This window comes from Miscanthus floridulus, chromosome 15, assembly GCF_019320115.1.
Source record: "Miscanthus floridulus cultivar M001 chromosome 15, ASM1932011v1, whole genome shotgun sequence".
In the NCBI taxonomy this organism is placed as follows: Eukaryota; Viridiplantae; Streptophyta; class Magnoliopsida; order Poales; family Poaceae; genus Miscanthus; species Miscanthus floridulus.
Window position 1 is genome coordinate 21,458,436 of NC_089594.1, and position 144,179 is coordinate 21,602,614.

Below are 144,179 nucleotides of genomic sequence, written 5' to 3' on the forward strand. Positions count from 1 at the left end.
TCCACTCGGACTTACCCGATAATAGCTCACCGGAGGTGTCACTGCTCTCGCCCACCGAGGGTAGCATGGCATCCTCCACCCCTCCTTCCGAGTGAAAAGGATGCGTGAAGGCCGCACAAAAAAGACAGGGAAACTCCTGATCGCCCTCTTGCTCCGCGCAGAGGCTCGGGGACTCTTCCTACAACCAACCCAAAGACTCAGCGACCCGAACTCGCACACATGGGCTTGGCAAACGCAATAAAACCCCTTGCACAACGTAAGAGAAGCCCCTGGAGGAATAAATCCACTCCTTCAGGGCCTCGGGGGCTACACCCGACGGGTGCGCTCGCGCGCACCCACCGAGGCCTCAAGTACGAAACACCATCCCGTCAGAAGCTGCCGCGAGCCAAGTCTCATCAAAACCTCAGGGAGAGCGCTCACACTCTCCTTGAGGCTCGGGGGCTACTGTCGGGTACCATAAAAAGGGGTCCCCTAAGCAAAAACAAAAAAACGCTTAGACCCCGTCAAAATCAAAGCCAAGAAACAACTATTGGCTAACCCCCGGCCTTGTCCGAGGCCACCGACTCTCCGCCTCGCTAGAGGCCTCGCACGAAAGGCCTCGGATGGCCTACCGATCCTTCGCCTCGCTCGAGGCCTCGCACGAAAGGCCTTGGACGGGGAACCGATTCTCCGTCTCGCTCGAGGCCCCGCGCGTAAGGCCTCAGGTGAGGTGCCGATTCTCCGCCTCGCGCGAGGCCGGCTCGGCAACAACCCCGTCGCCTCCGCCTCGGCCGAACTCCCTGACAAAACGTCACGTCCAATTAACGCGCCCAACCACTCCCGCTACGTCAGCCGCACGTCGGTGCAGTACAGCGGAGTGGCCGATGGGACGGGAGACAGGACTGGGCAGGGGTTACCGGCCACTATGCCCGGCACTGTGCCCATAACTGATGCCCATACCGCACTGTGCTACCTAACTCCTGCTCCGAGGACAGCGCGGTGTGGAGAGTCAAGTCCGGGTCACTGTAGCCTCGGAATCAGTGTACAGGACCAACTGCTCCCTCCAAGCCTCGGCAATCCGCTTCAGGGTCTCGGCAGCCTTAGGATTCGCGCCCGCTGAGCCCCCCATGATGGCTCGGCCTCGGCACCAACTGAGCCTCGGCTTTTTTCACTGCCAGCACACAGTGACCGGCACGTCGTCCGCCATGCCCTGCGTCGAGCTATCACTGGAGCTCCCACGTCGCACAGGATCGGATGTGATCGGGGCGTTGCTCCAGCACATCAAGGATAGGACCGCTTCATCGACCATACCGCCACAGTAGCAAGCTACAGGGCTCGGACATGCCACCTCCGCTTACAGGACGCTACATAGCGAACACATGTATCACCCCCCCCCCCTTCGACTATAAAAGGGAGTGACCGGGGCCATTTCTAGACACGGGCACACGCACAGACAGGTAGACTCACTCACTCACGTGCAAGCAACACTCTGTAACACGCACCCCCCCCCCCCCCCCCCCGCTGCCTGAGATCAACATCTCAAGCAATCCGCACTGCTCCACGCCGAGACCTGGGACAAGCTCCCTCTCTCGCCCTGCTTGTAACCCCCTACTACAAGCACTTTGGTGCAATGAATACAAGATCGATCTCTCAGACCGGACGTAGGGCACCTATTGCCTGAACCAGTATAAACCTTGTGTCTCTTTGCATCACCATCCGGGATTAGGGGCACGCAGTACATTTTCACTAGTTGGTTGAGGGCCCGCCGGTTCAAAACATCGACATATATATACCCCGATCTCTTAACTGCAACAATTATTAAAGACCAAATTAATGTTTTATTTTATTGGATGCAGTGTTTGGAAACATTTCATTGAGAATCACCACATGAAACATTGCACACAAAGTAAGTACTATCTACATTATATATATATAATTCAATTAACACCATGCATGCTTTCAATTCACCGGATCTTTTTTCTCGTAAAAGTGGGTTCTGAGGCAAGAACAGGGGAACAACTATTGCGGATACTATGTTTGCGAGTTTATCGGGGCGTACACAAAAAGAACTCCTGAAGAGATCCTCAAAGTATGTTATATAAATATATTCATATATTCATAATTTCTTTTGTTGCTCATATGTATAAGTAATCAAGTGACCAACACACACATATATATATATATTAATACTTTAACTTTTATTGAAGACTCTATGGTTGAAGGAAAAAGTCATACGATGTGACCAACTGAAAGCAATTCAAGAGACCATAGCAGGATTTCTTAATGACTAGGTCCTCAACCCTGCCGGCGAGTTCTACAATGACGTCAACGAAACATAGAAGCCAAACTAGATGGAGTGATTTTGTTATCCCAAGGATATGATAGAATATACAATGCAACCTTTATTTGTAATATACACACACACACACACACACATATTATATGTACATAAAATAATGTACAATATATGTATATGCATGTAATATATATGTTAGTTTCATACTTTAGTTTATACAAAATGTTCGAACATTATAAACATGTAGAATACGTATATTATTAGCAGCGTAGAATGCGTTTTCAAAAACCTATTCGAAAACCAAAACGAATCATCAATTGAAAATAGAAACAAAAAAAAGAAAAAAAAAGGAAACCTTTAGTCCCGGTTGGTAATATCAACCGGGACTAAAGGGCCGCCCCACGTGGCTAGGCCGGGAGGCCCTTTAGTCCCGGTTGGTATTACCAACCGGGACTAAAGCTACACCTTCAGTCCCGGGCGCGAAACTGGGACTAAAGGAGGGGACCTTTAGTCCCGATTTGGTACTCCCGGTTCCAAAACCGGGACTGAAGGTGGTTGAGAACCGGGAGTACAGCCCATTTCTCCACTAGTGTAGGTTGCACACAACCTACAACACGCAGCAAACAACTCCAAGAACGAATAAACCGATCTAGAGAATGGTTAGGCCAATCTAGAGCTCGTTCAACGCCGCAAAAGCCTGGGAACGCCTCCCGGGATGACCCGTCGGGGAGAAGCATGCCTAGGGTTGATCTAGGACCAACAATGCCGCCTAGAACGCCAATGAATATCGCGAAGAGATGCAACGAACTGCAGGAGGGTTGGAAAAGGGTAAAAGTAGGTAGTAGATCTATTTTTTGACGATTGAGTGTTGAATCCTTCAATCGGCTGTGATCCTCTCGTATATATAGAGGGGGTGATCTTATCCTAATAGAAAACATCTCCAGATCGTGATCTCCAAGTTCACTATGCGAAAACACGTCCAAAAATCAATTTGAAAAGTGTTTGGTTTAGACTTGTACAAGCAAACTGGCCTAGCCAGTTCCCGAACCAGCCTAGCTGGATTTTGCGGGGCTGCGCAGCCCTATAGCGAGGCAAACCGGCCTGGCCGGTTCTGGAACCGGCTTGGCTGGCTCTACTGCAGCAAAACCGGCCTGGCCGGTTCTGCCGTGCGTCCAGGGCAGAACGGTTTCCGAAAATCACAATTAATTCATCCGGACTCCAAATGGGGCAAACCATATATGTTTTTCGATCAGCTCGTCGAGAAACGCAGTGGTGCAATCAAATCTTGCATTTGAAGAACTTGCACAAAGGAACCTAGCCTGGCCGGTTTGGCTGGGCCAGCACTCCTGAATTGTTGTTTCTTTGTCCGGGCTCTAAATAAGTTGTCTGACCATCTTGATGAAAGAAACATGATGGTGGAGTTCATTATAAACTTTGATCACTTTTGGTTGTCAACAATAGGGCTCTTCTCTGGATGTGGCTCCAACTCCTGCGGAGGAGCCTATCAAACGATTTAGTAGGAGCTATTTTTACTTGAAAAAAGAGGAACCCCACCAAACAAGGTTTAAACCATTTGTCTTCTATAAGACGCCACTTTCTAAACTCTTGTAGCAATGAGCAAGGTATTCACCAAGTTAATATAGTATAATGCTGGCTTTTCAAGAAAAATAACTCGTGGTTGTGCCAGCATGGAACATGGAAATAGGTGGCAGTGATGACCAAGCTCATCAATGATGGACGGAAATAAGTGGCTGGGGAACACGAGTCATGAATAGGAGGTTGCCGACTGAACTTCTTTTTTTCATGCCATGAATAGGAAACTTCATAGTAAATTGACAGCCGAAGTTTTTTGGACTTAGCTATGGTCTATAGAGTCACACAATCCAAATTGTATATGTTAGCCTATCTGGTATAGCTCTACTTTATTAGTGGAGTAGCTTTTTTTGCTTTAGCTAGTGCAGAGATCCATTGATGAAACTAAAGCTGTTTTATAAAAATGTTTTGTAAAATAGCTTGTTCTGATAGTTGAAAATAGTAAAATATCTATAATACCCTTTTATTTATTTTTAATTTTTTCTTATTTATTTTACTTTTCTCCTCTTCTCTCTCACAGTGAGATCCACGTCCATCGCAGTGAAAGCGGCTCCAGTGGCCATCTCACACGATGGCAGGTTCACGTAGCGACGGCCGCGGCTTCTAGCGAAAGGGGACGAACCACTCACAGCTAACGGGCGCGGGCTCTAGCTGAGGGGTGACGGGCGTGGGCCGCTCCAACGGAAGGGCGGTGCACACACTGACGGTGTGTGGGAGTGGCGGCACTGGTGTACGGCGGGAGCGACAACACAGGCTCCCTCCACCCACATCGTCTGCGGCGCCTCTCCCTCCGTCCGGGCGAAGGGCAAATTCGTCCTGGGCTCACGAATCTGAGGACGAAGCGGGATCACCTACATTTTTCAGCTCCGTCTCCCACCCCCGTCTTCTCTCAGCGTGACTCAGGAGTTCAAAGAAAAAGTACCCTGAGGAATACCAAAATGGACAGTACACGGTTATTTTAGAGTAACAAAAAATTTTAACCCACGTTTGTGTCACAAGTCGTACAATTCTCACACAAAATACGTGCAGGTGCAGCGACGGAGATCAAACTTAAAACTGCCATCATCACGCAGTGCTTCTGTGGGGTCACTCCTAGCCTCTCACCCTCGCTGCGGACCACGCGGGGAGAGGCCGAGGGTTTCCCACCAGGTGAGGAATGAGTAAACAAGAGTAGGCGCGAAGGCGAGGATTCCCCATAAGGGGACAAGAAACAAAACCGGATTAAATGCTCATTATATTGCTAAAAAACCCATCCCTTCTTACACGAGCGCCCCAGATATTTATAGCCCATACCCGAGGCCTCTAGGAAATTACAAGAGAGTAAGCTCAAGATCGTCAGTTACAATACAACGGCTAACGGGTGCTTGTCCTTTTTTTCTTAAGGAGAGGTGGAGTTTGCTTTGTGAGCCCCTAGCGTGTTTTGCGAGGGTGCTCACTTTTGGTGACCTCCGCGCCTGTCCTTTTTTCTTAAGGAGAGGTGGGGTTTGCTTTGTGAGCCCCTAGCGTGTTTTGCGAGGGTGCTCACTTTTGTGACCTCCGCGCCTGTCCTTTTTTAGGTGGAGTTTGCTTTGTGAGCCCCTCGAGTGTTTTGCGGAGGTGCTCACTTTTGGTGTCCTCCGCGCCTGTCCCATTTTCTTAATGAGAGGTGGAGTTTGTTTTTTCGAGCCCCTAGCGTGCTTTGCGAGGGTGCTCATTCGATGCTGTAAATGGTTTACTTGAAGAATGTTTTGAACCTGGCGAGGGCTTGGTGTGTGTGAGCCCCGCTTGGTGCAAATCTTTACCTGATGGCGGCGGCGAAGAGGGTGGGCCTATTTTGGGCCACCCGTTCAGCGAGGAGTTAGCTTTTTGGGGGAATAAATATTACATTGAAGGGGATGGTGACTGCCTCGTTAAAAAACCTTGCGCCCATTCACAAGGAAAAAGAGTGCAGTACCGAGTTTTTACAAGTTTAAGCAGAAATGAAAATTACAAGGCGCGAGCGCGCGCTAAGGCGCCGCTATGGGTAGTATTTGCGAAGGTCATCGACGTTCCATGTGTGAGGGAGCTGGTTGCCCTCGCTGTCTTGGAGATGGTAAGCCCCTGGTCTGGTTATCTGAGTGGCTAGGTAAGGTCCTAGCCATTTTGGTTGAAGCTTGCCGGCCATCTTAGCGTTCTGTTTTCTGATGTGGACCATGTCACCTGAGCTGATTTGGCGAGGGTTGATTTTCTTGTTTCTCCAGCGAGTTGTCTCGGCCTGATAGGTGCGAAGATTGTTGACTGCTTCGCATTTGAGCTCTTCCGCGAGATCCTTCGTTAACTGCTCTTTCTCTTGAGGGATTGTGGAATCGTTTGCGAAGGTGACTCTAGGAGATTTGTGTTGAAGTTCTTCTGGTAGGACTGCTTCTTCGCCAAACAGTAGCTTGAATGGGGTGAATTTTGTTGCTTTTGACTCGGAGGTGTTGTGTGACCATATGACTGATATTAACTTGTCTGCCCAGTTTCCCTTGGGTCTGTCGTGTAACTTTTTAGAAATGCCCTGGAGGATGATGTCGTTGGCCCTCTCAACGAGGCCATTGGACTGCGGGTGTCTTACTGATGCGAAGCAAATTTTTGTTCCGACCTGTTGGCAGAAATCTTTGAACAGTTCGCTGGCGAATTGAGTTCCATTGTCTACTGTCAACTCTTTTGGTACTCTGAAGCGGCATATGATTTGCTGCCAATTTTTTTTTTGATAGTTTGCGAGGTTATTGTTGACAGTGGTTTTGCTTCTATCCATTTGGTGAAGTATTCGACGACTACTGCATATCGAAGGTTTCCTGGTGCCGTTGGGAGTGGTCCGACCAGGTCCATGGTCCATGGCCCAGCGCTGCAGCGGCCAAGTGGGGCAGATGAGAGTGGTTGGTGCGTGTTGGTATTTATTAAGTTGTCACTTGTTTTAAGTAGCCACCTATTATATGTCTATATCTTTTAACATTACTTTATTATGTTGTCATCCCTAGTGATGATGGCCGAGATGCTTGTTAGTACTACCTAGCATCACTACCAGAATGATACTAAGTAGTTCTTTATTATTTTATGTGACTAGATAGAATATATAGATATGAAAGGGAAGGGATCTGCAAGTGCACAGATAATATACCATTGTAGCACTTCAACCAGGAGTATTCTAGGTATCATTATTTATATTTTTACCACAGGAAATGTCAGGCGAGGACTTGTATTGATAACATACGATTGATGGAGAAGTAAACCATAACCAATATTCTACTCATAACAGGGGTAAGTCAAGAAGTAAATGTATATGAATAATAAATAATAACTAATCAGTGATCACTCAGAGTACTCCTATCTATGGCATTAGCATGATTAAGTAGAATATTAGAGGAATAATTTCTAAGTCATTCTTAATTACAAGTCAAAGCATACATTGATTAGTGAAATTACACCTAGTAGTCATGGCTAAGATCAACTTCATATCTACACATAAGGGATATTACTAAGATTAAGAACAGAGCTTGTCTTCTTTCGTAACTAGATCCAACTTATATACCTATATCCGGGGAGTGGACAACAAATGACTCAACGAGAGTGTCACATTCGCGATCTACCACATGACCCGGAATATAGGGTGTATCCACGGGTGAACAACATATAAGCACCACGCTTACACAATGTCGACCACTCACCCATGGTACCTTAGAGTGAGCACTATACGAACTTATGCATAAATATAAGGATAATCTAGGTATACTAGGATCATTATAACTAGGAACACGAACGATATGATTAATAATGTCATAACAATTGTAGCCAATATATAAAAATAATGAGAGATACAAAAGAGAGGGGGTACAAAGATTATACAAAATCACGCTCTTGACACGATCAGGAATCCAAGCGGAGCTTGCTTGCCTCCCTCTAGACCTAGCCTAGCTAGCTATGCCCTAGAATATGGTGGAGATCTGAGGATGATTAGGGTTTCTGTCTTCTCAAATGACCTCAATGCCTCCGGGGGGTGGCAGGGGCTGGTATATATAGGCCGTAGCGTTAATCCTGAGCCCTCGAATCAAACCGACTTGAATAAACTGCGTAGATGCAATCCTTAAGGCGGTGGAGAACCGATGTAACAATGTGGGGCTGACTGGTGGGCCCTAGGGGCCGGCCGGCCCCACCTGGTAGCCTCCTCCTCTTTGCCTCGGCGTGGTGTCCTCTAGTGTCTTCTAGATCCTTCTGGTGTCCGTCTCGTTGTGGATAAGCGCGATTTTATTTCGACATGTAGGTCCACCTTGACGGTTTTCTGGATAGACCCTGCAGAAAATTCAGATTCACCAAATTAAACTCGTGGAATTTGTTAGTTTAAACCCCTAGAGAGGAAAAATAAACTTAATTAAGGGTAGCAACAAGGTTAGGATAAATAGGAGCATAGAGAGGAAAACTAAGGTTCTCTAATTCTGACTTGGGTAAGCTATGTCTTCTACTATTCAACTGGGGACATTACTAGGAAAAGACAACAACAGAGGATGCTTTCCTTCGCAACCGCGTCCTATGTGCCCTTACAAACGGGAGGTGTACTACAGAGGATTCAAAGAGGCTATAAGAGTCACCCTCGCGAGCTACCACCGATCCAGAATACGGGATGCATCTACGATTAACCTAAGTCTAAGCACCACGCTTACACTTATGATTAATACTTTACTCCCCCTAGGAAGATAATAAAGCACTCAAAAGAGTCATAAACCTGATGAACAATATAAACAAGATGCTTACTTGGATCAGAAGTTGATTACTAGAGAAATCTCAGAGGCAAGTTCAGATATAACTTGGATCCACCAAGGTACAAGCCGTAGAGAGAGCACCGATAGGCCAGCACCTCCTCCAAACTCTTCACTCACTCTCTATCTCACTATTATTTACAAGACTAGATCCTAAAGAGGACTAATCTTCTCTTGATAGCTGGCTCTGATCTCGACAAGGAGAATATGAATTAGGGTTTCAGGATGGCTTCAGGGAGGGGGGCAGGTGCTGGTATATATAGGCCGGAGCATCAATTCTGGACCCTCAGATCAAACCGACTTGAAAGTACAGCGTAGATGCAATCTAGGAGGCGGTGGGAAACTGACATACGAAAGAGGGGCTGACTGGTGGGACCCACAGGCTAGTCGGCCTGCAAGTGGGGCAGGTCAGCCCCCATGTCAGCCTCTCGCGGTCATGTTTTGGTGGAGAGTCTCCTGGAATCTTCTAGAGTCTTCCCACGCTGTTTACGTGGCGGAATTCCATGATTTTCTTTGACGAATATGTCCTCCTTGGCGGTTTTCAGATTAAATCCTTCTTGAAACACAGATTCACCAAAACTCGTGGAATTTATTAGTTTAAACCCCCTAGACCTATATTGTTGATCCTTTTTATGCATTTATACAAGTTACGTTGACAGTTTATAAAGCATGTTAATGACTGTCAACAAGCTCCCCCACATTTAACCTTTGCTAGCCCCTGAGCAAAGCTTAAACTCAACAATGGATCAGGAGTTGCTATAAAGCTTTCACTCCTCAAAAGTACACATGCGTTCAATCAAAAATTCTCCTCCGGGTTAGAATAAACTGATTTGACTTTCAAACTTACCCATATTACCTTCAACCATGGGGCTTCTTAGCCTTCACTTGGGTCTTGAGCAATTGAAAGATAGAACGATTAAGTCAAGCACTATGTCTCAAGTTCTTTGTTCAACCATTGTTCCGGAGTTTTTATAAATTTTCAAAATAAAACTCAGAGATTCCATTATATGACACTGTAACACCTCTGGTGTTACGAGCTTGCTTAGCACCTAGGTTAAGGTCTTAGGGAAATTAGCAAAACAAGTTCTCGAGTTGAAAATTTTAAAATCAGGCATGAAATGATAAACAAACCCTATGCGACCTACCTTTATGGTTGAGGGAAATCAAATAAAATCTAAGTTAATTTACTCAGTGCGTAAAAATACTAAGGAAATCCTAACAAAAAGAATAAAATAAGTAGTTAATTGTTTGGTATGAAAAACAATTTCTGCAAACAAAATAAAATATGACTTGTGTATAGTGCTTATGTGAAGATGGTGAGCAAGTGCTGTAGTGGAAAATGCAACTTTAACTCTTGAAAACATATGTTGTTAATTAGTGTTCTGGAGAGCTCAAAGATCAAATATGAAATTAAGATAAGCCTTTTTGTTAAGTCGACAAACACATGAACTATTGTTTAAAGTACCATTCTTGGCGAATTATATCGAGCAAAATAATTAAAGGGTGCTTAAATAATCTATTCATATGGGTTGGTATGGAGTATGAACTATTGCATGAAATACTTGTTGATTGAAGTTAATAAGGTTTAGACATTTTAAAAATTATGGCAAAAGTGTTAATGGTCGTTTATGAACCCTTGCCCTTTTTTCTAAGTCTGAAAAAGATTGTAGACAATGTTATTTTGACAATTAAATTCTAACTAAAATGTTTAAACACTATCTTCATGTTTTCATATTATTGGTTGCCTCTAAGTGGGCACTTGGTCATGGTATAGGTTGTACTAGGGTTGGGTGTCACATTGCCCTCTTAAAAATTTCCCAAACTTCGTTGGAACGCGCTAGATCATGTTGTGGGTGCTCCGTTCATGAACCAGCGCTCAGCGTGACGAACCCCGTTGGCACCTCTCTATCTCCCTCGATGCTCATGCTCTGGCCGTGCTCGTTGTTCGGACGAGAAGCCCTTAGGGTCTACTAGAATCTTGAGCTTGGGTTTTAATCTCAACTGGGCTCTAAGCGGTTGGTTTTGATGCTTTAAAATTCGTGCATAGCACGTTGTCTGGCCGTTCGGCCTGGAGTGCGCGGTCACCGCGTTTTGGTGCGTGTCATGGCTGCATTTGGCCACGCGCACGCGCGTGGCCACATGTTGGTGGGGGCCGCCCTCGGCCTAGCCACAGCATGGCCATGGCTTGGCCATCTCTGGCTGCGGCGCTTGCTGCTGGACAATGGCCTCGGCACCCCCCCCCCCCCTCGGCCACCACTACCGCCCTGCCGTGTGGCTGCCCCACCCACTGAACTCCCTGCCTTGAGCAATGCTGTTGCCTCGCCATCGCGTCCATGTTTCCCCCTTGCTCCTCAGCGTCGCTGCTGGCCTAGCCCGATGGCGCTGCCCCCTTGCCGTGCACACATGGTGCACCCGTGGCACTGGCACTTGGCCGTGCTTGCAACCATGGCTCCCACGTGTGCATAACCCCACCGCGATAGCCGTACCACCCCCAATCACCCTCGCCTTTATGAACGTCACGCCAAGAGCGGGCTGACCCCCCCCCCCCCTCTTTTTCCCTCCCCAGTAGTTTCCATTGTCATGATGCCGTCCGCGGTCCAGCAGGAGAGGTCATCTCGGGTCGATTCAACGCGTCCACGGCCTCGCTATTAACCCACCCAGTTACCCGTCCCCACCCCGCCTTGAATGGCGCTCGGTCGAGCTCCAATTTTGGAGTTTCCTCGCTGCCGAGCCGTTAAGAACATGTTCGGCCGTTGTGGGTGGCAACCCGCTCCAGTTGCCATTCGGGCTCAACCAACTGCACCAATGGCCTCATCCTGACTCCCTCTCCACCCTGCACGCGCCAGCGGAACCGCTACCGCCTCCCCGGCACCGCTGATGAGGCCATGTACGCCGTGGCTTGTCGCCGAGCTCACCGTGCGTACGTGGCCAGCCTTGCTCAGGGTGTCCCTGGTCAAACCATGACCATGGGCAGGTTTGCAGTAAGCCCCTGCTACTCAATTGTTAACTGTATAGGCTGGTTTCTGCTCTAGTTCACCGGAACAGCTGCGCCGCCGCCGTACACCACTAACCGCTGTTGCAGCATGAGCTAGAGCACCTCCCAGGTCTCCACCGCTGCCCAGCATAGCCGCTTTGGTCGGGATTCGATCAACCCTCTAGGTAAGTCCGCGTGAACCCTAGATGGCCGGCGTGACCGCTCGGTGCCCATGTTCGCCGTGCCGCCGCGCGTCCTACTTCGGGGACGTGCATGGGGAAAGTAGGAGGAAGCCAGGGGGTGAAATGAATTAGTCAGAGAGAGAGGGAAATAGTAAACAAATGGCAACATAGTTTCAGAAAAGGTCAGCGTCTATTTTGCTAAAGAGCTGCATGCGCGCGGACTCCCCGCCTTGGGCCGTTGCTGGGCCGACCTGCTGCGCGCCCGCATCCCACGCTGGGCCAAGCCGGGTCGCTAGGCCAAATGGTTGGCGCTGGTCCATTGCCTTTTAAAATGTATTTCCTAATTGTTTTTCCTTTTTCTTTATTGCTAGGAACTTGTAGATTCAATAGCAATTAATGTACCTATCGAAAAATTGTGAAATCAATTTTGTTAGGTTCCTAAAATCATGCTCTATCTGCTAGTATATCTTGTTTACATAGTTCATAGTATTTTCAGGAGCTATTTAAGTAATTCGGGATGCTTAATATGGTGAAGACATAAACTTGTAGGAGACTTGATTGTGTTTCTGCCGATGAAGTCGATTACATAGTCGTTGATCTCTGTCCCATTTTCTGATTCTTCCTATAGCTTTGGGGTTCCTGAAAATGTTATCGAGTAGGATGCTCAAGGGTACAATGATTTTTTTTGCTAGGAAGTAGTGATTGAGTTTCCTGGATGCCATGACAACTGTGTATGCAACCTTCTCCATTTCTATGTAGAATTTTTTTGGCACCGTCGAGGGTTTCGAATAAAGTAGATTGGCAGCTGCTTCTTTTGGTGTGCTTCTTGATTTTCTTTTACGAGTACTATCTGACGGCATGTGGCGAGGTTGCCACATAAAGGAGCAACGACTCGCCAGGTGAAGGGCTAGCGAGGGTTGTCAAGTGGTGCAGGTAGTCCTTCAAATCCTCGAATGCTTTCTACTGGGTTGGTCCCCAACTGAATGGATCTATGTTTTTCAAGACTTCACAAAATGGTAGCCCTCGCTCGGCTGACCTTGAAATGAATCTATTGAGTGCGATGAGCCTTCCTGCAAGCCTCTGTGCTAATTTTCTTGAGGTGGGTGGTTCCATATTGAGGATTGCATCGATTTACTCTGGGTTAGACTTGATCCCTCATGCTGATACGAGGCATTCGAGCAACTTCCCTTTACTTACACCAAATATGCACTTTTCAGGGTTTAGTTTGAGTCATGCTTTACAAAGGTTGCTGAAGGCTCTGTGGAGGTCTTGGATGTGGTCTTGTTTGAGCATGCTTTGTACGATGATGTCGTCTACGTAGGCTGATATTGTTTTGTCTTCCTTGAATACCTCTGTTGTCATGCGCGCGAAGGTTGAACCTGCATTGCGCAGCCCTTCTGCCATCCTTCAAAAGCAGTACGTCCTTAACGAAGTGATGAAGCTAGTTTTTTCCTCATCCTCTTGGTTCATCTAGATTTGATGATAGCCTGAGAAGTAATCAAGGAGTGACAAGATCCCACATCCTGCAGCAGAGTCGACGAGGGTGCTTATCCTTGGTAGCGGGAAGTCGTCTTTAGGGCATGCTTTGTTGAGACTTGTGAAGTCAACACACATCCTCCACTTGCCATTTTTCTTTTTTACAAGCACGACATTGGACAACCAGGTAGGGTATTTTACTGGCCGGATGACCCCCATATCTAGCAAGCACTGGACCTCCGCTTTTTCCACTTACTTTCTTTCTTCGGACATTTTTGTGGAGCTTTTACTTGACTGGTGGGTGATTCTTGTTGACCTCGAGGTTGTGTTCTATGATGGATCTGTCCACCCTGTAGAGGCCTTCTGTTGTCCATGCGAAGATGTCGCTATTGTCACGCAAGAACTTCATGAGGTCTATCTCCACTTCGCTATCGAGCAGCGCAGAGATGATGACTTGCTTGTCCTGTTACCTTCAAATAGTGGGACTTTTTTGTTTCCTCTGCTGGCTTTGTTTTGCTCAGCTGCGTTGAGTCGTCTGGCGAGGTTTATTTGTTCTTCTCTTTTTCTTTCTTAAGATTGCGCACATTTTTTTGTCCGGGGGTGGCTGTGTTTTCTACCACTCTTGCGTTGTCTTGGTCGCGGTATACTGCAATAACACCCTTTGAGGAGGGGCAGCTTCATATAGAGGTACCCTGGGTGGAGGACTGCACTAAAAATATTTGTGACACCTCCTCTAAAGATGGCGTTGTAGTTGTAGTACATGTCGATGACGTCAAAGGTTATATGTTCGGTTCTGTTCTTGTTTTGATCACCGAAGGTTACTAGTAGAGTGATTTTCCCAATTGCCTTTACTTGTTTTCCCCCGAAACCGTATAGCGGGTGGCCTGCTGGCTGATGAAGATTTCTGTCAAGCTTCATGCTGTCGAAGGTTGATGCAAACAAGATGTCCATGGGGCTTCCTATGTTGATCAGGATCTTGGTGACTGTCCAGCCTGCCACATTTGTTTCTATGACCATCGCATTTGTGTGTTGGGTGCTATCGAAGCTGTTGTAGTGGTGGTATGGATGATGGTAGTTTGCGAAGGTTGAGTAGTATTGGGAGTGTTGCTGTGAGGGTATGCCATAGTTTATAGGCGTATAGTGGTATGGAGCGGTGGTATGGTTGGTAGGCTCTCTTCTTGTGTGGTTTACTAGTTTGGGTGGACCCGATGTAGCCTGTTACGCTTCTTGGAATTCTTTTCCCTTTGCGAAGCAGGCACACTACTTTATTGTATGTCATTTTCCTAGGCCGCAGTAGTGACAATAGAGCTTCGCTGGGTCTTTGGGCAGAGGTGATGTAGACTAGGCCCGATCTTCTGAAAGGTATGATAGCGTCGATTGGTGGAGACTTGACGTTCACGATCTAGGCTTCGAACCAAGACTGATTCAGACCCCCGCAACCGTTACACCACTGCTCCGTTGGTTATCAACCACGCGAACGCGATTGACCTCGCCGAGAAGGCTTTCCTACAAGCGAATCGAGAACATAAGCAAGAACAAGATGAACGCAATCTGAAATTGTAAATAAATATGAGGCTTATGATAATGAGAAGGAGTTCAAGTCTTTATTCGAAAGGACTAATCGCCACAGGCGAACAAGATCAAGAACTGGGGCCTTGGTTCACAGCAAGGGGCCTTGGCGGCGATAGTTGCAGCAAAACGACATCTGTTTCACGAGGAAATCAAGAACTAAACAAAACCCAAATCCTAAGGAGAGCGATGGCTGCTATTTATAGAGTCTTGGGCGTCACCCCTCCCCCCTGGACACGCCCCCTAATGGGTCCAAACATGATACACGGTCCAACAGACCAAAAGACGGTGCCGTAGCACCCTCACAGATTCTGGATGCTGATTTGTTTCGACGATTCCTGTTGATTCCGAAGGTCTTTTAATGTTAAACCACTTGGATTGGCTTCCTTATCAAATTAGTTTTCCAACCATATGTGGATCATCGAAAACGGAGTCCGGATGCGTCCTGGGTGACCAGTTTAAGGCAGATTGGTCCTGGAGGCCGAGGCAGACTCGAACTTGAGTTGCTTTGGGCCTCCACCTCGGGGACTCAAACCGAATTAGCCTCGGACCTCCTTCTTGACTTGGCCACCCTTGCTGGCCTCCTACCCCTCCATACCATGTGCCAAACATGGTCATATGCATGGGTGTCATGTCCTCGTCATCCTCCCCTTCTTGACGAAAAGTCGTCCTCGGCGTCGATTGTGCTTGAAACTGATCCTGCACAACATAAAAGAGAACGGGGTTGCGAAAACAAAGAGAACTGAAATAATTGTGAGAAGGAACGTGACCATGTTTCCAAGTTTGTAGGATGTCATCTCGCATAAAAATTTCAGCAAGCATGTAGACTCCATGATCCGAACGCACACGATCTATGTTAACACTATCCTGCAAAAGATTAGAACTAACCAAAGACAATGCAGGAATAGATGATCTAGTAGACATAGGTAGCAACCAACAATGCTCCCCTTCTTGGAAGTGAACTTGTTTCTTTGAGGAACATGAGAAAATGTTTGTATTATTATGGCTGACTTCTAAACGATCATAATCTTGTACAACAAAAGAAGAATCCATATTATTGCGAATGTATACGCGATGTATCATATATTGTCCCTTGTTGTTATATTTGCCAATAACATGATATGTATGTTTAGAAAACCAAGGCAAATCAACATATTTAAATAGGCTCTCCTCCAAACAATCTAGGTTACACAAAACATCAAATTCAATGTAACCCAAAGTATGTAAAGAAGACAATAGTTTGAACTCATCAGTTTTAGTAGCAATATAAATAACATGTTTATTTTCAGTGCAAGTGGTTGGTTCCAAAACAAGTAAAACTGAAGCATCATCAACCAATTCATTTTTATCACAAGGAACATCAAGCAAATTATCGTGGGACAAAGATAAATCAAGAGAGGGTTCCACTAACAATTGCTCTATGATAGCATGGTGTGTGGAAGAATTTAGTACATTAAAACAATTCTCACCTTCTGTGAGTGTAGCGCCATGGGCATTACCTGTGTTTTCAGCAGGAGTAATAGGTGCATTGTGAAGTGATGGTTCTGAATTTGCATATGAGGTTGTGAGCACCTCATTTTCTTCCATGTCATCCTCTCGCTTATGTACATTATCCTGCAGAAGGTTAGTCATAGCAAAAGGAATAACAACAGACTCTTTCTCTAAATGGTACACCTCATCATATAAAGTCAAAACAGGAGGTGGATTAACAAAGGTTTCTCGCATAAGAAGTTTCATTTCATTCCAAGTTTGAGGTTTATCTGAAGGATCTAAAGACTCCCACCAAGATAAAGCATAATGTCATAAAACACTAGCTGCATTTTTTACCTTCCTCCTTGGACACATAAAGCGAGTAGCAAAAATGTTATCGATGGCAATTTCCCACTCCATGTACTCATCAGCACCTATATCATCATAAGTCGGTGGATACGAACAACCTGTCATTTTTAGAAGACAGCAAAATACAACATAAAAGTATTATCCCTATCAACTACTTAGGTTGTGGATAAGGAAAAACAAGACACTCAACTCTCAAGCGTCTTACCACGGTCTTACAAGTGTTCTTACCAAAGCAACAGGCGGTGCAATCGGTCGGTGACTGTGATACCGTCGTAGCTTGAGTGTAACAGTTGCAAGGCGAACTTGTACTTGGTTAGAAGAAAGTGGAGCTTGGACAGGCACAATATAGTAGCAAGGAATAGCAAAATTTGCAACTAAATAGTAAAGCTGAATAAGTATCCCAAGTACTTGTCTTAGTTGCTGGCCTACTCATATTCCAAGTACCAGATGTATCAAGTGATGTGAACAACAAGAATATGATTAGGAATAAGGTAGAAATCAGCACACGCAAACACAGCTCGAATGACGCTCTCGATGTGCTCCTCTAGATATTGTTCCACTTTTGCCCCTCTCTTTTTTCTCTATTTTTGGGCTGTCGTTGTTTTTTTTGGATTCTTTGACTTTTTATTTTTATTTTTTTTTGATATTTTTTCTTCACTTAGGAGTACAAAAGAAGTAACCATAGAAAATATGAGCTTAAACAACTGAAAGACGTGGCCTGTGAAAATTTTAGAAGACGTGCTCGAAATCGACAAAGACCTTGTGACCATGAAAAGAGGATCTTGTGACCACTTTTTGACCAAAATAAAAATCTCCGACCTCGATAAATTGAGGGATGGACGGATCCGAAATTTTTATCTGATCGATTTTGATATATGGAACGTCGAAATCCGAGTTCGTATGCGAAAACTAGACCAGTTTTAAAAACGGACTCCAAATTAGAGGACAAAACAGGAACAATGCACGCAAAATTGGTCACGACAGCAATGATTTGATGGAAACTGTGAAGACAAGTGTAGGAAATTAGATGGCGTGGACTAGGGTTTGATGGATACAAAGGAAACTCAACAAGACTTGGAGATGTTCACGGATTATGATGAAAAACAAAGGGGAAAACACAAACTGAACTAAAAACGATCTAAAACCAGCAACCAGAACTTGACCTAGGGCACAAACTCAACAACGCGAAACAGAGACGAAATTGCATGGCACAATGAGGCTATAGGATAGGGAATATGTGACGATGTATATTTTTTTTGGCTTTTTGTGGACTATAGGTAATACAAAAACAGTAACAATCTAAAGGGGAAAACAAAGTTATACCTAACGGGCAACAAGGGCTCTGATACCACTTGATGTAGACTAGGTCCGATCTTCCGAAAAGTATGATAGCGTCGATTGGTGGAGACTCAACGTTCACGATCTAGGCTTCGAACCAAGACTGATTCGGACCCCCGCAACCGTTACACCACTGCTCCGTTGGTTATCAACCACGCGAACGCGATTGACCTCGCCGAAAAGGCTTTCCTACAAGCGAATCAAGAACACAAGCAAGAACGAGATGAACGCAATCTAAAATTACAAATAAATATGAGGCTTATGATAACGAGAAGGAGTTCAAGTCTTTATTCGAAAGGACTAATCGCCACAGGCGAACAAGATCAAGAACTGGGGCCTTGGTTCACAGCAAGCGGCCTTGGCGGCAACAGTTGCAGCAAAACGACGTCTGTTTCACGAGGAAATCAAGAACTAAACAAAACCCAAACCCTAAGGAGAGTGATGACTGCTATTTATAGAGTCTTGGGCGTCACCCCTCCCCCTAGACGCTCCTCCTAATGGGCCTAAACACGATACACGGTCCAACGGACCTAAAGACGGTGCCGCAGCACCCTGACAGATTCTGGATGCTGACTTGTTTCGATGATTCCCTATTGATTCCGAAGGTCTTTTTATGTGAAACCACTTGGATTGGCTTCCTTATCAAATTAGCTTTCTAACCATATGTGGATCGTCGAAAACGGAGTCCGGATGCGTCCTGAGTGACTAGTTTAAGGCAGACTGGTACTGAAGGCCGAGGCAGACTCGAACTTGAGTTGCTTTGGGCCTCCACCTCGGGGACTCGAACCGAATTAGCCTCGGACCTCCTTCTTGACTTGGACACCCTTGCTGGCCTCCTACCCCTCCATACCATGTGCCAAACATGGTCATATGCATGGGTGTCATGTCCTCGTCAAGAGGTCTGTTCTGAACGTTGTTTCTGTTGTCATTTTGGTTGTTGGTGGGTGGTTGTTGGGATCTTGGGTTTGGTGGTTGCTTTTCATGCTGTGGAGGTGCTATTTCTATGGCGTTTACATTGATTGGTCATTGCGGGGGTACTGGTTCCACTGTTGCGGCCTTGGAGGCGGACGCGGCTGGGTTCTGTGAGCTTTAGTTTTTGGTCGGAAGACTATGTCCGCTCTGTTGTATTTTTCCATGACCTCGTGCAGTTCTGCGATGGTCTTTGCCGGCTTTCTAGCGAGCCTCGAGGAGCAAGGACCCGGTCCTAGGCCGTTGACTGCTGCAAGGATTACTGCCTCATCAGTTATGCCTGGAGTTCTAGCCCTAAGGTGAACAAACCTTCGCCAGAAGTCTTGGAGAGGCTCTCTTTCGGCTTGCGTGCAGGCAAACAACTCCATGGGGTTGTTGGTAGTGGGGTTGACGCCTTTGAAGTTTGTGCACAATTTTTCATGAAGGTTTCCCAAGGAGTCTATTGAACGAGGTGGGAGGTTACTGTACCAGCTCTGAGCGATGTCTCGAGCTATGATTACGAAAGATTTAGCCATGGTGTATTCATCTCCACCTACTGCTGCCACTGCGACTTCATAGCTCATTATGAACTGGCGAGGGTCCACACTTCCATCGTACCTCTCGGCAGGTTTTGCGGCTTGTATTCTGGTGGCTAGCTTTTGGTTTGTAGGATTTGGGTTAAGGGTGACTTTGGGTCGTAAGGCATTGACAGAGGTGGGTTTCTTTGTGGTTGGTGTTGGATGGCTGGGGGTATGTATTTAGGGTAGAGCTGATGGATGTGAGGGTTTGGTTGGAGCGGAGGTGGAGGTGGGGGTGGGGGTGGGGGTGGATTGTACCCATGCTTAGGCATGTGGTCAGGATCCACTTCGAGGGCGGCTAGATACTCATCCATCCTCCGGATCTCTTACCTGGCCTCGTCCGCCTTTTGTCTGATGACACGCAAGCGCGCTTGCCTCGCGTGAGCCTCGACGCGATGCCTCTTCTCCTAGAGCTCTTCATGCATCTAATTCAGGGCACTGAGGCCTCTCTCCTCGGTGTCCTCATCATCGTCTTGTGACACTTCGCTAGTATCATCAACCCTCGGTGGGTTGGGTTGGGGGTTGGCCCCAGCCCCCACCGGCTGAGGCTCGTTTGAATCATGAGTGATCCCTGCTAGGTGCTTGGAGGGTCGGGCCAACGAGGGTACTCTGCCCCCATATGTGGAGGTTCCCGCTACAGTCTCGGCTCCTCGCAGGGGTGGCGGATCTCTGGCGTTGTTCCTCCTTGTTCCAGCCATTATTTTGAGTTGCGGTGCGATGGGGTCCCCACGAACGGCACCAACGATGGGGTCACTCTTAGCCTCTCACCCCCGCTACGGACCACGTGGGGAGAGGTCGAGGGTTTCCCACAGGGTGAGGAATGAGTAAACAAGAGTAGGCGTGGGCGAGGGTTCCCCGTAAGGAGACATGAAACAAAACTGGATTAAGTGCTCATTATATTGCTAAAAAACACGTCCCTTCTTACATGAGCGCCCCGGATATTTATAGCCCGTACCCGAGGCCTCGAGGAAATTACAAGAGGGTAAGCTCAAGATCTTCGGTTACAATACGATGGCTAAGGGTAAAGAGGCAATCTTCCGTACCCCTGGCCAACTACTCCTAACCCTAATTCCGTCGATGGGACCACCACTGGCTTCACGTCGGACTCCCTCGTGGTTCATGATGAACCCTTGCCCTCGCGGGAGAGGACTCACTTCCCGTCAACAGCTACGCATCCCTTCAAGCGGTCCGCGGCCTCCGAATCAAGCTTCGCGCGGAGATACCTGAAACGAAGGACATTTGGTAGAAAAACCCTCGCGACGGGGATAATATCTGTCGCGAGGCTCGTAAGCTGGTCCTGAGGGTCAAGGGTGAGGCGGGGGTCGAGCCAGGGTCGCCTTTCCCCCAACAGCTTCCTTACCACAGCGTCTCAAAGTTACTTATGACCAAGTGGCATTTGTATTTACCTTACTTGTAACTAATACTTTAAACCATAAATACACCTTAAATACAAAAAGGATTAGTTGACTATTTTGTAGCAAATATTATAGTAAATATTTTTCACTATAATATTCGCTAAGATAAATACAAAAGGATTGTAGTTGACTATTTTGTAGCAAATAATGTAGCGAATATTATAGTGAATATTTTTCAAACTAGGATTTGAAGTTTAAACTCAAAACCCTTTCCTACTCAAGTTTTAAACTCATTTCTACACAACTAAAATACGTAAGCAGCATCAATGCAACAAACTTTCCATAATCTATGTCTATATTAATTTGATTTAAATTTTTTCTTCGTTTACAAAATTGGTCTTAAATCTAAATTTGCTTTAATAAGTTTCAGAGAAACTGCAAAGTTTTAAAAATTAGGGTGCTACATGATAAGTCATAAGATCGGATAGGTCGCTTCTTGGACGACGCCCGCATCACGTTCGCGGCCCACGGCGTGGCTTCCGACTACTAGAAGCTGTGTGCGCAGCACAGGCTGGAGCTTGGGTCCACGCTCGAGCTCCGCGACGCGGCCGGTATGGGCAACATGCCCATGGCGGAGATGGCAGACAGGGTGCTGGGGATCCACGGCGGGGTGGAGGTGCTGGTCCTGGCGAGTCGAGTGGTTTGTTCCGACGCTCTAACCTCCGCCAGCCTGCCTTTAGTGCAGGTGCTCGATACAATGCCCAAATGATGAGTGCTGGGGTAACTCTACCGCATGCTAGTTCAAGGTGACCATATTTAGCTGTGCAGGCAAACAAATAAGATCCCTACAGAGAAATAGAAACAAACACAACAGGTTGCACCTGTTAGGCTGGTCTCTTCCTACCCTGGCCGAGCTCATACGAACTAGCCAAAGTTGCGCAAGAGGAAAGGGAGATGTCAGGAGATGAAAAGATAACCCTGACGTGTGGGCCGGGACAAGGAGAGGAGGTGGGCAATGGAGCTGACAGGCTAAGCTCAAGAAGAGAAAGGAAAGGGTGGCGTAGGAGTCTGGACGGACCGACAAGAAATCCAAAATGGGGCCATGAATGAAAAACTAGCGACAGGCTGAAAAAAATAAAAACGAAAGAGGAGACTTTTTTAAACCTTTTTAAACCTATTTCATTTGAAACAAAACTCATCTCCACACAATTAAAATCACAAGCAGCATGCGATGCGACAAATTTTCTATAACGTATGTCTATATTAATTTAATTTATATAAAGTATTTTCTGTTGTAACATGGCTTTGGCGGGTGGCGAAGGCCCCCCGACAGCGAGGTGTCGCCAAGGCGTCTTCGACCGTCTTAGAGCGGAGACCCGGCGCTGACTAAAGAAACTTTCCCGGCTATGCTCGAAGGGTGCTGAATCTCCTTTTCATCGCGGACTCCGCCAAGGCCAGGCACGCATGCCGCCGACCGCTCAGGCGGGCGCCTCCGGTAATACGGGCGGAGGCCGCCTTATCTCTAAACTAATCAAATAAACGATCTTGCCTAAGTGTGTGCAGGTACTCAAGCGCAGGCGCTCGCGGTCCACGCAAACGCGCCAGCATGGCCCCTGCGCGGCCGGGCGGAGAACTACGGATGATGTCTCCGCCCGGACCGGCGGAGACTCTCCAAGGCGACGGCGCGCTCCTGGAGATGGAGGCCAGTGCCGGGGCGCGCAGCTGGGCGGAGACCTGCAGATGATGTCTCCGCCAGGACCGGCGGAGACTCTCCAAGGCGACGGCGCGCCCCTGAAGGCGGAGGCCAGCGGCGAGAACCATGGCCCCCGCGAGGCCGGGCGGAGACCCGCGGGTAATGTCTCCGACCGTCCGGCGGAGACCCGCCGAGGCAGCGGCGCGCCCCTGGAGATGAAGGCCAGCGCCGGGGACCCAGGCCTTTGGGCCGAAGACCGAGGTATGGTGGGCCGGCTGCTCATGGAAGCCCATCACTTGAAGACGGTATGGCAAGATTGCCCCGCGAACAAGAGGCTAGCGGCAGAATATTCCAGGAATGTACTGTAGCAGTTGAGGGGCATTGTAATAAATTCTATTATGTAGTAGTTGAGTCCTATAAATATGGGACACTTGTAACCGTGCAGATTGGTTGGTGGACGAATTAATGAAACCATAGCTTTCCGTGTCATTCCCTTACTCACCACTCTCCCCCTTATCGTTCCTATCCCGAGCCTCCGCCCCAGGGTGACGTCCGACGGGCGGAGGCCTCGGTCTCTTCCACGTTGTTTGAAACCGCTAGTTTCAACATTGGCGCCCACCGTGGTTGGGCCAAGGCAAACCAACGATGGCAGGGAAATGAAAGACCACCACCAGAGCAGCAGTGACCACGGGTCAGCGAGGAAGGCCTAGGCGCAACATTCATAGCGCCTACGCAACCTCGCCAGCGGAGGATGACACCAGAGCAGATGCCCAGGGTCAACCACCGGAACCCCAAGACCCAGAGATTCAAGATCCGGAGGCCCAACCAAACTCAGCCACAGCACCCGAGCAAGAACTGCAACAGCTGTAAGCACAGTTGCAAAGAGCGCAACAAGAGAGGGACAGAATGGCAGCAGCATTCGTAGCTAATCAGCAAGCTATTCAAGCGTCAGCACAAGCAGCAGAAATAAGGCAGCAGTTGGTAGTCCTACATGCTGAGATGCTAAGTATGCAGCATGCAGTACCAGCGACAACCTCCGCAATCCTAGCCTCTGCAGCAACACCAACTGCAACCATGCTTCAAGGTCCTACGCTAGTGATCAGCCAGCCGACAATGCTATCTCAGATGATGCGGAGGCCTATCGATCCCAAGTCCCCACTATCTGAAGGCATACAACAGTCGCCATGGCCAACAGCGTACAAGCCAATCACACTACCCAAGTTCAACGGAAAGACTGACCCCCATCAGTTCATTATGAGTTACGAGGCAGCAGTAGCCTCCGCCGGCGGAGACGACGCCGTCTTGGCAAAGTCATTTGTCATTGCAGCCGAAGGCGACACGCTGGCTTGGTATTCTATGCTCAAACCAAGTACAGTCTATTCTTGGGAGAACCTCCGGGACAAGGTATTGGCAAACTTCAAAGGGCTAACAGCACAGTCGCTGACTTCCACAGATTTGTTTCAGTGTAAGCAAATGCAGGGAGAGACACTACATGACTACTTCCAGAAATTCGTGCAACTAAAGGCGAAGGCACCAGATGTCCTAGACGAGATCGCCATTGAAGCAGCGATCAAAGGCCTCCGAATCGGGCCATTCGCAGCACACCTAGCAAGAAAGAAACCAACTTCCATACAGCAGTTGTATGACGAGTTTGAGAAGTACTGCAGATCAGATAATGACCTCCGCAAGAGGCTGGAGGAGCAAGGTCAAAACAGACAACAAAACAGCAGCAAAAATTCCCAAAAAACCTATACGAACCAGAATGTATCAAATCAGAAGCCAGGCCAGGGGCAAGTGCTCAGTATCGAGGGTCAACCTCACCCCGAGCAAGGGCAACAGGTAGCGCCAACACGGTCGGAGACCCAGACAAGGAACCAAGGTCGGCAAGGTTACCAAGGCAAAAACTAGAACAGAAACCAAAGCCAGAAACAACGCAGGCCATATTGCGTTTTTCGCTGCGAAAACGCAGGGCACAGCACCAAAGATTGTCCGGAGACAAAAGAAACACAGGAAAGGATGAAGAACAAGCAGACTGCCCAACCTCCGACATAGCAGAGCGCAAGAGAGGTCAACACCACCTACACAACTGGCCACCAGCAGTACTGCCCAATGTACCCAGCGCTAAATGCAACCCAAATACATCCCTCCACACTGGCCTCTGCCTATTACCCAAACTTCCTACCAGCATGGCGGTCATCACCTTCGCAGCAGCCTTCGACGGGCAACTACAGGTCGGAGGCAAGCCTGACCTACATAAACCCAAAATATCCCCATATAACCTACCTCGAAACAAACCCACCGGAGCAAAATCGAATAAGGTTCGAGCCTCCGCAGCCATAGCACCACATGCAGCAACTGCCTCCACCACCACCACACAACCAACCCCCAACACCAAAAAACGAGTCAAACCCAGAAAACCAAGTCAACCCTCATGGAGCACTGCCAACAATAGGCATGATATTGCCAATCGCCGGAGGATCATCAATGGAGTTTCAATCGAAAAAGCAGAAAAAAGGATCACCTCCGCCTGGTAAACAATGTAGCAGTCCAAGGCCCGGCGAAACACACAGATTAGTCCAGAGTCCCAATCACCTTCACAGAAGAAGATCTCCAGCTAGAGAGCTACCCTCACGCAGACGCAATGGTGATCAAGACCAGCATAGCAGCATGGGAGATAAGCAGAATACTGGTCGACACGGGCAGTTCATCAGATATCATCTTCGCAAATACATTCGACCAAATGAAGCTCAGCAAAAATCAACTATAGCCCTCCGAATCCCCTTTAATAGGATTTGGAGGCAAGCAGATACAAGCATTAGGAAAAATCTCACTCCCAGTGTCGTTCGGAACCCAAGCGAATGCCAGAACCGAGTACATAACCTTCGACGTCGTCGATCTGTATTACCCATACAATGCCATCTTGGACAGAGGTTTCACAACCAAATTCAACGCAGCCCTGCACATGGCCTACCTGTGCATGAAAATACCATCACTCCATGGTATCATCACAGTCCGAGGTAGCCAGAAAGAAGCAAAAAAACATAGAGAAAGCTATCTACAGAGCCCAAAGAAACATCAATGCAGTCGAGTCGGTAAACAAAGAACTAGAGCCTCCGGATATGCCCAAAGGAGAAACAGATATGGCAGGTCAAGAAGAGACAAAGCTGATCCCTCTAGAAAAGGAGTTACCAGACAGAAAAGTAAAAATCAGCTCACAATTGAGCAAGGTAGAAGAGGAAGAGCTCATGAAACTCTAGTAAAAAACAAGGACATCTTCGCCTGGTCAGCCTCCGACCTCCAGGGAGTCAGTAGGGACATCATACAGCACGAACTGGATATCAATGAAAACAAGAGACCGAGAAAGCAGAAATAGAGAAAAATGTCGGAGGACAGAATCCTGGCAGCAAAGGCGGAGGTGCAAAGACTGCTAGATGCAAAAGTCATCAGGGAAGTCAAGTATTCAGAATGGCTCGCAAATGTAGTACTGGTACCAAAGAAGAACGGCAAAATGAGAATGTGCATAGATTTCACAGATCTGAACAAAGCTTGCAAAAAAGACCCTTTCCCATTGCCAAGAATAGATGCCTCCGTCGACAAGGCAGCCAGATGCCAGAGGTTCTCTCTCCTAGACTGTTTCTCTGGGTATCACCAAATCTGGATGAAAAAAGAAGACGAAGACAAGACAAGTTTCACCACTCCATTCGGGACATATTGCTACACTAGAATGCCAGAGGGCCTCAAAAATGCCGGAGCAACCTTTGCCAGAATGACAAAGGAAGTTTTGGGCTCACAACTAGATAGAAACATCATAGCCTACGTCGACGACATAGTGGTCATGAGCAAGAACAAGAATGATCATGTCTCCGACTTATAGGAGACCTTCGCCAACCTTAGGACAGCTGGCCTCCACCTCAACCTAGAGAAATGTATATTTGGAGTCACAAAAGGGAAAATACTAGGTTATATCATAAGCAGCGAAGGCATCAAAGCGAACCCGGACAAAACCAGAGCAATAATGACAATGGTAGAGCCCAAAAATAAGAAAGAAGTGCAAAAGCTGACGGGAAGAATAGCAGCGCTCAACAAATTCATCTCAAAATCAGCAGAACGCAGCCTACCCTTCTTCCAAGCCCTGAGGGGCAGAGGCAACTTCGAATGGGGGTCCAAGCAGTCGGAGGCATTTCATAACCTCAAAGAGTATCTAGCAAACTCACTGATGGTCTCCGTCCCAGAATCGGACAGCCACCTATTGCTGTATGTGGTGGCCTCTGACCATGCAGTCAGCGTAGTTTTAGTCCACGAGCTGGAAAAAGAATCAGGCAAAACTCAAAAACCAGTTTATTTCATCTTAGAAGCACTGTCCGGAGCCAAGCTAAACTATACAGAGGTAGAGAAAGTTGCCTACGCAGTGCTGATGGCATCAAGAAAACTAAAGCATTACTTCCAAGCCCACGAAATCTCAATTCCAACATCGCTGCCACTATAAGACTTGCTCAGAAACAAAGAAGCCTCCGGCAGAATAGGCAAATGGGCTACAGAGCTATCACAGTTTGGAATCTCATATGTCCCCAGAACAGCAATCAAATCACAAGCATTAGCTGATTTTGTAGCAGATTGGACACCTCCGACAGAGCCCAAGGTACAACCAACAACTCAAGGCTGGATAGCATTCACGGATGGAGACTAGGGCCAAGCCGGAGCAAGAGCCTCCGCCGTCCTAACGGCACCCTCCGGCGTCAGACTGAAATACGCAGCAAGGCTAGAGTTCAAATCAACAAACAACATAGAAGAATATGAAGGCCTGATCTTAGCGCTGAGCAAAGCAAAGGCGCCCCTAGGGGCAAAAACATTGACAGTCAAAACAGATTCTCAAGTGGTCACTGGCCAAGTAGAGAAAGAATACACAGCAAGAGAGCCAGAACTCATCAAATACCTATCCGTTGTCAGAAATTTGGAGCGGAGATTCTAGGGTTTCACCCTGAAGCACATCCCAAGATCAGAAAATGCAGAGGCAGATGAATTGGCAAAGGTTGCGGCAAACAACCTGCCACTGCCTCCAAACACTTTTTACCAGATCTTGAAGTCTCCGACAACTGTGGAGACATCTAAGGCACTAAAACCCATACTACACCTGCAAAATAAAGATTGGAGAAAGGTGATAACAGAATTCCTAGAAGGCAAAACCATCGAAGAAGATGAAGCAAAAGCAGCAAGAATACAGGCTAGGGCAAGAAATTACACAATCATAAATGGCGTACTATACAAGAAAGGAGTAGTCTAGCCTCTCCTCAAATGCATATCGCAGAGCGAAGGCATAGAGTTGCTTCAAGAAATACACTCAGGAATTTGTGGGTCGCACATTGGCTCTAGACCTTTATCAGCAAAGGCAATAAGGCAAGGCTTTTATTGGCCAACACACATACAAGACACAGAGCAGACAGTCAGAACATGCAAAGTATGCCAAACATTCTCTCCAGGACAGTCAAAACCATCGTCGGAGACCCAGCTTATACCTCCGACATGGCCGCTGCAAAGATGGGGGATGGACCTGGTCGGCCCATTACCTCCATCCCAAGGAGGAAACAGATTCGCAGTAGTGGCAGTGGAATATTTCACAAGATGGATAGAGGCAAAGCCGCTGGCGAAGATAACCTCAGAAACTATCAGAAAATTCTTCTGGCAGAACATCATTTGCAGATTCGGTGTACCAAGGATCTTGACAGTAGACAATGGAAAACAATTCGATTCAGAGAACTTCAAAGAATTCTGCAAAAGCATAGGGACAAAATTAGCCTTCGCCTTGGTATACCACCCAGAGTCCAATGGAGCAGTGGAAAGAGCAAACAGAATAGTCTTTTCAGCAATATCAAAAACACTGCTGGGCCTACGCAAAGGAAAATAGGATAGATGAATTACCTAGAGTTATTTGGTCACACAATACATCCGTCTCAAGAACAACAGGGATTCACACCATTCAAACTACTTTATGGAGAAGAGGCCATGATGCCAGAAGAAATAAAGCACGAAAGCCTCCGCACAACAAGTCAGCTGATGTTGCAAGATGAAGAATATGCAAAAGAAACAATAGAAGCCACCAGACTGGAAGCAGTCGATAACATTGCAAAATATCAGTCCCAAACCAAGAAGTGGAGAGACCCTTAGGTGGTAAGGAAAGACATAAAACACGGAGACCTCGTACTCAGGAGAAAACCCAACGCACAACTTGCCGGCAAGTTGCAACCGAAATGGGAAGGCCCATACACAACAACGGCAGCAGGCCGACCCGGTTCTTTCCACTTGACCGACAGCGAAGGTGTCATGACAACCCACACATGGAATATTGACAGCCTTCGCAGATACTACATCTAGGCAATGTACTAAAGGGCAACCTCCGCAAAATATAAGCGGAGGCCCCTACATGCATTTACCTTAGTTTTTTTTTACTTCATTCAAAACAAAATGTAAAAGAGCCTGCACTCTTTTCCTCATAGGGGAACTCCAAGCGGAGGTGAGGTTTTTAACGAGACAGGCTCAATGTAAAAATCCTCTACAAGTATAAAGAGGTAATTCCCCAAAAGAATGCCACAAAAAACCCAAAACCGAAAGCGGCCAGCTCTGGCGCCGCAATATTCGGTAAACAAAAACTACAGGTCCTTTCAAAGCGCCAGCCATAGGCAAGGGCAATTTGAAACGACCTCTATGGCCAAACAGGCCTTCGCCCTTGACAAAGCCCTGACCAAAGTCAGACATCAAAGGCAAAATCTTTGGCCAAAAAGGCCTCCGACCCTTGACAAAGACCCGACCAAAGTCAGGCATCAAGGCAAAAATCTTTGGCCAAAAAGCCAAAAAGGCCTCCGACCCTTGACAAAGACCTGACCAAAGTCAGGCATCGAGGCAAAAATCTTTGGCCGAACATGCCTCCGACCCTCGAAGAAGACCTGAACAAGTTCAGGTGCCAAGAAAAAAAAACAAACAACCTCGGTTGAACAGGCCTCCGACCTTAGCAAAAAAAAACCCTAGCATCAGGGGCAACAAATTTGTGGCGCTAGAACCAGGAAAAAGGTCTTCGCCATCCTAAACAGGAAAAACAGAAAGTGCCTGACAAAACACTGACACCACTGCGGCACCAGGCCTCTTTACTTCAAAGAAGATCTCAAGAAGAACGAATAATTCAGGCAACATACAGGCCATTAAAGCCAAGATACGTTCCACCTAACAACGTACAAAAATGTTAACACCCGAAAGCCACCGCCCCACTATAAAAACGGATTCCCCCCGTGCCCTTAAGAAACTCAGTCAGCATAAGGCGCAAGGGCGCAAGGGGGGAGCAAGGCATAGTGCAGGCAAAAGCCATAGCGATAGCCATGGAGGCAGGGGTCTCCTTAGATATCCAAATCGGCCGTAGATATTGTACGAAAACTCGTAAAATCGGAGGCAACGGTAGACGGTCGGAGACAGTGGGAAAAGAGAGAGGGCCTATGGCACGATGATGAACAGCAAAGGCCTACGGGAGCAGGGGGATATCCCACGAAAACTCGTAACATCCCCCTGACACCGGAGACCCAACCTGCCATCTCCAAAGATCGACCATGTCCCACGGGTGTGCGGCGTCGGAGACCCATGCCTCCACACAGCTAAAACACCCAGCTAAAGAAATATCTAGAGTCTCCGCCGTCTGCACAAGCTGCGCCAAACCCCCAGCCGGATCAAACGACGAATCGGCAAACCTCGCCAGGCGGACTTCAAGTACGCCTCCGCCAGTCGAAAAACTGCGGAGACTTCTACCCCGGCCATCAAGCAAACACAGAGAATGAGAAAAAATGGGGCGAAGGTCCTGGCCACCACCTCTGTATCGCGCTCGATCGCCCAAGCAAAGGACAATGGTGCGCGAGCTCGGGACTAGATGAGATATGTAAACTACCACGACGGGCTCAAGCCACCGCACAAATAATCAAGAAAGTGAACCTGTCTTGTATTCCATAAAGCGTCGAGAAACATTCTTACAGGACACCAACTTGAAATAAAATCCTAACTACTGTGGCGGAGGTCCGCGCCAAGCGAGCGCGCGAGTAAACCCAGCGCGCTCGTCTTCTATGTCAAACCTAACTGACTCAAATACGTCATGCGCAACGCTGCGGGGAAAGGCCGAACGCCAATACTCCCAAAGCTCTCCGCTCACGTAAATACCGTCATTGTAGAGAGTCAAAGGAGCAACATCTTGCGCAGGCTCCCGATTCGGAACCTGCGCAAGGTTAAAATTTTCCACGAAACCATTCAGAACAAAATAAACTTTATTCACAAAAGTCCAGTTGGACTGCGAGATACACGCTAGAACAACTAAATGCTACAAAGAGCCTAGACCTCCGGCGTATCAGCCGCAGCGGAAGTCCCTGGAGCGGAGCTCGCATCAGCTGTGGGCGGGCACGGCGCCTGCGGCCTCCGACCACCGCCTCCGCCGATCGTAGATCCCCCCGGAGCGCCACCAACGGCGGAGGCACCAACCGCAGTCGCCGAGCGCGGAACCGACGGAGGCCTACCCGCGAGACCCCTCTGCGCATCCTGCAACATAGGCTACAATGTCGGGGGCAAAAGCAACGAAAGCCTCCGCAGCATCAACAAAAAAAGGGGTGACTACAAAGACTATAAGTACCTTCGCCCTCTTGTCCTCCGCTAGTTTCCGGGCAGCAGATCTCCCAAATGGAGCCCAAAAGTGCTCGATGAAATTTCTCAAGGTTTTTCGCAAACCAAGAGAGGTCTCACCGAGCTCCTCCGGACCAGGCAGCGCCCCCTCCGGAATACTTTCGGTATGCGTACACCCGCCGCGTGCCAAAAGTTTGGCATAGTTCGCCACACCCGCTAGCGCCCCGTAGTCCGTGCAACCGTTGATCAGACCGGGGAGCTATGCAAGATGACGTTTTAGCCAGGAGGCGAGGGCGTACACGCTGTCTTCCTCCGGAGGAGCGGAGGTCTCGCCTCCAAGCTCGGCGACGGTGGCCCGGTAATGACCAACGGTTGCAGCAAGGACTCCTTTGACCGAGTCCAAATGCCTCGTCGTCAGAGAAAGCTGCTCCCTCACCGCTGCTACGGATTCCTTCTCAGAGGCAAGCTCTCGCCGGAGACCCTCGGTCAGCTCATTCGCCCTACGGGCCTGCTCGATGGACAAAACCTCCGCCTCCCGGGCCTTGGCGAGATCGGCCCTCAAGCCATCCTTTTCTCGCTCCTTCTTCGTCAGAGACAGGCGGAGAGCCGTAAGAGAGTCCGACAGACCCCCTTTTTCACCTTCCAGGCGCTCGACTTCTGCCTTGAGCGCTTTGATCGCGATGTCACAATCGGAGACCTCGTGGGTACAGCGCTCTTCCATAACAACACCCGTGTGAAACCCCTGCGACCAGAAAAAAAACCAAAGCGATCAGCGACAGAATCAAGAACAAGTCTAGAAGCGAACATACACAAAAAAAATAATAAAACAAGGAAAGGGGCAAAACCACCGGAGACACACCAGGCTCTGGTGTTCCAGGTGAACGCGGAGAAGCTGGAAGAAATCCATATCCCTCAGACGCTGTTTGAAGCGATCTGTTCAAAGAAGAACAAACAAACACAAAACGATAAGGTGAGAAAAGCAAATCTCACGTTAAACGCACCAACAGCCAAAGACCACCTCCGACGTCTCCAAGAACGGCAAGATAACACTCCTCCCAACCTGAGATAGAAGTGTCGGAGGAGCCTACGTAAAAAACAACAACAACAACAGCTTAGGTCAGAGGGCAGATCAGAAACAGGCCAGATGATGATCAAAATAAAAGCATTCTATACTTACTCAGACCTGGCGCTGTCAGCCCCGGTTGCCCTGGACTGAACCTAGCGCCCACAGCGGCTGCTCGCTCCTCCGGGGTGAGAAGTCCAGCCATGACATCACCTGCAAAGCAGCAGATGCGCAGTATTGGCACTTAGCTAAATACGCAAAGGAATGAAATGGGCGAAGACAATAAACACAAGGATGTGCAACAAACAGACTTACTCATAAAAAGCCTAGGCAAGGCAGCTTGCCGCACCCTCTGAGCAGAAGTCTCCGCCGTATCATGTGGCGAAGGCCCAAAGGGCCGGACTTCCTCAGCCAGCGGCCCGGCGGGCGGAGGACTCGAAGAAGGCCGAGCCACCAGGGCCTCCTCAGCAAGAGCGGCCTCCAACCGCCCGACGTCGGCCGCAGGCACGGGCGAAGGCACGACAGTTGCAGGGGACGAAGGAGCATGCCGCGGGATGGCCTTCGTGCCCTCTTCAGAGCTTGAGCACAGCCCGCCAAGAACGTCGGGCATAGGCTCAACGGCGCTATCTTCCGGCTGTTCGCCGACGCTCGTAGCACCATGCGAGGAGCGCATCGGGGCAGCGCCAGTCTCCGGACGCCCGGCACCGCTCATAGCTCTGCTCACCGGACACACCAGAGCTACGGGAGAGCCGCGATCCCCTCCGCTCGCAACTCGAGCGTCCGCTGACGGGGCGGAGGAGCTCTCGACGTCTTTGCTGCCGGCAGAGGCAACGCCCGCACTGCCAGCAGAAGACAAGGCCGGTGCGATCAACGGAGCTCCGCTCTTCTTCTTCTTTTTCACAGGCGCCCGAGAGCCGACGGCGCCCTTCCTCTTTTTAGACTCGGCCTCCGCCGTAACATTCTTTGCTTAGGCCTTCTTCTTCTTCTTCTCAATCGAGGCCAGGACCTCAGCAGGAACCTCGCGCTCCCGGTAGACGATCCCGACCTCCTCAAAAACTCGATTGAGCCGCGGCATGGTGCCTGCCACGGCCATCCGAGATGTGTACTCACGCTCGGAAATCTTGCCAACCAACCCTATGGCGGCTTCCTCAACTTTGGAGACAAAACCATCCTCCGTCACCCCCTCCCCCAAGGACCGACCGAAGCGGGGGAACGGAATCCTGGCCTCTGGCCCAAAAATGGGAACCTTGACCTGTTCCAGCTGGAAAGCTAGGTTGTTTTTGCCCAAGGGCCAGTAGTTGGAGGCCATGATCTCCTCCACCAGATCGCGGCCTCCAGAGTAGCGGCACGCTGCCGCAAAAGCCTGATCACAGGCCTCCCGCATCGGAGACACCTCCTCCGGCGGATCCACGCGCATGTGTGGCGCCATCTCCTCCATCCGAGAAGTCAATGGATACTCTGAGAGCTCCTCGCCATCCTCAGTTGTGTTGCGGACCCCGTAGGTCTTCACGTAGAACCATTGCTCGAGCCAGCCGTGGTCCCACTTGCCCTTCTGGCAAAAAGAGATCTCCAGGCGGTCCACGCCTTGGTTACTCTTAGACATGAAAGTGCAACTATCGTACTGGTAGGTCACCTCCACCTCCTTGCCATCTCGCACCTCCTTCTTCTTCTTTGGCTGCTTCTGCAGTTCATAGTACGTGCAAAAGGTGTCCACATCCGGCTCGGCACCGTAAGAGACGCACGCCCAGCAGAATTAGCTAAGCGTCAGGAAAGCAGTGCGAGTTAGATGATGGAGCTGGACATTGAAGGTCTCCAACACCCGGCGAAGGAAGGGAATGTAAGGAAGGCGGAGGCCGCAGGTGAAGAAGTCCCGAAAGACCACCGCATATCCTTCCTCCGGCTCCGGAACAGTCTGACCCGGTGGAGGGATTTTTACCCTAGAAGAAGGAAAACATGACTCCTTCAACATCTCCACGATTGCCTCCTCAGTAATAGAGGAGGGGCCGAAGTCCCAAGACTTTATCGCCATGTCTCCGGAGTCCGCAGCGATCAGGTCTCCGATAGACGCAGAGACACTCCCCAAATCCTCCTCCACTAGCTTTTCCAACTCCAACGCGGAGGCAGAGGCAAGCATGCACTCCTCAAAGCGCGCACCCTAGCCGACGGCCCTAACGCCGAGAAGGTGGCGGTAGGGTCTAGAGAAGGCGGGCCGGCGAGTTTGGGCGGAGGCGGAAAGGAAAGCCACCGCGACAGCAACCTAAGCGCGAGACGCGAATAGAAAGACGGAACGCGCGAGGGCAGCAAGAGGCGAAAGCGAAGAGGGCAGAGAGCGATTTCTTAAAAAGCAATGAAAGCGAATGAGCGGTGTGGGGGGACCCCGCCGCCAAAAGCACCCTTATATAGGCAGCGGGCAGGCGGTCCGGCTCCTGCCACACAACGGTCACCTCCGGAAGATTCGCCCGCTGCACAACGGTCACCTCCGAAAAAGTCACAGGGAATGCAACGAACACTGACATGGCAGAAACGGCCGCAACGTAGGGCAACGGCTAGATTTGTCGCCCAATGGCTACTCTCAACGAGACCAACGGCTACGCAGAGTGGGCCAGGGGGAAGTAGCGGGGCCTCGCTCGAAGACACCGAATACGGCCTCCGCCCCCGCGGACGCCTTCGGCCAAGGCGTTTTGAGCTCACGGCACGCTCTGGCGAACCATGGTCTCAAAAGGGGGGAACTGTTGTAACATGGCTTTGGCGGGTGGCGAAGGACCCCGACAGCGAGGTGTCGCCAAGGCGTCTTCGACCGTCTTAGGGCAGAGACCCGGCGCTGACTAAAGGAACTTTCCCGGCTATGCTCGAAGGGTGCTGAATCTCCTTTTCATCGCGGACTCCGCCAAGGCCAGGCACGCATGCCGTCGACCGCTCTGGCGGGCGTCTCCGGTAATACGAGCGGAGGCCGCCTTATCTCTAAACTAATCAAACAAACGATCTTTCCTAAGTGTGTGCAGGTACTCAAGCGTAGGCGCTCGCGGTCCACGGAAACGCGCTAGCATGGCCCCTGCGCGGCCGGGCGGAGAACTACGGATGATGTCTCCGCCCGGACCGGCGGAGACTCTCCAAGGCAACGGCGCGCTCCCGGAGATGGAGGCCAGCGCCGGGGCGCGCAGCCGGGAGGAGACCTGCGGATGATGTCTCCGCCCGGACCGGCGGAGACTCTCCAAGGCGACGGCGCGCCCCTGAAGGCGGAGGCCAGCGGCGAGAACCATGGCCCCCGCGCGGCCGGGCGGAGACCCGCGGGTAATGTCTCCGACCGTCCGGCGGAGACCCGCCGAGGCAGCGGCGCGCCCCTGGAGATGAAGGCCAGCGCCGGGGACCCAGGCCTTTGGGCCGAAGACCGAGGTATGGTGGGCCGACTGCTCATGGAAGCCCATCACTTGAAGACGGTATGGCAAGATTGCCCCGCGAACAAGAGGCTAGCGGCGGAATATTCTAGGAATGTACTGTAGCAGTTGAGGGGCATTGTAATAAATTATGTTATGTAGTAGTTGAGTCCTATAAATAGGGGACACTTGTAACCGTGCAGATTGGTTGGTGGACGAATTAATGAAACCATAGCTTTCCGTGTCATTCCCTTACTCATCACTCTCCCCCTTATCGTTCCTATCCCGAGCCTCCGCCCCAGGGCGACGTCCAACGGGCGGAGGCCTCGATCTCTTCCACGTTGTTTGAAACCGCTAGTTTCAACATTTTCCTTCGTTTACAAATTTTGTCTTTTACATCTAAATTTACTTTGATAAATTTCAGAGAAACTGCAAAGTTTAAAAATTAGGGTGCCCCATCAGCCGATCTGATAGGTTCGCTTCTTTCCTCTTTCCTCCTAATTTGTCGGCGGCGCCTTCGTGTTCATGGTGGATGGTAGCGTATCCATGCCTTGCAGGCGCTGCGACTTCGCCCCGTGGCCCGTCCCACATGCCTCCTCGTATCCTCCGTGGTGAAGGATTCTGGTAGGAAGCTTTCAGGCTTGGAACCTTTCATCGACGTCGATGAGGCAGAGCGATTGGCCAAGGAGGCGGAAGGTAGATGGCACGGGAGAAGAAAGACGACGATCGGCAGCAGATGCTGGAAGATACCATCCTCGACTTCGATCCCAAGTAAGGGGGCAAGTACTGCACCAGATTTACCTTCTCCGACCTCACAAAATTCGATCTCGACGAGGAGTGTAAGTCCATCCCCATCGATTCAATTCTGATCAGATCAATTTGACAATTTCCCTGCTCTGTCCTACCCTGCCCTGACCTTTAGTCATACCTACTGCATTGCCATCCATGAACAATTATAGATCAATTTATTTTATTTTTCACACTGCAGCGCCCCTTGGTCCTATGAGATTTAGGGGGTGTTTGGTTTCTACAGGAAAATTTTAGTCCCTGTCCCATCGGATGTTTAGACACATGCATGAAGTATTAAATATAGACGAAAAAAATAATTAATTGCACAGATTGTGGCTAATTTGCGAGACGAATTTTTTAAGCCTAATTAGTCCATGATTTGACAATGTTGTGCTACAGTAAATATGTGCTGATGGCGGAATAATTAGGCTTAATAAATTCGTCTCGTAAATTAGCCTCCATCTGTGTAATTAGTTTTATAATTAACCCATATTTAGTTCTCCTAAATAGCATCCGAACGTCCGATGTGACATGGACTAAAATTTAGTCCAGGAAACCAAACACCCCCTTACTGATGTTGTCTACAAAAATAAGGACGACTATGAGCTGTGTGAGGGAATAAACATCTTCTCTGTGAGAATAACCACATCGGATGTTGGCTTCCCTATCAATGTGTATGGCACCGTCATTGCCAGAGACAGTCTGGACAAGAGGTGTGTTTATCTCTTCCGCCGTGAGAGAGATCAATGCCAACTCATCAGCTCTGAGGTATGTTCATTGGGCACACAGGCTACAATGTTCCTGTAAATGAAGACCTGCTTGTACTATTAGATGTGAGTTAGACAAGGATTGCAATGTTAAAATTATATTGACCTGCAGTTCATTTATATTGATGAACAATGTAACTGCTAGTGGTTGTCAGTTGGTCAATTACTATACCTGTGTGATGTGTGATTCATCCTTGTTTCTTGTTCTGAATTTATTTTTGGTGCTGAAAGTTGGAAACTAACACGCTACTGGTCAATAATCCCCAGAATATTAGACAATCTGTATAGTTTCCAAATGTTACTAAATTGCAGATGTTCATAATGGAGTGTAAACTTGTGATGTGTCAGTTTTTGGGTCATGTTTATTGGCACAATTAGCATCCCAAGGTCCATGACTTCATGAGCAACTGGTAGAGAGAACTAGGTGATGCAACATCCTTTGTCTTATGGGGTTCCGCGGGATGTTTACACACTGATCCAATTGTTGTTGTACAAAGGAAGTACTCAATCCGTTCCAAATTATAAGACGTTTTGGCTTTTCTAGATACGTAGTTTTTGCTATGCACATAAACATACACTATGTCTAGATACATACTAAAAGCAATGTATCTCGAAAAGCTAAAACGTCTTATAATTTAGAATGGTGGGAGTACATTACTGTTTTTAGGGCATGGTTTGGATATTATATGGAACAGAATAAACCAAGTTAAACATTTTTTCAACAATTTATGTGAACATAAGTATGTATAATATGTTAATGAAACTATATTTGGACCCTTTGGTATAATATATTTGTTTCCTATATTAGGGAAATTATTTATGACATTTTTTATGTCGATATCATGCTTAATGGTACAACGATCTGAACCTACAGCATGATGATCACACATGTAAACTGATCATTAACTGTTTCGTCTATGGTAGTAGTTTAGATATGCTGGTTGGCTGTAATCATTTTATTTTGATTACATCATTGTACGTATTCAGAGAAATATAACATAAAACTAACCTTAAACTTTTTGGTAGGATGAATCTTTGATCTTGATAGGTCCAAAACGAGGACTGGCATTGATAGGTCCGAACTATGTTGAGATTGATTTGAAGATTAAGGATCATCAAGGGCAGGACAAAGAACTCAGTAAAGGAATGTTATGGATCAATAGCATAGAGCGTCGATAGTTGAAGCAATGTGTGCTTGAAAGTGACTCTCTTGCTACCACGCTTAGCACTGTGGATGTGTGGTATGGAGTTGTGAAAGATGCAGTGGAAGGTACTATTTCAATTGAAGTTCTACAAGGAAACTTTAATGGAAAAATCACTGCCCACAGCACCAATATCCTGAACACCATTGTGCTTTACGATAGTCAGGTGATTGGTGGCATGGCTGGTGATGGTGATGGTACTGGAGCTATCAAGCTTACGCGATCCGTCGTATCTGTCTATGTGAAGGATATGCTGATAATTGCTGCCGAATCCAGGGACGGTATGTCTAAACGAACCATTGATTTTACTCCCAAGATCATCGGTAGAGAAGAGGAAGTTATGAATATTGGTATCACTAAGATGTGGATGAAGGTTGCGTGGTCGATAATGGATTTTTAAGTGAACTCCTTGCACCTTAAGGTTTGATGATGACAGGATCTGTATGACTCGGTGCAACATCAGAGTAGCAATGTTAGGATCATTATGTATTGGACCCTATAAATAAGTAGTCCCTAACGTGTTGAGCCTGTTATGTTGAATGAACTATTGTGTAACTGCTTGGGCCTGCCGTGTTGAACTATTGGCTAAGATATTGTGCTTTCGCCGCGTTATATCATGAACATGTGTGATACTTCTGTGTTTCATCACTTGACTAAATTGCTCTTGTGGATTATTTGGTGTCAGGTGAGTTGCCATCCTTCAAATTCACGCTGTTGTGCAAACAGGGGCACAGAATAAATGTGCCATGTCATAAATCTTTTGACAAAAGTGGTACAAAATTAAACTAGAATCTGTGAAAATGTTTCTAGTCTGTTACTCGATCTTCACAGTTGACACAGAAACAATAGGCAATCTAGGATCGGCAAGGCTAGCACCCACACGTCCGGCCCCATGCCCGCGTCTGGACGCAGCTCCCGTTCGACGCACCTGCCGCGCCCTATCCCGTACCCCGCGCGTCCGCTGCGCCCACGTAATACGAGAGCCCACCCGCCGCGCAGGCATTACCACGCCGTGATGGCTCCCGCGCGACGGCGATGGCGTAGGCGAGCAGGCCGTTGATCAATCCGGAGTAGCGCGATGAGGACCCACTCCAGGGCCGCGTATGCCAGCGCGCCCTCCGGTGGAACGCTACTGCTAGCTTACAGCCGACGCCGCCATTGCTCCCGCGCTACCTCTCTCTTCCTCGCTCGACCACCCCACATCGAGATCTACTTTTGCAACACTCAGATGAAACAATTGCAACATATGACTAAAACCAATGAAACATTGGAACATACACTTGCAACATAGCCATCGTAACATATGCAACATCCAGTTAAAACAATTGCAACATACGTCTGAAATAGATGAAACATTTTGAACAAACTCTTGCAACATACCTCTGAAACACTTGCAACATGTGCAACATCCTATCTGCTTTTGCAACATCCATATGAAACAATTGCAATATACCTCTGAAAGCCTGAAACATCTAAAACACTTGAAACATACGTTTGCAACATAGGGTAGGTGAAGGTCAAGGCTGGTCAATTGTCGTCGTAGTGGGATCCGGCGGCGCACGAGCACCACCACCACTAGCACCAGTGGCGGCCCGCGAGCACAACCACCACCAGCACCGTCCTTGGCTCGCCCAGGCAGGCGGCGCGCGGCCGGAGCGAGGAGCGAGCGTTGCGGGTGGGGGGGCGACGGGCAATAGCGAGGAGTGAGGAGCGAACGACGCAGGTGAGGCGCGTGACGAGTGGGAGAAGAGCAAGCGAGCGAGTGGCACCTAGTGAGGCACGCAGTGGGAAAAAGCAGCGAGACGGACTGAGGCGCGGCGCGGACGCCCCTGACCAAGCATTATCGATCTAGGAAGTTGGAAATCTGAACATACAAGTGAGAGTGAGACAAAATTGGAACCCCTGCTCCCTGGGCCCCTTACATCCTGTGTTGATAAAAAAAAGGGAAATTAGCCTTGGTTGGGCTGGCTTCAACCGTAGGTGAGTTGGGCTCGTAGTAACACGTGGCAGAGCCAGAACCTCGATGTGCAGCTGATGGGCCGGTGTTACTTCAAATAAAAAAGTTGATGGGCAAGTGGCCGATCATGAGGCCAATGCGGAGAGATCGAACAAGAGGGGCCTAGGAGCATAAGAAGTTTCATCTTCTCCCCGTCTACAGTAGATAAGAGCGACTTCGAGGCGATTCACCGGCCGGCGTCGAATTCGCTGGGTCCTCTCCGTCTCCGGTGGTCTTGTCGCCGCCGGAGGGTGGGGGGACCGGCGGATTCGGCGGCCAGTGTACATATCCTACTATATTAGGCTTCATCTAATTAGGTTAGGGTTAGGTTTATCCATGCTGTTGGTGTGGCGTGGATCCTCCTTCCTCTGTTGCTGCGTCTCCGGCGAGCGACGTCTTGGATGCGAGGTTGAAGCTGTGGAGCCGAGCTTCGGCGACACCTTCTCCGAAATCCTCGATCGACGGCTTCCCTGACTTGGCGGGTGACGATAACATGAGGTACTACTTCCAACCTTGCGAAAGGGTGGAATTCGTGGTGTTGGTGTTCGTGCTCTTCTTCGGGTTGGATGTGTGTGCACTCCCCGATATTGGGTTCTCCGGGCTTCTCCCTCTGTCGATGGAGGTTTGGGCGCCGGTTTTATCCTCCTCCAGTTCAGCACGGTGATGGCCAATGTGTCTCCACTGGAGGTGCTGTCTCATGCGGCGTTTAAACGATTACTCGGGCGTCTTCTTCAGAGGAGACGTTGTCACCGGATTGAAGCTGGATGGAGTCGCTCTTTCTCCGGCGAGGCGCGTCGGTGCTACGTCGGTCCTTTCTGGATGGATCCAGAACACAGAGTCCTCTGTGTCTGTGCTTGTTATTGTAAAATAATGTTAGACCAGGGACTTGTTTGTAAGACTGTCTCCGATAAGAAGACCTAAATCCGACACCCATTTCGGATTTTGGGTTATACACAAGAAAAGGTCCCGTAACCGATAACTCAGCACTCTCCAACAAGCTACGCAAAAAGCAGAGCCCATCCGAAGCGGAGGACGACCGCACGGCCAAGGACGCCGCTGAGCTGCCGGCGTTGTTGACGAGGACGCCCACGTCGCGCCGGCGTTGTTGACGAGGACGCCCACGTCGCGGCCCTCCACGGCGGCCGCCACCCTCGCCACCCCGCGCCGCGCGTCGCCCCCGGTGACGGCGAGGTCCCTGCTCCGCCGCTCCAGGGACATGATCCCCCGGAAGCTCTTCTGCTTCTCCATCCCTCCGGAAGCTCTTGAGCTTCTCCAGCGAGCCCAGCCGGATGTTGGACTGCCGCTCTGTGGCCGAATCCGAGGGGTACTAGATGGAACGCTTCAGATTGCCACGCCTCGTTCTTGACGAATTCAGGAAACCTTTTGCTCACCAAACTTTATGTGACGCCTCAACGAACTCCAGAAAATCGCAACTTGGGCCTGATACTTGCGAAAGAAAATCAACAGCATTAATGCCCCTGAAGTCCTGAACCAAGAACAGACAGGAAATCTCAAATGGGCACGGAGACAGGAAATCTCAAATGCAGAAAATCGAAAAGAAAAAAAATAAAACGGGAATATTGCAGAAAGCAGAATCCGTTCCCCTGAAGGTCTGAACCAAGAACAGGCCAGAAAGCTCAAGAATGCAAGAAGCCAAAGAAAGGTTAGTCGAATGATTGTTCCAAGAATCCCTACCCAAAACCTCACCTTTTCTCGCACCAGCCAGGCGCCACCACAACGCCCCACCCGGTGAGAGCAACCCGGACCCGGTGAGGAACGAATGGGGGAACAAAAACAAGAGCTTGCTCGTCCGAAGAGCTTCCGGGGGATCATGTCCCTGGAGCGGCTTGTGCTGCGCGGGGAGCGGCGGGCCGAGGTGGTGCTCCCAGGCGGCGGCCGTGTGTGCCGAGAGGGAAGGCAAGCTCGGCCATTCCTTGCTTCCGCGGGCGAGCTCCACCGTCGGAGATTTGGGTAGCGAGAGAGAGGCGACGCTTTTCTGCGTTTCCTTCGGCCTAGTACCCAGAATGGGTGTTGCGGTTGGGTCCGCCATTGGAGCCGGTATCTGATATGTAAATCACTGTGTACAACCTATTTTTGAATTTGGGTAGCTTTGTTGGAGTCAGTCTAAGGCCTGAGGTGTACGCTACAGTTCAGTAATAATAATAAAATCCAGTCCCTTTCTCAAAAAAAAAGGAGCATAAGAAGTTCAGCAATGAACGCGCGCCCAACAAAGCTGCCAGGATCCCCTAAACAAAACTGCCAGGAGAAGCTGTTGTCAGAAAATGGTCAGAGAAAGACATGGCAAAAGCCACCGGTGGGTTTCCTCAAACTCAACTCTGATGGATCTTTTTTCAGTGATGAGAAGACTGGGGGATGGGGCTTCATCATCAGAGATAAGAATGGAGAGGTGATTAAGGCCGCAGCAGGAAAGGAAGACTGCATCCTTGACGCTTTTCATGCAGAGCTCCTGGGCGTCCAAGCAGGGTTGAGGATGGCCATTAACCTGGGCACCACAAGGCTATATATAGAAACAGACGCGTCTCTGGTGAAAGAAGCAGTGGAAGGCGGGGAGTACAGGCAGGCGGCAATGGGTGGAATTGTTACTGAAATTAAGCATTTGCACTCATCTGAATTCCTGTTTAGCTCGATTAATGTATGCCCATGTGTTTGTATAACATACTAACAAAGCAGCGCATATGCTTGCTTCCATAGGGTGTAAAAGTCCCAGTGAAACTGTTCTCACTTGGGGTGAGGTCCCCCAGGAGGTTGGGGAGTCGGTGTCGAGCGATTTAGCTGCGACTCATGAGTAATGAAGAGCCCTACAATTTAAAAAAAAAAAAAACTGCCAGGGCCACCAGCCCACCACTACTAATACTCCTAGGCAACAATCCATGATTGTTCCCGGCCCCAGGAATGTAGCTTTCGGTGTATAGTACAACAGGATTCTTATGTATCTTGGTGTATAAAATGCATGTAATGTAACAGTTGTACGGCCGTATCCTAGTTGGCTGTGTGCATAACAAATTACACAATTGAATGGTGTTTGTGAGCAAAATTTGGGTGTTTAAGTAAAAAATGAACTGCTTGATTGTGTTACTGGAAACTAACTTTAGTTGTCCATCGGTATCAACAAATATTTCTTTAACGGACATTTAATATCAACTTTAGTTTAAAAAAAACTAGTGGTGAAAAATTTAGGGACGTATCGTGACTGCCAAAAATGTGGGCCAGTAAAATAATGGGACCAGTACATATATTATTTTATATTTTACATTTAATAAAAGTTAAATTTGTAAATTCACTTTTACATACTAACAAAGTTAGGCCAACTAGGATCCACCCCACTTTTTTTAGAGATTAAGGATCCAACCCACTTGAATACGATCCACAAATTAATTTAGCAGATGGGCCGAACTGGTTCGACCCCAAAAGCGGCTCAACAAAGGTCATGGGGTCCTGCTCAGCCGCAAGATTGTAACTGACATAAACCTATTCGTTAGGTCTGCCAAATACTCATTAGGTTTTCAGATGTTCAGGTATTCTTAGTGTAAAAATAGTTTACTGAATTAACTCACAAGAATTAAGCATCAGGATCATAGTGAGTTTACAGTCTTTTTTATGGTTTTCTTGTATAAAAATTTTTTAGAAAAGGAGGGCATGTAGAAGTACAAGGGATTCAGGGACATCTATGCCATTCAAACACATCGTCCTTATTTGTTCTCTACATGTAGACTGCAGTAAGCTTGGGAAGTTTTAACAGATTTGCCTAGGGATAGGGGTTTACTAATTGAAGAGTTTTGCTGCACAAGTTTCAGAGGGATGATAAGAATGGATCTCTTTTTGCTTAACCTTATATGTAGTATATTATCACCATGTTTGTGCTTATTGTACCAGTCGTGAAAGAGTTTTGTTCCAAGTGTTTCGGATGTATGTCAAGATTATACCTTTTTTCTTATGGAGATCATTCTTATATGATGTTGTACCAGCAACAGTGGTAGAATAGCTCTCAATGTCTACTTTTGAATGCCTTTCAACATGCGCAAATATTTGGGTAGCATGTGACTGTCCCTTATATATGACCCCACAATGTAAGGGAAGAATGTTGTACCAAAATGTTAGCCTCTTATACCCTGGATGTCTTACAGAAATATAATTTTCCGTACACCTATAAATTAGTCTTTAAAGTGTTTTTAGCCTTCAGAATGGAGCCTGCTTCAGACTTTTTGAGCTAAAAAAATATTTGCACTTGTTTTTTGAAGGAGCTCGCCTGTGTCCAGGCAGTGCTGCGCGAAGTGGGAGAGGAATGTGTCCTTCGGTGCTCTGCTGGAGACTCCTCTCTATGTTGCCACCCCCCCCCCCCCCCCCCCCCCCCCCCCTGCGCCCCGGGGACCTTCTGCCCTAAGATGTCTTTTGGTCGAGGTCAGTTTTATATTTCAGTTTTATAATAGGCGCTAATGTATTGTAAGGGGTTGGGTCATGGAGAGGCCTTTTTGGTCTCTCCTTGTACTATTTTTTTCCTAATGAAATGACACGCAACTCTCCTGCATTATTCGAGAGAAAAAAAACGTTGTGCTCAGGGAAATATTGTACTTGTGTTGCCCTTGTTTCTGAAAGAATCTCTTACTCAAGTACAGTACATTTTTAAGCAAACAATCCTTTTGTTTTCTTCCCCATTAGGCCATTACAGTATCGCAATTAGTTACGGCAGAAGGAAAACAGTAGCAGTTATATCAGGAGTCAGGACTATGAGTTTCCTTACCTTGTTGATATCACCTGATCTGTAGTTTCTATGCATTTTGTCTTAAGTTGCATCTTTGGCTTTGTAAAATTTTGATATATGCATGTCTGTAGGTTACATGAAAGATAGATGGGAGAAATTTCTTCATGAACTGATCTGAAAATTCTTTTATGTTTCAAGTTCAGACCACATATCGATATCTTTGATATGCTGTGCTCTGAACTAATGGACAAAACAATAATTTCATCTGGGATTCAAGTCTTCTTTAAATTGTTTTTATGTTGTGGAGAGGATTGATTAATTTGTATACTGCATTCATGTTCCCAGTTCAGATCATCGACGACATCACATCTACATTAACTATGCACCCTATCTTGGAGGGGAATAATCGGGAATGGTTGATTTTGATTCTTTGATGTATAGCATCAACTAGATGGATCACTCCACCGTATATGATTATTGTCCCGTAGCAATGCACGGGTGTTCTGCGTTCGGCTGGTTGGTTTTTCAGCCGGATTTCACTGTTCCCAGCTGAAAACACTGCTTACGCTCTCACAAATTCCTCCAGATTCCTCCAAATTCCTCCCAGCGAACAGGGCCAAAGCAAATGACTGGAATTATAGAAAATCTCTGAACATCTGATGAGCTACAGCCTACAGCACGCAATACTCAAGATGTGTAACAGTTGTGTCAGCTGGTCTCGTCGCCAACGGATCAGAATCAGATATCAATATCACAGATAAATGCTTAAAACCGAAATATATATGTAGCGCGCGAGCACCGAGGGATACATTGCAGGCACGTCTACCATTTTGTTTTATGTGTGGCACCTGGTCTGATGCTGTTGTGAAGCTGTCCAGCGGTGCCAGCAGCTAGCTGGAAGTAAACCAAATCAGAAAAAGAATCATCAGAAAAGGTACACAATAGAAGTGAAAGAGGGGGGGGGGGGGGGGGGGGGGGGGGGAAGAAAAATAGAAGTACTACTTTGTATATACTAGTAATCCACATGCGAAGAATCATCACAAAAGATACACAAAGAAAAAAAAAGAAAGAAGAAGTATTATACTAGAAGTAATCTACATGCGTGCCCCGGCCACTTGTACTGGTATAAATAGAACGCAGCTCCTGCTTCTCCAAACCACGAAGACGCACGCTAGCAGCTCTCTCTCAGCTAACCTAGCTAGAGCCCAGCAGCCCCGAGAGTACCTGCTACCAGCTGCTACGTAGGTGTCGTCGTCGTCGACGTCCATGGGTTCCATGGGGAGGGCACTAGCACTACCGCGCACCGTCGACGAGATCAGGCGTGCGCAGCGCGCAGATGGGCCGGCCACCGTGCTCGGCATCGGCACGGCGAACCCGCCGACGTGCATGGCCCAGGACGACTACCCCGACTACTACTTCCGCGTCACCAACAGCGAGCACCTCACCGACCTCAGGGCCAAGCTCACCAGGATCTGCAACAACAAGAAGTCCGGCATCAGGCAGCGCTACCTCCACCTCAACGAGGAGCTGCTGGCCGCCAACCCGGGCTTCATCGACCGCACGCGGCCGTCCCTGGACGAGCGCGTGGAGATGGCCTCCGCCGCCGTCCCGGAGCTGGCCGCGAAAGCGGCCGCCAAGGCCATCGCGGACTGGGGCCGCCCGGCCACCGACATCACCCACCTCGTCTTCAGCACCTACTCCGGCGCGCGCGCCCCGAGCGCCGACCGCCGCCTCGCCTCCCTGCTGGGCCTCCGCCCCACGGTGTCCCGCACCATCCTCAACCTCCACGGCTGCTACGGCGGCGGGCGGTCGCTCCAGCTCGCCAAGGAGCTCGCGGAGAACAACCGCGGCGCGCGCGTCCTGGTCGCCTGCTCCGAGATCACGCTCATCGCCTTCTACGGGCCCGAGGGAGGCTGCGTCGACAACATCATCGGCCAGACCCTGTTCGGCGATGGTGCCGGCGCCGTCATCGTCGGCGCCGACCCCATCGCCCCCGTCGAGCGCCCGCTGTTCGAGATGGCGTTCGCGTCGCAGACCACGATACCGGACACCGAGGACGCCATCTCCATGCAGATCAGCAAATGCGGCATGGAGTACCACCTCTCCAGCCAGGTGCCCCGCCTGCTGGGGTGCAACGTGGAACGCTGCCTTGTCGACGCGTTCCGCACGCTCGGCGTCAACGCCGCATGGAACGACCTTTTCTGGGCGATCCATCCCGGCGGTCGTGCCATCCTGGACAACATCGAGGAAGTGCTCGGTCTGGAGGACGGGAAACTGGCGGCGAGTCGCCACGTGCTCAGCGAGTTTGGCAACATGAGTGGCACCACGGTGATCTTCGTGCTCGATGAGTTGCGCCGCCGACGGGCGGCGGCGGCCAAGCAGGGAGGGGAAACGCCGGAGTGGGGAGTCATGATGGCTTTTGGACCGGGAGTCACAATCGAAACCATGGTGCTCCACGCCCCTAGCAACCTGAACCTGGAGGGAAATTAACAATTCAAACATCGACCCAAAGGACTATATATATAACTTCTACACGCAGTATAAAATATATTATAAACCCGGTATACAGGTTGCCCAAGCTAAAATAAGGTCCATGTAGCCAATTCATGGACCATATAAGATGGAGTGTTAAATTTGTTCATTAAGTATCAGCGTGATATATTGTTGTGTTCATTGTATTATATATATATATATATATATATATATATATATATATATATATATATATAATAATAATATTACTATTATTAGAAAGAAAAAACCGGTCCATTATCACTTTGTCCCTCCACTACTGGAAACCGACACTTTGCCGAGTGCCTGCGGCACTCGGCAAAGCCCGAAATATAATCGGCAAAGGCTTTGCCGAGTGCCGCACTCGGCAAAGGGCACTCAGCAAAAAATTAATCGGCAAAGAAGCCTTTGCCGAGTGCTTTTTGTCGAGCGCCTTTGCCGAGTGCCGGAAAAGCACTCGGCAAAGATTTACACTCGGCAAAATGAAAATGTGAAAAAAACCCAAAAATAATAGCAAAAAAAATTTCGGGGGAGGCCGCCACCGGCCAGCGAAGTCGCTGCATTTTTTGCGCAAAATTTGCGGCTAACGCGGCTGGCGGGATTCGAACTCACGACCTCTCCCTCGCGTGTCTGCTGCTCTACCACTGCACTACACTGTCACTTGTGTCTAGATTCCGTTATCTATCCTCGTATATTATACTAAATCGAGAGTAAATTGCTTGTTTGAGACCCTAAACGAATTCAAATCAAAAAGTGGTCGCTACAAAGTTTCATAACTTTTCGAGATCTACAATTTTCATTTAGGAAGTTTTTCCATCCGAGGTCGTTTGAAAAATTCGAATTTCAAATTTTAGAAATTCAAACGTAGTTTTGCACGATAAGATGATTTCAAATCAAAAAGTTGTCAACTACATAGTTTCATAACTTTTGGAGATCTACAATTTTCATTTAGGAAGTTTTTCCATCTGAGGTCTTTTGAAAAATTCAAATTTTAAAATTTTTAAATTCAAACGACGTTTTTGCATGACAAGATGATTTCAAATCAAAATGTTGCCAACTACAAAATTTCATAACTTCTCAAGATCTACAAAGTTTATTTTGGTCATTTGTTCATCCGACATAGTGGTAGTAACATTGTTCACAAATCTTATATATCTCTCTTCTACTTTCATGAAACTAATATAAGAGATATGAGAGAGATGTAGATTTTATGAACAACGTTATTGTCGCTTTATCAAATGAAGAAATGACCAAAATAAACTTTGTAGATCTTGAGAAGTTATACAACTTTGTAGTTGAAAAGTTTTTCATTTGAATTCATTTAGGGCCTCAAAAATTGCTTTGAAAAAAATGATTTGCCGAGGGCAAAAAAAAATGCACACGGCAAAATGCCTCTTTGCCGAGTGCCAAAAAAGGCACTCGGCAAAGACGTGCCTCTTTGCCGAGTGCAAAAAAAGGCACTCGACAAAGACGCATTTTGCCGAGTGCCAGAAAAAAGGCACTCGACAAAGACGCATTTTGCCGAGTGTCGAAAAATGGCACTCGGTAAAATACATTTTTGCCGAGTGCCAAAAAAAAACACTCGGCAAAGCCATCTTTGCCGAGTGCCGAAAAAAACACTCGGCAAAGCCGTCTTTGCCGAGTGTCCAATAAAATACACTCGGCAAAGCTTCCGGCACTTGGCAAAGTGCCGGTTTCCAGTAGTGCTCATTCATCCATCCCTTGGCCCAATCCCTCTTGTTGATAGATAAAACCTTTGTTGGCGCCGCACTACTCATGTGGTAGCCACGGTCAAGCTCGTATGTCCTCATAGCTCGACGTACGAGATAGCTCACTTTCTACCTTTTCTGAATTGTTTGCACACAATAGCCACCTATTTAAGGCGAGTTAGTTTTTTATCAATTTCCCATAGGGGATTAATCCTTATTCCACTCGGCATTTGTAGGTCTTGGATTTATTTGATTTGATGGAAATATGGTTGGACCAAGTCCAATTAAATTCAACAAATATACTTAGTTGTTCATAATTGACTTAGACGGATCCAAGTGACCACGCATCCTATTGTAAGACACGTACATATTTGCTTGTCTAATTAAAAGGAGAAAATTTCTTCCTCCACTTCTCGATCTCTCTCTCCCATCTCTCTACTCCTCCGTGTATAAGAATCCTAGCGGTATGTGATGAATAAGAGATAAAAGTCCTACTTGGTTTGTTGTCCCGTCTGTGATCCGAACTTACGACTGATGCTCATTAGAATGGTACGTGTCGAGGCACAATTCAAAATCTTATTCTAAGATATACACTACAAGAAAATGGAATATCCTTGCCTGCCAACAGTTTCCTTCAGGGGCAAAACTGAACCCCCAAGGATATATCATTTCCTCGGCGGTCATATGAAACCTCCAAGGAAATGCATATTCTTGATTGTTAACTCAAATCGCCAAAGTAATTATACATTTCCTTGAGTGCTAGTTTGAACTGCCAAGGTAATTCCAGTTTACTTGAGTGTTATTACAAACTGCTAAGGTATTTCCTCATTTCCTTGGTGCTATTTGAAATCGTCAAGGTAATTCATATTTCCTTGGTGTTATTACAAACCATCAAGTTAATTCTCATTTCCATTTCCTTAGGTGTAATTGGAAACCACCAAAGAAGTGATAATTTCCTTGGTGCAAACCCTCAAGTAAATTGTTGTAGGTGCCAAGAAAAAAATGTTCAGTTTCTACTCATTCGTCTTAACTACCAGTACAATGGACTAAGTGCATTCTCGTTAGTTAGACATTGCATTTTATAGATACAAATGCTCCCTTGACATGGTTATTGTCGGAATATTTAGCTCCGGAAATACGGATTAACGAATCAAGCACAAGAATTAGAAGGGTAGCACACAAGACACAGATTTATACTGGTTCAGGTACGTGGTACCTTACGTCTAGTTTGGAATAGATCTCTTTGTTCGTATGCTTGAGTTTACAAGGGGATGTTGATGGCTAGTTGCCTAGATAAGACGAGATGTCTTGGGGTATGAGAAGATATTGATTGGGGCCTCCCCACCCCTCCTTATATAGTCCAGGGTGGGGTTATAGATAGAATCCCGATTGGTTTATATATGGGTTTCCTAGTTTGTTAGAAGGAAATCTACAAGATAGAGTTAGTTTCTAAATATACATTGCTATGCCTTGCCTTCCAAGTAGATGAGGTACCCCGTCTAGGTTGGGCATCTCGTGTAGCCTGTTTGGTATACTTCATCTCACTTGTGATGTATTCCATGCGGTGAGGTACCCTGGGTACATATCACCGACAATTATGAAATGAATACTGGTTTTCTTGATGCATCAATCCAACAAAAGGTACAATTTTGAGTTGCTATGCACCGGAGAATGCATATGGGCACTTAACTTTAGATGTCTAGTTAGTTTTAAAGCTTGCATGCAACATACTAATATTGCATGAAGTCATAGTTTATATACTAAAGTTGTAGAGCCCGAAGAGATATATAACTTTGTAGTTGATGACTTTTTTAAAACTTTTCAGTTTAAACTTTTTTCATCTAAAGTTGTTTAGACTCTTAAATATTTAATACAAGATCCACTAAAGTGAATAAAAAATAAAGAAACATCAACTTAGTCATAGATAACTTTGCGATATAGTGGTAAGTGAGTTTCACCTGAAACCTCAGGTCATGAGTTTGTTTCGGGTCATGAGTTCCATTTTATCCCGCTGTGGCATCCTTGGCAATTCTTACAAATATCTTGGGGTCATCGATCCTCAAAAAATATATATCCTTGGTGGTTGATACAAATACCTTGGGGTTATCAGAACTCAAGAAAATATATATCCTTGGGAGTGTTATATTTCCTTGACGTTGTTAAAAATCTAACCTCATCTTTGTTTTCTTGACGTACAAACCCTTAAGAAAATCATTTGTGGCGGCCGCCCCAAGGTAATTGAATTTCCTTTGCTCTCTACCCTTAGTGTTCCTTCCCTGAGGGGGGTAGCCGCCAAGAATAATTTTCTTCAAGATCTTTATGCTTTTCTTGAGGGTTTTCAGCACTCAAGGATATTTCGTTTTATGGTAGTGATGTTGGAACAGACGATGCAATCTGTATATTTTGTTGCAATGTATAGGTATGCATATTTGCTATAACATTAAAACAAAGAATTTCTTTCTCTAAATTTTTGTCCTCGGACTTTCTAGGTCTGTCTTTCCCTCCACTTGTCAAGTATAGTAGTCCTGGCTAGAGTAGTAGTATCATGTCTGTGGCCCAAAGTCGTGAACTCATCTCCCGTGTTCGTACAAGTTAGAATAGCGCTCGTCCAGCCACAGTATAGAGTTAGATTCTAAAATGTATCGGAACAAATAATGCGTGTTAAAATAGGTCATTTGGCAAGGCTATTCAACCTCTGCGACTACCTGCATGCACGTACTGCCACGACAGGGCACCACCTTCGTGCACCGCCCAATATCGTGGTACAGCGGACTTAACAGCCATGGTGTGAACAGTGGTGCCTCCCTCTGCTGCAACCTTAGCTCGCACCTCGCAGCAGCACATGTCACGGCCGGGTCTACTCCGGCCATCCGGCGATATACATGTGTTTTTTTCTGCTCGTACGTCTGCCTTGGACCGAAGGTTTAGTGCCTGTTTCAACGTTGCTGACAGGAGAACCCAAAGCCAAAGGTTGTGCGATATATAGGTTTTGCTTGTTTCCACTGCTAGGGGTGCGGCGCATTTAAGCAAGACTCGCTCGGAGCCGCGACGTGAGATTGCTCCCTGACGCACGCGCGTTCGATGCTGGGTGTGGCGGGCGCAGGTGTCACTTCTCGCGCGTACAAGGGCCATAGCCCATAGAGGTATATATCGATAATGCTCTCGTGAGAACGTCCGAAGGGACGGACGGACGCAACTTCCCACTCACTGCCGCGCCCGTCCGCGCCCCCTTCTCATCTAAAAAATTTCTCTACACAGGGATGCTCGCAAGGGGTGGTCGCCCAGCAGGGGGCGCTTGCCGGTGCTCGCCAGGGGTGCTCGCCGAGTAGGTGCTCGCCAGGTGGGCTGCTGCGGCCTCGCACAGGTGCTCGCCCAGGCCGCCGAGCAAGTGCTCGCCCAGGGTCGCTCAGTGCTCACCACTCCGCTAGGGCACCAACGAGCTCCATGCGCCGCCGACCTCCGCTCCGGTGTCGAGCTCCACAACGACCAACCTCCATTCGTCCAAGCAGCAAGGTGACATTGCGCTTAAAACGCATGTTGGAAGCTTATGTTTCAAGTGTTTCAGATGTTTCATGTGGATGTTGCATGTGTTTTATCTAGATGTTACACATATTGCAATGGTTATATGTGTTTGTTGCAAGTGTATGCTCCAAATGTTTCAGCTGTTTTTCCGAAGCATATTGCAAGTGTATGTTTCAAATGTTTCAGCTATTTCAGACGTATGTTGCAAGTGTTTTATCTGAATGTTACATATATTATTGCAGTGGATACACACATATGTTGCAAATATATGTTCCAAATGTTTCATCTGTTTTGGACGTATGTTGTATAAGTCCTCCATGTTGCAAGTGTTTCGTATGAGACGCGGAAAGCGGGCGCAGGCAGTCCCCACGGAGCAGCGTGGGCAGGCGAGCAGCAGGGCGCGGGCAAGCAGTAGGGCGAGCAGAGCAGCAGTGCGATCAACGGGCGAGGAGCAGGGCGCGCAACTGGGCACGGGAAGCAGCAGCGCGCGAGCGAGCAGGCTCAGCAGGCCAATAACCGCGGCAGTCCGGACGTCCGCGCGCTAACTCTGCCGGGCATACATAGTACAAGCAAAACCAAGCACGGCCTTTGTCATTCCCGAAGGCCGTGTGTATAGCTGTGAGTTTGAACGTTGTAGATTGTAATTTTGTAGCGGAGGTTACTTCTTGCTTGGCTTGCTGCTTGCTTTCTTACTTGGATTTGTAGTAATTTGTGTACCTAGATCACTTAGTAATTTCTACGACGCTGCTCCAGAAGACCGCAAGGCTGAAGTGGAGAGTCAGGTTCAGGTAGCCAAGCCGGGCCTACAAAAGACCCAACTGGCTTCGGGCTAAAACAGTGCCCATCCCAACCTAGTGAGTAGGTTCAGACCTCACATTTCGGGTCGGGTTTGGGCCTCAATGGACCACCCGTGTTTTTTAGTGTACAAAATGAAAATCATGTTTGCGGCTAGGCTCGGAACGAGATTTATTTTTTGGACAACAAAAACTTAGTCTATGCCCTGTATAGTAGGGTCAGCAGGTTCTGGCCTGCGGGCTAGGCCAGTTTTGGTCATGTCCACCGCAAACTTAATGCTTACACTGTGAGGAGCAAGTTCCCCGTTCCCATGTTTATAAGATCTGACCATTTTTCAGGGCAAAACAACAAAGATTATCAATTCCTAATAAAGATTAGGATTCGCCACGTACTACTGTTCTAATGTACAGAAAAGATAAATAACGATGAAAAATGATGAAAAATAATAGATGTATTACGTCGATTGGCTAGACCTTCTTTCCAATCGGCCATGGATTTTAAACAAGGTTTTAAATCTCTGGCTAAAGGTATTTAACGGATGACCGCTAAAACAGCTATAGCGGAGGCTAAATGGAGCCATAGCCTATAGACACTGAGTTCTACGTAAACACAAATAACTTGATCAGATTTAAAAACTTAATTTTAAATAGGCAGCTACACACGTACGTACTGTTTCTCATGCATATAAAATATTCCTCCTCCCTCCCAAAGCCCCCCTCCCGCCCAGATCCTAGCTAGGCTCTCCCCACCTCCCACTCAGCTGCCGGGCCGCCGCTGCCGAGGAGACCGCCCCCACGATATTGGAGTTGTGGCTGGTGCAGGGGAGCCTCCTGAAGGTCCTGGAGGCGATCCGCGAGCTGGTCACCGACGCCAACTTCGATTGCTCCGGGACCGGGTTGTCGCTGCAGGCCATGGACTCGAGCCACATCGCGCTCGTCGCGCTACTCCGCCGCGCCGAGGGGTTCGAGCACTACCGCTGCGACCGCAACCTCTCCATGGGCATGAACCTCAACAGCATGGCCAAGATGCTCCGCTGCGCCGGCGACGACGACATCATCACCATCAAGGCCGACGACGGCGGCTCCGACACCGGCACCTTCATGTAAGAGTCGCCCAAGCAAGATAAGATTACGGATTACGAGATGAAACTGATGGATATTGATTGCGAGCACCTCGGAATCCCGGATTCTGAGTGCCAGGCTATCGTCCGCATGCCTTCTGCTGAGGTCCTCAGCAGCATCGGCGACACTGTCGTTATCTCGGTGACTGAGGAGGTCGTGAAGTTCTCCACATCTGGAGAAATTGGGAGGGGAAACATTGTCTGCAGGCAGAACCAAACTAGTGATAAGCTGTTGGCCTCTGGATCTCCGTCACAAGTGAGCCGACCGCATACCATGGCTAGAGGTAAGAAGGGAGAGAGAATAGAGTACATACAGCACAAGCACCAGTGTTGGTCGGAGCTCTATAAAGAAGATGGCAAAAATAAACTTGCTCTCTTTACTGAGTTACAGTGGAAAACTATATATACAACTCTACTCATCTAATCCTAGTGCACAGACATGTCAGGCTGCCATGCTGTTATAGTGACCATATGTGACAGCATGACTGACTTTGACGTCCGCTCCTACTGTAACTACAGTTGATCCCTACTACAGTGACACTTGGGGAGAAAAATGGAGTGGGAAAGGGAAGTGGGATTTCTCCGGTATCTTCCCTTGCATCGTTGTCTGGTTGGGCGCTTCACTCCAGAGACCGCGGGCCTAACCACAGCTGCCGGTGGGCCCCAGGGTAGATTCCGCATTGATCCGCGGCATCCGCGCCTGGTCTTATCCCGTTGGGCTTGGGCCGGGCCCCCCACCCGCGTCGCGGCAGGGGAACTGGAATCCCGCCGAATATTCCACGCCCTTCCCTTTTTTCTGTCTTCCTGTGCCACTGTGCGCGCGAGAATAACTGAGAAAGATTCGCCTCCTACGCGACGCCTCGACCTCGATTCCCCATTCCTTTTCCCCTCCGGCCCTCCCCTCCCCTCCCCCGCCTCTCTCGTCTTCTACCTCTCCGGGCTCTCCGACTCTCCCACGGCCCGCCGCACAACAATCAGTGCTGCTGGCCTGGCCCTCTAGCACCGGCACGGCGCAGGACGGAGCATGGAGATGGACCCGCCGCCGCCCCTGCACGCCGACCGCCGCCGCTGCCGCGAGTACCTGCTCGCGCTGGAGGAGGAGCGGCGCAAGATCCAGGTGTTCCAGCGCGAGCTGCCGCTCTGCCTCGACCTCGTCACGCAGAGTAAGTGCGCGCGTGCTCTCACTCGCCCTCAGCTTCGTCTGCTGTGTCGTCGTCGTCGTCCATTTCCCATTGATTTGTAAGTACGTGTGCTGTGGATGTGCAGCCATCGAGGGGATGAGGAGCCACATGGACAGCGTCGGCGGCGGCAGCCAGGAGACGGTCAGCGACCACGGCGGGCCCGTGCTGGAGGAGTTCATGCCGCTCAAGCCCACCCTCTCGTCCTCCTCCGAGGACGACGACGATAAGCACGACAGCTCCCACCACCACCAACACCAACATCACGCTGCCGGCACGGCCAACGGCGGCGTCGATGCCGACAAGAACGACGAGGCGCCGGGGGATCCGGAGACGGCGGCAGCAGCCAGAGCCAGCAGCAGCAGGCGGCGGTTGCCACAGCCGGAGACCAAGAAGGCGATGCCGGACTGGCTGCAGTCCGTGCAGCTCTGGACTCAGAACCAACAACCCCCGCCGGCGCAGCACCAGGATGAGCTGCTTCCGTGCAGGCCGGTGGCGCTCAACGCCTGCAGGAAGCCCGGGGGCGCGTTCCAGCCGTTCGAGAAGGAGAAGCAGAAGGACAAGGAGAAGCAGCGCGTTGAGCTGCCGGCCGCGGCGAGCTCGGCCGTGGTCGGGGACAGCTGCGACAGGGCCGCCACCGACACGGCGGAGAATAATAAGCGCAGCGGCGACAAGGAGACGAGCAAAGGCGGCAAGGACAAGGAGGCCCAGTCGTCGTCGCAGGCGCCCAGCCGAAAGCCGCGGCGGTGCTGGGCGCCGGAGCTCCACCGCCGGTTCCTGCAGGCGCTGCAGCAGCTCGGCGGGTCCCACGGTTAGTTGCTCATCCTTATCCCACCACCTCATCACCAGCACTCCAAATCAAAAAATGTGTACAATTAGTCTCTGACTGATTCGGACGAGCACCATCTATCTAATTAATAATCTAACTAATTGTGGTGTTAAGTTGTTAATGTATGCTCATATATCGATGCAGCGGCGACGCCGAAGCAGATCCGGGAGCTCATGGAGGTCGACGGTCTCACCAACGATGAGGTCAAGAGCCATTTGCAGGTCAGGAACTGACTGCCTCAAAAAAGAGTGTATTTTGCAGCTCATAGTAGCATCTGTTCTCATTTTGAACTTCTTGGTTTGGGAGTTCAGAAGTATCGCTTGCACACGAGGCGGCCGAACTCGACGGCGGCGGTCCAGAGCGGCGGCACCAGCGTAACGCCGTCAACCGCACCGCAGTTCGTCGTGGTGGGAGGCATCTGGGTGCCACCGCCGGAGTACGCTGCCGCGGCTGCGGCGGCGGCGGCTGCGGCAGCACAGCCGCACCAGGTGCACGACCTACCCGGCGACGGGTCAGGAACGACGACGACAACCGCCAACAAGGTGTACGCTCCGGTGGCGACGACGACGTTGACGCCCAGACTGCTACAGCCGCGTCCGCAGAGGCAGTCCAGCAGCTGCTCCGGCGCGCGGCGCAGCGGGGACGCCTGCTCTGGGTCGCCGGCCGTGTCGTCGTCGTCGCAGACCACCTCTGCATAGTTAATGAACGCCCTCGATCGCCAACTTTCCTTCTGATTTTAGCTGACATCCAGCGGTACAGAGACACGTAAACTTGAGAGTTCCTTCTTCGTGCTAGCTTTTTACTATTGCTGCATGAATCGATATATTTCTGAGTAAGACAACAGAATAAGTTACCAAAAAAATAGTAGTGATATGCACCCTGCAGTCCTCATTGTATGTTGTTGTACTAATTAACTTCCTTTGATTGAGATGCTCTGAACGGTTGGGAAGGATGATCGTGTACATCGATTCCTTGGACTGATTGGTTAACTAGAAATCAAATCATGCATCTGTATGTGATGTAAATATTAATAACGTTTCATATATTCCTTTTGGTGTTGTTATTGTCCCTGATTCTGCCGGTGTTTTCCCCTCTTCCAAAATGTAAGGTATTTTAGCTAGATTTATATCAAGTCTACAAGTTTGACTAAATTAACCGAAAAAACATAGCAATATTTTTCATAGCAAACAATTTTGCAACAACAAACAAGTATACTAGTGGAACAATTCGGTGTTATATCCCCCTATAGAAAAACTTGAAACAAAATGAGTAAAGTTCATTTATTTGTCACCCTGAACTTGACACAAACTTTGGAAACTCCAAGAACGGGAAAAACAAACATTATAAATACCCCTCCCCAACTTTCAAAACTATATAAATACCCTATAGCATTTCAAAGTGGATTTGCTAAAAACCTTACATCATACAACCTCAACTCTCATAACCGAACAATTCACCCTCTTGCAATATTAAAAGTAATTTTGATGGTAGTCCATGGATGTGGCACGTGGGCATACACAATCATCCTCTCTCTACATGTGTCCCTAGATCTTCCTCTCCCCCTCTCTCCCACGTACTATTACCCAAATTCGTCCGTCCTCATCATCCAAGTGGTCTCACTAATTCCCTGTTAGGTTTACTCCCACACCGGTAATTGATGTTGGGAGAGCACAACGTATAAGGTGGGGGTGGCCCTCACTATCATGCTAGCCTTTTGGACTGAGTTGGCTCGAGACCTTGGTTTGTTGTAGGCTTCGGCAGATCCAGGTCAGAGGGGTGCCGGCTTGTGGGTAGAGCAAGCGGGGCTGGATCTGCTGCACATTCTAACACATCCCTACTGACCTCACATTGTTGTCATTGTCATCATCGTATCGAAAATCAAGAGTCATGGTGAGCTCTTTCATGTGCTATTGATATTGATCCCGCTACATAGGCCAATATTGATCCCACACTATAGCGGCCACAAGGAAGCCACGGGGTGCCCTTCCCTAATTTGCTACTGCCCGCTGCTCATGGATCTTCGGCCACCCTTGAAAACCACTTTGAACTGTTTAGTTTTGAGTGTATAATGTATGGTCTTTCAAGTTTCATGGTGAATGGTGCATGCTTCAGACTACACCGACATTATATGGCAATCGTGAGCATTGTTGTCGATTGTCGATAGATCTTTCATCGAGATTAGTTAGTTTCTTGCCAGCATGGTGCGAGATAGGACCAAAACCTAATTAAAGCCACAAATCTAGCACTAAACTAAAAAAGAAAGGACAATATTACCATTTACCAATGTGGTGGGTAGGTATGGAGGCCGGCATGAGCCAAAGGATGATATGTTCAGATTTTCTAAGGAACAAAAATGGCAAAATCATGTCAATACGTTGGTGGCTGTTATAGAGCGAATATTTGCCAAACCAACGAATATACAAAGTCGTACACGGTTCTTTATTCAAAAGATAAACGAACTTGGAACGAGCCGTAGCTCGGTCGGTCGGTCTTCCAGCCGCGGAAGCCATCGGTCGTGCGTTCGAGCGCTGCTCGACGCACGATTCCCGCCGGGTTTTCTCCCAATTTCTCCAGGTGCCTCAAACGGAGATATGCCACAATTGTCAAGTGATATATATATATATCCGAACAGATAGTACCATTGTACTTAGATGAGAGGAAAAAAAAAGATAAACGAACTTGTACACTATATACTCGTAATACATGGCTGCACGCACTTGGGTGGTGTTTGGGCGGCAGGAGAGTAGGAGTACTCGTCACCACTCACTTGCACCGGCCAGGTTGGGTAGCGATTCCATGGCAACGGGAATGTTCCCCCAGCACCTCTCGAATATCCCGTGCCGCATCTACCGCTAGTGAGGGTGGTGGTGGCGGGATATTCTAGCGGCTTTTCGCCTCGCGCAAGGGCCGTCCGTCTGGGCCCCTCTTGCAGGCCTTTTTCAGCTAGCTACTATTGAAGAAACTGTGACAGCTAGCCAAACACCGAGTCGTGGTACCCAGAATACATGCCGTTTAGGGCCCGTTCACTTCGCTAATACTGTTTCGACTGATTTGTCGTGAGAGAAAAATATTATTTTAGCTGAAAAAAATAAACTGAAAAGTACGAATTATAAGACAACAGGGCCTGCATATACCGAAGAAAACCACTTCGAACTAATAAAATGAAGAGATTCAAAATCTTCAGATTACTTGACTACGTATTCATCTTCTCACGACTTGCCCCGTAATGTCGACATATGCCAAACTTAGCAGTGGAAGAGAAACAACTCTTTTTCTTTAGCATAATTTTTTTTTGAGCATAAAGAGAAACAACTTCATCTGCTGCTGCTTGAAACCCTGACCACCGAACCAAGATCACCGGTGTAACACGTCCTCACTTTCCACCAACACAGGCAGTGGGAATATGCCAGACACGAATAGGTGCCGAATTTAAGAATCTGAACTGGACAACAACCACACACAAATAGCACATATAACCAAAAAAAAAGTCCTCCAAAGCGACGACTCCATCAAAGATACGGATCGATGTAGTCGCCACCTCCGATCCGCTAGGATAGGATAGAATCGTCACCTCGAACAAGGATAAGGACGCTTACAAGATGAAGGCTCCGTTCGTTTGGTTGAAAAAACAAGCCAAATACTGTTTTGGCCGATTCGTTGTAAGAGAAAAACACTCTTCCGGCTGAAAAAACAAGTTGAAAAAGACGGATTATACGAGAAGCGAACAAGGGCCAAAGCGCGCCTTATATCACTGCTAAACACGGGGACAGAGCACAAAGCACCCAAAGCTTGAAAATAAGGACGATATATCGATATATAACGTGGTATACTGGTATATATTTGCCGTACACAACCAGAACCAGGGGTACGTACATACGCAATGTCAATGCGTGCGCATAGACTGCCAATCCACTTCTACATCATGATCTCGCATTGTGAGCCACGCATCACAGATCAAACGACAGGCAGCTCCACTGTTTACCAGTCTGATTGTCTGACGAGAATCCTGAACTGTGGGGCGATGGAGTGGCGTGCGCCCAGGCCCACGTATTGCCCTTTCGAGGCACCGAAGAGCCAGGATTAGCGCTATCTCAACTTGCAGGTTCGTGGCCGGCCCCTAACCCGTCTCGCTTGCCGCAAAGTTTATTAGCGGGTTTGTAGCTTGCCACGAAGCTACGGATCTTACAGACAAGTGTTCCGCGGACACAACAAACTTGTATGCAAAATCCGTAATACCCGCAAGACGTACGGTACAATATCTAAAAATTATTAGTATCCCCAAGCTCAAGTCTAACCTTTTTCCAGAGGCCCTCCATCAATTGCCCTACGTTAGGCCTGTGTATTTCAGAAGTTGCAACAAATATATTATTTTGGACTGACTTTCAAATTGCTATAATCAGTCAGTGTACGGTAAGCAATCAATCTAGCTAAGCTGTATATTAGCAAGGAGTAAATGAGTATAAGAATTTCTTCAGTATATAATATGACTAGACGTCTAGACGTGCTTTTTATGATTATCTGTTACTCGGTAAAAAGGGCATATCGTCCAGAACAACTTTCAAGTCTGCAGATTCAGATTCTTCTATATCATAGGCAAGAATATCTGGCTATGGAGCATCTTCCATCGTCAATTTACAGTTTATTCTAGTAATTCTCGCCACAACGTACAGGTATCGCCTAGTTGCAAATGGAGTACTCCATCCAGGTTACATGTGGACTTGAGTAGTCAAGTCAGTGTGTATCAGATTCAGACTAGTTGTTTGCGTCAGTTGCTTACGGACAACAGTCAGTCAGGCAGAGCAACAGTTAGATTCAGACTAGTTGTTTGCGTCGGTTGCTTGCGATGGAAGGTTGAGCAGAGGAGGCTGTTGCGGGTCTCGCGGGTTGTTGCGAGGCTTCTCGCTCGTCCAACGGGCTTGGAGGGCTGAAAGTCTTTGGGCCACGAAAAAATTACAGCGGATCCACAACAGCCACGAAGCCTAGTTTTGCGGGACGAGCGGGCGGGTTACGTTAACAACCCACCCCGCCTGCAACTTGAGCGCTATCCTATATCCATTCCACGTGTTAGGGGTCACTTTTGTCCAGATCTCAACACTGGATTTGGATTTGGGGCCTGTTTAGTTCCCAAAATTTTGCAAAATTTTTCAAGATTTTCCGTCACATCGAATCTTTGGACGTATGCACGAAGTATTAAATATAAATAAAAAATAAAACTAATTACACAGTTTAGACGAAATTCACGAGATGAATCTTTTAAGCCTAATTAGACTATGATTGGACACTAATTGCCAAATAACAACGAAAGTACTACAGTACCATTCCCTAAAAAATTTCGCCAACTATACCAGGCCTTCGATGGATGGGTTAGTTAAAATATCGATATCAGTGTCGGATGGTGCCGCAGGATATCCCCATGTTTGATTCTTCGGTTTCCTGCAGGTAGCCTAGTGGGGAATCCCTTGCCGGCTTCGCTGATTCCTCCTCCATCAGTAAGCCTTTTACGTCTTAGAAAGGTTGAGAGTATATAATAAAGTCCAAGTTAGTTCTCCTGGGTTACTACACGAATCATTTGCTTTTTTTTTCGATTACACGGTACAACTCGGACAGATACGTTGATGGTCAAACTTTTAAAGTTTAACTAAATTTGTAGAAAAAAAATTAATAATATTTATATCTCCAAATAAGCTTATTATGAAAATTAATTCAACGATTAATTAATCTAATTATACTAATTATGCATCGTAACTATTAATATTTTCTTATATATATTTGATTAATGTTAAAAATATTTGATTAATGTTAAAAATGTTAATTCAGACAGATATGCATTTAATTTAGCATTAACTTGTATTAACATGAGCTTGGTTTTTACTGTAAATTTCGTCCTCTTATTCATCGCGTGCGAAGACTTAAAATAGTAATGGAAGGAAATAGAAGAATATAATGCACATAGCACATTAATAGTGATGGTTAAAAGTGACGACTCATTAAAAGTGAATGGCTATTTGGCTATCACATCTCTCATACTCCAGAGGGACACAGGCGGTAAAGAGTATAACCCATCGTATCCGATTCAGAGACAATGCCCACCTCTGGAAATATCGCCTGCCTAGATGTGGGTGGTTCGTAGTTGATCAATGGTGTAGCTTAGTTTCCCCATAATGTAAACTAATCAGAGCTTGTTGTGATCCTCCCACAGCTGTAACACACTGCTCATGTAACTGAACTGCAAAGTTTTTTGCAGCTCCTGATCAATCGAAGGTGGGGAGCACTCCTTCCCCCGTTTCCCTCAAAAAAAAACCATCGTATGACCGTCAGGGAAGACCTATAGCCCGTTGTTACTTACTACTAATAGAATTTGTACTTTTCACCATACCAAGTAACAGCCTAGTATTCCTCAAAATCGACATACCAGAACAAAAACAAAAGAGCAACGAAAACTTCATCCCCTGGGCCTGGTGTCCATCGTCTAAACATGTGGCTGTTTGCCTGTTTACACGAACAGGCAAGTCCTGCTGTACAGACGATAGCATACATTCCAGACTTTTTGTCCGAACGAACAAGTTCTAGTTTTTGGCATGGATATTCACAAACTGTTAGTTTCTTCATTCCGGTACTAGTTAGGCCTTCCACAGCGTGAAGCTTCACCAGTGCTGCTTGGAACGTCATGTCATAAGCAATCTTAGCTTTGCTTGTAAAACCGCAGCGTGAGGCATCACTTCCTCCTGTAGCTGGACCCACAATATAGGAATAAAAAAATTAACTTGCTTACTCTTTTCTTCTCTCCCCAGCGGCAGCAGCAACTTTTCAGAGCAAGCAGCGGTGCATGGCAGTACTTTTACCAGCTTTTCAGGAGGCAGGCATCGGCGTAAGTAGTTGCGCCGCTTCAAGTTTTTTAAGGAGCTGGCACCGCATGCTGCAGCATGGAGAGTGGTGCTTATATCCCCTCTCTCTCTCCTATTTAGGCATTACTCTAGCGACACATTGGAGAGGGCCTTAGCCATCGCAAATTTCTTATTGCGTTTTTCACAGCACGATAACATATACATTCCAGACTTTTTTTTGTTGTCCGAACGAGTAAGTTATAGTTTTCGGCATGGATATTCACTACTGTTCTTCGATGCAGAGAATTCAGCAAGGCAAAAATTTTGGCGTCCAGCAATCATGTCATCAACCCATCTTGTGTGGCCATCGGCCGTACGGAAATACCGAGCAATTGCAGTTCCAATCTTCCAGAGATATTTCAAATGTGGGAAATTTTTTCTATTCCTACGTTTCCCTTGAGAAATTGAACTGATTTCTGATTTTTTTTTTAGTAAAATTTCTGTACGGTTCATATGAAATTTCTTGGTTCCAAACAGACCATACGTGCAATGTATACGGAAGTGATGGCCCTCTGGGCAATATCACATCATCGGCGTTCTAGTTTTTGATGGACGATCTAGTATGTATAGTACAGAATACCGCAATACGTACTTTGGCTCAGCTAGTGGATGCGTGTCAGCCCGATGGCAATTGCCAGCGCCCAAGGAAATATAGAATATTTAGCCTGTTCGGTTGGCTGGTTCGTATCGTTGCTGGTTCGTGAAGAAGTACTGCTGGCCGGTTTGTGTGAGAGAAAAATACCGTTCCGGCTGGAAATTTACGATCGTTTACGACAAGCCACAGCCAAACCAACAGGCTGATTAATGCTTATATTGTTAGCTTCCATTGGGCATAGCAAGCAATGTAATACTATCTCCTAAAACTTGCAAAGAAAAAACAACTTTCGAATTCATTCCATGCTTGCTACGTGGATGGGCGCCCCCTCCATAATTTTCGTGCCCTCGCCCCAAACAGCCGGTTTTTAGGCCCCTCGTGGGCTGCATTTTTCCCGTGAAAATGAGCCGATTCCTGTGAAATTTTTATATGATTTCAGTAAAATTTTTATATGATTCCTGTGAAGTTAACTATTCAATAAATCTAAAAATAGAACTCCCAGTTAATTTTTTCATTTAATACAATCATTGATGTACCAAGTAAATTTTAAGGAGCTTTTGGATATAAGCATCTCCAAAAGCTCCTTTAAAGTCACTTGGTAAACTAATAATTATGCCAATTGAATTAAATGAATAGGGAACTCTATTGGAAACCCATCTAATTTGAACTAATAGGGCAATAATATAGCATATGTTTAGTTATCTATAGAACTTTTAGTTGGGGGTATAAGCACTCCATAGCTAATTTTTAGCTAGCTAAATTTTAACTAACATTTGTAGCTAGAGCTAGCAAATAGTTCTAGGTCATCCAAACGGACTCTTTCTTTGATAACTAGCTGTTAGTCTGGTGGGTCAAGGATAGATGATCCTCCTTCATCTATCTTACAATTCCTTGTAAGTGACGTAACAGTGGCCATGTTCTGCTGCACTACTTTAGCAGGACTTTTCACCGAACGAACAGTGTTTTTCTCTCATAGCATTTCAGTATAAGCATCAACATTTCAGTATTCATGAATCCATAAAGTTTGCCTGAAGTTTCAAAAAAAAAAACAGGGCCTTAATTCCCCTGCTTGGGCCCCTGAAAGTGAAACTTGCCTTGTTGGATTTGGGCCTTTCTTGGGCTTACCATGCACTGGTCAAGCCAGTCCAGGAAGTCAGTCTGGAAGCGGCGCATTGGTTGCAGCTATGGGCCAGGCCAGGCAAGACACAAAATGCTGGCTGCTTCTAACGGCTTGTTTCCGTGATCAAAGAAATGCTGCTGTATACCGTACAGGTCAGGGTCACGCAGACGTTAGTTGTCAAAAGATTTAGCGCAATTTAGAATGACACGATCTCATAGATTACACTTTGATCATTCATTTGCTTTATATTATATTATATTATATTATTTATGTTTATAAACTTATATTAATTGGATAGTATAATTCCTTATAAATCTAATTATATAAAGTTTGTATTATAATAGTTCAAAATTATTAGTCTAATTATTGATTAAAGTTTGAATCTTGATATGCGTGTACATCAGGTAAAATGGGCCGGAGGGAGTATTTGTTTTGGTAATGAACTGGATTTTTGGAGACAAACTTGTTGATTAACAGAGGAGGCAGGCGGTCTCGAGCATTGCCTGTGCAAATTGACAGGCCAGCACCCGCCTCGTCTGTAAATCCATGCCACCTGTGCAAGCTAACACCTGTGTTTCCTGATCATTTACAGAGGTCCGCCACCTCTATAATAGATGGATTTACAGGGACAACACACATAGAACATCCATCTTTATCAATATATTTACAGAAAGGACGCCATAAGAGGCCTATCTCTGTGAAATGACTACTTAAAAGATACAGGCCTCCTAAAGGCTTGTGAGGCAAAATTTCGATGCCAGAGCATCGCGAGAGATTGGCTAAAACGTTTTATAAAGCTAAATATGGTTATTATTAAGAAAAAAAACGTCTCCAACCAAGGCCGAAGGCATGTTGTAAGCAGTGGGTGCAAATGCATCCTAGAAACTTTGGTCACCAGTATCAGAAAAACAGTGTTAGGTGGTGTTGGGATCCGGTGACTAAAATTTACGAGATGTATTAGGAGGATGTTGCATGTGGTGTTCGGATACTAATAAAAAAATATTACATAATCCGTCAGTACTCTACGAGACGAATTTTTTAAGCCTAATTAATCAGTCATCAGCACATGTTTACTGTAGCACCACATTGTCAAATCATGGACTAATTATGTTTAAAAGATTCGTCTCGCAAATTAGTCGCAAACTATACCATTAGTTTCGTAATTAGCCTATATTTAATACTATATGCATATGTCCAAATATTTGATAGGACAACAACTAAAATTTAGAAGGGACAACCAAACACCACCGCCCTAGTATGGCCATCGGGTCTCTTTGCCGTGCGCGCTCGACTCTAGTTCCATGCGCGTGCCACCTCCCTGCCTCTCGGTAGACAGGCGTCAGCATTGCTTCTCCACCCAAGGCCTACTGGTGGTCTGCTCTCATGGACGAATTTTTTATAATTTGGCCCTTTTTTAAAAGTTTCTCACAAATAGACTCCTGGCGGAAAGAATTCAGGAAATGGACTCTTAGCTCGGCGTCATTGATGCTGGCGTCGAGCTCCTAGGCACGGTCGGTGACCTGCCAGGGGGCTCGGCGCCAGAGTGACTGGCGCCGAGCTCTAGATCTACGGCGCCGAGCTCGGCGCCAGTCACTCTGGCGCCGAGCTCGGAAATATCTACCGAGCCCTTGCCTTTCCTCTCTCCTTCATCCTCTCGCGCCCTAGCCCCACCGACGCCGCCGCCCTTGCCCGCGCCGCCGCCGCCCCCGCGCCCGCGGCGCCCGCGCCTCACCGCCGAGCCCGCGCCGCCGCGCCCGTCGCCGCGCCGCGGCCGCCCCCCGCCCCGCGCTGCGCCCCTCGCCGCGCCGAGACCCGCCCCCCCCCCGCCCCGCGCCGCCCCCCTCGCCGCGCCGAGGCCGCACCTGCTCCCGCGCCCACGCCCGAGGCCGTGCCCGCCCCCCGCCCCGCGCCCCGCCCCGCACCCCTCGCCGCGCTGTCGCCTGTGGTTGGCCGCCGCGCCGCGCCGCGACGCCTCCGCCGCCCTCCACCGCCCTCCTCGCCTTGCCCTCCACCGTCGGCCCTAGGTCGCGCCCGTCGAGCCGGACTCGCCGCGCGTAGCCCCGGGTATCCCGCGCTTGCCGTGCGCCACCGCTGTTGTCTGCCGCGCCACCGCCGGCCCGGATCTTCGGTCTGACCCACGCCCATCGTCCGCCGGACCGGACAGGTAAAAAATATGAATATGCAATGTACCTACTTAGTTGGTATTTGTTATTTATTAGTTAATGTGATGACTCAGGTAGTTGATTTAGTTAGTGATCTAGTGAGATATATATGTAGATAGATAGAAACATAGACACATAGACACATAGATATAGTTAGATAGCTACTTAGATATGTAGTTATATTTTTAGTTATCTACGTATGATCTAGCTATTTATTTAGTGAGTACATTGTAAATATATTCGTAGTTATTATCTTGATTACTTAGTTTGTAGTTAGAAAGTACTTGTTAGGTACTATCTATCGTCTAATTTGGACTAAAGGACATGTGTTTCGTTACTTGTTTGAATTAGATGGACAACCTAGTGACCATATATCATGGAGGCACCATTGAAAGCGATCGCTATGGATATGTTGAGTTTCTTGACATGCAAAGCGTGCCTGTGCTATTCAATGATAGGCCTTCATTTAGTGACATGGTTGCAAGGGCTCGGGAGGAGCTGCATTGCCTTGGAGATGATGGCATTGCAGTTGATGGTGTACTGCACCTAGGTTGTCCTCTGAACATCTTCAGGCGAATGATCTCAATTGGTTGTGCGGATTAGTGGGAGAACTATGTAAGATCGGCTATGAAGAGCCAGCTACAATGTTTGGACGTGGTTGTGCATCGGGTGTTAGTTGATCCCATCCCTCATGGGTTTACCCCAGCAATGGATCATCAGGCATACATCGACCTTCCCGTTCCGGAACCTTACCTGCATGTGCAGATTGCACCTACAGTTCCCGATGCTCAATCTGCCCCCAATGCGGTATTTGGAGATGGTTGTTAGACTCATTTTTCCGTGGCAGATCCTCCTTATGAGATCCCTTTGACACAGAATCATCCGAGTAAGTGTCTTAACCGCATGGTTTTTGGGAGCTTGCCCCGTTCCTTACATCTATTTCTTTCATTCTTTCCTCATTTCTGTAATGATGTTGCAGGAGACATTCCTGAGAATGTGGATGTGCCCCCTGTTGCTGCGCAAGTGCAGTTTAGAGATGGATTCCGTGGGTCAAACAGTGTTAAAATTATGTATGATTTGGAGCCATATGAGATGGCTAGGGCTCTTGATTCTGATGATGATCGCCCTATTGGAGAGCTAACGGAGAGTGATATTGAGATGATGAGACGTATCTTTCTCGGCCGCCGTGATCCTAGAGTTAACGAGTTTAGTGATCTTGCTCATTCCGATCAGGCGTTTGCAGAAGGACATGATGATGAGCTCCTAGAAGCTCCTGAGGCCAGTCCTAACATGGTAATTGAGAATGGGAGGGTGTTCAATGACCTCCCTGCTTTGAAGAGGTGGTTGCAGGCTTTTGCAGTGATACGAAAGAGGCCTTACAGGATATTGCATTCATATGTGGAGCGCCGTTACACAGTTGTGTGTGACAAGGAACGCTGCCCATGGAGGGTTTGTGCAAGGAAGCAACAGGTAACCGAAAAATGGAAGATCACAAAAGTTGTCGGGCCACACAATTGTGCTGACCATGAGCTGACACTGAGGCATCGGCAGTTGACATCTACCCTCATTGCCAAGCGGTTGATGGGAATTTTGTAGGGAGAACCCAACATGAAGGTGAGGACAATTATCAGGACCGTTGAAGCGTTGTATGGAGGATATGTGATAACTTATCGTAAACCATGGAGGGCTAAGCAGCGAGCGTGGAAGATGATATATGGGGACTGGGAGGATGGGTATGAGCAGCTGCCAGTTCTTTTCAATGCAGTCAAAGCGGTGAATCTAGGCATGCATTATGAGTACATCCCAAAACCTAATGCATGGAAGGATGGGAGGCAGATATTCTTCCATGCCTTCTGGTGCTTCCCTCAGTGTGTCGAGGCCTTTAGGCACTATCGTCCCGTCTTCTCCATTGATGGTACGTTCTTGATTGGCAAATACCAGGGCACACTTCTTATAGCCATATCCTGTGACGCAAACAACAAGTTGGTTCCTTTGGCATTTACCTTGGTTGAGAAGGAGAACAATGACAATTGGGGATGGTTCTTGAGGCTAGTCTAGATACACGTGGTTGGGCCTGGCAGGGAGGTTGGTGTCATATCTGATAGGCATCAGGGCATACTTAATGTCGTGCGAGAGCAGATAGAGGGGTATGCACCGTTGCACCATCGTTGGTGTAGTCAGCACCTTGCCGAGAATCTACTCTGGAAGGATGGTGTCAAGAGTAACTTTGATCCGTTCCAGGAGGCTGCTCGACAGCTTGAGGACAAGTACTTTAAGGAAAAGTTGGAGCAGGTCAGAACCGCATCAAATGCAGAAGGTAGACAATGGCTCACAGGTTTGATGAGGGATTTGGAGAAATGGACAAGAGCTCACGACGCCGGTGACTGGAGGTACGAGTTTTATTGCAGCAACATGGCAGAGTCATTCAATAAGTTGCTATTGGGGATACATGGTATGCCCGTGAATGCAATCGTTCAATTCACCTTCTATAAGCTTGTTGCCTGGTTCAACGATAGACACGCCCATGCATTGCAATTGCGGAGTGATGGAGAGATATGGGCTCTGAAACCAAAGGCACACCTAGAGAAGGCAAGAGAAAGGGCTGGCACACATGAGGTTGCATGCTTTGACCACGCCACATGGACTTATCAGGTCGAGCATAGGGGCGGTACAACGTCCGACGGCGAGGTCCGAGAGTTGAGGATACATGTGGTTGTCCTCCAAGATTTCAAGTGCACTTGTGGTAAATCAAGGCAATACCACTTTGTATGTTCTCATTTGGTGGCAGCAGCTTGGCATCGCAACTATAATATCGAGAGGAGGTGTCGGTGCGGGACCCACGAGATACCCCGCAAGGAAGGGAAAACTAGTCTAACTAGGATTCTTCCCATGTAATCTTAGTAGTAGTATTATTCTGTAATCCTACTAGGAACTCTCATTGTAAACCAACTAGGACTCTGGCCTCTTGACTATATAAAGGAGGGCAGGGCTCCTTGGATCGGGGAGTTCAGAGAATAATTGTACAACACAACACTTTACGATCAATCCAACGCAAAGGCTAATGCCGACTGGACGAAGGACTATTACTCGATCAATGATCGAGGGTCCGAACCAGGATAAATCGACTATCTCTTGCATTTACCGTCGAGTTCTGCATACGCTAAAGCCCAAACATACTACCCTGGGGACCCCCATGGCAGGCTATCGGTGGTGAAACATCGACAGCTGGCGCACCAGGTAGGGGAATTCGGTGCTTTGCATCCGAGAGCTCGATGGACCTCGACAACATGATCTTCCCAAAGGGATCAACCTTCATCTTCGGTTCATGGATCTATGAGGTAGGCGACGATGGCAAGCTCCAAGGCCGTCTCCTCAAAGATTCAGATCATCATCAAGACTTTTTCATTTTGGCAACAATGACAGATCAGCTTGCCAGAAGATTCGCGCAGCTCGTGATGTCCAATCCAACTCGGATTTCGTGACTTCACGCATCCGATTCAAACTCAAGTTCCACTTCCGAGACAGAGTCTTATCCGAGTTCTTTCGGAAAACCAAGTTCTTTTCCGACAAAGCTCCGGAACACGACGTCAACCTATCAAGAATACTACTTGGAGTACACTCGGAGTACTTCAAAGAAGTTGGGTCCATTTCCGTTCGGACTCCACAACATGACAACATCTTATCAGACATGGCCCAAAGGATCCACCTATCTCGTGCTTAGAATGCCACTGAAAGGAGCCCAGGAAGGTCTCATCTTAACTATAACCTCTCAAGACTGCATCGTCCACTGGCCAGGTTCCATTCCTGAGGATAGCGGCACTCAACTAGTCGACAACGCGACAACAACAGCTCTACCCTACCAAGAAGGAGACTCGATCTGTGACCTTGAAGCTTCTACTGAAGTTATCAACAACTCTGACAATACGGAAACCAAAGACGATGACAGAACAACTCACGCTAGAGAAGTATTCATAATTCGCCGTCCTCGATCACCATTAGTCCCCGTAGAGGCACCCGACGTCAGGTCTTCAGATGAATCCGAATCCAACATATCGCCATTTATCCAGGGGCACGATGGTGAGACTGAGAGTCAGAGGCAAGCCAGAGAGAGAAAGAACAAATTGAAACAAGGACGTCAATGCCTTGCTAAGCAGTGAAAGGACACTTGGATCAAATATGAGTCAGACCTAGCCGAGTATAATAGAAGAAAATCAGAGCGAGAGGTCGAAGAAGGACGAGCAGCGAATACACCCTATGATAAGATCCGAGAAGCACTAGAAGAACTTAGGGCAACCTCATATCCCAATGAAAAACAAGAACTGCTCCGGGACTTTCTCCGATCAACAGTCCTTAGGACGCACGACAAAAGGGTAACATCCCATGAACAGGAAGATCAAAATCAAAGGAAGTCCGCTTTTGAAAGACTTGGACCAAGTGGAAGTCACAACGGAGAGAGTCGAAGAAATCATAGTCAAAACAACCGAGTCGAACAACCAAGAAAGGCCAGAAGCAAAGCACCTACTCGGACAGCCACGTAAAACTACTCTCACCAAGGCAACAGTTGGCAAGAAGGGGGCGCTGAATCGGAATACACAGAAGCCGGAACACACGATAGATTCCCTTGTTTCACAAACAGATTTGCTTCAATACGACTGCCTCATAAATTCAAGCCATCCAACCACTCCAAGTATGACGGCAAGACCAAACCAAAGCAATGGCTCAGGATTTACTCGTAATCGATTGAATTGGCCGGAGGAAACGATGACATCAAGACCTTGTTCTTTCCCATGGCCTTAGAAACCATGCCACTGCAATGGTTTGACAAATTGAATCCAGGATCAATCAGAAATTGAGAGGACTTGCAAAGAGCTTTCTGTGAAAATTTCGTGGGTATCATTACACACCCAGTCACCCATGCAAAATTAAAAGGACTCAAGCAGAAAGGAGGTGAAAGTCTAAGAAATTACTATCGATGATTTGGCGAACTACGAGCTCAAGTATATGACATCACACAACGAGAAGTAATCAAAGCTTTCTCTCATGGAATCATGGCTAGGTGGCAATTTCAAGATTTCTGCAAAGAGAACCCAAGAAACAATGAAGAATTCAGACAAACAGTGAAAAAGATGATTACTGCAGAGGAAAAGATACGAGAAAGATTCCCGGATAGAAATAACAGAGATAACCCGGAAAGGCAAAATCCTCGAAACAACAGACATCAAAAAAGAAAGCGTGGTCCAGACAACACAGTAGCAATGGCTGACAAATCAAAGAAGTTTTCAAAACCCAGAAGATATGACGACATTGAGAACATATGTTGCCCCTTGCACCCCAATGGAAAGCACACCATCGGAAATTGCTACACCTTCAACGAAAGATACACAAGAAAAGATAGTAAGGGGAACAATAAAGAAGACAATCAGAAAAAAGAAGATGACAACCATGAAGACAAGGGATTCCAAAAATCCAGAGGGACAGTGGCAGTAATCTTCGCCGGGGTTCCAGATTCCAGAAGCAAACATCAAGAAAAGCTAGCGTTACGAACCATCATGGCAGCAGAACCCGCTACACCAAGATATCTCAATTGGTCAGAGTATCCAATCCAATTTTCAAGAGAAGACCAATGGACCAGTGTAGAAAACACAGGCCATTACCCAATGGTTCTAGACCCAACCATTGCCGGCATGACTGTTACGAAAGTACTAATTGACGGAGGAGCCAGACTCAACATCATTTTTTTAGAAACTCTAAGGAAGATGGGACTACAACTCGCCGGGATGATCACACCAACAAGCACACCTTTTTATGGCATAGTACCCGGCAAGGCAGCAATGCCACTTGGACAAATCACTCTACCGGTTACTTTTGGGACTGCCTCGAACTACCGCACAGAGTTCATCAAGTTTGAAGTCACGGACTTTGATTCATCATATCACGCAATCCTCGGGCGCCCAGCACTAGCAAAATTCATGACAATACCGCATTATCCATACCTGTTGCTTAAGATGCTAGGGCCTAACTGTGTTCTTTCTCTTCGGAGTGATTTAAAGCGCGCATTTGACTATGATGTTCAGGCAATCCAAATTGCAGCAAAAGCACAGGCAAACGATGGAAGAAAAGAAATAACCACTATTGCCGTAGAAATAAGCCAAGAAGAATTAGAGATACCGGCTAAAAAGCCCAGCATCCTCGCACCACCAAAACAAGCCAACATCAAGCAAATCGACCTGGGCACTGGCGATCCCTCCAAAACAGCAACCATCAGCGCCCACCTCTTGGCAAAATAGGAACTCGCGCTCACCAACTTTCTTTGGGACAACAAAGATATCTTCGCTTGGAAGCCAGCTGACATGCCAGGTGTCCCAAGAGAGTTGGCTGAGCATAGAATTGATATCAATAAAGGCTCCAAGCCCATAAAGCAACGACTACGACGATTCTCACCTGACAAGAAGGTAGCAATTAAAAAGGAAATTACAAAACTAATGGCAGCCATATTCATCAGAGAAATCCTCCATCCAGATTGGCTAGCAAACCCAGTTCTGGTACAGAAAAAGAATACGGACGAGTGGCACATGTGTGTCGACTACATAGATCTCAACAAACACTGCTCGAAAGATCCGTTCGGGCTACCACGCATGATTAGATAGTGGATTCAACAGCAGGATCTGCCCTATTATCCTTCCTTGATTGCTATTCAGGATATCACCAGATTGTATTAAAGGAACAAGACCAGAGCAAGACATCTTTCATCACTCCATTCGGTGCCTACTGCTACAAAACCATGTCATTTGGACTCAAAAATGCTGGTATGACTTACCAAAGAGCTATCCAAACATGCCTTGGTGATCAGATCGGCAAAAACATAGAAGCATACGTGGATGATGTAGTGGTAAAGACAAAGAACCCAGATACACTAATTGAAGACCTAAAGCAAACCTTTGAAAACCTGAAAAGATGGAGGTGGAAATTGAATCCAAACAAATGTGTATTCGGAGTTCCTTCAGGACAACTACTCGGATTCCTGGCCAGTCATCGCGGAATCGAAGCAAGCGCCAAGCAAATTCGAGCCATAACAGAGATGGGCCCTCCTCGAACTGTCAAAGATGTGCAGAAGCTAACAGGTTGCATGGCGGCACTAAATCGTTTCATATCAAGACTGGGCGAAAAAGGGTCACCTTTCTTTAAATTGCTAAAGAAGACAGACAAGTTCGAGTGGATAGAAGAAGCCAACGAAGCTTTCAAGAAACTCAAGGCATATCTCACATCCTCACCCGTTCTCACACCTCCAAAGAAATACGAAGACATGATGCTGTACATTGTGGTAACTTCTACTGTGATCAGCACAGCGATTGTTGTGGAAAGAGAAGAAGGGCGTATATATAAAGTACAACGCCTCGTATACTACATCAGTGAAGTATTGTCAGAATAAAAAATTCGGTACCCGCATGTGCAAAAACTACTCTACGCCCTCCTGATCACTTCACGTAAGCTTCGCCACTATTTTAAAAGCCACAGGATTACCGTGGTGACAAATTTCCCACTCGAAGACATCCTACACAACAGAGATGCAACGGGGCGCATATCTAAGTGGGCAGTTGAACTTGGCGCTCTCAATATCGATTTTGCCCCACGGAAGGCAATTAAATCTCAAGCCCTGGCTGATTTTGTTGCCGAATGGACAGAAATTCAACAACCTGTGTCAAGTACCATCCTTGATCATTGGAAGATGTACTTTGATGGATCACTCAAGATAGGCGGAGCTGGTGCAGGTGTCCTCCTAATTTCTCCAGACGGAAAGCAACTCAAGTACGTCCTTCAGATGTTATGGCAAGCTACAAACAATGAGGCAGAATACGAAGCCCTCATCCACAGGCTACGAGTGGCAATTACCCTCGGAATCAAGAGTTTACTCGTTTATGGAGATTCAGCAGTAGCAATTACCCACAGAATACGAAGCCCTCATCCACAGTTTACAAGAAAAATCGAGAGAATCACTTACTCAGCTATCTTCTTCCTCATAAGACCAAAAGAAGACCTCGCAGGGGGAACCACGGCAGCAAAGATGTCCCCACCAGTCGGCGGCAGGAGCAGCGTAGCCGGTACTGGAGCCCCAGAAGAACTCGGTACCAGAATCTCAGAGGAACTCGGTGCCGGTGCCCCAGAAGAACTTGTACCCGACGACCGCTTACTACAAAGAGATCAAGACCAAAGTCATAACAAAAAGAAGGTTTCAACTACAGGAAAGCAAGAAAACAACTCACCGATGAGTAACAAGGGTAGCACCATCATCCTCTTCCGCCTCACTCTCGACCAAAGTTGCCAAAACACCAGCTGAAAAAGGACAAAAGTACTCGGTTTAAGATAAAAACAAGAAGACAAAGGAACAAAGCGTATTAATATGCTCACCTAAGAGCATGCTAGCTACAACTGGAGTACCTGGACGACTACGTGACTGGCGGGACTTTTTGGTAGAAGACAAACCAGAAGAACTTTCAGCTCGCCCCCTCTTTCCGACACTGCGAGGGCCTCGGGGAACTGAACGAGGAACATACTCTACATATACATCAGGGTTTGCGGAAGAAACACCAGGAAGCATTACGACGGTTTGCGACTTACTAGTTAAAGAAGCCCCAGCAAGACTACCCCCAGGCCCCACAATGGCAGGGAGGTCGTGAAGGGGAATCGGGTCGATGAAGTTACGCCCCAATCCCTACGAAAAGAATAAGACAACAAGACAAGGAAGATTAAGCGAAAATAGATACAGCAAAAAGAAAGACAAAAAGTGCCTGCACAAAGAGAAAACAACTTACAGCTGGAGGCGGGTTCTTTGCATAGAACTCGGAGACGGTAAGCAGGACAACGCTTGCTCCTTTCAGCATCTTCTGAAGACGCTCGAGTACTTCCTCGTCGGTCAACTCAAGGGCCGGGACCATGCGTGAAGGATCCTCAGCCCCCGAGTACTTGAAGCCAAAGTTCTCTCGCTCCTTCAGAGGCTAAACACGACGGCGAAGAAAACTCGAGACGATTCCAAAGCCGGTCAAGCCCTGCTGCTTCAGAGTGCCTATCCGCTCAAGGAACGGCTGGATCGCCTAGAGCTCCTCCGGTGTCAGGGAGTTCTTTTCCCACTGGTCGTTAACCGAGGGACCAGATCCAGAATGAATGGCGAGAGAAGGAATCAAATTGGCGGCATAGAACCAGTCAGCACGCCAATCCCTCACAAAGTCAACCAGGTCATAGTCAAAGAACTTGCTTTTAAGACCCTGGAGAAACTGAATCCTGCAGCCGCCAAGAACATTGGTGTCTTCGCGGTGGGGTTGAGGCTTCAGACGAAACAAGTGACAGAAGAGAGAAAGAGAAGGAGGAATTCCAAGGAAAGCTTCACAGAGATGAACAAAAACAGAAAGATGGAGAACGGCATTTGGAGTAAGATGGTTCAAACTAACCCCAAAATAACTAAGAAATTGATGAAGGAAGGTGGAAGCAGGAAGATAAAGTTCGGCATGGATAAAGGAGACGAAGAGAATAATCTCACCAGGGCCTAGAGCAGTGACCCGATGCTCGCCTAGAGCTCTCCATTCAGCAATGTCCTTGCTCTGGATCAGACCATCGCTAACAAGCTCGTGAAGCTGGTCTTCAGTCATTGTCAGAGCCGGCCAAGACTTTTGGGTAGCCCTCATGGCCACGAACTCCTGGTTCTTGATCACGGAAAGAGATGACTCCTCGTCCATGAAGGTTGCCTAGGACTTGCTCGCGGCTTTCTTCCTACCCATGTACTAACGGAGGCAAAAAAGCACTAGGGAAAGAGAAGGTCGAACGACGGCGCTCAGATGGCGGCAGTAATGGCGACGGCGGAGTTGCAAAGACTAGGGTTTTTTCAAGGCGAAAGGCGAAGGCAGGGTACCAAAGAAAAGGAGGACAAAGGCCTTTAAATAGATTTTACACCGGTAAAAACGCGACCCACCAGGCCCGTTTTAACGCGGCATGAGAACGCAACGGTCCATTTACCGACATAGCTAAAATGACGGAAGGCACAAATCCACACAACGGTACAGTTCAACGGGCAGATTTCGGGCTTATCCATCCAGCAAAACGGCAAAGTTACCATATGGCTGCAAAAAAGAACTCATCAGCCATGAAGCAATGGAAGGTTACCTCACAAGGAACATAACAACCCGGTTCTAATATAAAGAACTCGGGAATCTCATAGACAACCAGGACATCAGCAGAATAAAGAATGACAACTCGGAAGACAAGATTCTTTCTATTACAAATGACTTCAAAAGATACAAGATTACACATCTTACAAGACCCAACGAACTCAGAACTACGACAGGCAAGTAGCAAAAAGGAACCTGGAAACAACTAGGCTCTGGAACGACTACGTGTTCCAAATCGCTACTCGGTAGAACAAACCGCACTCGGCTACATTGTTTTCTTCAAAAGACGGACGCAGTGCACCCAAGGCGGAAATCAGCAGAACGGTAGGACAACATGGAGCAGAGAAGGCCGGTGGGCATCTGTCTATCCAAGTCCGATGTGATGCTGGATATGGTGTTGATCTACACCGGACAGTCTCAAGACAAGTGGCGAGGATCAACCCAGAACTGCCAGATAAAGGAACGAAGCCCACATCACAAAACTTCCTCCAACTACCGCCACGTACATCCTGGTACATTACTTCTGTGGGATTAGTCTACCTCTAATCCCTATCACAAGACTCTCTCCAGCTACTGCAAGACACACAAGAACTGCAAAATAAACCCGGGGGCTGCTCTACTTCACAAACTACCATATTCATGACTACAGAGACTTCAGAACAAGCAACAGAATGCTCAATGAATCAAAACAGTACTCTAGGGGGCTATTTATAGACCGAAGGAGCGGTGCACATGGACCAAGAGCACCAACGGAACAAGCCTAACAAAGGACACAGTGAAAAGACAGAAATTAATAATGAAGGGGAACTCAGGCGTGAAGGAACAGTACTCAACAACAAGCATATTCGGGAGAATATACCAACACAGTACAACCCGTGAACAAAAGGCATTTACACTCAACCACCACCATACAACTACACCTGACAACAGCAGACTCTATGTCTGAAAGCAGCAGACTCTACATCTGACAACAGCAGACTACCAGAGAATATGCCTATCCGAGTTCTTTTTGAACAATGCTCGGGGGCTGCAACAGGGGAAGTTTTCAGTTCGTTGAACAACTCAAATTCAAGACCCTCCAACTTTTTGTTCCAAATAGCAAGAGGCTTGGGGGCTACACTTAGTGAGTGCACTTTTTCTTCAAAAAAGCGCACGTCACTCAAAAGACTTCTTCAAGATAGACGACTTCAAGGCCACGCGATAAAAAGAACCCCGGACATAACTATATCCGAGATCTTTCGACAAAAAGAACCCGGATATAGCTAAATCCAAGCTCTTTTCGACAAAAAAACCTGGGTATATGCTCGGGAGCCCTTTGACGAATAATCAGGGCAATTTCAAGAAAAGACCCTCAAGCTCCTTGTGCCAAACAGCAAGAGGCTCGGGGGCTACATCCAAATGGGAGTACTTTTTTCTTCAAAAAGGTACACGCCACGTGAAGATCTCACAAAGCGCTACATGGTTTCGCTCAAGAAAGCACTCGGACGACGCTTGTTCCTGCTCGACAAGACTTGAAGAAACAAGACGAGGCTTCCAGAACTCAACCATGAAGTGCTCGGGGGCTTGTCGGTGCGGGACCCACGGGATACCCCACAATGAAGGGAGAACTAGTCTAACTAGGATTCTTCCCATGTAATCTTAGTAGTAGTATTATTCTATAATCCTACTAGCAACTCTCATTGTAAACCGACTAGGACTCTGGCCTCCTGACTATATAAAGGAGGGCAGGGCTCCTTGGATCGGGGAGTTCAGAGAACAATTGTACAACACAACACTTTACGATCAATCCAACGCAAAGGCTAACGCCGACTGGACGTAGGGCTATTACTCGATCAACGATTGAGGGTCCGAACCAGGATAAATCGACTGTCTCTTGCGTTTACTGTCGAGTTCTGCATATGCTGAAGCCCGAACATACTGCCCTGGGGACCCCGTGGCAGGCTATCGGTGGTGAAACATCGACAGGAGGATACCTCATGAGTTCAGTGTCGACACGCTTGTGAACACATGGAGCCCCCGCTTCGTGTCTTTTCGGGACCCTAGAGAGTGGCCTCCATATGATGGGCCGAAGTACATTGCGGATCTAGCTTACCGTTGGAACAAGCGTGGATCAAGGCAGAGGACGAGACACAAGATGGTTATGGATCAGATACTCGGAAGAACTAGGTGTGGGAGAGGAACTCCATTTGTTACCGATCCTGAGCAGTACGAGTGCGGCAAGTGCGGTAGACTTGGCCACAACTCACGAAGTTGCCGTTGGCAGATTAGTGAGGTAGGACTATTGGTTTATATTATTATTTTATATTTGTCTTATTCATATATTTAATTATGCATGTCTCAATTTATGCTTGTATTTATGTCAATTACTTATACATTTCTAAGTTCATGTTTCATTGTATATTGGAATTCTAATTCATTCACTTTTTTTGTAGGATGGAGCAATTCCACCTGCTCGACCCGACGTACCCAGGTTTAATTACCTAAGGCATGTTAGGTTTAATTACCTAAGGCATGTTAGGTTTAGTCGAAGGAAACTCTGTACCCGGGTTCGGTACATGTAGTCACATGCCATTTAATATGTTTCGTGTGTTGATTTATATAATGCCGTACGTTGTTAAGTTTTTTTGCAGCACGTGTTCACATTTCAATACGTCCGTATCATTAAGCGGAATATTAAGACCATAGATAATGAAAACAACCACATAATGAAACGTTCGATACTATGCCACATTACACAACATATTAATACTACAACTACGTGCTGACAGTAGACATAGGGGTAAATGCACTTCTAAATCCTCAGTCTGAAACGTACTGAGTAAGCAACTCATCATCCGAGTACCAGTCCTCTACTACAACCCTGTTGCTGTGGCTAGGCTCAACTGCGTTGCTCTGACCTGCCTATCGCTTGTAGTAAGTGGACTCCGCTTCATCTACGGCCGCTGCGGCCTGAGTGAAGACCGCGTCGTCATCCTCCTCCGCCTATAAGCCCACCTCTGCTAGAGCGATGAGCTCGCTCAGTCTGCCAGTGTCGTCCTTAGCCTCCTACGCCTGAATGCCCGCCTCTGCTAGAGCGATGAGCTCGCTAAGTCTGCCAGTGTCGTCCTTAGCCTCCTGCGCCTGTATGCCCGCTTCTGCTAGAGCAATGAGCTCACTCAGTCTGGCAGTGTCATCCGCATCCTCGTCTCCCTCATCAGACAATACAATCGGTGATTGAACGGTGTGACCAGCTCATGATCTATGGTCATCTAACTTCTTCTCCTCATACCTTGCACGAGCCACCTCTGCGGCATGTTCCCCGCTGCAACCAATCCCTTCATGTATAAAATGCAATCAGTTAGCAACGCGACTATATTACATTTGAAACCAGGCAACGAAAAAAAGGTTTTCAAGCACTCACTGGCACATAATGTAGCTACATGCTCGTTCAAGACCTGCATCTGTACTCTTGTCTCCTCCCTTGCCTCATTCCTTGCCCTCTCCTCCTCTAACGTCATCCGCCTCTCCAATCCCCATTTGTTAAGCCCAACATCGATCAGGTTACAAATACCGCGCTGTCTAGCAAACTCACGCATCTTTTCTTTGTGATGTTTAACGAATAGGTTGACGTAGTCAGGTCCATATCCCCTCTTCTGTGCAATTAGTTGCCTCTTCTTCAGTTCATCCAAGAACTTAGCTTGACTATCATAACATTCCCAACTGCATTTCCTAGTGCTCCGTTCAAAACAAATATTATATCATATATGTCTTAGCAAAACAAACAAAATACGATTTCATGTTTACCAGAAAAATAACAAACCTTATCATACTCAATCATATGGCCGCAATAATGGCCTATTCCAAGCTCCGAAGGGACTAGGCCATAGTTGGATTTTACACCACATTCGCACATGACAGGAGGTGCTTTGTAGATTACCCTTTCTTTCTTCTTTTTCTTAACCCTCCGCGGTTCTTCCGACCATTGGTTCTTAGGACCATACAACCACTCCTTGAAACGACACTTCGCCATTGAAAACACCTAAATGATGAGACATTAGTACATGAACACATATAGCTCAAGATTTCAACACATACACTTTGCACTTACTTCATGCTTGTTTGGACACATAAACTCCAACGTATTCTCAGGGTTTATCACAGCTCGATCTCCGCAATCGCACAGAGGAGGTTCCTCGAGTCGTCTAACTGCGGCTAGGTGCTTCTCCTTAGCCGTCATTGCCGGAGGGTTAGGGGGGTGGAACCCACCGCTTGAAGTGCTCACGTGGATGTCTCCCTCTAAACCAATCGTCGAAAAAGAGGTACTTGGGATCAAACTTGTCTGCACCATCGATCCACTGAAAGAAAAAGCACCTCTCATGGTCCTACACAACGAGATTCCAACAAAATATTAGTACCATACTTACACAAATAAAGAAAAAGGATAGTGCAAACAATTTCTTACATTAAACCGACTACATATGTAGAAGCAACGCGCCGCTGTGTCCGGATGTTTCGATTGAAAAACATGGGCCGGGAAACCACAATCACAGTTAGGGACAGGAAGATCAGGAGGGACGGGGGCATCTTTGCTAGACGCATCGGGGTATAATTCTCGAGGACGACCCCGTTTTCGCCAAAACTCCTCCCGAAACATTTCTTGCATCTAACAAAACGGATGTAATTTAACAAACATAAATCAAAATATCACACATAAATATCAATGAGAACCATAACTACAATACAACCAATTTCGTTCTAATAACCGAAAGCAGTTAACATTAAACCTTAAACCTAGGGTTTCTCATTTGATCCACAACAATGAACCCATAACATAACTACATGCGCCTAGGTTTACTAGCTTTTTCCACGCATTGGAATCAACCTACGGTTGTATAATACATATATTGAGGGATGCAATGAAACCCTAAGTGATGACGATTCTTAGGTTCAAAAATCCGACTAATATATACCGAATCGATGCGAAAAAACAAGGAGGTGAGCGAGGATACCTTGCTCTCGAAGATCTACGGATCAAGTCAAGGTTTTCAAGGTCCAATATGTCGATTCGTGAGGTAGGGTGAAGTGGGGAGAGAAAAACCCGAGAGGGAGGAGAAAGAAGAGGAAGAACGCTCGGGCAAGAAGGTTGGGCCGGGGTTAAATGCAGGGAGCTTGGCGCCAGTCACTACGGCGCCGAGCTCGGCGCCAAGATCTACGGCGTCGAGCTCGGCGCCGGTCACTCTAGCGCCGAGCCCCCTGGCAGGTCATCGACCGTGCCTAGAAGCTCGGCGCCAGAAACGCTGGCGCCGAGCTCGGCGCCAGCATCAATGGTGCCGAGCTAATGGTTCATTTCCTAAATTCTTTTCACCAGGGATCTATTTATGAGAAACTTTAAAAAAAAAGAACCAAATTGTAAAAAAAAATCGGCTCTCACGGGCACAGTCGCGCCGAGGCCTCCTGCTGCCTGGACACAACCAAGCAAGGACTGAGGACAGCAGGCGACCGGCTGGCCAGGCATCTCTTTCCTATTTAACCGACCGGAGTTTCATTATAAAAACTACCATAACTAATAAAATAATTTTTTGAAACAAAAGACAGATTCATGTATTGACCACATATGGGTTAGAACAAGAGCTTGATCTAACTCAAGGAAAGCCCTCGAACGACTAAACATATATTAAAGAAATGCCAAGGTGAGATAGAAAGAGGAAACTACAAATATGATGGAAAATCGAAATCTATTACAACTCGATAGAGATTACAACGAGAAATGGAGCAAAAACATACGATCTTGATCAGTTGTTGGTCCTAAATTTATCCATATAAATTTATAATACGCATGTTTTCTGAGATTTTAGTCATTAAAAGATACTAACAAACGTGCCCGTGCGTCGCAATGGAAAAAAATGTTACGTAACTATTTATGTTTCCCTCTTTTTTATAAACTTTGAGAGCTATAATTTCTATCGAGTTTGGCAGTTCCCTCTTGCTGTACTCAAGCAGTCAACAAAAGCTTCTCTGCCTACTCCCTGTTTCTTGTTCAGACGCCCAAAAGGCCAAAACATTAGCAAAACAAACAAGTCACCTATGGTTGACTAAAAACGGCATATCCGAACGACAGATTCGTGCCTGACACGCCCAACGAAATTTTGTTCACTCGTCGTACCTCATTGATTTGGAGCATCGACGCAGCTGGATGCTGGATGACCTCGTGTGCTCTTCTTATAAATGCCTGCCCGTGACCACCCCGGCCACCCATCCCCTCCACTTTCCATTTCCGCTTGCATGCTCCAAAGCCGTCTTAGATTCAGGAAACACCGAGAGCAAGTTGTTGTGCCAATGGCCGCCATGGCAGGAAGCAGGAGCATGGCGGCGCTGGCGCTCCTCGTCCTGGCCTCCCCCGCGCTGCCCGCGTCCCTCGCCGTCACGTCGCCGTACGTGCGGCCGCCGCCGAGGGCCACGCTGTCGCTGCCCCGGGACGCCGACGCCGACGGCCAGAAGCCGCAGCAGGTACGCCTTCCTTCCTCTGTGTCCCTCTGCTCTCAAACAGACGTGCTTCGGCGGTTCCAGTGGCCTTGTGGCGGCCTTTTTGCGTTTCGCCGAGCTAGCGGAAACCTGACCACCAGGTTCTGAATTCTGAATGCTGTCATGTCATGTCATGTCATGTCATGTCATGTCATGTCATTGGGCACTACAAAGTTGCTCCGATCCATTTGTGCTACTACTGATGATTGTCGGGTGGTTTCTTTTTGCTATGTAGCTCCATCGATTAGCCTTATGTTAAGAAAAAAAACACTCGATGGATTAGGATTAGCACACAAGAGATTGTCTGTTGCGATCGCATTGAGTGAGTCAAACTCCGACCAGAAAGAAATCATCCTGCGTGCCCCCACGAGCATCCTTGGTCATGTGATACAGCGTGGCGTTCACGGCTTGTACATCCAGTAGTAAAATACTAGTACGCGGGAAGTTGAAGGTAGGAAGGAATTGTGCTGCCTGTCGCGACATTTTTGGTTGGATTACTAGGGAGCAGGAACAAATATAGTTGAATATGTACGTGTTCACACAGCCGGGACTGGGAGAGAGCTTGACCTGATGATTACTAATTTGCGTCTGTTTAGTTAGCATGAAGAACGGGCCGGGGGGGTTGGGGGACTGAGATAGTGACCGCACCACAGACAGAGCCAGGGGAGAAGAGAAGAAGCTCCGTTGGGACTCTTCTGGGTTGCTTTCCCATTCATCCCCACGCCACCCTGACGACGCACGTCGTGTCGGCACGCGCGCGGGCCGGTTGGGTTTTGCTGTTTCGTTTGTGAGTAATCAACTAATCATGGGCGACGCATAACAATTAGCTTTAGGTTAGTGTTGCTGATGGGGCAATTCATCGACCAACCGTCAGAGTTAATGCATGCTGCAGTCGTCGGTCGTCACAATCATGAGCATCTTTTTCTTGGCAACTCCAGGTGCACATATCAATGGTAGGCCCTGACAAGGTGCGGGTATCATGGATCACCGACGACGACGCGCCGGCGACGGTCGACTACGGCACATCGGCCGGCCAGTACCCGTTCTCCGCGACGGGAAACACGACGACCTACTCGTACGTGCTCTACCACTCCGGCAACATCCACGACGCCGTCATCGGGCCACTGCAGCCCAGCACCACCTACTACTACCGCTGCAGCTCCAACCCGTCGCGGGAGCTCTCCTTCCTGACGCCGCCGGCCGCGCTCCCCTTCAAATTCGTCATCATCGGTAAATGCCCATAATCTTGTACATTTTGTGCATGTGCCGCCGCAGCTGGGCACGAGTGCTCGATCGATCTTGGCGTGATTTGATGGACACGGCAATGGCGTCGCTATATGTTGCAGGTGACCTCGGTCAGACGGGGTGGACGGCTTCCACGCTGAAGCACATCGCCGCCGCCGACTACGACATGCTCCTGCTCCCGGGCGACCTGTCGTACGCCGACTTCGTCCAGTCGCGGTGGGACTCGTACGGCCGCCTCGTGGAGCCGCAGGCGAGCGCGCGGCCGTGGATGGTGACGCAGGGCAACCACGAGGTCGAGAAGCTGCCGCTGGTCGAGCCCACGCCGTTCAAGGCGTACAACGCGCGGTGGCGCATGCCCTACGACGCCGGCGCCGTGCCGTCCGGCGACAACCTCTACTACTCCTTCGACGTGGCCGGCGGCGCCGTGCACGTCCTCATGCTCGGCTCCTACACCGACTACGCCGCGGGCAGCGCGCAGCTCCGGTGGCTCCGCGCTGACCTCGCGGCGCTCGACCGAGGAAAGGCGGCGTTCGTGGTGGCGCTGGTGCACGCGCCGTGGTACAATAGCAACGATGCGCACCAGGGGGAGGGCGACGCCATGCGGGACGCCATGGAGGCGCTGCTGTACGGCGCGGGCGTCGACGCCGTGTTCGCGGGCCACGTCCACGCGTACGAGAGGTTCAAGCGCGTCTACGCCGGCAAGGAGGACCCCTGCGCGCCCGTGTACGTCACCATCGGCGACGGCGGCAACCGGGAGGGGCTGGCGGACAAGTACATCGACCCGCAGCCGACGATCTCGGCGTTCCGGGAGGCCAGCTTCGGGCACGGCCGGCTCGAGGTGGTGAACGCCACGCACGCGCTGTGGACGTGGCACCGCAACGACGACGACGAGCCGGTCGTCGCCGACCAGGTGTGGATGAACAGCCTCGCGGCCAACCCGGCTTGCAACCGAAGCAAGAAGATGATGTAACGCACGAGGACTCGGCGGCTGTCTTTACTAGCTTGAAGTATTATTAGAGATTATTAAAATTATAAACTGTTGTTCTCGGAAAAATATATTAAAAAAATGGTTGTTGTAATGTAAATATTCATACTTCTATTGACTACGCTCTTTTCGTTTGACTTATAAGCTGTACTTTTTCAGTCAATGAATAATATTTTTCTCTAAAAAAAAATCAACCAACAATACTTTGCTGGCTTATCAGCCAAGTGAATAGGGTCTTTATTGTGTTTGGTTGCCGACGATAACGGACTATATTGTAACACCGAGAGTAGCCCATAAACCCATATGAGAATAACACTTTTGGACTTCCTGAATTTGAAGATGGACCAGAAGCCTAGTTTCAAGTGTCGTTTGGGCTTTCAATCAAATGTAATAATTTATCATGATGCTGTCTATTCTTTTTTCTTTTCCAAAACACAATGCAAACATAGACAACCACATACATGGATTATGGATACACACTTGTCCCTGATGCACACACAAACCCCATTCTATGCACATCTCTGAGAGATCCTTATCGCTAAATCTTGAGATATCTAGCATTCTTTATAAAGAGAAAAAAAAAGAACAAAATACAATGTTCTTCAAGGAAAAAAACTAATCATATGCTTCCCCAGCCAGAAATATAATTACATTTGGATTTATTTTAAGTCAAACTTATTTTGTTTTGGTGATCAATTCTTGTACAACACGACATTAATGGCATTTCTAGGGGCAGCTAAAATCTCTAACTTGGCAGTTGGTGTTACAGGTCAACTCTACAAATAGAGGGCATTTCTAGTGGCAACATAAACAAATATGTGCACTATAAAAAAATCAACACCTTTTCAAATTAAGTCCAATGAAAACAAACATTGTACCAAAGATGTATATATCATAGAGATCTACAATTTTGAGGTTGATGAGTTTTCGTTTAAAATAGTCTAGTGTCCCAAAATAATGTTTTAAAGTTTGAGATTTTCAAATTCAAAATTTTATTTTTTCAAACTATCTCGAATGAACATGAGTCCAATATCAAAGTTGTAATGCTCAATATATAAAATTTTCTAGTTCAATCTTTTTTATTCGAAATCATTTAAAGGCCCAAATATTCACTACCAGATTCACTAAAGTTAATACAGAAGAATAAGATCGTTCACTTATCAGAAGTGATTGTGTGGTGGGGTGCTAGGAGAGACTCATATGAACCATAAGAATTGGATTTAGACTTAAATTCCTAGTAGGCACATATATTTTGATTGCATTCTAGGGATATTTTTTTACAACCTATTTTTATTTTCTAGAAAACTAACTTTTAGAGGCGGGCCATGTTTCTGGCCGAGGCGGTTGCACACTTGAGTAGAGGCACAAATCATCTCTAACCACATCTAAAAAGCAGGTATATGGTAGTGAGGAGGGTATAGAGGCAATATAGAACCGCAGCTCAAGAGATCTCTGTTTTGGTGCCCAAGGAAGAAGAGGATGAGGAGAGGTCAACCATGGGCGAGGAGAAGGTAGAGGGGTGGCTCCTCTAATTTGTCGTGGGGCAGGGGGAGAGGGGTGTTAGGAGAAGATATAGGGAGGGGTGGCCATTGGGCTTGGTCCAAAATAAAGACAGGATGTGGAGATGTGGCACTATTATGAAAAATAATATAGAGTAACACATAAATCTATATCCAAATTAACCAACTGCACTATATCATTAACAACAATAAAAGTATCCTAAATCTAAGTTATCTACGATGATCATTATAAAAGTTTCCAAAAATGCTTTTATAATGGTTCTAAATGATTCACTCATTGTTTGGGTGCATCATACGTTGGGGACCTCCTAGAGAAGGCCCAATTAATGGTTCTAGATGCATAATTATAAGCATCTAGAGCATGCTTGTAAATTATGGAGGCTCATTTGTAATTATAAACCCCGCCAAGCGAGTATATGAAAATAACCACCTCTCACCTTCCGAATAAAAAGGGAGTCAAATGCATGGTGAAGGGACCCTTAGCCTCCCACTCATTTGCTCTCTCTTTCACTCTATCCCTCTTTTATTTGTTCGTTTTTAGACCAACACTCATGTTATTATTATTAGTATATGGAAAACTAACTTAGATCTGTGCGTGTCGCTATGCATATACATATGTACATGAAGAGATGAACATGTCAATTTTCAAGCCAAATATATAGTGAAGGTTTTGACAAAACATATGTTGAACACAAGGTACAATGCAAAGATGAAAAATATAACAATGAATAGAAAAATATACAAAGTAGTTGGTAAATCAACTGTATAACAAATGATGTATGAGAAACTTACATTCAACACTAAGGATGTATCCAACATGAGTACTCACTTGAGAGCGGTGCTTAGATATAAAGACATGGACGCAACACTAGTAGAAGTTGCAAGCTTGTACTATTAGAAGTTTGGCAGTATGCCAATATTGTAGTGGCATAAATCAACCATGTAGTAGGCTGAGATTGGCCATGTACTAGTAGTATAAGTAGTTGGTGTACTCACGATACTCTAGTGTACCTTGTAGAGGTACTAGAATTGTGTATATGAACTAGTCTATGCAATTGAGCAAAAGCAGTTCAGTTGCCACACATATTTAGAGTTTTAGAGTTGTGCTTGTGTGTGTTCTCTGTTCTCACCCTTCTTCAACCTTTAGCCGTGAAAGAGAGTGTGAATCCCACTTTATTCTATGCAATCAAGGCATACAAGCATCATACTGGCTGCGCTTTTCTTCCGGATGAAACAATTGAAACATTTCCGTGGGTATTGCAAACACTGAAGGGGAGGAATGACACCAATAAACATCGTGATGAAGGCAATGAAAGTTGTAATAGCTCAAGTATTAATTTTTCGACACATAGATGTTGCAAGTTCCATGTGTTCAGCAAAGCATGCGAGAAGTTTGGTTGGCTAATAAAGAACCACAAAGAATTTGCAGATGAGTTTGACTACTGCATTAACTACATTGAAACACCAAAAGAGTTTAAAACATTGGAGCATAACATTGAGAAGAAACACAATATGCATCACAATGAACATTTCCCAAACGTGTCTTCAACCAAGTTCATGTGCGCACCCTCACACTTCAGGAAATGCTTCTTCTCATGCGCAAGCACAACAGGAGATATAAGATTATGAACGCATTATTCAAGAAAATGGAGCACCCATAAGATTTAGTAATGTAGTTTTATAAGTGCAATCAAGCCCTAATGTGTGTTTTGGTGATAATGACCACATAATTAGAGAACTAATGAGATTTATCGAGTTGACAAGCAGGTGATATGTTTATGAGGATAACATTTACAATGGTGGAGCCCTCAGTCACAAAAGGATGCAGTGTTGGACTCAAAGGCATTTAAATTCTTTTTGTTTTGAAATTGAGTATAGGAAATGCCGCACTATAAAGAGAGATACAATGCAAAGCTTTAGTGCGCAACCAAGTACTCAAAATACCCACCAAACATATCCTCAAACCATGCCAAGCCATCCAAATACCTAACTCCTACCCTTTGCTGTTCTAGCTAGCGCGTCACTGCCGCACATATCACAACATGTCGCGACTTAATGGCTAGTTGGGAAAGGGGAGGTATTTATTGTAACACCCTCGGTGTTACGCCCTAAACAAATTACTAAACCATGTCATGAGCATCATGTTTACTTGACAATGCATGTGATGGAATATATAGATAATATTTTTGTAACTTCAGATAATCAATAAAAATGTTAAATGATAAGTTATTCCATAACTCATATGTATCAAGTAGGGTTTAAAACTAATTTTTATTGAACAAAAATGCTATAGAACATACATGTGGCGCTTAAATAAAGTTTGGAATATGAACTTTGTAGATGACAATGAAATACTTGCCGTGGAAAAAATAACATTGCTAGCCAACAATTCTAATATCCTAGAAATGCAACTTGGAATCAAGTTCAGCTCAAAGACTTAGAATATTTTCAAGTTTATAAACAACAAGACAATGCAATGTTTGGCGATTTATTTTGTGAAATCGAGTTCGGAGGTGGTGTCATGTTTTAGCTCGGGTTGGTAGCCTCATATGCTATCTTGAGCATGGTGAAGATGGTTTAGGTCCAGAAGCAACCGTTTAGTTGTTATAGGCGCTTTAAAACGCGTGCATGACACGTTCTCGGGCTGTCTCGCTGGGTGGACGCGGTCACCAAGCTCGGGCGCTCGGTGTCACCGCGTTGGTCGCGCGTGCGCGCACTGCTGCACATGGCCAGCCGTGGCTGCCTTTGGCCTAGCTGTGGCCCGACCATCGCTGGCCCCACCGCGCTGAGCCGCTGCTGCTGCCGCCTGCCCCGCCCCGTACCGCGACGAAGCCACTGTCGGCGCCATCACCTCGTCGTCGCATCTGCACACTACAGCCATGCCTCGCGTTGCCGCTACCGACGCCACCGCAACGCCGTGCTGCGCTGCTGACGCTCGCTCTACCACTGCGTGCACGTGGGCTGTCCCAGCTGCGCTCATGTCGTCGCCTCACCTTATTGGCATTGCGGCTACGCGGGCCGTGCCCCCACTTGCCTCCCCTTGCGCGCACATGGTCTAATTGCGTGTCGCATAGTGAGTGCGTAGACACGGTCGTGAGTCTGGCCGACCACTACCTACCAAGGTGAGGACGGCCAAAGCTCGGACCCGTCCCTCTTTCCTTCTGCCACCACCGTTGGAGCCACGCCAGCACGTTAGACAGCGAGAGGTCATCTCTAATCAATTCCACCCGTCTATGGCCCCGCCAGTAAGTTCTCTCGCTACCCGACCCCACCCTGCCTTGAACTATTTAAGGCCAAGCTCCAATTTGGAGTTTTTCCCCGCCGCCATGCCATTAAGGCCGCGCTCGGCCATGGTTGAGGGCAGTCCTCCGACCACCCACCCTGAACCAATTCACCTGCACCACTAGCTTTGCCTTGCCTCCCTCTCCACCTTGCGCATGCCAGAGGAACCACTACCACCTCCCCATCGCCGCTAACGCGACCGTGCCGTCGTTGTGTGCCACCACACGGCTCGGCTGCACGTGGCCAGCCCTTCTCTACCAACCTCTTCTCCAACCATCACCACAGCTAGGTCCACAATAGTCTACTGATGCTCACGCACTAGCTAGTTAGGTCCATAGCAGCCCTAGCTCACCGGAATGAGTGCACCGCCGCCACGGACGGTCGCGTGTTGCTGTAGCTCGCTCCAGCGCGTCCCACCGCCCTATGTTGCTGTGAGCGTAGGTGGTTGGACCATAGTTGAAGGTGGGCCCGACTAACGGGCCGACGTGAGCCCTAGGTGGTCGGCGCAGCTGCGCTGTGCCACCGCCTACCGCGCCACCATGTGCTGGGTCACCAGGGTACGGGGGGGGAATTCTAGGAAGGTCGGAGGGTTAAGTGAGAAGGCCTATGAGAGGGGGAAATAGTGTTAGTACTTAGTTATGATTTGGAAGAAGTTCGAGGCCTCTTTTCCATAAACGCCAGCGCACGGGATTTCCCCAACGCGGGCCACCTCGCGGGTGGCCCGACGCCACGTGGGCCGCATCCACGGGCCGTTTCTCGTGCGCGCCGCGCGTTGTGGTCCACGCGATGGAATTAATTTTTCTTTTTCTTAGGAAATTAGTATAAAATCATGTAGATGCCTAAAAATTGTGAAACAAATTTTGTTAGGTTCCTAAAATTGTGATCTATCTGTTGGTGTATTTAGTTCATGTTTATATGTATTGATACTAGGAGCTATTAAATAGTATGAGAATGCTTAATATTATTAAGTTGATTATTGTAGGAATTTTTGTGGTGAATTGGTGATAGTTTTGTTCCTGAAATTTTTATAGCAGTTTCATTGTATTATTATGTGTTCACTATACTTTTGTAGCCATAGGATAGACTAAGCATTAGGGTAGTTAGTTGCTCTCTGTTTCAATATACATTAAATCACTAGTAGAAATAAAGATATATCCTTAATTCGCCAAGCTAAGGGTTTGTTAGTTGAACACAACACTTTGCTTGATGAAAACGATAGTTATCTTAGTATCGTAGTCATTAGAGCTAGCTTAGTAGCTTAGTATGCGTATTCTTATTTTAAGAGCTGATGTTGCCTAAATGCTAAGAGTTGCATCATCATCGCATGCATATAGAAAACGAGTCGGCGGAGATAGTGACCACAGACGATCGTGAGTTCGAGGAGATCGTTGAGGAATACGAGGAAGAGATCTTCATGAGGGAGGAGGTCCTGGAGCCACCGACGACTAATTCAGCTAACACCGCGTCTTCCCAAGGCAAGCTCTGGTGCATAAACACTTATTTTGATAATCACTGTATGATATGAACCCACTAGGGTTTGTTTCCGATCTTTCGATGAGAGGTGTGGGATAACTCGATTGATGGGTGGAGACGATGTTCATGGCCCGACTACAGCCTTCCAAGCTGCGCCTTAGCAACCGATACACCACCTCCAATGGCTGTCGCGATCTTGTGGAGCACGTCACCCGACCACTAGGGCACTTGTCTTGCAAGCAATCGAAGAACTAGCAAGAACAAGTATAGCAAGTACTGAATTACTAGATGTAGATGAAAGTTTCAAACTCAATCTCAATTAAGGTGGGGTTCTGAAGACAAGAAGACGGGCGGCTGATCCAGCACGCGCGCTTACAAGCAAGTAGCGAGAGCTAAACTTGATCTAAACAAAACCTGACTATTCTTGGTGGTGGCTAACGAGTATATGAAGGTGGAAGGACGACCAGGGGGGTGTTGGGGTCGTTCTCCAACCCTAGGATGCATCCCTAATGGACCCAACTTGATACACGGCCCATTGGACCAAACTAAAGTGACACAGCACCTTTGGACAGACAAGCTCTCAGTAGTAATTCAGTCATTGCGGCCGCCTCAAAATAGATATGGACTTGATTCTAGATCCATATGAAAATAGACTTCATAAGGATTCCATGAAGTACTTGAACGCCCCAATCCGAGTTCGTATGCGACCGTGGTGACCATCACAAGTTGGAGCTGTCCTGGAGTCTGAATTCAGCCTCCGCGAATCCTTGTCCCTTTCGGTCCTCTCCCTGGTTCCTAACCAAAACAAGAGTGCACGCATCTCCATGGTCTAAATGTGATGGACAGGAACTCAAGAGTGAACTTACTTGATGATTAATGTGACGAGCACGGGCGCGAGTAATAGGACCAGAAACTGGTACTCGTGTCGGCGTGGATGTATCGTTGGTGTTGATGTCCTCATCACTGTATATATTTGTTATATGCATTTACGTTACATGAATCTTATGAAAACCACCTACATAGATATAACTATCCTATGAGTCCTACTAGTACAGGTTTGAGTAGCTGCTATGCTTAGGTTTTTGGTAGCGTGAGTAACCTACCGTTACTCACAATAGGTGATTATTATAATTACTCTCATGATAAAATGATGAAAGGAAAAATAGAGACCGGGCAAGGATATGGTATGGGTTGTGGTGGGTGTGACGAGTTGTGTCTCACAGCAATGGGGCTTAGCTTGGTTACACTATTTTCCCTGCCCTTGTCGATTGAGGATCGTCCGTTGCTGTGGATGGTAGTCAGGTCACAGACTTTTTATCCTGAGCACATACATGCTTATGGGAGTGGGAATGCTCGTTGGACCGACTGATTGGAGGCGGGGAAAGGTGGAGGTCTAAGCACCATATTGAGACCGAGTCTCAATGTGGGGGCTTAGAGTCCAAGTTTGGACGGGACCTAGACCCCGTGATAGGGGTGAAATGGGTTGGTCTTGTTTGTGCCTAGGGTACAAATGGGGCGTGTGTTTCAGGATAACAGTTGGAGTACATTGGTTCATGAATCACCGTTTCCATAAGGCGGTATGACCTGGCTATGGTCTAGCACCGTAGTAAGAACTAGAATATGAAAGATGGTAAAATGGTTCTGATTGCTCAACCCTTTCTGGAAAGTAGAACGGGTGCTTAACTAGAATGGTTAGCTAATGAAGTAATCATGACTGCTAATAAAACATGATCTTAAGGACATACTATTAGTAATGCTTTTCATAAACAAAGAAAACAACAAACCATATTGCCTATCATAGCCTTTGGAGTTGGGAAACTATTCCCACTAGTTGGATAAGTCTTGCAAGTACATTGTATACTCAGGGTTTATTTTACCCTATTGAAGGTGCAACTCGAGGAGTTAGCTCTTGTGTGGAGGATTCTCCTGGTGGGCACAGACGGATCCTTGTATCATTTTTGCTAGATGTTTATTCCGCTGTTTAGTTATCACACTCTGAACCTTGGTATTGTAATAAATAATTTCCAAGAACTCTTGTTATATGAAATGGACTAGGTATTGTAAGCTCGTACTCATTATTAGATTCTAGAGGTAAAACATGGATTGATTTGAGTTCTCTCGTGGGTGTGCTTGACGGAACTGTCCGATGTAGCAAATTGTTGGGGTGCTTAGTGTCTAGTGGAAGACGAGCGCCTTCGAAAGCTTATTATTTTGGGCGGTTCTGCCACAGGTGGTATCAGAGCAAATAATGAGTCTACGAGTTTAGAAACCCTTTTCAAAAACCTAAAATTTGACCAACAAAAGCTTTGCGAAAAGTAGAATGCGCTAAATTTACGTAAATAAGTATAAGCCCTAGTAATATGGTCTATCTAGGATAGTGGCACTAGTTTTATCTAATCAATTTCTACAGGTACACTAACTTACGCTGCATAAGAATTGTTAGTGTATAGAAAGTGAGTGTGCGATGTGCCAAAAATTATGTGTGAATGCCGCTATATTCCGGCTTGAGCGAATGACTAGGTCGATCCATGTATCATGAAAATAGAATCTTGCTTAAACTAAACTCCCCCGCACGTATAATTTTGGGTAGTAAATTGATAGGATAATAAATAAAGAGAAATGCTTTAACTCTTAAAGGAAAGTTCTCATGTAACAAGTTATTGGGCCTTATCGTCTCTCTAGCCGTTTATTTCTAAGTTTGGAGGCCTAATCCCAAACGGTGGGTTCCTATCTGTTTACAAATGAACCTAAGGTCTGGTTGTGGGAGCACCAATGCTGGGACAGGCCATGGTCTTGGTGAAGACCAGGGCAAAAATGGTCGTGGCGATGATCATGTCAATGCCCACAGGGAGAGCCACGAGACCCCACTCCTTGGTCCTCCTCCTTCGCCACCACCACCACCTTCGATGACCCATGCCAAGATGATGCCTGCGATGTTGGCTACTCGTCAAGAGTTAGCCCATGCCCTGGAGATGCTGGCATAGGCTATTGGTGGCTTCGTCCGTGGAGGCCCCAGTGGCAACGGTGGGAACAGGGGTGGTGCCCGTGGTCTTGAGAGGCCCTGTTCCTAATAGGACTTCCTAGGGATGCGCTTGCCCACTTTCATGCCGACTGCGGAGCCTTTGGACGTGGAGCATTGGCTTCGTATTCTGGAGTAGAAATTTTAGCTACTCAATGTGACGAATGAGCAGAGGGTGTGCTTTGCCGCACAATAGCTTCTAGGGTCTGCCAGTGCTTGGTGGGACACTTTCAACACCATGCAGCCTGTGGACCACCATGTGACTTGGTGAAAGTTTACCACTGCTTTCCGTTAGTACTATATTCCTGCTGGATTGCTGAACAGGAAATTGTTCGAGTTTCAACACCATGAAGCAAGGAAATATGACTATAATGGGGTATGTGAACAAGTTCAACCACCTTGCACAGTATACTAGGACTCATGTGGACACTGATAAGAAGAAGATGGACCATTTCAATCGCGGACTCTCTTGCATCTTGCAAGAGAAGATGTATACAGGGGGCTATCAGACTTTTGGTGCTTTGATGAATGCTGCCATTGCTATGGAGGGACTTCAACGTGACTCTCAGGATGAGTGGAAGCGCAAGAGGGTGATCACTTGGTCTTCTAGTCACCCACAGTCATAGAAGGTATAGGTTGTGAGGAGAGTGCCCGATCACTCTTTGGGTGGGCAGTCATCTTGTTAGACTCTGCAGACTCACCAGGCACCTCTCACTCAGTACCGTGCACCTACTCAACAAGTGCAACAGCCTCAGGGACAACAGGTTTTGCCTCCTCAGGGATAGGGGAACAAGCTGGGTGCTTGTTTCAAGTGTGGCAAGAAAGGCCACTATGCTCGTGAGTGCCCCCAAAACCAGCTTACTCAGTCTTCTCAGCCTTCAGCCAACTCTCATTTGGTCAAGAGGACTATCATTAGGAAGGTGTCCGTGAGCCGCTCGAGACAGGTTAACTTCACTAAGGTTGAGGAGATCCCGCAGGGAGAGCCTGTGATGGCTGATATGTTCACCATTGATTCCCACCCGAGGATATGTATTATTTGATTTTGGTGCATCACATTCATTCCTAAGTATGGGTTTGCACAAAGGCACAATATATCTACTATGGCTATTCCTATTGCCTATAGAATAAGAACCCTAGGTGCGCAGTTGTGAGTTAAAACTCAGATGGACACAGTGAGACTAGTAATAGCCACTCACTCTTAACATCTCTAGTTCATGGTGCTGCCTTGGCAAGGCATAGATGCAATTTTGGGAATGAACTGGTTGAGAAACTATGGGGTAGTCTCGAACTTTAGGCAGAGAATTGTGGAGTTAAAACTTCCTTCTTCTGAGAATAGAATGTCTCTCCTTATGCCTTTAGTTTCTGCCCTACCAGTTATTACTCATGCTGAAGCTTCTCCTAATCTTGCTTCTATTCCTGTGGTCTGTGAGTTTCTAGATGTCTTTCTTGAGGATCTACTTGGGTTACCATCAGACCGAGATGTGGAGTTTGCCATTGAGTTAGAACCTGGTACTGCTCCTATTTCGTGGCGTCCTTACCGCATGGCTCTAAAGGAATTGGCTGAGATGAAGAAACTGTTAGAGGAATTGTTGGAGAAGGGATTCATTTATCCTAGTTCTTCACCATAGGGTTGTCTAGCTATTTTTCTGAAGAAGGACGACACTCTTTGGACATGTGTGGATTGTCACCCTCTCAACATGGTAACTATTAAGAACAAGTATCATTTACCTCGTATTGATACTTTGTTCGATCAGTTGGCTGGTGCCAAGGTATTTTCAAAGATTGGTCTTCGTTCTAGGTATCACCAAATTAAGATCCAGCCATAAGATATACCAAAGACAACTTTCTCTACTAGGTATGGGCTCTATGAATACCTAGTCATGTCTTTTGGTCTCACCAATGCTCCTGCATTCTCCATGTATCTCATGAATTCAGTCTTCATGCTAGAGTTAGACAAGTTTGTAGTGGTGTTCATTGATGACATATTGATATATTCTAAGAACAATGAAGAGCATGCATATCATATTCGCATAGTCCTGACTCGATTGTGGGAACACAAGCTGTATACCAAATTCAGCAAGTGTAAGTTTTGGTTGGATCGAGTGCAATTTTTGGGACATGTCCTCACCCCTGAAGGCATCTCTGTGGATCCTGGCAAGGTGAAGGAAGTGTTAAATTGAAAATCTCCAAAGTCAGTGCATCAGATTCGTCAGTTTCTTTGTCTTGCTGGTTATTATCGGCACTTCATCCCTGAGTTTTCTAAAGTAGCTCAACAAATGACCAAGTTGCTCCAGAAGGATGTTAAGTTTGTTTAGAGTCCAACTTGTGAAGAAGCTTTCCAAGCTTATGCAAGACGGACGTGTGATCGCTTATGCTTCACGTTAGCTAAAAAAGCATGAGTTGAATTATCCCACCCATGATTTAGAGCTGGCTGCAGTTGTGCACGCTCTAAAAATTTGGAGACATTACCTGTTGGGAAATAAAGTGCATATCTACATGGATCACAAGAGTCTCAAATATATTTTCACTCAATCCAAGTTGAATATGAGGCAACGGAGGTGGCTCGAGTTAATCAAGGATTATAATTTAGAGGTTCATTATCACCCTGGAAAAGCTAATGTGGTAGCTGATGCCTTAAGTCGGAAGTCACATCTAGGTGATGAAGAATCTTTGCCCCTCACCCATTCTGAAGTGTTAGCCCATATTGCTCTAGTCTTGGATTTACTTGAGCAAATTATTATAGAGCAAGGGCAAGATGCTTCAGAAATCCCTCATATCAAGAAGTTAATTGCCGAAGGGCGTGGTCCTCATTTTAGTATTGATGATCAAGGTGTGGTGAAGTTCAAGAACCGATTGGTGGTTCCCTTAAGTGATGAGCTTAGGAGAAAAATTTTGGATGAAGCTCACAACTCCAAATTATCCATTCATCCAGGAAGTAACAAGATGTATCATGATTTGCGTCACTTGTATTGGTGGCCAAATATGAAATAGGATATTACCAAATACATCTTAGAATGTGACATTTGTGGAAGGGTTAAGGCAGACCATATGCATACGCCTAGATTTCTATAGCCCTTGCCTATCCCTGTTTGGAAATGGGAGGATATTTCCATAGACTTTGTTGTGGGTTTGCCTCGTAAGGCAAAGGGGTATGACTCTATTTGGGTCATTGTGGATCGTCTTATGAAGTTCGCTCATTTCCTTCTAGTGGATACAAGGTTTTCAGCCAAGAAGTATGCCAAGTTGTATTTTGATCAGGTTGTGACCTTACATGGAGTTCCTCTTCCATTATTTCTAATAGAGGGTCAGTCTTTATCTCGCTTTTGGGAGCAACTCCAGAAGTGCCTTTGTACTCACCTCCTCAGAAGTTCAACTTATCATCCGCAAACTGATGGTTAGACAGAAAGAGTCAATTAAGTACTTAAAGACATGTTGAGAGCTTGTGCCATTTCTTATCCAAAAAGTGGGATGAATGCTTTACTTTAGCTGAGTTTTTGTATAACAATAGCTATCAAGAGAGCATTCGTATGGCACCTTTCGAGGCACTGTATGGCAAGAAATGTAGAACATCTCTCAATTGGGTGGAAGTAGGTGACCGTGGTTACTTTGGGCCTAATTTTATGAAAGAAGCGAGAGAGCAAGTCAGTGTTATTCAGAGTCATTTAAAAGCTGCCCAGAACCGTTAGAAAGCATATGCGGACAAGAGGAGAAGACCTTTGCAATTTGAAGTTGGTGACCATGTGTACCTAAAGGTATCCCTAATGAGAGGTGTGCATCGGTTTGGAGTCCGTGGAAAGTTAGCTCCTCGTTATGTTGGACCTTATAAAATTTTGGAGCAGTTGGTTCTGTTGCTTATCGTCTCCAACTCCCGGATATTTTATCAGCAGTCCATAATATCTTCCATGTTTCTCAGTTAAAGAAGTATCTATGGGTTCCCGATGAAGTGGTGGAAATTGAAGGACTCCCTCTCCAACCTGATCTTTCTTATATTGAGCATCTCGTCAAAATCTTGGATGAAAAAGAGAGAGTCGCTAGGAACAAAGTGGTAAAATTTTATTGTCCAATGCAAAATCATTCGGAGGACGAAATAACTTGGGAGCATGAGAGTTATATTCTAGAGCATTGTACCCATCTTCTCACTGAAGTATCGAGGTAATGGGTTAAGTAAAAGTTTATTTCTTATCCCTTTTCCCACACTAGACACTCACATGAAATCTCAGGACGAGATTTTGTTTAAGGGGAGAGAGTTGTAACACCCTTGGTGTTACGCCCTAAACAAATTACTAAACCATGTCATGAGCATCATGTTTATGTGATAATGCATGTGACAGAATATGTAGATAACATTTTTGTAACTTCAGATAATCAATAAAAATGTTAAATGATAAGTTATTCCATAACTCATATGTATCAAGTAGGGTTTAAAACTAATTTTTATTGAACAAGAATGCTATAGAATATATATGTGGCGCTTAAATAAAGTTTGGAATATTAGATGACAATGAAATACTTGCTGTGGAAAAATAACATTGCTAGCCAACATTTCTAATAGCCTAGAAATGTAACTTGGAATCAAGTTCAGCTCAAAGACTTGGAATATTTTCAAGTTTATAAACAACAAGACAATGCAATGTTTGACGATTTATTTTGTGAAATCAAGTTAGGAGGTGGTGTCGTGTTTTAGCTCGGGTTGGTAGCCTCATATGCTATCTTGAGCATGGTGAAGATGGTTTAGGTTCAGAAGCAATCGTTTAGTTGTTATAGGCGCTTTAAAATGCATGCACGACAAGTTCTCGGGCTGTTTCGCCCGGTGGATGCAGTCACCAAGCTTGAGCGCTCGGCGTCACCGCGCTGGTCACGCATGCGCGCACTGCCGCGCATGGCCGGCGGTTGTTGCCTCAGGCCTAGCTATGGCTCGGCCACCATAGGGCCCACCACGGTGAGCCGCTGCTGCTGTCGCCTCCCCCACACTGTGCCACGATGAAGCCACTACTAGCGCCATCACCTCATCATCACGTCTGCGCACTGCTGCCATGCCTCGCATTGCCGCTACCGATGCCACCATGACACTGTGTTGCGCTGTTGCGGCTCGCTCTACCACCATGTGCACGTGGGTTGTCCCGGCTACGGTCGTGCCATTGCCTCGCCTTAATGGCATTGCGTCCGCGTTGGCGAGTCCTTGTTTGGTTTTTGTAATTGAGTGACAACCCTAGGTGGACTAATTGTGTTTATGTGAGATACATAGGTGATTAGTCCATAGGTACATGTGTGTGAGCAACATATGCCATGGAGGTGGAAATGGCTTGGAGATGTTGCAAAGCTCACACATATGATGATGAAGGAGCTCATTGCACATGAGACATGACATTGAGTCATGTGATCAAGGTGGAGAAGATCAAGACAAGACTTGGCTTGATGGACCGGTTGCAAGAGTGAAGGGCAAGTCAAAGGCTTTGGAGCGATGGACCGCGTGACGGTGAAGCTTGAGCAAGACTTGACACCGATGGACGAAGGCAATGGTGAAAAGCAAGTGAAGTCAAGATCAATGAACTAATACGGTCATGTGATGATATGAAGTGGATCATATCATTTGGTGAATGGTTGGTGCCTGTGTTGCATCAACAATGGAGGAGATGGAATGGAATGCGCAAGGTAAAGGTATAACCTAGGGCATTTCATTTCATCGATCATAGGTGTGTAGAGAAGTTAATGACCGGATTTAGGATAGATGGCCATACTATTAAGAGGGGCAAACTTGTTTGCATATCAGTCATCTAGTGCCACTCAAGTGATCTAACGTTGCATCGTTGCTAGGATCGAGTGGCGTGGCAAGTTGAGTGGCTAATCCTTTAGAAAATATTTGTGAAAAGCTAACACACATACACATAGTGTTGTACACTTGGTGGTGTTGGCGCATTTGCAAAGGAGAAGAAGTTGGTGAAGAAAAGGAGTTGAATGCGCTGGTCATGGGGTGACCGAACACATCTGACATGAGGACCGGACGCGTCTGATATCTAACTCAAGCGATAGTGTTCCTGACGTGACCAGACACGTCCGATATCGATACTGGATGCGTCCAGTATTCTAGCCAGGTGTGGGCAGAGTTGCCGAGGTGACATGGGGCACGGGTGTTGGTCCAGAGAGGACCGGACGAATGGGCGCGTCCGGTCGGCCACACCGGACATGTTCGATCGCAGTTGAGTAGCTCTGGGAGCTCTCTGGACTCGACCAGACGCTGCCCCTCCTGTGTCTGATCACTTCGCTGCAGTGCATCCGATGCATCGCGTTAGAGCGTGTCAAAGAGAGCTGTTGGGCGGCAACGGCTACTTCATTTGAATGGGACACGTGGCAGTCAAGCAGTGACCGAATGCAGCAATCGGACACGTCCGGTCGCCACACCGGACACGTATGGTGTACACAACCTGCGCGTTCGGTCGTCCCAACATCTGCCCAGTAAAGGGGTAACGGCTATTTTAGCCCATGGGGCTATAAATAGAAGTGTTGGTCAGCCTTTGGCTGTGAGCTGAGCACACTAGAGCCTTGGTGGCTTATGTGGTAGTGCTTGGGAGCCCTCTAACTCACTTGTGCTTGATAGTGTTTATCCGATCGAGTGAGTGAGCGATTCTAGTGCGATTGCATCATGAGGTTGCATCGAGTGGCACTAGGTGAACGAGTTGCAAGCCGGTGGTGCTTGTTACTCTTGGAGGTTACCACCTCCTAGATGGCTTGGTGGTGGTCTCCGTCGAAGCCCGCAAGAAGCTTGTGCGGTGCTCTAGAGAAGAGCTTTGTGAGGGGCATTGTGCTCGCCCCGCGAGAGCCACGAAGAGCAACTCTAGTAGACCAAGGCATGAAGGGTGACAAGTGGTCTGGCCGGGTCAAGTGCTAGAGCTTGTGGTAAGAACTCCACGTGGGAGAGTGTGACTTGTGGGTCACCACTAGCAAGAGGACCGGCGGCAACCTTGGAGCTTGTCTCAACGGGGACGTAGCGTGTTGGCAAGCACGTGAACCTCGGGAGAAAAATCACCGTGTCAACATTGTTCTTCTCGTTGGTTTGCAATCCCCTTACACAAGCTTGTAATTACTTTCTTATACCTTATGCTTATGTAGTTGCTCTTGTAATTAGTTAGCTTGTGTAGCTCACTAGTTACCTTCTAGCTTGTGTAGCACAGAAGTAGCTCCCTTGCATGGCTAATTTGGTTTGTGTAACCTTGTTAGTCACATTGCTTAGTTTGTGTAGCTAAGTATTTGCGCTCTCTAATTTGGCATTGGTTGCCTTGTTATTGAGCTTTGCTAGCGAGCTTAGGTGTTTTGTGCTTTTGCTTACTAGAATTGTGTAGGAGCTCCCCGGTGTGCAAAATACTAGTGGCATAGGTTTGTGTGACTTTGCTCCTAGAATTGGATAGGTGAGCTCTAGCTAGCCCAACACCTTTGTTGCCTAATTACGATCTTCATAAGGTGTTTGTGAACTTCGATAGAGGGGTGTAGTCTTGGCTAGACCGATGTTTTAATTCCACATTTGTTTTGGTTAGCCGACGTGATTAAATTTAGAAAGAACTATTCACCCCTCTCTAGTTCGCCATCTCAACCTTTCAGCAGGCCGCGCCCCCACTTGCCTCCCCACGCGCACACATGGTCTAGTCACGTGTCACGTAGCGAGTGTGCAGACATGGTCATGAGTCCGGCCGACCGCTAGCTGCCAAGGTGAGGACGGCCAAAGCTCGGACCCATCCCTCTTTCCCTCTACTACCGCTGTTAGAGCCGTGCCAGCACGTTAGATAGCGAGAGGTCATCTCTAATCAATTCTACCCATCTACAGGCCCGCCAGTAGGTTCTCTCGCTGCCTGACCCCACCCAGCCTTGAACTGTGGAAGGCCAAGCTCCAATTTGAAGTTTTTCCCCGCTGCCGTGCCATTAAGGCTGCGCTCAGCCATGGTCAAAAGCAACCCTCCTACCGCCCACCCTGAACCAATTCACCTGAACCACTAGCTTTGCCTTGCCTCCCTCTCCACCTTGCGCACGCCAGAGGAACCGCTACCGCCTCCCCATCACCGCTGACACGACCGTGCTGTCGTGGTGTGCCATCGCTTGGCTTGGCCACACATGGCTAGCCCTTCTCCATCACCCTCTTCTCCAACTGTCACCTCGGCTAGGTGCACGGTAGTCTATTGATGCTCACACGCTAGCAAGTTAGGTCCGTAGCAGCCCCAGCTCACCGGAATGCGTGCACCGCCACCGCGGATGGTCGCGCGTCGCTGCAGCTCGCTCTAGCGCGTCTCGCCGCCCCACGTTGCTGCTCGTCATAGGTGGTTGGACCGTAGTTGAAGGTTGGCCTGACTAATGGGCTAGCGCAAGCCCTAGGTGGCCAGCGCAGCCACGCTATGTCACCGCCCGCTGCGCCACCGTGCATTAGGTCGTCGGGGTGCTCGCGGGGGAAATTCCAGGAAGGTCGGGGGGTTAAGTGAGAAGGCTTATGAGAGGGGGAAATTGTGTTAGTACTTAGTTGTGATTTGGAAGAAGTTCGAGGCCTCTTTTCCATAAACGCCAGCGCGCGGGATTTCCCCACCGCAGGCCGCCTCGCAGGTGGGCTGACGCCGCGTGGGCTGCGTCCGTGGGCCATTTTGCGTGTGCATCGCGCGTCGCGGGCCACGCATTGTGGGCCACACGATGGAATTCATTTTTCTTTTTCTTAGGAAATTAGTAATAGCTTTTTATTTTAAATTCTGAGCCAATCTTTGGTAATTAATATAAAATCATGTAGATGCCTAAAAATTGTGAAACAAATTTTGTTAGGTTCCTAAAATTGTGATCTATCTATTGGTGTATTTAGTTCATGTGTATATGTGTTGACACTAGGAGCTATTAAAAAGTATGAGAATGCTTAATTTTATTAAGTTGATTATTGTAGGAATTTTTGTGGTGAATTGGTAATAGTTTTTATCCTAAAATTTTTACAGTAGTTTCATTGTATTATTATGTGTTCACTATAATTTTTGTAGCCTTAGAATAGACTAAGCATTAGGGTAGTTAGATGCTCTCTATTTCAATATATATTAAATTACTAGTAGAAATAAAGATATATCCTTAATTCACCAAGCTAAGGGTTTGTTAGTTGAACACAACACTTTGCTTGATGAAAATGATAGTTGGACTTGTATCTTAGTCATTAGAGCTAGCTTAGTAGCTTAGTATGCGTATTCTTATTTTAAGAGTTGTTGCCTAAATGCTAAGTGTTGCATCATCATCGTATGCATATAGAGAACGAGTCAGCGGAGATAGTGACCACAGATGATCGTGAGTTCGAGGAGATCGTTGAGGAATACGAGGAGGAGATCCTCGTGAGGGAGGAGGTCCCAGAGCCACCGACGACTGATTCAGCTGACACCGCGCCTGCCCAAGGTAATCCCCGGTGCATAACCCCTTATTTTGATAATCATTGTGTATATATATGTTATATGCATTTACATTATAGAAATCTTATGAAAACCACCTGCATAGATATAACTGTCCTATGAGTCCTTCTAGTACAAGTTCGAGTAGCTACTATGCTTAAGTTTTCGGTAGCGTGAGTAACCTACCGTTACTCATAATAGGTGATTATTATAATTACTCTCATGATAAAATGATGAAAGGAAAAATGGAGATCGGGAAGGGATATGGTATGGGTTATGGTGGGTGTGACGAGTTGTGTCTCGCGGCAATGGGGCTTAGCTTGGTTACACTGTTTTCCCTGTCCGTGTCGATTGAGGATCGTCCGTTGCTGTGGATGGTAGTCCGGTCATAGACTTTTTATCCTAAGCACATATTTTCTTATGAGAGCGGAAAGGCTCATTACACTCTTGTCGTGGGTTTCGGCTCTTTTCAGACCGACTGATTGGAGATGGGGAAAGGTGGAGGTCTAAGCACCATATTGAGACCTGGTCTCAAATGTGGGAGCTTGGAGTCCAAGTTTGGACAGGGACCTGGACCCCGTGATAGGAGTGAAATGGGTTGGTCTTGTTTGTGCCTGGGGTATAAATGGGATGTGTGTTTCAGGGTACCCAGCTGGGATACATTGGTTCATAAATCACCGTTTCCGTGAGGCGGTACGACTTGGCTATGGTCTAGCACCATAGTAAGAACTAGAATATGAAAGATGGTAAAATAGTTCTGATTGCTCAACCCTTTCTGGAAAGTAGAACGGGTGCTTACCTAAAATGGTTAGCTAATGAAGTAATCATGACTACTAATAAAACATGATCTTAAGGACGTACTATTAGTAATGCTTTTCACGAATAAAGAAAACAGCAAACCATATTGCCTATCAAACCCTTTGGAGTTGGGAAACTATTCCCACTAGTCGGATAAGTCTTGCGAGTACATTGTGTACTCTAGGTTTTTTTTTACCCTGTTGCAGGTGCAGCTTGAGGATTTAGCTCTTGTGTGGAGGATTCTCCTGGTGGGCATAGACGGATCCTTGTATCGTCTCCGCTAGATGTTTATTCCACTATTTAATTATCGCACTCTAAACCCTGATATTGTAATAAATAATTTTCAAGAACTCTTGTTGTATGAAATGGACTAAGTATTGTAAGCTCGTACTCATTATTAGATTCTGGAGGTAAAACATGGATTGATTCGAGTTCTCCCATGGGGTGTGCTCAATGGAACTGTCTGATGTAGCAAATTTTTGAGGTGCTTAGTGTCTAGTGGAAGACAAGCGTCTCGTAAGTGTGTTATTTCGGGCAGTTCTGACACATTTATACCTCTTCTTCTTCCTCCTCCCAACGGTTATCTCGACCAGAACTCTCACCAACCTTCAGACAAATATCTTCAACTCCATTGAAGGCTCTCCCCTCTCTCCCTTTGATTCCCTTGAGATTCCTTGAGAGATTGAGCCTCAAAACTTGATTTGAGAGCTTGTCAACATGAGCTTCATTTTCTAGAGCAGTTGGTTCGTGTTTAAGCTGGTGTATTGTGTTTATTACTCTTGGAGCAAGGGCCTCGGCTAGGCGTCGTCCGCCAAAGATCCCAACTCTTGTGGGCGCTTCGAGACGCTTGTAATCACCCCATCATCTAGTAAGGAACTCTAAATCAAGAGACTTGTGCTCTTGACTTGAGAAGAGGATAGGGTTTACGAAACACAAGCATTGATGGCTTCCTCAATAACGTGGAGGTAGGCAAGCCTTGGTGGCAAGCTGAACCACGAGATAAATACCTTGCCTCTCGTGTTTCTTGCTTTGTATTGTGCTCTATTTGGTTTTGTTGGTGATTCTAGGGTTTGGTCCCGATGTACTTGTGCGCAAGCTTTCAACCTTTTTTCAAGTGGTTGAATAGGCTCTATACTACCTTCGAAATATCAGTAATTTATTCGATCTACTTTTCATTTCACATATTTGAATTGTGTACACAAGTTACTCTGCACGTGGCACCACTGCAGTTTCACCCGGCACTACCGCGTCACCGTAGTGCCACGTGAAAGTCCGGTAGTGACGCACCTATAGCAATCACTGTGATCTAGTTTGATTTTAAACAGCCTATTCAACCCCCTCTAGGTGTGCCAGGGTCTTTTCAAGTTTGTTATCCAGTACGAATACATAATAGAAAGAAGGGTTGAGAAAGAGAAATTGAATATATACAGATATAATTAGATATATTGTTAGTCAGATATTGATTTTTTTTGTCGGATGCAAATGCTGGATTGGAATATCAAATATAAAATGAATGAGCCGAATTTGCATTAGTTAACATCAAATACTTTCTTTTTATCAATGGTTTTGGAAGAACAATATCATTGTACAAGTCAAGATTAAAGTTAGAGTATATAACATATCATATTCATAAACTAAATATTTTAATTATTAAGTATATAAAAATAAAAATCTATAAATAAATAATCATTTCAATTATATATAAAATACATTTATAAATAAATTAATAAATTAAATTATGTAAAAAATTATTCAACAACAAAAAATAAATAAATAAATAACGTGTTGAAATATAGTTTATAACACGAAATATATAAGCTTCAAACTAAACGAAGACAATATTAATGAAACTTAACATCTATATTTCAAAATTAAATTTTATATCACTAGACATTAACTGTTCGTCATGGAGATACCTTTTAAATAGTTTTATCATGTTCATAAGCCTCACGAATATGGATATAGTTGGATATTTTATGATTTTTTCTAATATGGATCTAGAATTAAATAGAGAAAAGTTATGAGAACAGATTTAGGTACATTTATTTTAGCATCCATATCAGAAGCAGATTCGGATACATATATCCATATTTAAAACAGATATACATATATCCAATAGATGCACAACCCTTAAAAAGAATAAGAATGATTTTTTTTAATATGGATCTGGAAGAATAGCCTGACCGCCATTTCACTTCTCTCTGTCAACTGTCATCATGATGCGGAGCACTGTACTTGAGTTTCGGGTCAACATGTCCAATCAGATTGAAGAATCGGGCCGAGCCGAGATCTACTGAGGGAGAGTAGACGCCAGTACTGCTCCCTATCTTCTCTTCTGCACTAGTACCTCAACGGAGGACCAAGTTTTTTCATTTTCATGGTCGCATCAAATTTTTAAACACATATATGGAGTATTAAATGTAGATAAAAAATAATTAATTACACAGTTTGATTGTAAATTACGAGATGAATCTTTTGAGCCTAGTTAGACCATGATTGAACAATAATTGTCAAATACAAATGAAAGTGCTACAATATTAAATACTGATTCCTAACTTCAATCTAAATAAGACCGGAATGTAGCTCGTGGGTTGCAGAAAGGTCCAATTGTTCCAAATCCCTGAAGAAAACAGAGCGTACGTCACCGTATTTTATTCCGCCAACAACCAACTTATACACGTACTAGGACATGTTTGGATGGGTTTCAGATTCTTAAAAAACCCGTTCTCGCCTCTAGTCTTTAGAGCCTGGATTGTGAGCAAAAACTAGTCGGGATGTTTTAATTTCTCAGTTTTGAAGAATCTAACTTCATTTATTGTTCACGCAGTCATCTGAAACTGAGGCCCAGTTTAGTTGCCGAAAATTTTGGTAAAACGATACTGTAGCATTTTCGTTGTTATTTGGTAATTAGTGTCTAATCATAGTCTAATTAGACTTAAAAGATTCGTCTCGTGGATTTCGTCTAAACTGTGTAATTAGTTTTATTTTTTATTTATATTTAATGCTTCATACATGCGTCTAAAGATTCGATGTGACGGAGCATCTTGAAAAATTTAGCGTTTTGGAAGGAAACTAAACAGACCCTGACAAAAGGCTGGATAGCAACAGGCAGCTCAAAACCCCTGCCACGACATCGTGGTTGGTTGGTTCTGATAGTAATATGGTCAGAGCAGCATACGTCATGCATGAGCCAGCCATTGTTCAAAGCCAAACTTGAAGAGAACCGGGAAGGGACGTGAGGCCAAGGAGATAGGGAGGTAGTAATAAGGTTTCGCGAATTTTGGGAATTTTGCTATTGTAGCACTTTCGTTTTTATTTGTCAATTATTGTTCAATTATGGATTAATTAGGTTCAAAATGTTCGTCTCGCAATTTCCAATTAAATTGTGCAATTAGTTTTTTTCGTCTACATTTAATGCTCCATGCACTATCGCAAGATTCGATGTGATGGCTACTGTAGTATTTTTTGGGAAAGTTTTTGGGAACTAAACAAGCACTAAGGGCGCGTTTAGTTCCCAAATTTTTTTTGGGTTTGGCTACTATCTGGCTACTGTAGCACTTTCGTTTGTATTTGGTAATTAGTATCTAATTATGGACTAATTATGTTCAAAAGTTTCGTCTCGCGATTTCTCACCTAACTGTGTAATTAGTTTTTTTTCGTCTACATTTAGTACTCCATGCATGTGCCGTAAAATTCGATGTGACACCTTAGGGTGAAATTTTTTAAAATCTAATCAGGGCCTAACTCGAATGTTGCTCATCATGAGGTCCATTGCCTTGGCACAGCAAGAAATAAAAAACCAGAGCTCCAATGCTCTCCCTTGACTGCTGACAGGAGTGCAGAGGTGCTGGTATGTGTCTACGCTCACCGTAAATTCTGCCCTTTAGGGGTGTTTGTTTCTAGACTAAATTTTAGTCCATGTCACATCGGATGTTTGATGCTATTTAGGAGAACTAAATATGAGTTAATTATAAAATTAATTACACATATGGAGACTAATTTACGAGACGAATTTATTAAACCTAATTAATCCGCCATTAGCATATATTTACTGTAGCACAATATTGTCAAATCATGGACTAATTAGGCTTAAAAAATTCGTCTCTCAAATTAGCCACAATCTGTGCAATTAGTTATTTTTTTCGTCTATATTTAATACTTCATGCATGTCTTCAAACATCCAATGAAACAGATAAAATTTTCGGAACCAAACACCCCCTTAAACTCCATTCACGAAAGAGGAGAGGAGACTGCAAATCTGCAATACAGATTCTTGGCTGCCTATCACTTGACTACCCCAGATGCTGTACGCGACAGGCCATGCTGAACTCACATTCCCTGCGTCCAGTAGAGCTCAAGTCCTCTATGGCTCTGTCCCTAGTAATGGCCACAACTCCCCCAACACGATCTTCCTCCTAGTACCATGAAATGCATCGCATCATCGTCACAGCCTTCACAGGAAGGAAGGAAGGAGCGGATAGGCTGCCTGACAGCAACTGCAGTTCTCCCCTCGTCATCATGGCTGTTCTGGGTTTGCAGAAGAGACAACCAGCTGCTGCCAGCTGCTAGGGTTCTCAGGTCAACATGTCAAATCGGACAAATAATCCAAATCCTGGAGATCGATATCGGCACATCAGCCACGGTCCCATCATCCCAATGGAATCTAGAGTCAAAAGACCTGGATTCATGCAGGAATTAACAAAACATTTTCGTCTTCATGTAGTACAACTGCTACTACAGTGTCTGTTTAGTTCCTAAAATTTTGCAAAATTTTTTAAGATTCTCCATCACATCGAATCTTTGGACGCATGCATGAAGCATTAAATATAAATAAAAAATAAAAATAATTACACAGTTTAGACGAAATTCACGAGACGAATCTTTTAAGCCTAATTAGACTATGATTAGACACTAATTGCCAAATAACAACGAAAGTGCTACAATACTATTTTTCAAAAAAATTCACCAACTAAACAAGGCCATTTATCAACGAATTGTTTCCTGCTTGATTTTGTCGTCTCAACATCAAATGTGATTGACTGGATCGAGATAGCACATACTAGGGTTAGTACATTTTAATTTTGATTTTGTATAACAAATAAAATAAAGAGTAATTACATTAGTAAGCCCTTGTTTAGTTTCACCCTAACTTCCAAAAAGTTGCTACAGTACCTGTCACATCGAATGTTTGCGGCCCGTGTACGGAGCATTAAATGTAGACGAAAAGAAAAACTAATTGCACAGTTTGGTGGGAAATTGCGAGACGAACGTTTTGAGCCTAATTAGTCAATGTTTGAACACTATTTACCAAATAAAAACGAAGGTGCTACAGTAGCTCCAACTTCCAAATTTCACGAACTAAACAAGGGCTAATAGCTAGTTTGCGCGAAAAATCTTCACACACGTGGTCTCCTAACAGCAGTGGAGGTGTGGACTCGCTAGAGCATGTTAACAGCGCTTTTGATCAGTTGCCTGCATGATCATAGTTCATAGCACGGCTTGTGCTAGAGCCAAATTGAGTTTTTTTTTTAGAATTACAAACCCTGCACCCTATGAGCACCTTCGAAGGACTGAGCTGGCAGATCTCGAGATTCACAAAGTCACCACTAGCGTCTCGCTATCGACGGGGACGTCGCCTATCACTGAAAGCATAGCGTTGTTAAATCCTGGAATAAATCATGAAAATACGAGCACCCATGCCAAGTCGAAGACTTAAACTCAAGTGGGCAAGTTCCACCACAAGAAAGCTAACCAACTTATCTATGTTCAGTTCGTAGAGCCAACTTGAGTTTACATGAGGATAATGTGTTTGATTGTCTATATCGTATAGGGGTGTTTGGTTACATGCACTAAGGCATCCTCTTTTATCTTTAAATAACTGTCGTTTTCGTTTTCCGAGAAATAACTTTGATTAAATATATATAAAAGATATTAATATTTATGGTACAAAATTAATATCATTATATAGATGGTTGAATCTATTTTCATAATAAATTTATTTAGAGATACAAATATTGCACATATTTTCTATAAATTCAGTCAAACTTACGGCATGGAAACCAAAATCGACAGTTATTTTGGGATGGAGAGAGTATGCCACATAAAATTAAGATGAAAAACGTAATGTCACAATAGTACTTTAACAGCCATTAAACTAATAATAACACTATTATAATAAAAAAAATTATACTCTGCGAGCGAGGCACACTGAATCCGGGTCATTCTTCTATTTATCTAGAACTAGGCTCACACTTTTTTCTGCATGAGGTGAGCCAGACTAAACATGATATATAGCCATAGGCAAACCAATCTGCATCCCATATAGCCTGGCTAAAGGAGATGTAACAATACAAACTCATTCTTAGCAAGCTACCCAATTTTAGGATTTTTTTGATTCAGAGGTGAGATATCTCATTTTGTCCCATTGTTTAGTTTAGGAAAACTAAGGAAAGTGTTTTTCTGTAGAGGATTATTCCTCTGGATTCAGGGACAGATTTATCCCCAGAAATTATAGGTATGCAGTTGTCCCCTCCAAACGACGTCTTCTTCCATATGCACGCGCGAGCTCGACAACGACATGGGTGGGTGGCCTTGGTGACGACGTGGATGGGTGGACAGGTCGGCTAGGGCTTAGCCTAGGTGCGGACGAGAAGCTCCGTCCCTGCGCACATAGCCCTGCGCAAATGAGCGGGCGAGGCTGCAGGTAGGGAGCCATGCCGAACGGTGGCAGTTGCGGGGCTAGTGGGGCGGGTGGGGTTGAGATCAGAGGCGGATAGGGTGGCCAGATCTAGAGGCGTCGGCGGACAAGGTGGGTGCATCCGCGGGGCAGCAGTGGGGCGGCAGCGGATGGGTGGGTATGGAGGCCGAAGATCTAGAAGGGGGAGAAGAATGTGATGCTAACATTCAGACTCAATTGACGGTTGTCTATTGAATGAAAAATAGTTACTTACTATATTTTCCCTCCCTCGTACCTCCAACCAAATACCAAATAGGAATATCTCGGTCTTCTCACCCCAAACGCATATATGAAACAATCACACCCTAACATTATCCCTCTGTAACCCCGAAACCAAACATAACCTTTGTGGTCATCGATGACGACATTATGCATGGGTCATCTTTTGGTTCGTATTTTCTTTTTTCACATTAACAAGATGGTGATTCATGAATTGTTTCTAATAAAATAATTTTGCTAACTACAAATATTTTGTTTCTAAAGTTTTGGGGAGTCTGAAAATAAATTTTATGATAAATCTAACAATATTTATTTGATATCATAAATATTGATATTATATATATATTTAGTTAAATTTGAGATAGTTTTCATAGGACAAAGCTACTCTTTGCGGGATGGAGTTAGTGCACGTTTGATTTGATTCAAAGTGTTGAGGTAGCGAGCCTCACGCGCTAGCTTGAATTTTACAATGAGCTGCCGAACCAAGCTAGTGGCAGCAATGTCCTATAGAATATAATGGTAGAGTAGTGGTAGTATAACTTTTTTTTTTGTACAATCTTAAAAAAAGGCAGGAATTCTAAAACAAGGTGTGTGGGGGATCGGAAGAAAAACGCAAGAATTGTGGTTGTGCTACGTGCTTTTGGATCGCCGCGCCTAAAGGAAAAACACATGAATTTTGGAGGAAAGAAGAGAGGCAGAATCGTAAACATACATGAAATTCTTAATAAGACGATGGAGAGGAGCCCCTAGAAATTTAAAAAACATGCATGACGTTCTTTGCATCAAATCAAATCATGACGCGGCGGAGGGATTGAAGGAGGTGGTAGATGGTTGCTCCAGCTCCTTGTAGCAGTAATTGAAGGCAGCTGTTGAGATGGGATGACGCGCGACTGAGCATGAGCTTGAATGTTGGTCATGATTAGTTCATGTCTCGGGACTGTAAGCGAAGGGCAGGGGAACATTTGAGTTGACAGCAAGAGGACTTCACAACACTCGAGGCATCCTCCACTGCACGCCTACTTGTTAGACATCATCGAGTGCAATGGTTAAATGCCATTGACCTTTTGACGCTAGGTAGCTGAGTACATGATCTGCCCGGGTTACAGTAGTTACACCCTAGTTTCTCGAAACCGAAATGTTGGTTAGAGCACTGCCGGGAATCCTCAAATTTATGAGTGTTTTAAGTTTGTCGAGTGTATTTTTTTTTTCGTACACTCGACGAATAAGATCTTTGTCGAGTGCTACGTTAAAAATACTCGGTAAAAAAAAAATACTCGGCAAAAAGGTTGGTTTTCCGAGTGTCAAAAAAAACACTCGGCAAAGAGAGAATTTTCCGAGTGTAAAAAAACACTCGGCAAAGAAATAAAATCTTTTTTTTCCTGGAAAAGGAGAAGAAAAAAAATAAAAAAACTTTGCCGAGTGCTCAGATCTAGAAAACTCGGCAAAGAAATAAATCTTTTTTTCTGGAAAAGAAAGAGAAGAAAAAAATAAAAAAAAACTTTCCCGAGTGCCCCGATCTGGGACACTCCGCAAACAAAAAAAAATCTACATAACCGTCCGGCCCCCAGCGCCCCTCCCCTTCTTCCTCCCGGGCACCCGGCCCCAGCGCCCCCTCCCCTTCTTCCTCTCGGGCACCCGGTCTCCAATGCCCCTCCCCTCCCCTCCCCTCCCTCCCTCTCCCGGGCCGCCGCCCCTCCCCTCCTTCCCCCTTTCTTCCCTGGCGCCGCCCTTCCCCGGCCTTCTTCTTCCCCGACGCCGCCCCTCCCCCGGCCTTCTTCCCCGGCGCCGGCCCTCCCTCTCCTGAATCCGCCGGTGGAGGCCGGTGGTGGCCGGATCTGCGCTCTGGTGGTGGCGGGCGGCGGGCTTCGCCCCTCCCCGACCTTCTTCTTCCCCGGCGCCGCCCCTTCCTGGCCTTCTTCCCTGGCGCCACCCCTCCCTCTCCCGGATCCTGCCGGTGGAGGCCGGTGGCGGCCGGATCTGGCTCTGGTGGTGGGGGGCGGCGTGCGGCGTGGCGGCGGGCTTCGCCCCTCCTCGGCCTTCTACATCCCCGGCGCCGCCCCTCCCCGGCCTTCTTCTTCCCTGGCGCTGCTACTGGCCATGCCCCTAGTCGGGCTGTGACGTTATCCGCGCTGCCCCCTTCCCCTCGCTGCTGTACGAGCACTGCAGATCCGGATCGGGCATACATCCCGTGGTGAGCTCCTCCCTCGAATGGATCTGTGCATGTCTTGTTTAGGTGCTGCAAATCGTGGATCTAGGGTTAGGTTTTGCTTTTGCTTTGCGATTCGTGGTTCCTGTTATTACAGTACATTTGAACTATTTAATTGTAATTTATGCAACCTCTGGGCTGTTTAATTGGGCGTGATGATGTTGGTGTAATTTACATTTTTGTATATCTGCTCCTAGACATTCACTAATTTGCTACTTAATTGCAGCAGTATTGTAGTATTAGGTTAGTGTATTTAAGGATGAGTTACCTTTTGCTGCACTTTATAACCAGAAATGAAATGGTTGTAGTAGGTGAGTGTGGCTAATTTGCAGCAGTTTTGTATTTTTATCCAGATGACATCAGTTGTATTAGTGAGGTTGAATTCCTTAACCTGATCGTACTAGACAGAAGATCCATATACTTGTTGCCCTCTAACTCATTTATATACAAGCTGAATTGTTCCCAGCATAGTGTAATGGTTTTATTTGTGGCAGTGTGCTTATCTACATGTTAATCTTTATTTGTCCCTCATTTAATTTCTATTTTGCTGGTGCCATATTCCCTGTGAAATACCTAGCTACTAACATGAATTGGCTCTCCATTGCAGTGTGTTGTTGGATGCACACTGGGAACTGCGGGCTGCACAGGAGAAGACAACATCAAGGTATGACATGCTTCTATACTACTGTAGGATGGTCTTAACTCTTAAGGCGTCGCCTCGCCTTATGCCTTACTCGCTTAAGATAGAAATTAGTGGTATATATTGATATTATCTGAGAAAAAGATAGAAGTTGTGTGAGTGTGACAAATTCGTGATAACATGTTTGATGCTTGCAGGACTGCAGGTAGCTATGTTGGCTGCTAGCTGGTAATAAACCACTCTAGCAAGGTAAAGACTTTCTAAGAAATCTCTAACTTGTGTACATGCACTCTGGTTATTCACATCTTGGAACCTTGAAATGAGGTGGTCTTGTACTGTAGGGTCTGTAGTAGTCATCAATAGAAAACAATACCTTTTCTTTCAGTTCCACACATTTTATTCACACTCATGGTATTACAATTAAACTGAAATGATTTGTGCTCTCTGAACTACGTGTCTTACCATATAAAGATTATGTGTTATGTTTGTGAGAACTCTAGGCAGTCCAGACTTCGGTACATGGTTGTCATCTATTGAACATATGAACTATTGAAATATTCATGTTTAATTTGTATTAATTTCAGAACTGTAGTAACTCCTAACAATTATTAACCAAACATGCTTATCCTTTTATTTGTAAATATGTGTTAATGAAGTTACAACTTTCAGTAGTATTGCACAAGTTATCTTTTTCAGAGATTGGATTTCACCTGTGTCACCATTGCTTGTGTTGTCTGTTCAGTAGGTCTTTATAAGGATACTTGTTGGACACAACTAGGAATATGACTGGTCTTTATAAGGATGAAATGCTCTTTTAGAGGATAAGACGAAATGTTCTGTTTATTTGTGTATGATAATTGGTTGGTTCAATCATGTTAGGCTGGTAGTTGGTTAGTCTTGCTTTGAATAGGAAACACATTCTGTAAAGTAAATAACAGAATAGATCATAAGTTATCTTGCTTTCAAGTTTTTATTTGGAACCATTTGTTAAAAAAAGTGTGACCTTCAATTCATTGTAACCTCCTGGTTTATGATTTGTAATGCATAAGCTGATTCTTTGTTTCTCTCATGTAGACCAGATGGTAAGATGATGGCTAGATGTGGCTGGAGTTGTTGGAGAGCTCAGAAGGTCTGGACCAGCTAGGCGATAGATGCTGGAGAGCAGCGGTGGTGGTGCTGGCGGCGGGCTTGGTGGTGGCGGCGGCCAGTGGTGGCGTGGTGGTGGTGCTGGCGGGGGCGAGCCTCGTGGTGTGGCGGCGGGAGGCAAGGGTGACGGATATTAGTCTCTTAAATTTGTCATCTTCATTTCTATGTCCATGTGGTTACTATAAGAATTATGTTGCCAGAAGCATGATGTGCATGCAGATATGGTGTACTAAGAGTATTTTGTATGCCAGCTATTAAACTGAAATATGCTGAGAAAAAAATTATTTTTTTCTTTGAAAATAGGTTTGTCGAGTGTAATTCCCAAAAACACTCGACAAACAATAATGGTATGCTGAGAAAAAAAAATTATTATTTTTCTTTAGAAAATAGGTTTGCCGAGTGTAATTCCTAAAAACACTCGGCAAACAATAATCTTTTGCCGTGTGTATTTTGAAAAAACACTCGGCAAACCACTTTTTTTTTTGTCGAGTGTCAAATTTGACACTCGGCAAACCATTTGTCGAGTGCGCGATAAAAAACACTCGACAAATAGCTGTTTGCCAACACTGTAGATGTCGTGTGCTGTTTGCCGAGTGTTACACTCGGCAAAGCCTTTGCCGAGTGTTTTTTTTTATCTTTGCCGAGTGCATGTGGCACACGGCAAATTCACTGTTTTCAGTAGTAGAGGATGGCTAATAGTTATAGCCGGCCGCTGGCCGTATGCTTTTTTAGCATTCTCCCAACCCACCCATATAATAACAAGGTCTTCACCATGGTTCATATATCTCTCATAAAGTTTTTTGGTTTTTATGTCTAAGCCGGCTGTAAACTTACGGTCCGTTTCTCCTCTCTCTCTCCTCCTGTGATATTATACTTGCTCGGCGTAAAACTTGTAAGATTAATCGGAACGGCTGCTGAAGCTTTGAGGAAGCCGGTCATGTCAACATCAACATACTACTATATGATACAAGCATCTCGGTGCATGACCAAATTAAAATAGTAGTTCAGGACTCTTAAGTCCTGATACGCCTATTAGCTAAGTAGACAGAATAGTACTAGTACACAGTAAGTCTAACTCTTATTACACGTCTATGCGCGCGTTTAATTCAAAAACATTTCTCAAAAAGTGCTACAGTAGTCATCACATCAAATCTTGCGATACGTGCATGAAGCATTAAATGTAGACGAAAAAAAAATTACGCAGTTTGGTTGGAAATCACGAGACGAACGTTTTGAGCCTAATTAGTCCATGATTGAACACTAATTGCCAAATAAAAATAAAATGCTACAGTAACCAAATTCTAACTTTCCCTCCTATGTCTAAAAAAAAAAAAAACTAAACACAGTACCACCGCTATTGATAAGCTTACATGATGGACTGAGAGCGCCGGAGAAGAAGAGCAAAGTCAGGCCAGGCGAGAGCAATCTATGCAAAGAGTGACAAGACCGAGGAGGAGGAAGACGAATGATGACGATGGCGTATCTTTGGACCTTCTCTTCTCCCCAGGGAGAGACTGCGTCATCAATTCACCTCCATCATCACACTTTGCTGTTGACAGCCTCGTCGTGCCTGTAGCTGCAGTCCAGAGTGTGATGACGACCAGAGCAATGCTCGAGAAACGCTGAACTTGAACTTGAAAGGCTGCAGTCCAGAGTGTGATGACTACCCAGTACCGATCCGCTGCTCGGCCTTGAGCTCGAGGGCTGGCTCCGGCTCCGGCTCCGGCTGGCTATAAATAGGCCCCCAGGCCAAGCATACCTGATCGCATCGCAGCACAACAGCACAACCGATCGAGCTCTTCTTGCTCAAGCCTCCTTCCACACACCACGTACACACACACACACATCATCATCATCACCATCTGCCTTTGAAGCTTGAAGGCCAACCGATCGACCGCTTCAGACACTTCAGAGAGAGGTGACGTCCTCTCGCTTGCATCCAAACGCTAGTGTTAGCTGTCGTCTCTTGTTCCGTTGCTTTAATTTGTCTGCTCAACCGCTGTTGTTCATGGATGCTTCTTCTCTTTGCATGCATACAGATACAGGTAGTTTTGGGGTGCAGATCGAGGGGATCGACCGATCGATGGAGCGCGCGGAGAACGAGCGGCTGCGGAGGATGGCGCAGGGGAAGTGCCTGGAGAACCTGCTCATCATGCAGGAGAACGAGTGGATGCGGAGGAAGGCGCAGCAGCTGGACCAGGAGAACAAGGCCCTCCTCGCCGAGCTCAAGCAGCGCCAGCAGCAGCACCAGGGCGCCGGCGGCCCTTCCGGCTCCGTCTCCGGTTCTGGTTCCGCCGCCGTCACCAACCTCAAGCCGGCGAAGGCGACCGGCAAGCAGCAGCAGCCCAAGTGAAGAAGTAGCCACTAGCCAGTAGCCACTGCTCGATCGTGCATGCACGCATGCATGCTTGTCTTTCTTATCTGTAAATAAGTACCAGTACTAGTAGTGTAGCAGGTAGTAGCTGGTTACTCTACTTAGCAGTGAGTGGAGTGCATGTCGTCGTAGAACCAAGGAGAAGCTAGGAACCAACGAATGATGGTGAGAAAACGAAGCCAGCCAGCAGTGGCAGCATTTTGTGCTATGTATGCATGCAGCAGTGCAGTACTTAGCTTGTCAGTGAGCAATTCATCATCATTCGGCTTATATTTGACGATGCTTATGCTTCGATGCCGTGCGTCAATTTCTAGCACTCCATTCTGCATATATGTCGCGCATTCGCCTTTGCTTAGTTATTATAGTTCATAGAAGAAAATAGGGAGATATATTAATACATCAGGATCAGGTTGTATCTAGTATAGCTGTGAATGACTCCCTTCTTCAAAATGTGAAACGGGGAACGAGCACGAGAGCCCCAACCTGAAATTTTAGACTGACGATGCCGGGATAGAACGGATGAGATCAAACAGGTCCATGACCAGAGCCTCGCGCGCAGAGGTTTGGGCTTCGTTTCATAAGAAGCCCACAGTAGACCAAGCCCAATATGGGCCCCACGTAGATAAATAAGCTTAGGCCTAGCATTAAATTCAGCCCATCGTCTACCTCTGCGAACACATCACTAGTAGTACACAAAAGGGGGATAGTCCTGGTTGAGAAAGGGATTTAAGTCCCGGTTTTCTGACAAGCACTATAAATCTCCTGATACCTGAACCGTGACTAAAATGTCTGTGCGAGGCTACAAAAGTGATTTGTAATTCGTGGAAGTCGAACATTGATTTGTAATTCGTGGAAGTCGAACATAAGACCTGATTGGTTGCATCGCGCATAGTTGATCACCTCACCTACAAATCACCCCACCTACAAATCACATGTGACTGTGGATGGGATGCTTTTTTTTGAACTAACCCATAGAGGACCTTTAGTCTGGGTTGGTGTTACCAACCAGAACTAATGGCTCAAGGCTCTTTAGTCCGGGTTGATAACATCAACCGGGACTAATATAAACCCTTTAGTCAGGGTTGGTATTACCAACTAAGATTAAAGGTCGTTCGACGCCCATGAAACTTTAATCCGGGCATTAGTCCCGGTCCCAACTCTAACGAGGACTAATTTGTTAAACCGAAGGTCTATTTTCTACTAATGCATGGTTGATATGTGCCCATGTGTCTCGATTGGTGATGAATGATTGTCAGGAGATGATCAAACTTTGATTGAGTTTGAAGACTAACATTGGCACGAGTGTGGTGTTGTGCAACATTGGCACGAGTGTGGTGTTGTGCAACATGTCTCTTGGCTTATGCTCAGGTGTGGAGCCCAGAGACGACCGACAGTTATGAAGAAGGTCAAGCAGGATCGTGTCGTGCCGATGGAGCGGTGAAGGACAAACGAGAGGCTTGGATCGAGGGAACGAGGGCCGGAAGACTGATCGTGGGTGGTTGACACCTGGGGAACATCAACAAGCAAGTGTATATGTGGAGGAGTAGACCATGTTGACCAAGTCAAGATGGTAGTTGACCAAGTCAAGAGAGGGCGCGAAGGACTTGGTGATCGGGGCGTCAAGGACGAATAGTGACACATGTTGAGATCGTGGAGGAGGCGTAGCGGATACGCTCCTCCAACTAGGTTTGATGGTTTGGGCCTCAAAACTACTGGTGGATGGTTTTGATAGGTTTGGGCCTTAAAACCCAGGATGGAGTTCGAGATGGACTTTAGGGCGGCACGTAGCGTCGTCGCAAAGCTTGTGTCGAGGCGAAGCAAAGTCGTGAAAAGCTCATGGCCATCAGATGCACCGATCAAAAGATGGACCGTTTTGCCCCCAGGGTGGACCATTTTGCCCCTGAGGTTAAGTGGTTTAGCAAAATATCTAAGGGCAAGTATGGGGATTGTGTAATAGCCTTGTAAATAAGAGGGGAGGTTACCCCAACCAGCCTATCTCTCTAGCTTTTGTAACGTAGAAACAACTGACAAATATTCTGTTCAACCCATCTGGCTAGGGGCTTCCTCTGCATAGGATCCAAAAATGGCCTCCTTAATCTCATTTTCAGAAAAAGGAGCTTCTAATAGCTCATTTTCCGCCTTTGAAGCTTTGTCAACGCTCTCCCAAAGTCCTCTCCAATCTTCACTCACACGATAGCTTCAAAACCAAACAACTGATGCTCAAGCGTATCTAGAGTTCTAGTAATCTATCTAGCAAGACCCTCTAATAGCAAAATCCTCTTTTTCCTTTTGCTTTGATTGGCTACTGCCCGGAAGTAAGACATATCCCTATCACCTTCTTTGATAATCCTATCTCTAGATCTTTGCTTAGCTTTTATTTCCTATAACTTCTAAATATTATCCAAAGTTGTATATTTAGAAAAATAGCTTAACAAATCTTCTATCCACCCTTATAGTGAGACAGAGCCACCTATAAGCTCACGTAGACTCCATTCCAAGAGACATAATGTGAATTCATGATTTAACCCTGCACAAGTTTGTATCACTCTACACATGATTACCCTAACCACTTTTCCATCGCACTTCTTTGTATCCTGATGTATCTATTATCAAAGTACTTTTATAAAAGATAAATATTATATACCAAAAAACCACTCTAGACTTCAATAAACAAAAATATAAGAGTTAGGATAGAGATATCTCACTTTGTTACTACCAAAGTTTATTGATTTGCATTAATGAGACCTTCATTTCTAAAGTTTAATACTCTATATCAATCAAACATGATAGTCTACACATCCATTCATCATCCACATAACTACATGAGTTATGAGAGATACAACTAACTGAGAGAACCAAAAAGTTATTTTTTAATCCAAATCTTCATCCTTCAAATCCTCAATACAATAGTCAACAACCTCCTATTACATAGTTAGATGGGCTATGAGGATAAGGAGGTAGTTTCATGACCAAGATTTTATTATGAGGATAAGGAGCTAGTTTCATGACCTAGATTTGATTGGTAAAATAGTTTTAAAATCCTCTATGTGACCTAGAAATGTTCCTTTCTCTCCCTCTTTAGTGTCTTCAAATTATCTAACCCTCACACAATCTTCATTGGCAATTATGTGGCATTGTAGTGCAACATTTCCTCTAGGAAACCTTTCATCATCATTTGTGTGACCATCGTCTTCCATACCATCATCACCCTACTGTCATCCATCATAACATGATTGGCATCATAAAATTCATCTTCCACCTCGCCTACAACCCCTACTTTGTGTGTAGTGGTGTCTTGGTTGATGTGCATCTCTCACCAAGATGGTTCCGAATCATGTAGTTAACCATGAAACCTTGCTTGAACAAGTATGATATGATAGCATTGAATCTTTCCATACTATATAAGAAGTCACAACATGGGCAATATATAAATATTGATTGTCCTGTTAATCAGCGCATGCTTTTCAACAGCTTTAATGATTTTGTTCATATCTTGGGTAAAAGATAAATTGGGTCTTTTCTTCATGTACATCCATGACCAATCCATCTTTAGCCTCAATGAAAACATATGAATGAATCAAAACACTATTCACATTTAAAGTCAAACATTAAGTAATAAAGTTATTAAATAAAATGTATCAATGCCTTCAAAGTTTATAATAATTGGTTGCAAAAAATGATAGGACACCATGGCACCTATTTGTAATGAGTGGTGAAAGGAAAATGGACCCTTGGCCCATTTAGTTTGGATTTTGGTGTTTGATGATCAACATGACCAAGTTGGACTAATGTATTTGCAAGTGTTTATTTTGTAGTTCAATAGTATACACATGTGGACTTGGACCAAGTTGGAACAAGAAGAACCAAAGGAAGTCTTTAGAAGATGTGTTGATGACTCACAAGTGAAGCTAAGAGTCCAAGATGCAAGAAACAAGAAGCTCGGACGATCAACGGACAAAGAAATAGAGAACGGGCTGCTGTATAGTGTGCACCGGATACCTATGCATACACAAGATGGGGCACACAGAGTGTGCGCAGCACGAAGATTCGGTAACCAGAAGACACTAGATACCTATGCGTACACTTGATACCTATGTGTACACCGGTGTAAGGTCCTAATGGCTAGAGGGGGGTGAATAGCCTATTAAAAATTCTACAACAACACTTAACAATCCGGTTAGACAATTATAAGGTGAAGCAAGTGTTGCGCTAGCCTACTAAAAAATGCAAGCCACCTACCACAATTCTAGTTTATATAGTTTCTATCCACACAATAGCTATGACACTACACTAAGTTAATGTGCTCTCAAAGGCTAACTAAAGAGCCACACTAACCAAACTAACAAGCTCTCACAACTAGCTACACTAAAGAGCTTGACAACTAGTTGGCGGTAAAGTAAAGAGAGTGAGCAATTTGTTTATACCGCCGTATCGAGGAAGGAGCCAATCAATCAAAAGAATGAATACCAATGAAGACCAATCACCTCAGAATCAAATGATAAACATAATGATTTTTTACCGAGGTTCACTTGCTTGCCGGTAAGCTACTCCTCGTTGTGGCGATTCACTCACTTGAAGGTTCACGTGCTAATTGGCATCACACGCCAAACCCTCGATAGGGTGCCGCACAACCAACACAAGATAAGGATCACACAAGCCACGCGCAATCCACTAGAGTACCTTTTGGCTCTCCGCCAGGGAAAGGTCAAGAACCCCTCACAATCACCACGATCGGAGCCAGAGACAATCACCAACCTCCGCTCAACGATCCTTGCTGCTCCAAGCCATCTAGGTGGCGGCAACCACCAAGAGTAACAAGCGAATCCCACAACAAAACACGAACACCAAGTGCCTCTAGATGCAAACACTCAAGCAATGCACTTGGATTATCTCCTAATCTCACAAAGATGATGAATTAATGATGAAGATGAGTGGGAGGGCTTTGGCTAAGCTCACAAGGTTGCTATGTCAATACAAATGGCTAAGAGAGTGAGCTATAGTTGGCCATGGGGCTTAAATAGAAGCCCCCACGAAATAGAGCCGTTGTAGCCCTTCACTAGGCACAACACGGGGTGACCGGACGCTCCGGTCATATTGATCGGACGCTGGACCTCAGCGTCCGGTCACGCGATGCGTGCCACATGTCCCCTCTCTTCAAATACTGAGTGCCCGATCTCAATGGTCAAGTGATGACCGGACACGCTGCTGCGAAGTGACCGGACGCTGGACCTCAGCGTCCGGTCGTTTCTAGTAAGCATCCAGAGACGACTTTTCACGACCAGACGCGTCCGGTCATGCTTGACCGGACTCACCCAGTGTTCGGTCACACGGCGACTCCCCTATGCATGACCATGTCAGTGTGACCGGACGCAGCCAGCCAGCATCTAGTCATTTTAGCGCCAGCGTCTGGTCGACGACCGATGCTGCGCTTCTTCTGCTGCTTCTGACCGGACGCGCCGGTCCTTTAGAGACCAGCGTCCGACCACTTACAGTGACCACGTTCACCTGAGTTTAGGGCGCCGGTGGCACCATCGGACTATCCGCACTCTACGGGCGGACACTCCGCCGGTGAAGTTTCTAACCCTTGCTCAAATGTGCCAACCACCAAGTGTATCACCTTGTGCACATGTGTTAGCATATTTTCACAAATATTTTCAAGGGTGTTAGCACTCCACTAGATCCTAAATAGTACGACTATGAAACCTAAATGTGATCACACTCTCTAAGTGTCTTGATCACCAAAATAAAATAGCTCCTACCATTTATACCTTTGCCTTGAGCCTTTTGTTTTTCTCTTTCTTCTTTTCAAGTTCAAGCACTTGATCATCATCATGGCATCACCATCATCATGTGATGATCTTCATTTGCTCACCACTTGGAATGTGCTACCTATCTCATGATCACATGATAAACTAGGTTAGCACTTAGGGTTTCATTAATTCACCAAAACCAAACTAGAGCTTTCAAACGGCTGTGTACACCGAACACCTATGCGTACTCCGGATGCATACACCGGATTGGGTTCTAGAGAGGTCGCAAAGTGAGTTGGAGGAGGCCAAAAGGCATCGGATGCCTATGCGTACACTGGATACCTATGTGTACACCAGATATGTATACACATGATGTTTATGTGTACACCGGATACGTGTACAGTACTCCAATGTCAGATTCAGAAGCTCCAACGGCTAGCTGACGTGGCTACACCGAACGTCTCTAGTGTAGATCCTTTGCACACACTAGACACGTGGAGGCTGCAGTTCAGCCTCCAATGGCTACGTACTTGCTCTAGGCTTAGGCTTAGGCTTAGGTTAGTTACACCACCGCTTGTGTACTTGCTCTAGGCTTAGGCTTAGTGTTTAGTGAGGTTTGCATACCTCTTGCCATAAGGTGCTTGAGCACACTGTGTTTGTACTCGACGGTGCTTGTAGTCTTACGAGACCACACCAACTGCATTTGTGGTGTGGCGCATTTGTGGTGTGGCCACCACCGTGTACTGAGGGAACAAGGCTCACGTCATTTTGGCCAGAAGCTTGATAGTGAAGACATCAGGGAGAGGTCTGAGAGAGGCTAGCCGGAAGGCACTTTGGACACCCACTTGTGCGTGGAGAAGGCCCGAGGCTATCCATAGAGTTACTCGACCGTGAGCTTGGCCCTTGCGTGGGTCTCCAACAAGGACTAGGGGGAAGCATGAGTGCTTCTCGATATCTCGATAAAAAACCAGAGTCATCAATGTGAGTTTGCATCTCTACCTCATCTTTAACTTCTGCATTTATATTGCAATCTTAGTGGTGTGCTTTACCTTTGCTAGCTTACTTGATAAGATTGGAACATAGGTTGCATAACTCTTTTGTGGTAGAGATAGCAACATACCTAGCAAAACCGTAGTTGCAAATTTAGATAATTTATTTATTGCATAGGTTTTTCTTAGGTTGAATTATAGGCCATAGTTAGAAATAGATTTTTAAGTTGCCTAATTCACCCCCTTCTTAGGCGTCACGGTCCCTTTAAGTGGGTTAAAAAACATTAAGGGCCCGTTTGGATCCTTGGAATTGAATTTATTCTAATAATTATAATTTACACATAGATTAATTAAGCTAATATAGTTGTATATCGAATATATTTGTATATTTATTGTTTAGGCATACAAGTGACATACTTATATGTTGTATTTTTATTGTAGGGAAGTAAGCTAAAGAGTGTGCTATAAGTTGTAGAATAGAATTATAGCATAGTGATCTATAGAATCCATTTCCATCTCCCACCCTATGAATTTAAGATAGGCTCTTTTGTGAGCTTGGGAAAGTTATGGAATATCAAATTTTGAGCCAAATAGCCTAATCCATTATGTAGATTTCAATTCCTCCAGAATGAAGAGATCCAAATAGGCCCTAATAATACATTAATTAACATTGAAGAAAATATTGGTGAAACAAGCCAATGTGCCAACAATTAGTTACAATATATGCTGTATGTAAGTTTGCACAATCCTTATTTATTGCAATCGTGTTCACAGTTTAGGAAAAATCTTCTCATCACTCCCCCTCTCCATGTATATCTAGGTCTAGATCTAAAAAAACTCCCCATTCGTGGTCAACCTCCAAAATCTATATAAAAGATTGAAATCATAACAACATAAATAGAGAATCATTGAGCATACTCCATGCAAGCGAGTTGGGCAAACAATTAGAATGGTAAAGTAGCCATCATGCCTCTGTTTATATGGAAAGACTAATTAAACAAGAAAGCATACTTCTAAAATACATTAGAGATGACACCTCTTAAAGCCTGAAAGCATCTAGGCCCCTAGTTGGGTTTCGGTGATTAATGACAATACGCGATTACTATGACTAACGTGTGTTTTGCAGAGACAATTAAGTTAGGTCACGGTAATGGAGATCGATTGGGCAATTATGGTTGTCATGCCCCTACGATGGAAATCGTTTTGGTTTTTAAAGGATGGACGACAAGGTTAAGGATGGACTAGTTCTAAGTGTCGATTGGAGTTGAAGAGACACTTAGAGTAGTTTAGGACTTAGTTTTTCTTTTGGCCGTACTATTAAGGGGGGTATGAATGGGTAGCTTGACCTAGGTGAGTCTAGTGAGTTAGGTGTGGTGCACACTTTTCAAAACTAGCACTAGGTAGCTCCATAACAGCCCTTTGATCCAATGGAGCAAACTTCATTCACATATGATCGAGAGTTGGAAGTGAATGGAGCATCAAATACTGACCGGACGCTGGCTTCGGTGTGACCGGACACTGGCTCAGGGTCCGGTCAGTTCATTTGACCAAAGTGAAAGCGTCTAGAAGTGACCGGACATTGAGAGGTCATGTGACCAGACGCTAAGGGCCAACGTCCGATCGACTACAGTAAGGTCCTAGAGAGGGAGAATCCTGATCAGACGTGTCCGGTCAATGCTGATCGGACGCTGATCAGGTTCCGGCTACTGACCGGACGCTGCTCAGCATGTGACCGGACTCTGGGGGTCCAGCGTCCGGTCGACATCAGTAAGGTTCTAGTGAGGGGAAATCATGACCGGACACATCCGGTCAGTGCTGACCGGACGCCGGCCAGCGTCCGGTCAACACTTAACCACTGGAGTTCGGGGTGTACTGACCGGAGTGTCCGGTCACCCCGCAGAGGCACATAACGGTTCGTTTTTTAGCCGATGTTATAAATACAATCTCCACTCATGTGTGGGGGTACTTTTTCTCATTCCAACAGCTGAGAAACACGTTTGAGAGTGCCAAGAAGAGCAAAGTCCTAGTGAGGTGATTAAGATTTGAGAATCCCAAAGAGAGCCCTCATTAGTGAAGATCAAGAGTAGCAAAGTGTACATCCACCTTCTCATTAGGATTGTCGTGGTCAAGTGAGAGTTCGTGCTTATTACTCTTGGTGATCGCTATCACCTAGACGGCTTGGTGGTGATTGGGAGCTTGGTGATCATCCGGAGAGCTTGTGGATTACCCAACTCAAGTTGTGAGCGGTTGTGGGTGATTCACCGCGACAGAGTGTCGAAGAATCAACCCGTAGAGAGCACTTGATCCTTACGCATATCAAGGGGGAGATACACCCTTACGCGGGTGCTCCAACGAGAACTAGTAGGGAGTGGCGACTCTCCAATACCTCAACAAAACATTGCCGCGTTCCTTCTCCTCTCTTTACTTTAAGCATTTACTTTGAGCAATTCATTACTTGTCATTTACATTTCTAGAATTGCCATGCTAGAGTAGGATTGGAACTTAGGGTGCTAAACTTTTGTGCGTTAGATCAATAGAAACACTTTCTAGGCACAATGGGTTAATTGGGCTAACCATAGATTTTGATTATTGCAAAGAAATTTGTAATTAGCCCAATTCACCCCTCTCTTGGGCATCTTGATCCTTTCAAAGCCAATTAATTCGAAGATTCCAAGGGATAAAATATCCCCCTCTGTTTCTTGAACCACTCCAAAAAGTATGATTTTTAGGGTTAGTTCTAACAGATCCTGAAAAAGATACATTTCTAGGGATGGCTTGCTTAAGAGAATCAACATCAAAATACATTTCCATGGACAGTTCATAAACTACGGTGTTGTTGGCCAAGCTAGAGGAGGTTGGCTATATGAGCTACCTCTAGAAAAATAAGGTGATAGTAAAAATGATATGTGTAGTAGTGATGCTTATTAGTTAGATGTCCAGCTAACAATTAACTTGCCTATTAGATGAATGGTCTAGATCCATTCCAGCTAATTTTAGGAGCTAACTACAAGAATTGTGTTGATCCATGACAGTTTTTTTGTGACAGATTTTTTTCCGTCATAGATTACCTAAACCAGACATGTGTTCTCTTAAAGCCCAACCTTGGGCCCAGATTTTCTGTGACGAAATTCATGAACCCTCACTATTGAGGTCTAAAATTCGTCATCAAAAAATTGTGTAGCATTGGAGAATTGAACCTGCAACCTCTTGGTTCTAATGCGACACACATGACCACTACAATACTACATTCTTACGTGTTTGAATTTAGAATAGCTTATTTTATTCGTAATATTGTTGACTTTGAATTGTTAAAAAAAAGTCGGATGGAAAAATCACCAAAACAAAAGTTGTAGATCTCGATGAGTTATATAACTTTGTTGTTGACGATGTTTTAATTTGAAATCATTCACTATCTCAAAATTCTTTTTAAAGTTCTCATATTCGGAAATTCAAATTTTGAATTACCCAACCGAACTCGGATGTACAAATGACCAAAACAAAAGTTATAGATCTCGATGAGTCCTACAACCTTTTTGTTTACCATTTTTTATTTGAAATCATTGAATATCCTAAAATTCTGTTTAAAGTTCTCATATTTTGAAATTCAAATTTAAAATTGTCTAAGCAATGTCGGATGGAGAAACGATCAAAATAGAAGTTGTAGATCTTGATGAGTTCTACAACTTTGTTGTTTACAACTTTTCTAGTTGAAATTATTTACTCTCACATATTCTTAAATCTCTCACATAGTTTATGAAACTATATGAGAGATATGACAACTAGTGAACAATGTCTACTAACACTTTATCGGATGAAAAAATGATCAAAATAAAAGTTGTAGATCTTGATGAGTACTACAACTTTTATTTTTATGACTTTTTCAGTTCAAATCATTTGTGTTTCAAAATGTTGGTTGAAGTTGTCATTTCTTAAAATTCAAATTTTGAATTGTTCAAACAAAGTCACATGGAAAGATGACCAAAGTAAAAGTTATAGATCTTGATGAGTTGTACAACTTTTATGTTCATGACTTTTCATTTGAAATCGTATGCTCTTTCAATATGTTTTTTCAAGTTTCTATATTTTTGAAATTCAAAATTTGAATTTTTCAAACAATGTCACATGACAAGATGGCCCAAATAAATTGCTAGAGCTTGATTTTAGAAAAAATTAGAAAAAATAATCACATTTGGAGTTAGTATGAGGGAGAAATACTAGTTACATGTTTTAGCCATAGATTAAAAAGAGAAAAGACACTTGTTGGGTAAAACTTGTAACTAGTCTTTCTATCTCATACTAACTCTAAATGGGATGATTTTTTCCTAAACTTTTCTAAAATCATGCGCTATCAAGTTTTTGTGTTCTTACTGCTATTATTTTGGCAATCTTTTCATGTGACTTCGTTTGAACAATTCAAATTTTGAATTTTAAAAAATGACAACAACAAACAAGATTTTGAAATACTAAATGATTTCAGCTGAAAAAGTCATGAATATAAAAGTTGTAGAACTCATTATGATCTACAACTTTTATTTTGATCATTTCTTCATCCGACAAAGTAGTATTAAACATTGTTCACAGATTCTTAAATATTTCACATAGTTTATAAAACTATATGAGAGATATGTCAATTTATGAATAATGTGTGCTAACTTTATCGGATGAAGAAATGACCAAAATAAAAGTTGTAGATCTTGATGAGTACTACAACTTTTATTTTCATGATTTTTCAATTTAAATCATATGGTGTTTGAAATGTTGTTTGAAGTTGTCATTTCTTGAAATTCAAAATTTAAATTGTTCAAATTTAGTCACATGAAAAGATGACCAAAATAAAAGTTGTAGATCTTGATGAGTTCTACAACTTTGTTGTTTATAACTTTTTCATTCAAAATCATTTAGTATCTCAAAAGTATATTTGAAGTTCTTAAAAATTAAAAAAAATTAGACTATGTTGGGCCTTAAAATGATGCTTAGATTCAGCCCAAACCAAGCCCTATTCTCTCAGTCGTTGGTTCTTGAGAGGAACGACTGCAATGCATCAGACTTCGAATAAAACCCTACGGTCTCCTCCTCAGCTGCAGCAGATACCAATGCCCCCTCTAGCGCCTCTTTTCCCCTTCTCCCCATCCTCGCATCTAGCACAGCAGCGGCTTCCTCAGTGTGCCCAAACCCTAGCTTCGCACTCCTGATCGAGCAGCTGCTCGCCAGATCTCGTCCACGCAGATCCGACCCTCGGCACCGTGGACCATGCCCCTCGTAGATGTAGAAGTTGTCTCCCCTAGTGCGGGCAACCCAAAGATGCGCCACCTCTAGCTCGGGGCGTCCGCGAGCTCTCCATGTTTGGAGTCCCAATGGCTGGCTCCTCTCCCGCCTTCCACGACCATAGTGGTCACGGATAACTGCACGAACAACATAGCCACGATAGACCAGCATGGAGGCCTATCCACGTGGCGCAGGCCGCAACTACGCACGTGGTGCAGGGGCTACTGCCATCACGTCCGCAACAGAGGCGACACGGCAACGACTGGCTCCATGAGCTAAGAATCTCCTTCTCTCCTCTTTTTATTTATGAGAAAATGGCTATTCTACCATTATGAAAAATGGGCTTCGCACTTTTGCCATCCCACAAATGGGATTCACCCGTTGAAAGGATCTAGCAAGTGGCCTAGAGGCGGGTGAATATGTCTTTTTCTGAAATTTAATCAACTTATGAAAACAGTCAGAACGTGGAACCTCCAGGTTTAAGCGCGGAGGTTCTAGGACTGAGCGTGGAACCTCTGGGGATCATAGTATGAAATCGATCTACTATAGAATTTAACAAATGAAAAATAGATCAAATGTAATACCAGCCTTCCTAGGGAGTATGTTGAGCTATCCAAACAGTGGGTTGCACCTAGAAGATGAGGAATTCGTAGATCGGATGCAAACCCTAAAAATCAATCCAAATCACAAGTAATATCAACAACAACAACAATCACAGTGAACACAAGGATCTATCCCATGGTTCAACTCGCCACAAAGGCTTGTCTATGTCCATGTTGTTGAAGTTAGCCACAAAGGCTATGGAGTCTCTTTCAACTCGCTCCTCTGCTCGAACCTATCACCAAGGCAATAGGTTAGAGGCTTCCACTAAGTCATAAAGGGTAATACAAACTTCCCGGTGCTCAACCATAGTGGATTGGGAGCTACCGGGCGACCGCTAGCCGTCTAGGAGCCAAGCTCCAAGAGTAACGAACACACCAAGCGGCTAGGGCTTCACCATGTGCACAAGAACAAAGGAGAAGGATCTTCTCGAGCTTTCTCACACTCTCTAGGGCCAAATCCCTCAAGGAATCACAAAGATTTGACCATTGAGGGGCGAAGGGGTATGGTATAAATACCAGCCATGTCACCCACAAAATAGTCAGGTCAGACAGACCCTAGAGCCTCCGTGTCAGGACACGGAGGTTCCGCGCAGGCCTAAGCAGATAAGAATTCAGCTCAGCTGGCTTTTTGTGGTTGGGATTATTTGAGTTGAAGATGGAGTTTTGAGGACTTGGTTCCACCTAGACCACTATTAGTATCCCCTTGATAGTACTTGTCTTATAACTCAAATTCAAAATATAAAATGAATTAAACTAGCTCTTGGAGCCATTGCAAGCCATCGATTCGAGTTGGGGGGGGTCTCCTCCTTTGTTTCTTTGCACCCATGACTAAAGATGTGCTATCAAACACTTGTCAAAGCCATTAGTCCTTTAATTATATGGTCAACATCACCAAAACCCACTTAGAGCTTGATTGCACTTACAATCTCCCCCTTTTTGGTAAATGTTGACAACACAATTAAAGCTTACATTTAATTGAAAGATTTATCTTTTGATAGCATGAATACAAGAGATCTCCCTTAATATATGCAATATTAATTTGAATTTAAATAAATGTCTTCTCAAGACAACTTTGCATATATTAAGAGCAAATGTTAAAGATACATTGTATTCATGCCATCGTGGGATGCAAAAAAAAAATATGTCAAATAATAATCCGTGATGTGTATGACAGTTTATGCACAAAAAGAAAAAGTTTTGGGTCTATAGACCATGGAGCCTCTGGGCCTGAGCTCGGAGCCTTCGCGTTCTGCACACACATAACTTTTTTAACAGCAACAGAAGCATCTTAGAGATGTAAACAAACACCACATAGATCTAATATGCTAGTAACATATGAATATAAAGAGGTTCTACCATAGTTCTAGCATTCCATTACACATAAAGTTCACATATCCATGTCCATGACCACTAATCGCCACACAAAGGTGAAACAAAGTATTATTACATACCATTAAGATAGAAAGAGAGTTCGAAAATGACCTCGACTCTCACAACTCACAACATCTACTACTACTACCACCATGACGAAAGACGACGATGACACAAAAGAAATATCTCAATCTTGCCTCTCTTCCCCTTTATCAACAGGTGCCAAATAGGGAAAGAACAAGAGAGGTAAGGCACGGTCGTCTCATTGCTCCCTGCTCCAGTCACTGCCAATGTCACTGTCATCATCATTTGCCGGGTCGGTCTACTGCATGCTGCCCGAAACAGTCCTCTCACCGGACTCCTCATCACTGTCACTCACAACAGCCTTGTTGGCCCTATGTGTAGTAGCTATGTGCCTCTATGGCCTAGACTGTCCTCTCTCACATCTGAGGATGTTCATCCTCTCACCAAGCGTCTCCTGATCATGAGGATACTCTCTCTTCATCATCCTCACTACTATCCTCATAGGGTGGAAACACTAGCAGTGGCAGAATCTCTTTAACCTCAAGTCCCAACTGCCTCTTATTTCATTGATGTCCTTCCTTCCCTCATAAGCGGCATCCACAGCATATTGACACATGCAAAATATGTTCTTGAGCAACTCCTTGAGCTTGCTCCCCCTAGATCTGTGGTGGGAAGAGGAAGGCCTGCTGCTACTAGGTCTCTCTGAGGGTGCAACTCCTACAACAGCTGACGTGCCAGTAGCCCCAACCAGTGCCTCCCAGCCTATGTGCTACCACTGAGTCAACCTGTATGGCCTGTGCTGCACATCCTTCTTAAACTCGATGCCTAACACCCTCTTAATGATGTACATGATGTAAGGAGCATAGGGAAGGTCATTCCTAGCATCATCTAGTGAGGTGCTCAACTCAGTCCAAATGAACCTACTAATAAAGAAAGCATCACTACCTAGAGCCATCCTAGCAAGCAAGTTCTTGGCATACTTCCTCAATGAAGTGGAGTCACCTACTTTTAGGTTGATAGTCTCTCTAAATAAGTTGTTCATGGCATAATAGAATGACTTCAAACCCACTGTCCTGCCATTAGCTAAGTCCCACCTCTCATATGCAAAGACAATGTCCTCTGGCTTCAGGACATGCTGTGTCTAGATGCTGTTAGCATACCTGTCACCACTATCAAACCCAAGCAAACGACCAAAAGTGGTGAAGTCAACCTTGTAGTGAACACTTTCCATCATCTAGTGGAAGGTTTCATTTGCCACATCATGAAAGAAGGTGGCGTGAAACTGAGCCAAAATCTCTCAGTTCCAATCATATTAGAAACCCATGATATCTTTCAGCCCATGCTCAGTCACTGCCTCAATCACTCTCCTAGAGTTTGGAGAGTTCATGCTCACAATATGATCCCAATCTATGTATTTCATCTAAACAATCTTCTTCTCCTTGGCAAGAATCACTATCTTGTAGAAGTCAAACTGAAATAGCAGCCAAAACTTGTAATTGATCCCTCTGTCATTCAGCCAAGCATAGGGATTTGCTACCCTAGCTCTCTTGGCTTGCACTCCCAAGTTGTGATAGTTACTGTGCTACCTTTGGACTCCATGATCATAGATCACTGGCTCTCTCCTCACTAGGGCACCCTGATGCTGAACCATATAGGACTAATCAAACTCTAAGAATTAGGGGTGTGTATCTAGCGCACCAACTGTAGGTATGGTCTTCCCTTCTCTTCCTCCATCATCGGTAGGTCCTTCTCCATGTCCAGCAGCACCAGCACCATGGCCAGCACTACCACAACCAGCATTACTGCCACTGCCTCTTCTAGGTTGAGCTTTTTGGCTGCCTCAACCTCTGCACTAGCTGCCCACTGCCTTGACCAACATCTTCACCACCAGCAGCAAGCTCTTGAACAACTATCCCTCTGATCTGGTGGTTGACAGGATCATTGGAGTGCCTCAACCTATTCTCATTTCTCCAACCCGGATCACCTTCCATCTAACGGAAAGAACACATGGAGAAAATAAGAAATAATGCTTAAACATAATAGCAACATCATAGTAGGTTTGAGTTGAGTTTTGGAGCAAATCAAGGCACTCAGTTTGTCCAGATTGTGGAGCCTCCGTGCTCTGACACGGAGCCTCTAGGGTCTGAAGCCTCCGCACAGATGCCCAGAGCCTCTGTGTTTTGACGGATGAGCCCTTAATTTGATTCAACTATCAACTCGAATCTAGCACAATGTACTATCAAATCTAGCACTAAGGAACTAGAACAACTCTATCTACGCAAGAAATTGATCAAAAAGATAACCCAAATTGAATCCATGGTGGAATTAGGGTTTCACCTTGGATGTGAGAAATCGAAGGGGAGAAGGACGATGACGATCACAGACAGCCTCAAGGACTGCTCCTCTGTTGCGGGCGCAGGTGGGGAGCCAAGGATTTTGGCCAGCGATGACTACACTTTCAAAAGATGGCGAAGATGACTTCTTCTTCATACTCCATGAACTCCCCCTGAGTCCCGACCTCTGGCACCACCACCATAAATGCCCACGCGACATAGGGGAGCGAGCGATGGTGCAGCGGTGGTGGGAGCGGTGACATGACAACGGTGACGGCAAAGGTAGGCACGCATGCGAGAGAGAGCGAGAACGAACGGGGGGCGCGACACGGTGAATGAGAAGCCTAGTAACTCAGGATAGTTACTGGAAGGGGTAAAAAGGGAAAGATGAAAATTGTTTTTGATTTTACCCAAACCCTAGCGAAACCGTCAGGGCGCGGAGCCTCCGTGCCAGACCAGGAGCCTCTGGGCCATGGAACCTCCGCGTAGAAACATGGAGCCTCCACGATCTGACACCGAGCAGAAACTAGGTCTGTTTTCCAAGGAATTTCTAAGTGTTTTGATTATGGTCATGGACTTTTTGTCTCTTGTAGCTAGCCAACAAGTCAACAGACAAGATTGGATATAAGAACCAACATTTTGAAACACTTATGAACATTTTGCAAACCTATATAGTTTAAATAGAAAATAACAATGAGAGGCATGCAAGATTTCAAACCACGTTACGAGAGTCAAGTATATTTAGTTCAGTCCTCAAGGCATAGAGCCTTGACTCATCGAGAGGCTTTGTGAAGATATCAGCTAGTTGCTTTTTAGGTGCTCATATGGTGAATTGCGATATCTCCTTTGGTTTCGTGATCTCTCAAGAAATGATGACGGATGTCTATGTGCTTAGTTCTTGAGTGGTTGATGGGATTGTTTACAAGCTTTATGGCACTTTCATTGTCAGACAAAAGTGGGATCTTGGTAAAGCAACATCCATAATCATTGAGGGTTTGCTTCATCCAAAGTAGTTGGGTACAGCATGCACCTGCCTGCCACATACTCGGCTTCAGCGATGGAAAGGGCTACAGAATTATGCTTCTTAGAGCTCCAAGACACTAGGGACTGTCCAAGGAATTAACATGTCCCTGATGTACTTTTTCTTTCTACTTTGTAACTGATGTAATTGGAATCCAAATACCCAAGTAGATTAAAATTGGAGCCCTTAGGATACCACAAGCCAAAGTTAGGAGTGTGTACTAAATATCTCAAAATTCTCGTAATAGCCATAAGATGGCACTCTTTTGGGTTAGCTTGAAATCTAGCACACATGCACACGCTAAGCATAATATCCGGCCTAGATGCACACAAGTAAAGTAGGGAGCCGATCATGGAATGATATACCTTTTGGTCAACGGCTTTTCCATCTTTATCCAAGTCCAAGTGCCCATTTGTTGGCATAGGTGTCTTGATGGGTTTGGCATCTGCCATGTCAAACTTGTTGAGTATATCTCTTATGTACTTCGTTTGACATATGAATGTTCCTTCCTTCAATTGCTTGATTTGAAACCCTGAGGAAGAACATCAATTCACCCATCATGGACATCTCAAACCTCTTTGTCATAATCCTACTAAATTCTTCACAAAGAGCTTGGTTAGTACTACCAAATATTATGTCATCGATATATATTTGGCACACAAATATATCATTCTTAATCTTTCTTATGAAGAGAGTAGTGTCGGCTTTGCCTATTTCAAAGCCTTGCTTGAGCAAGAAATCCTTAAGGCATCCATACCAAGCTCTCGGTGCTTGCTTAAGCCCATAGAGCGCCTTATGGAGTTTGTAGACATGGTGAGGATGCTTAGGATCTTCAAATCCCGGTGGTTGCTTCACATAGACTAGCTCGGAGAGTGGACCATTGAGAAAGGCACTCTTCACATCCATTTGATATAGCTTGAAATCATGATGGATAGCAAAGGCTAGAAGTATTCAAATTGCTTCAAGTCTTGCCACTGGTGCAAAGGTCTCTTCAAAGTCTAGCCCCTCAACTTGAGTGAACCCTTGAGCAACTAATCTTGCCTTATTCCTTGTCACTACACCATGTTTATCTTGCTTGTTTTAGAAGACCCACTTGGCGCCAATCACATTAGTCTTGGGTCTTTCCACCAACTCCCATACTTGATTTCTCTCAAAGTTGTTCAACTCTTCTTGCATAGCAATCACCGAATCCGGATCCTTAAGAGCTTCATCTACCTTAAGTGGTTCCAAGGAGGAAACAAACGAGTAAAATTGACAAAAATTTGCTAGACGAGATCGATTGTTACCCGCTTTCTTATGCTCCCAAGGATGTTATCAACAAGATGGTCCCGTTGTATACTTTGACACAATATTGGATGAGGTAGCCTATCTAAAGGTTGATGTAGGGGTTGGTTGTCATCATCAACATCAGCTTGAGGCTCATTATCTTGAATATGTTCATCCTCTTGCTGATTGTTGTCCTAGACCTCAGAGCCTCCGCGCTTAGGCATGGAACCTCTAGGCCTTGGAGCCTCCGCGTTCAGGCGTAGAGCCTCCGCATCCTGCATGTTCACAGGACCTGGGACAATAGTTGGCCCTTGGAGTGGTGTTGAAGCTTGATGTGGAGGGTCTTCTTCTTTAGTTGCTTCAACTGGTCTCACATCACCTATGGCCATATGCTTGTTTGCTTCACAAGGCGGCTCTTCTTTTCCTACAACATCTAGATCAACTTGCTCCACTTGAGAGCCAATAGATTCATCAAACGTCACGTCTACCATGATTTCAGTTCTTCTGGTAGAAAGATTGAAAACCCAATAGGCGTGCTCGTTTGGACCATAACCAAGAAGAAAGCCTTGATCAATCTTAGGTGCAAATTTAAAGCTTTGGGGCTTCTTGTTAAGAATGAAACATTCACACCCAAATACTCTAAAGTATGATACCTTGGGTTTATTACCGGTTAGGAGCTCATATGAAGTCTTCTTGTAGTAGTTGGGAAGATAGAGGCGATTGATAGCATGACAAGCGGTGTTGATTGCTTCAGCCCAATAGTTGTCTGGAGTCTTGTACTCATCAAGCATTGTTCTTTCCATGTCAATGAGAGTGCGATTCTTCCTCTCAACCACCCCATTTTGTTGAGGGGTATATGGAGCTAAGAATTCATGTTTGATGTCCTCCTCATCAAGAAACTCTTCAACATTGATGTTGCGGAATTCGGTGCCATTGTCACTTCGCACCTTCTTGATAGGTAGCCCAAACTCCCTTTGTGCTCTTCTAATAAAGGTCTTCACCTTCCCTTGCACTTCACTCTTATCATACACAAAGAACACCCACAGTGAAGCGAGAATAATCATCAACAATAACAAGACCATATTTGTTACCGCCAATGCTAACATAGGCAACCGGTCCAAAGAGATCCATGTGGATGAGCTCCAATGGGCTTGAGGTAGTGACGATGCTCTTTGGTGGGCGTGGTATGCCTACTTGCTTTCTAGCTTGGCATGCTTTACATATCCTATCTTTCTCAAATTGAACATTCATTAGTCCAAGGATGTGTTCCTCCTTTAGAAGGTTGGCTAAGTTCCTCATCCCAACATGAGCTAGTCGGCAATGCCATAACCAACCCTTGCTAGATTTTGCCACTAAACAAGTCTCAAGCATTGCTTTACTTTTGTTGAAGTCAACTAGGTAAAGCTTGCCCTTCAAGCGACCTATAAAAGCAATAGAGGAATCCTCCCTTCTAATAATGGTCACACCCTTATATATAAAGTGACAATCATAGCCGATCTCACATTATTGTGTTACGGACAATAAATTGTAACTTAACAAATCAATATGTAAAACATTGGAAATTGAATGATCTTGAGTTATAGAGATTTTACCTGACACCAAGCACTTCTCCTTTTGAATTATCCCCAAATACTATGTTTTCACTTGGACCTTCCATTTGGGCATAAGATGAGAACATACTCTTTTCTCTGGTCATATGATTTGTACATCCACTATCAAGGACCCAACTTAATCCATCGGAGGACTATGCCTGTAAAACAAGTTTAGTTCCTTCTTTTAGGTCCCCAAGTAGCATTGGGGCCTTGAGTGTTAGCCACTAGAATCTTAAGATCCCATAGAGATCTTTTCACATATATGTTGGGCTCATTTCCAACATAAGTGGCAACAACTTTACCAAGGTTGTTGCATCTCAACACATAGCTAGAGGACATGCTCTCTTGGAATACATGGGTCTTGGGCTTGTGAGCATACTTGTTCCTCTTGGGCACAATTGGATTCTCCTTAACTTGTAGACTGAGTGTTAGAAGCCTTAGGAGCTTGCTGCCTTGGTTGAGGTTGTGTCTTATTCTTGTTGGTGCTACTGTGCTTCCAGACCCCAGAACCTTCACGCTTTGGCATGGAGCCTCCAGGGCATGGAACCTCTATGTTTCTACGTGGAGCCTCCACATTCTACATAGGCTGCACCTCACCAATGGTCTCCTTCTTCTCGAACTTGATGCAAGACACTCCATTCACTATCTTCCTTTCACCGGTCTTGCCACCCTTCTTGCGGCTGAGACCATCTTTGATGAAAGGATGTCTTCCTTGAATGAACTTGGGCTTCTTGCTTGCATCATCCATGCACCCACTAGCTATGATATTGTTGAGTCTTGCAATTTCCTTCTTCATAGCTTCCGTATTAGCAAGGTTAGTAGCACAAGCTTCTAAATCAACATTGTAGCATCTATCACAACCCTTGCTAGTAGATGCATTAGAGATCTCACTTGCCTTCATAGGATGTGAGGTTTTATCCTGAAGGATGCTAAATTGCTCTTCAAGCTCCTCATTTCTTGTCTTGAGGGCATTGTTCTTTTCTTTAAGAGTATTTAGATCATCCTTTAGGGTAGCTATGACACTTTCCACTTAGTCAACTTCCAAATGTAAAGTTTCAACCTCAATTCTTTCTGATGCAAGAGCTTTCTTGCAAGTAACATAGAGTTTCTCTTGTTTGACAAGAGTAGCTTGAGTTCTCTCTAATTCATCTACCACCATAGCTATGAAGTTCTTAGATTTTTTATCCATTTTACTTACCAAGTTGTTTACTTCATCATCACTAGATTCATCACTAGAGTCTATGTTGGATCCATCACTAGATGGAGGAGAGGGTTTAGGCTTGGATTTAGGTTTTACCTTTTCTTCTTTGCCCATGAGACAAAAGAGTGTAGACCTCTCCTCATCATCGGTCAAGTTGGTGAGGAGCTTTGGTGAAGAAGAATGCTTCTTGATAGCAATTGTTGCAACTTTCTTTGTTTCTTCTTCACTTGAGATATCATCATTTGAATCCCATTCATGACCAATATGAGCTTGACCTGAATAGTTCATCTTCTTAGTGTTGGGTCTTGTCATCTTTCTTGTAGTGCTTCTTCTTGTCTTTCTTGTCATCTTTGTTCTCATAAGGACAATCGGCAATGAAATGCTCCTTGCTTCCACAATTATAGCATTTCCTTTTTTGCTTATTGGGAAATCTCATCTTTACAAACTTGTACCCTTCTCTTTTCAACCTCTTCTTGTACTTCCTCATGAACAAAGCAACATCACCAATCTCACCAGGAAGACACTTCATCATCTTCTTCATCACTTGAGTCACTTGATGAATCAACCATCTCAACCTTGCTTGATCTTGATCTTGGCGGCTTGCTTGAGGTGAAGGCCTTGTTTCATTTGTTTGCCTTGAGAGCTACCTCCTTGACTTTCAAAGTTCTCCATCTTTGCTTCTAGTTCTCCAAACTTCTTCCTTTGTTGTATCTCCATCTCATTGAGCTCATGAGTGAGTATTCTTCCAAGGCATTACTAGGGGTGAACTCTTCAAACCTCTTCTTCTCTCTAATCAATGTTACAAGAGTTGGGTTTCTTGGTGCAAATGCTTCCAACATCACTTTTACAACATGATGATCATCCAAGTCATCCCCACCCAAGCCTCTAATCTTGCCAACTATCACCATCAATCTATCAAATATCTCTTGAGGGCCTTCTCCATCCTTGATGACAAACCTATTGAGTTGAGCCATCAATAGGTCAATCTTGGACTTCTTTACCTTACTAACCCCTTCATGTGCAAGGTGAAGGGTGTCCCAAATCTTCTTAGCAATCTCCAAACCAATCACTTTGTTGTACTCTTCTGGGCTTAATGCACTTAGAAGAGCACTAGTAGCTTGAGCATTGTGATGTATCATGCGAATCTCTCTTGGTGTGGGATTTTTGGGATCAATGGGATCTTCAAAACCTACACGCACAATATTCCACATATCCGGATGGAGTCCAATAAGATAAGACTTCATCATATGCTTCCACTTGGCAAAGTTAGTCCCATCAAATTGGGGTAACTTACCCGCGGGTATGTTGATGTGAGTGTTAGTAGGCAAATTTACGGAATCATAATTAAAGGATACACTTGAATATGATCTGTTGGTGTTGGACTTGAGTGTCCTCTTTGGAAGCCTTTGAGCATAGTACTCATCATCATCATCTCCATTCTTTGACTCGCTGCTTGGTTGTGGGCTTGATTGCACCTTTCTTCTTGCTTTGTGTTTCTTCTTCCCCTTGTTCTTATTCTTGTCCCTTTTCTTGTCTCCCTTGGAGGATCCTATAGCACCAAGCTTGAGCTTTAGAAGTCGCTCAAGCGCTGTTGTGGGATCATCCTCAGGAGCTTTGGGTTCCTCTTCACTAGGAACATCCTCAAAGTGGTTCTCTCCATCTTCCTCTGGTACCCTTTCTCTAGGACTTGCCATTTCCTCACACGGTTAAGTGCTATCACGAGGAAACCTGCTCTGATACTAATTAAAAGGATCTAGCAAGTGGCCTAGAGGGGGTGAATACGCCTTTTTCTAAAATTTAATCAACTTATGAAAATAGTCAACGTGGAACCTCTGGGTTTGAGCGCGGAGGTTCCAAGGCACAGAGGTTTCGGGACTGAGCGTGGAACCTCTAGGGATTAGAGTATGAAACCGATCTATTGCAGAATTTAACGGATGAAAAATAGATCGAATGTAATACCAGCCTTCCTAGGGAGTATGTTGAGCTATCCAAACAGTCGGTTGCACCTAGAAGATGAGGAATTCATAGATCGGATGCAAACCCTAAAAATTAATCCAAATCACAAGTAATAGCAACAACAACAGCAATCACAGTGAACACAATGATTTATCCCGTGGTTTAACTCACCACAAAGGCTTGTCTACATCCACGTTATTGAGGTTAGTCACAATGGCTATGGAGTCTCTTTCAACTCGCTCCTCTTCTCAAACTTATCACCAAGGCAATAGGTTAGAGGGTTCCACTAAGTCATAAAGGGTAATACAAACTTTTTGGTGCTCAACCACAGCGGATTGGGAGCTACCGGGCGACCGCTAGCCGTCTAGGAGCCAAGCTCCAAGAGTAATGAATACACCAAGCAGCTAGGGCTTCACCAAGTGCACAAGAACAGAGGAGAAGGATCTTCTCGAGCTTTCTCACACTCTCTAGAGCCAAATCCCTCAAGGAATCACAAAGATTTGAGCAAGGGAGTTGGGAGCACTGAGCTTTGAGAGAGAGAGAGAGAGAGAGAGCTTCTGTTCGTCAGGAATGAAGGAATGGAGAAGATGACCGTTGGGGGCGAAGGGGTATGGTATAAATACCACCCATGTCACCCATAAAACTGGTCGGGTCAGACAGACCCTAGAGCCTCCACGTCAGGATGCGGAGGTTCCACGCCTGAGCGCGAAAGCAAATAAGGATTCAGCTCAGCTGGCTTTTGTGGCTAGGATTATTTGAGTTGAAGATGGAGTTTTGAGCACTAGGTTCCACCCAGACCATTATTAGTACCCCCTTGATAGTACGGCTTGTCTTATAACTCAATTTCAAAATATAAAATAAATTAAACCAGCTCTTGGAGCCATTGCAAGCCATCGATTCGAGTTAGGGGGTCTCCTCCTTTGTTTTTTGCACCCACGACTAAACATATACTGTCAAACACTTGTCAAAGCCATTAGTCCTTTAATTATGTGGTCAACATCACCAAAACCCACTTAGAGCTTGATTGCACTTACACCCGTTTGAAAGGTCCTAATATGGCTAGAGGGGGGTGAATAGCCTATTTAAAAATCTACAACTCAACTAGAGCAATTTAATTAGTATGACAAATAGCGTAATGCAAACTTGCTCTAGCTCTATAGGGGTTGCAAGCCACCTATCCAACAATTCTAGTTGCAATGATTACTTAGGCACACAAACTTGCTATGTAACTACTCACTAAGAGCTCTCAAACTTGCTACTCTAAAGAGCTCAACTAGATGAATGTAAATAATAAAACAAGCTCTCAATTCTAATTACACTAAAGAGCTTGTATCAACTAGTTTGCAAGAATGTAAATGAGTGAGTAGGGTGATTTTACCGCCGTGTAGGGGATGAACCAATCACAAGATGAATATATAGCCAATCACCGGGAGAATGCCAAAGACAAGAGACAATCGATTTTCTCCCGAGGTTCACGTGCTTGCCAACACGCTACGTCCCCGTTGTGTCGACCAACACTTGGTGGTTCGGCGGCTAAGAGGTGTTTCACAAACCTTGTCCACACGATAGGAC

The 144,179-nt window shown here is 45.9% G+C and overlaps 4 protein-coding genes and 2 pseudogenes across 4 annotated transcripts; all 6 read left to right on the forward strand.

The window, feature by feature from the left end:
• The first annotated feature begins 35,532 nt into the window (after positions 1-35,532).
• On the forward strand, positions 35,533-38,806 carry LOC136507180 (uncharacterized; annotated as a pseudogene).
• A 7,573-nt stretch (positions 38,807-46,379) lies between these two features.
• LOC136509579 (bisdemethoxycurcumin synthase-like) lies at positions 46,380-47,612 on the forward strand. Its single transcript, XM_066504335.1, has one exon. It carries the CDS (start codon positions 46,389-46,391, stop codon positions 47,610-47,612), a length of 1,224 nt encoding a protein of 407 aa, XP_066360432.1. The 5' UTR covers positions 46,380-46,388.
• A 4,439-nt stretch (positions 47,613-52,051) lies between these two features.
• On the forward strand, positions 52,052-55,779 carry LOC136507181 (uncharacterized; annotated as a pseudogene).
• Positions 55,480-57,859, forward strand: LOC136508549 (transcription factor NIGT1-like). The gene is made up of 4 exons (XM_066503246.1): positions 55,480-55,942; positions 56,046-56,768; positions 56,931-57,007; positions 57,098-57,859. The coding sequence occupies exons 1-4, from the start codon at positions 55,804-55,806 to the stop codon at positions 57,482-57,484; spliced, it is 1,326 nt and encodes a 441-aa protein (XP_066359343.1). The 5' UTR covers positions 55,480-55,803; the 3' UTR covers positions 57,485-57,859.
• Positions 57,860-83,861: 26,002 nt separating this feature from the next.
• Positions 83,862-86,545, forward strand: LOC136508989 (probable purple acid phosphatase 20). The gene is made up of 3 exons (XM_066503773.1): positions 83,862-84,190; positions 85,144-85,435; positions 85,552-86,545. The coding sequence occupies exons 1-3, from the start codon at positions 83,909-83,911 to the stop codon at positions 86,418-86,420; spliced, it is 1,443 nt and encodes a 480-aa protein (XP_066359870.1). The 5' UTR covers positions 83,862-83,908; the 3' UTR covers positions 86,421-86,545.
• A 32,401-nt stretch (positions 86,546-118,946) lies between these two features.
• LOC136508306 (protein LITTLE ZIPPER 3-like) lies at positions 118,947-119,216 on the forward strand. Its single transcript, XM_066502963.1, has one exon. It carries the CDS (start codon positions 118,947-118,949, stop codon positions 119,214-119,216), a length of 270 nt encoding a protein of 89 aa, XP_066359060.1.
• Positions 119,217-144,179: the final 24,963 nt, after the last annotated feature.

What these genes read in the sequence shown, in the direction of transcription:
- LOC136509579 (XM_066504335.1), top strand. Translation starts at nt 46,389, where the DNA reads ATGGGTTCCATGGGGAGGGCACTAGCACTACCGCGCACCGTCGACGAG.
- LOC136508549 (XM_066503246.1), top strand. Translation starts at nt 55,804, where the DNA reads ATGGAGATGGACCCGCCGCCGCCCCTGCACGCCGACCGCCGCCGCTGC. An exon ending in GCAGCTCGGCGGGTCCCACG is followed by an intron (nt 56,769 to 56,930) that starts GTTAGTTGCTCA and finishes ATATCGATGCAG; the next exon opens with CGGCGACGCCGAAGCAGATC. An exon ending in AGGTCAAGAGCCATTTGCAG is followed by an intron (nt 57,008 to 57,097) that starts GTCAGGAACTGA and finishes TTGGGAGTTCAG; the next exon opens with AAGTATCGCTTGCACACGAG.
- LOC136508989 (XM_066503773.1), top strand. Translation starts at nt 83,909, where the DNA reads ATGCCTGCCCGTGACCACCCCGGCCACCCATCCCCTCCACTTTCCATT. An exon ending in ACGGCCAGAAGCCGCAGCAG is followed by an intron (nt 84,191 to 85,143) that starts GTACGCCTTCCT and finishes TGGCAACTCCAG; the next exon opens with GTGCACATATCAATGGTAGG. An exon ending in CTTCAAATTCGTCATCATCG is followed by an intron (nt 85,436 to 85,551) that starts GTAAATGCCCAT and finishes TATATGTTGCAG; the next exon opens with GTGACCTCGGTCAGACGGGG.
- LOC136508306 (XM_066502963.1), top strand. Translation starts at nt 118,947, where the DNA reads ATGGAGCGCGCGGAGAACGAGCGGCTGCGGAGGATGGCGCAGGGGAAG.